General features: G+C 44.5%; 7 protein-coding genes across 13 annotated transcripts; 5 read left to right on the top strand and 2 right to left on the bottom strand.

Moving 5' to 3' along the window:
- The first annotated feature begins 30,691 nt into the window (after positions 1–30,691).
- Positions 30,692–37,014, top strand: glp2r (glucagon-like peptide 2 receptor). Its single transcript, XM_028408569.1, has 13 exons — positions 30,692–31,278; positions 32,483–32,579; positions 32,665–32,769; positions 33,052–33,173; positions 33,307–33,413; positions 33,722–33,878; positions 33,954–34,113; positions 34,466–34,526; positions 34,608–34,674; positions 34,849–34,937; positions 35,591–35,729; positions 35,830–35,871; positions 36,148–37,014. The coding sequence occupies exons 1-13, from the start codon at positions 31,201–31,203 to the stop codon at positions 36,517–36,519; spliced, it is 1,596 nt and encodes a 531-aa protein (XP_028264370.1). The 5' UTR covers positions 30,692–31,200; the 3' UTR covers positions 36,520–37,014.
- A 1,657-nt stretch (positions 37,015–38,671) lies between these two features.
- On the top strand, positions 38,672–40,618 carry pts (6-pyruvoyltetrahydropterin synthase). Its single transcript, XM_028408570.1, has 6 exons — positions 38,672–38,927; positions 39,576–39,655; positions 39,744–39,766; positions 39,903–39,959; positions 40,027–40,097; positions 40,174–40,618. The coding sequence occupies exons 1-6, from the start codon at positions 38,836–38,838 to the stop codon at positions 40,295–40,297; spliced, it is 447 nt and encodes a 148-aa protein (XP_028264371.1). The 5' UTR covers positions 38,672–38,835; the 3' UTR covers positions 40,298–40,618.
- Positions 40,619–45,255: 4,637 nt separating this feature from the next.
- On the top strand, positions 45,256–93,616 carry LOC114437469 (putative uncharacterized protein MYH16). 4 transcript variants are annotated; one of them, XR_003670911.1, is made up of 26 exons: positions 45,256–45,408; positions 49,421–49,597; positions 56,604–56,831; positions 57,741–57,845; positions 58,284–58,370; positions 58,608–58,753; positions 60,000–60,090; positions 66,210–66,266; positions 68,370–68,456; positions 68,596–68,841; positions 68,921–69,038; positions 69,188–69,315; positions 69,387–69,583; positions 69,663–69,795; positions 69,873–70,089; positions 70,205–70,341; positions 70,414–70,517; positions 70,614–70,806; positions 70,873–71,076; positions 71,160–71,285; positions 71,377–71,547; positions 71,645–71,845; positions 71,930–72,076; positions 72,164–72,650; positions 82,077–82,081; positions 93,606–93,616. XR_003670911.1 is itself a non-coding variant. In XM_028408180.1 (24 exons), exons 1-24 carry the CDS (start codon positions 45,325–45,327, stop codon positions 72,314–72,316), a joined length of 3,537 nt encoding a protein of 1,178 aa, XP_028263981.1. In that variant the 5' UTR covers positions 45,256–45,324; the 3' UTR covers positions 72,317–72,827. The 4 variants fall into 4 exon arrangements, 3 of the variants coding, with proteins under 3 accessions (XP_028263981.1, XP_028263984.1, XP_028263983.1); XM_028408180.1 differs by lacking the exons at positions 82,077–82,081; positions 93,606–93,616 and having other exon boundaries at positions 72,164–72,827; XM_028408183.1 differs by lacking the exons at positions 49,421–49,597; positions 82,077–82,081; positions 93,606–93,616 and having other exon boundaries at positions 45,257–45,408; positions 72,164–72,825.
- On the bottom strand, positions 72,923–107,571 carry gas7b (growth arrest-specific 7b). The gene is made up of 14 exons (XM_028408209.1): positions 107,392–107,571; positions 94,173–94,290; positions 89,927–90,004; positions 89,413–89,501; positions 87,916–87,969; positions 85,886–85,975; positions 84,270–84,385; positions 83,989–84,063; positions 81,044–81,122; positions 78,449–78,577; positions 77,846–77,969; positions 75,248–75,327; positions 74,845–74,943; positions 72,923–74,559 (listed from the first exon to the last, which is right to left on the bottom strand). Exons 1-14 carry the CDS (start codon positions 107,569–107,571, stop codon positions 74,446–74,448), a joined length of 1,425 nt encoding a protein of 474 aa, XP_028264010.1. The 3' UTR covers positions 72,923–74,445.
- A 1,955-nt stretch (positions 107,572–109,526) lies between these two features.
- LOC114437848 (myosin heavy chain, fast skeletal muscle-like) lies at positions 109,527–116,498 on the bottom strand (the record flags this gene model as incomplete). The annotated part of the gene is made up of 27 exons (XM_028408781.1): positions 109,527–109,544; positions 109,967–110,098; positions 110,175–110,375; positions 110,468–110,638; positions 110,715–110,840; positions 111,033–111,236; positions 111,317–111,625; positions 111,690–111,814; positions 111,889–112,054; positions 112,152–112,335; positions 112,418–112,614; positions 112,699–112,817; positions 112,888–113,014; positions 113,097–113,486; positions 113,559–113,649; positions 113,717–113,862; positions 113,937–114,113; positions 114,190–114,432; positions 114,509–114,764; positions 114,849–114,985; positions 115,073–115,196; positions 115,269–115,386; positions 115,469–115,556; positions 115,631–115,716; positions 115,814–116,120; positions 116,192–116,362; positions 116,448–116,498. Coding segments are annotated over 27 exons (4,464 nt in total), but the record flags the coding sequence as incomplete, so codon positions are not given.
- A 3,049-nt stretch (positions 116,499–119,547) lies between these two features.
- adprm (ADP-ribose/CDP-alcohol diphosphatase, manganese-dependent) lies at positions 119,548–121,554 on the top strand. Its single transcript, XM_028408215.1, has 3 exons — positions 119,548–120,291; positions 120,441–120,563; positions 120,646–121,554. The coding sequence occupies exons 1-3, from the start codon at positions 119,637–119,639 to the stop codon at positions 120,969–120,971; spliced, it is 1,104 nt and encodes a 367-aa protein (XP_028264016.1). The 5' UTR covers positions 119,548–119,636; the 3' UTR covers positions 120,972–121,554.
- Positions 121,555–121,912: 358 nt separating this feature from the next.
- On the top strand, positions 121,913–131,881 carry map2k4b (mitogen-activated protein kinase kinase 4b). 4 transcript variants are annotated; one of them, XM_028408210.1, is made up of 13 exons: positions 121,915–122,125; positions 123,605–123,640; positions 125,355–125,387; positions 126,162–126,264; positions 126,431–126,605; positions 126,695–126,814; positions 126,903–127,022; positions 127,100–127,151; positions 127,234–127,361; positions 128,159–128,236; positions 128,312–128,460; positions 128,556–128,601; positions 129,250–131,881. In XM_028408210.1, exons 1-13 carry the CDS (start codon positions 122,023–122,025, stop codon positions 129,361–129,363), a joined length of 1,257 nt encoding a protein of 418 aa, XP_028264011.1. In that variant the 5' UTR covers positions 121,915–122,022; the 3' UTR covers positions 129,364–131,881. The 4 variants fall into 4 exon arrangements, with proteins under 4 accessions (XP_028264013.1, XP_028264011.1, XP_028264014.1 ...); XM_028408212.1 differs by lacking the exon at positions 123,605–123,640 and having other exon boundaries at positions 121,913–122,125; XM_028408211.1 differs by lacking the exon at positions 125,355–125,387 and having other exon boundaries at positions 121,916–122,125.
- Positions 131,882–133,445: the final 1,564 nt, after the last annotated feature.

Raw genomic sequence — 133,445 nt, 5'->3', positions numbered from 1 at the left:
GTGTCCTAACAACTACGGTACAGCCACCATTTTAGGGGTCAAAGGTCATTAAAAGAAGTAGAATAATGTTGTGTTCCTTTAGTTAAAGACGTCACTGTGTGGTAAGTCTCACTGTAGATAACATGGTGTGTAGTGACAGACTGCATTTAAGTTCAGTGTTAAGACGTGAAGGGCAGCAGGTCCCGAAGGTTTTCAGGTTATTCTTCTGAGCTTTTGTAAAGGGTTCCCTAGATCTGAAAGTAGATTCTGCCATCATTTTCAGTCCTGTGATTCTACCCATCCTGTTTGATGTCCATTGTGGTGGAAGTAGGATTGGTCCCTGCAGAGTGTGTGGACAGGTCTACAGTAATGTCACCTGTCACAGCTGTCCTTGGTGGTGGCTGTCTTCAGTTGGCATCTCTCCTTGACTTTGTTCTGTAAACGTCCTGCTGCTCTGATACCGATTCAGATGTGAAGCGCTCTCCTCCCTGTGTTGAACTTCACTTATAGCAGAATGAGCTGTTTAATCTGAGCCACAGGTCTACTATTCTGAGAGGGAGGAAGGGGGCCGGTGCCTGCATTAGCATACCGACGTGACCTTATGACCTCCTGACCGTGCGTCGCCGTGGCACAGACAAGCTGCAGCGGGAATCGTTGGGTGTCAAGGAGACAGAGGTTCAGCAACAATTGGAGATGACAGCTCATTCATCATAGCGAAGGTATCCGTTCCACTGAATAGAGCACATTCTCCACCCTACACTGCGCCTGGCTCACTTAATTAAAAACAGGAACACAGTAAACAACTTCAATGATTTCTTCTCTTTGCAGTGCCACCTCATTAAAAAACATACTTTTGATGTTTGGCATCTTTTTTTTGTGAATGGAGAATGGAATTGAGCTGTTAATTTTGAGGACATGCTTTGATTATTTCCTTTGTTCTGTTCTTTTGTTTGTTTGTTTGTTTGCAGTAGCCCACGTTTGTGTATGAGTGAGATAATGCCGTATTGTCCATATGGGCAGGAGAAGGAACTGGGTGTGTAGTTCAGAAAGTGTGCATGGATACACACTTACACCTGGGGCTGGTTTCGCATAGACAAAATCACTCTGACAAGCATTTTAATAAATGTGTCTCAAGTGATCTGGAGACAGCATGTTGGGGCCAAAGGATGTCCTGGTCACCTTCAGGATTCCTTGCCTTAAGATTTTCCTGTAGCCCAAAGTAGTGCTTTCCTGATGTTATTTTGACTCAAAATAAAGGAGAAATTATCAGGATAATTAAATGCAAGGTCATTTTAATTTAAATAGTATACATTTGTACTCAAGAAGCCAAAATATAAGAAATTATTTATTAAAAATCCCCAAAATCATTATGATTGATCATCTAAATTCACAACGAAAGACACAAGATTTCAGAAAACTAGGCTGTAGTTCAGCCAGAAGGCCGATGACAGTGCATAATGATGAGCTGAAACAGAATCAACTCTCTTCGCTATCCAAAAAACTCAACGTCCCCGAACTCTGCTGCAGCCTGACTGCTAATTTGTCATCTGAGTGCCAAGTGAAAAACATTCAGATGAGCCCAGGTGGAGATCAGTCTCCAGCCCTCCGGTGACAGTGCTGCTCACCCAGCTGTATCAATGACACACGCTTACTTGCCTGAAATTACTTATGTTATGATCACACATACTGAATATTGAGCTGATGAGTGGAAACTCCTTATTTGCTCAGTGCCATTGTTTTAATCACTGTTTCATTTGTGCAGTAGCTAAGATCCTGTTCACACTGGGGAAATCAATCCGGCTAGAGCGGGATTCGGCCCGTATCCAGATACACCCGGACAGATCTCAATCCACCTCTCGTAGGTGGATCCAGCCGGATTTGGCTTACATCTGGCTCAGGTCTGAACGCAAATGAGGCTAGCGAATCCCGCCAACGACGTGATACTTCCGGTTCACGGGGACACTGTCCAGGTCGTGTACAAAAGCCGTATGTAAACAACCATTGAACTATGACAGCTTTGCCACAAATTTATTTTCCACAGGGCTACAAAGGAATAAACTGCTTTTTGAACCGAATAAAACTGAAGAAGGAGCGACATGGGACAAAAAAAAAATGTATGACGCATGCGCACACGCGGTCCTACCGCGGCCTGAACGGACTTTGTATATTATGAGGCGCCACCTAGCGGTTTGGAGGACAACAAACAAGCCGGATTAAGCCGGATTGAGCGCGGACATGTGTGATAGCCAGATTTGAAAATAGGTCTGAATGTATCCAGCTTAAAGGGTTTCAATCCTACTCTAGCTTGATTGACTTTATTTAGTGTGAATGGGGCCTAACTACTGTACGTTTAGATAGAAAATGAATGCACGGTCTGTGTTGCTGATATTTTCTCTATTCCTTCTGAAAATCTGCACCCTATTGCCCTTTCTCACGCTTCCAATCTCTCTGTGAGTCTCGGCTTCACTTTCTTCCCTTTTAGGCTTTTTCCTGTGCCTGTCTGCTTGGCTGTACATCTGTATTGTGTCTGTCCTTGGACCTTAAATGAAGCAGACTAAGCCATCCCAAGCATCCTAATCTCAGGTAATGGAAGAAAATTGGTCTCATCATTTTCCCTTCCTCCATCCTGAGCTACCTGACCTCCACAGAAGCCTATCCACCATTTTTAATAAATGCTGAGTTAAAAATAAATAGCAACATTAAATCCTATAATCCTTGTCCCCCCATCCCTTGTGCCGTCTGCCTGACAGTCCATTTGTAACATCATAAAGTCTGAGGGTGTTGGAGGCTTTTTCCTCGCCAAATGGCAGAACTTTGCTCGTTTGGAGAAAATCGATTGTACTTGACATCATGTTTTCTGTACAGAATAATTCTCAGCCTTCAATTAACAGAATTACAGCACAATGACCTTGAGTTCATTGTCTTCTTCTCTTGTGCTACTTGAAGCAAACATCACAAATCAGTATAACCTGTATAATAGCAGTGTAGCTTACTGTCCAATTACAATGCAGCACCTGGGTTACAGGTTTTAAACAGAACAGCATTTCCTCATGAACATGAGGTTGTATCATTCATAATGACAAAGTGTTGTGAAAGCGACATAGGAATGCTGGGAGATGGGGTTCATCCATCTGCAAACCTATGCCAATGTCCTAATCTAGAATCAGACCTGAGCAGCTGCTCCTGTCCGGTGTAAAGGTGTACATTATGTTTAAATTAGCACCATTTTGTGCTAGTCGCTCTGCCCAAACTACCGACTTCAATTAGTTATAGTCATTTCATATCAGGATGCTGTTTGCATCAACTGCTGTTGAGCAAGGTTGAACATGTGAGAGCTTCCAAACACACACACCCACACAGGATATGGGTGTATGCCCACAGTGTGATGTGTTCCACAGACAGGCCGGTATTTAGCCGATCCAGCTCGTTAAAGGCTGTGTTCGAGCCCCCCTGGGTGATAATGCCCGCCGTTCGAAAACCAGACCCGTGACTCTTGCAGCAATTAGCACCCATCGGCTGGTAAACACACTGCCAAGCTTAGTGTGTTTACTGCAGGGAAAGCGGTATAGATGATCCACGGTACAGTATGTGGCTGCTTGGTTTTCTGCTTGAATTCAAATACAGCTTGTAAATGGAAGCATAACTCACATAAGTCACACGGAGCCATTCCAAATCAAATGAGTGATTACTGAGAATCAATTTCCTCTGCGTGTGCTGCTGGGAGGAACAGAGGATGCCATCTTAGTGACTGTGTGTGTTTTTAGACTTTAAGAGAATGATGAAATAACTTATCAATCAGGTGAGATTCAGAGGAGTGGCTGTTTGTTTATCACAGCAGGGAGTCCTGCTGAGGGATTACAGTGCTGTCAGAGACTCGTAGAGGCTTAATTGTTTGTTTGGTCTTTCTTTTCCCTCGGATTCTGATGAGGGTTTGAGAGGAATATTTTGATCTATTCAATCAAATCTTTGATTGCAGTTTAGTCATATCTGCGTAAGGATGGATGGATGGAATTCAAACTCAAAGTCAGTGTTTCTTTTAAACTATGAGCTCCAAGCTGTTGTGCAGCTGTGCAGCAATACCAACAATTAAACATTTTATGATCAGCTTGGAGGAATTTTAGCCCATTCTATAGTGCAGATGTTAGTTGGTTTCCTGAAGTTGTTGCAGTTGGATTAAAACATGAACTTTAACCGTTCTTTTGTTGAAGCACTTGCGCTGTCTGGCTGTGCTTCCAGCTCAGCTCACAGACAGATGTCTGAATTCACTGCTAACAATCAGAATTCATCCTTCTATCAGTGCTGTCAAGCCATCTTGGCCCAAACCATGATACTTCCACCACCATGCTTCACAGACTGGATAAGATTCTTATGCTGGAATGGTGTTTTCCTTTCTCCAAACTACTATTCTGGCCACATGGAGCTGCAGCTATGACAAAATATTATCATATAACTGCTTACTGTTATTGTATGTAAATCTTAGTTGCTACTTGGTAGCTAACAATACACCAAATCTTACATTTGGTTGCTATAGGAGCACTTTTGAGTGGATACATATTAAGACAACATATCAAACTGAAACAAACTTGGCTCAATTAGATATTTCCCCTTAAATTTAAAGGGTTTCCTGCATTTTAACACAATAAATAAACATTTTTTGGAAGTTACGCTGTCACGTTTACTAACTAGCTTCTCCAGCTGTCAGATCTTTCTTCCTCTGACTCTCCAGCTCTTTTTTTCTATCTCTTGTCCTCACTCCCTGGCACGAGTGACACTTCTCCCCCCATGCCTTCCTTAGTGGGCACCTGACAGGCTCAATGAAAGGCAGCTGGCAGGACAGTATTGAAGAATGAAGTGAATAATTTATCTGAGCATCTGGGCCCAAGCCCCCTTAGTCATCCCAGGCCTCTCTCTTCATCTCACCCTCCACCCACACATCCGTCAAGAACGGCTTTTGTTCTCTTTTTCCTTTTTGACTTGAGCTTAGTAACTGGATGCTTCTTTCACCTACTTCCTCAGTGTCTCTGTTTTGCTTTTTTAAGTCCACTGCAGTTTCTCATTGATGATACAGTTTTCTGTATGTTCATATGTTTTTATGTCCTTCCTAATTGCTAACTTGACCATTGTTAAGTTGCTGTAGGTCAGCAAGGAAATGAATTTTAGCAACCTAAAATAAGACGAATATCAGCATAATGGCCTCTCTACACTGTGATTTTTAAGAACATTGCATGATACACTATGCAAAACAGATCTAAAAAACTTTGGTATGACATCAGGTCTAATGTGTGCAGATTGTCCGATGACCATTTACTGAATCGCAGGAGATCACAGGTTACGACGTACGTCAACATGTGAGGAGGAGGAGGAGGACATGGATGTGGAGTGACAGGTCGTAGCAGCTGTGACACTGTGAGACCGTCATCCTAAAGTTATGACACCACTAAAATTGTATCTCAGCTTATCTTTGGTCACAAGACGCTGACAACGGCCGTTGTGGAACCTGCCCCACAACACGACGTAAAACCACTGATTTAGAGCCACGACTAAAGATGTCTCCACAATTCTTCTACGATGCTTGACTTTAGTCTGCGACAGCCCAAAGTCACACGGTGTAAAGCGGCCATACGTGTGCTCTATGCTTAGCATATTACCATCAGACGGTGTCAGCACCACGGATAGCATCCTTGGCATTCTCACTGTCCATGGTACTGAAATCACACCAGGGCTGAACTTCTCTTTATCCTGACTTATTTCTGCTGACTCCATGTTTATTCACTTGTTTCGTCATTCTAGAATACATTTGCAGACAATTTTAAGCATGAAATGAATCATTTAGAATAACCCCCCCCCTCCCCTTGTCTCAGTACATTGATGAATCTGAGTCATAAAGCCTTTAGATGAGTGCGTACTTTTGTTAAATGCATCGTCACTTTTTGTTCGCACCACATGTTATGTGTCCACCGAGTCACAAACTGCTAATAAATACTTTCTCATAGTTATCTTGACTCCTTTGTTGGAAGTTGTAAAAAAGAAAAGTCCCTTCTGACAACAAACAACAGAACCTGAAGGCAAAGGCAGTGAAGAGGAATAGAGAGATTCAGTGAAGGAAGATAGCAGTGGAATTTATTAACAGCCTGGCAACTTATGGAGGGTTGTTTTTAATCCCTTTGCCTGGTTTCATTAGAGCGAGCCGTCATTCGTCATCGATCACTGGTTGTCATGGAGGATATGTGGCAGCCTTGAGCCCATCAGCCCTGTTCCATTCTGCAACATGCTGGGATCTTAATGGAATGATTCAGGCACAGAGAGGGCAAGAGAGAGAGAGAGAGAGAGAGAGAGAGAGGGACAGGGAGAAAGAGAGAGAGAGGCAGTCGCACACACACAAAGGTCGCAGAACTGTTTAACCCCTCCGGCTAGCGGTGTGAAAAGATGGATGCATCCCAGCATGCATGTTGTAGGGACGCACAGAGGTGAACACATTGTTTATTGTTGAATTTGTGCTGATGTTAAAGGAGCAATTTGTCAAAATATTGTGAAAAGAAGTTGTGATGCCTTTTCACATTTCCGCATTTTCATTGGCACGACATGAGGCTGCTGAATAGCAGTGTTCAGAATTCATTATATAGTAAATATTCACATTTTGTAACCATGACAGCAACCTTTGCCTCAACTTTAGTTTGAGAAAACTGTCTGCCTGGTTTAGTCTCCTAATAACTCAAATTTCTTAAGAGATATTATTGTCAGCTGCTCATCATTCATCCTATTACTCCACTAGATTTGCTTATATTTGGCTAATCTGGGTAATCTCTCTGGACTCATTCTTTTAAAAACACTTTTGTTGTTGTATGTAGGTTGTGGAGCATGTCCATATTGTACCGTAGTCAGTAGTGGCATATTGTCATCAGTTTGACAATGTTGTCATTTGGTAGATTAACATGGTCCCAACACTCCCTGTGCAAACAGCACATATGTTTTAACCCCTTCACCCTCCTTTGTTGCCATCTACATGTGTTATGTATGTATGAGTTGCTTTATTTCCTCACTGCCTCTTCCTGACCTTTAAAGGCTGTGTTGCCTTACTTTCCTCATTATTATTCATAAAACAAGCAAAAATGTCACATTTACTTTACCTATACTCTCCCATTAGTTTCCACCGGGGGATGAGATAAGCACCTCTGCAGCTTTTTAGACTAGCTTGACTTAAATTGCGTTGTCAATTTCTGAAAAAATAATCTTTGCACTCTTCTTGAATGCTGCCCTATCATGACAATGAAAGTCATCCCATTCTCCCAGCTGCCTCCTCAGCTCACTAATGATTGTCATTTAGCTCGGACTGCCCAGCAGTGTGTGTGTTCATGATCTTCCCAGGGAAGAGTCTGAGGCTGTCACTTCATATGAACGGCGTAATGGCAGGCCACTGTTTATGAGCCTGACAGGCAGCCACAGCCTCCGATAGGAGATAATGGTGTGGCTCTGCCGCTCAGGCACAACCGGATCAATAATCTGTCTTTTCTGACGGGCTTAAGGGAGCAAGAGGAGAGGGGAAGGAAGGAGAGCGGGAGGAGGGAAGAATGAAAATGTAGGCCAAGAGAGTTACAAACTTGGCTATCTCAGCCACGTCATACATCATTAGTTAATATCAGACTGGCAGCTGGGATAAATATTAGCGTTTTGTCTGCCAAAAGGGGGGCTGACAGAGAGGCTGCATGTCAAAGCATAATCTCACCTGTCAGCAGACACTTTGGGAGGGAGCCTATTTAGCGAGGCCCGCAGGCACAGCTATTTACATTTACTGTATGAGTGGATCACAGAGCTGCTGCTGCAACACAGCGCTGCAAGGAAAGACGAAGATGTTTGTCATGTGTGTCACACGGTTAAGACATCTCAGCCATCGTGAAGATACATGATATGGTTTTATTGGTCATTATATGTCGTGCTGCACAAGTTTCTGTACGAACTTCATGGAGCTGATCGGACTTTTGCGCAGCAGCTTCAGCCTTCATCACTTCACACCGATGAAACTAACATTCCTCCCCACACACCATCATTGGAAAAAAACTTCACTTGTGTTGCTCTGCAACCCTTTACAGCATACTGTGTAGTACTGATAGTTTGTGAAGAAGGGCACAAAAGGAAAAACAGAAGTGTTTGACAGAGAATGACTCAAGGCGAGTGGATGAGATGATGGCGGGAGCCACGGCGGAGGGAAATTCAATCCCTCACAGTGAGACAAATTGTTCCATTAGCGACTCGCTGTCCTTTCAATTTCTCAGCCTGTTGATTAATAGCTAAAGAGCACTGTCTGTCACAACGGGAGTCTAACTTGGCATGTCTTCCCAGCTACTCCTCAGCCAAGGCCCCCCTCTAATGAGCCTGCACTCTCTCGGAGCCTAGCAGCAGATTGCTTTGATGCTCCTATTTACCAAGCTTCTCCTGGCTCACCATACAGAAAAATGCACAAATCCACCCACTCACCCCCCCCCCACCCGCCTGAAAATTAGAACAGTGTCGCTTGTGGTAATGGAAAAAAATGAGACAGTGCAAAGGCTACAAATGAAAATCAGCGTGGTATTGTCACTCACTTCAATGTAAGGAGGTAAGACGTGCATTTCCAATTTCCATCAGCTCCTTGGTTAGAGTTGTGTTCCTATGGCTCGACCAAGCTCATCACGGGCTCATACTTAGTAGACGGGAGAACACATGGAGCTGCATATTTCACCCGTAAGGATGAAATAAGAGAACGGCAGCAAAAATCAATTGGCTCTGGCTTAGACGTTCACAGTAATGCCTCAGTGTCAGGGTGGAATGCTAATGTTGTTCCAGCTCTTGATCAGTGCCCTGTGGAGACGGCGGCCAGCTCTGTCTCTCTTTCATTTTTTTCATTAACTTTAAGGAGAATTTCGATCTTATTTTCTACCGTTTTCTGGAAAACTTTGTGCCAGCCTATAGTCCAGATGTTCTACATCCTACAGGAGTGGCTGATAAGTGTATAAAGGCTGCAGATGGAGGCGCGGATAGCAGCTCTTAACATTGCTCCAGACTTTAAGGAGAATTTTATGCCCCATGGTGGGATGGCCGCTTTCATTTATTTAATGGCCCATCACTTCAGTTTGGGTGGTAAGGCTCAGTCATTAGATCAACTTGGTTTAGTCTCAGTAACATCTGCATCGTCTTAAGTGCCATCCAACTCATTTCATATGCAGCATATAGATGGTGGGTGTGGGACGCCGCAAAACCACATTCAGACAATCAGCATTCTCCATAAAGGGTGACCACATATGGAAGAGTTTACCTAATGAGCTGAAGACAATAACAGGCTTCAAATGATGAAGATCAACAATCTAACTTCCATTGTGTGACATGTAGGTTGTGTCGCATAATGATGGTTAAACATACACTAAATATTTACTTCTGTGCTGTACTTATTAGGGATGTCCCGATCAGGTTTTTTTGCCCTCGAGTCCGAGTCATTTGATTTTGAGTATCTGCCGATACAGAGTCCCGATCTGATACTTTCAGGATTCTCTATAAAGGCACTCATTGCAGCAAAAACTGTGTGTGTGTGTGAGGGGGTGTGTGTGTGACGCTGCCGCCACACTGGGAGATTTCACACACGCAGCAGCTCATCGAGGTCTCGAACCAGGACCTCTCGCACCAAAAGCAACTGTCATACCCCTACACTACAAGACACAGAGCCACCCTGCACAGAAGGCATTAACTTTGACAGCCCTAATAAATATATATCCGAGTCCTGATCGGGAGGGAATGTCCGAGTCTGATCGAGTCTGAAATCAATCGGGCCCGATTTCCAATCACGTGATCGGATCAGGACATCCCTAGTACTTATCCCTAATTATTCATGAGGAGCCTTCAAATTCTACCTTTGACAACAACTACTTTTGATGTTGCACAATGATTTGATGGAACAGAGCTGGTAGTGATCAGGCCTGGATGTTTCTACTTCAGCACCTACAGGTGCAAACACTTCTTCAAACAGGCCCAGATGGTTTTTAGTTTCTGCATCAGTTTTGTATTGTGAACTTCTTTTTGTGTCTGTCAGATGAATGAAGTGCAATAAAATATATTTTTATGTTGTGCTGAAATTTAAGTAGAAAGCCTCTAAAAATGTCCTAGCAGTCGGTCAGATCTGTTATTTTTTCCCCTATATGGCCTTTGTTGACTCAGACAAAGATTATTTTTGAGGCATTTCTGTGGTCCCAGCATCTCCAATAGAGTGAGACCTCTTTTGTTACATCTCCAACTAAAACTTTCCTCTTATCACATCCAAAAATATGATGTATAAAAAAAGCACCTGTGCCCAAAAACTTATTTCTTGTAAAGTCACTTTCACTTTACAAATCGGCCCCTTATGATCCTATAAATCATTATTATTAATCACCCTGTGCAGCTGAGGGACCACGCAGGGTAAGAATAGCCTCTTGGCTTCCTGTGTCCAGTCTTTGAGTCTGTGATCCTGACACTAAAAACACATGTGCCGCTGCCATAATCCATCAGGCGTGACAGCTGTACAGTAAATAGGATTCTGTGGTAGATACATATAAGTGTGACATGTTTCATAGAAGTAGTGACGTGTGCAGTACTATGACTCCACTGCTGCTTTAATGCATTCTGCTGACTCCTCCCTCCCTCTCTCTCTCTCTCTCTGCCTCCAACAGATGAGGTGTGGTGGTGGATTTTTTTATATTTATTTATTTAAATGATTGTTCTACAGATTTTTTCCTCCTGACAACCAAATGGAATAACCCCCGCCCCCCCCCCCCCCCTGATTGATTGCAGTGAAATCCAGGCACTTACAGGCTGGTGCAGGCTGTCACCCACAGATAAACAGTCCTGAAATGAAAATCTACCTGACGGATACCGGCTGTGTGTGTGTGTTTCAGGACATTTCTGTGCACAACAGCATTTTAAATATAGATTTAAAACAAACTGGTAAACGTGATTTAAATTGAAGCAGAGCGGGCATCAATTAACTCTGTGAGACAGACGTCTCCTCTTTGGGTTCAGATCTGTTTTTGCAAGAAGATGAATAATAAAAAAAAACTTCTATAAAATATGGATTAAAAGTAAAAAAAAAAAGAGACTTTTAAAGAGCTGGAAATCCAGAGTGTACTGAGACCCTCTGTGAATAAAAGCGTTTTGGTTTAAGAAAGCTTCTGGGAGCCGGCGCTCGGGGGGGGGGGGGGGTGACTGTCAGGATGTTATCTGTTATCCGCTTAGCAACATAACCTGATCAAATACAGTCAAGTGAGCATATTTATGTCATTTAACTATGGAATACCTGTAAAAAATGTTCATCAAAGATTGCTAAAATATTAAAGCTGCACTTTTATCAATATTATGATGTTAACAAATGGGTTTTGTGGGGCACTTAAGTCACCAATAAAAAAACCTTTCAGCATCTTCCAGCTCATTGTTTTGGATCTATGATATAAATTAAATAAAAATAAACACACACACACTTTGACCAGCCTTTTCTTTTCTCTTCTCTTAAATTTCTAAAAGCTCCAAAACCTTGCTAAGATGACCTAAGACCATTTCCCCTATGCTTCCCTTGGCCTTATTATTATGGGCGTTAAAGAAAGTGTTAAATATTTAACATTTTGGTGGCGCTTACTACAGAATTCTAATAGCACTATAGTTAAAATTATAGGTTGCATCTATAAAAATTGACCTCTAAACCCATAATCCAACATGTCCAATGGTTAAATGCTGTAAGTAGCTGAAGAAATGTAACTCTCTGTGACCCTGCCTGTATCCATCTCCTGATATTCTGGGTCACCACCCTGATGCCCGTTTTAGGCCAGATTCTGGGGTCAGGTTTAATTTGGCTGTTTTGAATCGTGCATTTTAAACCAAGCCTCCAAAAACAGCATCATTAATCCACCAGCAGATGGAGGGGGTCATGTTTCCTGGCTACACTGAGATGTCTGTGTCATCCGCAGCAACCGACGAATCAGCCTCCTCGTTGCTCTGGAGTCACACACACTGGGATTTAATGAGGGATCACTTGATGCCATCTGATACCTCGCCCTATGAGAAGCCCTGCGGCCGGTGGGAGGAAGTGATTTTGCAGGATTAAGTGACAGATTTGTCTTGAATTTAATGATGCACACAACAGATTATCTGTTTGTTTCTCAAACATTCGTCTTATTTAGCATTCGTTACTGTTGTGCTTACTATGCCATTTATAGATTTGGAGTTATTGATGGTAAACGTTGGGTTCCTGGAAGTTTGAAACGATCCAAACTGACAGATGAATTCAGCCAATTTGTTTCAGAGTGCCCACAAAGAAATTAACTGGATCTGCTATGCTGCTGTGTCATATTAATTGCATGTGTAAACTTGCCCTTAAAGCCACTGTGTACTGAAGCTTTATGGATTAGTTTGCTGTCACTTCCTCTTTGGAAAGCCTTCCATCGTGGTTAAGGGGATTAGGGCTCGGCCGGCTTTAAGAACACTTGTATATTAATAAGTAATTGTAGCGGCCAGGCTGCAGTTGAGACCCGGCATACATGCTGAATTATAACTACATAAATAAATCAAAAGAAGTAGGTTAGAGGCGAGACCAGGTGCTTTGTTCGGTCCTAATCTGAGCTTGAGCACCTCAGGAGTGTACTGTCTGAGCGCTCGCCGCCCAGGCATCCTAATGAGCGTCAAAATGTCACAGACAGCCGAGGAGAGACTGGGAAAGCACAAAAAGCCGCTGCTACACCCACATTTGGTATGCATCAGAAGTTTTTCTATTCATCTGGGGACAGGAGCTTAAGGGAGGTGGACAACTTATTCTGTCATTTTTTTTCTGGGGAGGAAACTTTGTTTCACCACGGAAACCAGCAGCAAATTAAAAAAACATCTTCATCAGTCTGACTGCAAATATTCACACGACACAAACGCTGCAGGTAGCATCACGGATCAGAGCAACACATTTCCTGGGGCACCAGAAAGGGAACGCCATAAGATTATGTGGATTGGCAGGCTAATCACAAGCTAAAGGGCTAAAGATTAATGCAACCAGGAGTTTAAATGAAACTCATTTCCTGCACAGCTTCAAAAGCATTAAACATGAAGCAGACATACTCTAATGAGTCAGTAGGTCAGAACATCGCTTTATGATGCCTTCAGTTTGCTTAAAATGTGACAGCTAGCATCTATATGTAGCATCAGAATATGCTAGCTGGGATGTTCGTGAATTTAATCCCAACACATTGACAGTAAAAACTATGGACAGAGCTTTCGTGATGTCACCTGTTTGTTTCTGAAGAGCCGTTTTGAGGCTCGGTGGGAGGTTCCGGGATGTGCTGACCGCCGCCATGTTGGCAGCGTCACGTCCGCCAAAACTCCAAATATGGACAAAGAGGGGGAGCACGAGGAAGCAGGAATCTTGCGCTGTGATACAGCAACCGCCTGTCACTCAAGCGGCAACGCCCATAATTATGCGTAATTTTAAGTCTGAATAGAATTAAAACGAGTGAGATGTAAAAAAATTCACCCCCCTACAATTGACACTAGAAGAGAACCTATCATTTGAGACCAGAATGTTTTTTTGTACCAGGCTGTAAACATGTTCATTTCTGCTGTGAAGTCGGCCATTTTAACATGGGAGTCTGTGGGAAATGACTTGCTTCTGGAGCCAGCCCCTAGTGGTTGTGGTGTAAATTACAAGTTTTGACACTTCCGCATGGGCTTCAAGTCTGAGCCCCGAAGGCTGCCGCTTGTGCTAACATCTACAAATCAAGCAAACATTTGGAACACACACCATGCTGCTGAGACAAGGCTCCAAAAACGTTTCTCCTGAGCCGTTGGTAGTTTAATGAACCTTAATCAGCAGCCATGAGTGTAAATAAATCTTTACAGTGAGTAAAAACAACTCAGCAGTACTTAAAGCAATGCTGTCAGCCACCCACCAAATCCTGCCTCCTAACCTGGACTCTTGTTGCTGTATTGTCCCATGATTCGGTGCCATCAGCCAATATGTTGCAGACTGTATGGTTTGTTTTGGCCATGAAATAACACAGCCTGCATTCTGAGTCAGCTTATTAACGTAGACTAAATGTAAAAATCAATGAAGTCAGTTAAATGCATTGGTCTTAATGAGCTGCACCACAAACCTGCTGCAACATTCATGATTAACAGAAAAAATTAGACAGTCGTTGCACTGCAGGATTATAATGATAGAATTAAGGCAAGAAACTAGATGCAACCTTCATTTATAAAAATGAAATCTTCAAGTACAGGAACATCTGTGTTTGGTGATGTTCCAGAAGAAATTCTCAGCTGTAATGCACCAACGACACTTTACATATAAGTTAAAGCTGCATGTGAGACAGATCTGAGAGAAAATCAGTTGTGACACAGCGGCTGCTGGCTGCAGCTGTCCTGAAGGACCACCAGCACATCAGCACATCGGCTCTTCACACTGAAACACAGATGTTCGGCTTTCTCCGAGGAGCCGTTGTGATGAGAGTCTTTGCTGAGATCTGGAATCAGACAGCAGAGACAAAAGACGGTTTAGATTCACTCCACCCCGCCTTGCATACAGAGGAGGAAATCCACAGCGCTCCATCATGTCAGGCCTTTACACTCACGCTGTAACTCTCAGCCTGACAGCTGTGTTTTGTCACTGCTTCTGGTGTCACTGCACTGATGGAGAAAGCTTAGGAAAGTGCTTTGTTGTTTTATAGATATTGCCTCGCAGCACAAGCTCCCCACCTGCCTCGGCTCCTTCTCTTTGCCTGTATGTGGAGTTTAGGTGGACTGTGCCACTGCCAACGTGGTCTGTAGGAGTCCAGGACCCACTGAAGGATGTGAATCCACCAGGAGGAGCTATAGAACGTTGCTGGGAGAGGGAGGTCTCACCATCTTTGCATCCTGGTAGTACTTTTTTTAATTATGCTGTAGGTACGCTAATATTTAGAGGTCAATCTAAACGGGTACAGCAAATGTAAATCCTCACAATGCCTATAATAAACAGCTGACACAGAACAACAACTAACCATAGCAGTAAGTGCCTTTATTTGCCTTCAGAAACTCTCCTCTCGCTCGCATGTCTGAAAATCATTTCATGAGACCCACAAAGGTTTGGTACATCACACTGTGGGGTTGTGTGTTTCATCTGCTTTTGATGGGACCCTCACGCTGCCACAAACAGCAGCAGCAGCATGTACTCCACAGAAGTCGGATTTTCTATTGTTCGACACTGCAGGCTGCACAGCATGTTTAATTACAAGAGGAGCTTGTTAAGTCCTCTCAAGCTGAACATGATGAAATCTTATTTTGTCTCAGTCTTTACAAATTTCAAATTGTTAGGCTGTAGTTTGCTATTTAATAGACTTTGGTGTCAGAATTCTGAACTCCAGTGACTGAAACTTCTTATTCTTTTTCATATTTGTGTGAATTCCACTGTGGAAATGATGCTTTAAAGCCACAAAGGCCCTGTGGGCGTGTGGAGAATGACTTGCTGGTTCAAACGTGGAGCTCAGTGAGGCAGCCTCAGAAAAAAAAAAACATTCAAATTCCCAACACAAAAGGAGTCGTGTCCTCGTGCTCCCACTGTAATGAACACCATGACTCTACATGACTTCCAGCTGCTGGGGATTCTTCAAGTTCGCTTTCATCCAAACTTTTCCACAGACTTTTTGCCCCAGAAAGGTGGACTGTCAGTAAGAGAACAGACAGACATGCACCCTGTGTCAGTACAGAAAGGATTCAAACTCCACCTTCAAGTCTTTAATGTTAATGAAGTCCACATAATGATGGAGGGTGTCAGTGTCAGCAGCAACACGCTTCAGGAAAACAGAAAATACATCATCTGACCTGTATTCAGGCCGGGTTAGCACCTGTTATTAACAAGTGTCTGGTCTTCTGAAGGGGGACTTCATTTCTCTCTATTTTAGAATTAAATATGATAAATATAATTTTCTTTAATTACATAATAATTAGAGCTGAGCAGAGAGGCAGTCTGGCTCAGGTGCTTGTTGAAATCTGTGCATGCAGTGCTGTCAGCTCTTTAACCGGGCTTCTAGATGTTCCAACTAAACCAAAAAAAAACTTTGTAAAATACAAAAAAATCTGCACTCCTCAGTGTAGCTACAAAGCCATAATTGACTCATGGGCAATGAGCGGTCCCAGTACAAAAATTCATTAAGTATTTGCCTGATCGATACGTTTTTGTTAAATTAACAATCAAAAGAATTTTGTGTTATTCTGCTCAAATACATGAGTTGGTTGTCTCTACTTATAGCCATCAACGCACTGTTTCAGTTGAGGTGCTGGGCTTTATATTTTTGCCGTGAAAAAATGATCCCATAATGATTAGAAAGGGACTGAAAAAACGTAGCATGCTTCCCGCCTCCTGTCCCGTCTGTGGCTTTGTTTTGACAAAGACAGCACATTTTTTAAGTTAAGAGGAAAGATGCTGCTGTAATGATTGTTAATGACACGTTAAGAGCGACAGATGAATCCTAACTTTTGGACCAGTGAGAGTCGACGCCGTCCAGCGGGACTGACATGTACGTGCGTGATGGAAGGTATGGGGAATTTATCATGTGAATGACGACTCAGCTGCTGGAGCTGTCCCTGAGGTCTGCATGGTAATAATCCACTTACATGTGGAGCCATGAAAACAATCGGTCATTACAGCTCAAACTGATTCACTTACAGCACAGAGAGGATTTGCCAGCGCTCGGAGCAGCAGGTTGCGTAATGTGTCCGAATACACTGAAACTGTGTTTTACTCATGCTACTACAGAGCCCCTCTGATGACATGGTAAAAAAATAAATAAATCGTGCCCATGAAATATGTATAACGTGCCCACAAAATACTACTTCTTGGCCACGAATTAGTATAGGGGGCGTCTTGGCTGGGCACACACTCCCATGTCCTCTTGGAGCTTCCAGCTCCAGCACATTTGCCCAGAGAGGGACACTGACTGCTCCCTGCTGCCCGGGAAAAGGTGCTCCTTGGCCAGGAAGCCTGCTCCCATGTGCCCTGCCACGAATTAGAATTTCGTGCACACGTTATACATATTTCGTGGCCACTATTTTTTTTTTTTTTACCATGTCATCAGAGGGGCTCTGTATGTTACACATGAAGAGGTCGGATTTAACATGACGTGTCACTCAGATTTTACACCTTTATATCCACTTCTGGAATTTTTAGCTCATCTTTTCTGCTTTAGCTTCCTTAAAAAAAAAACTAAATCACTGCATTAGCACATTAGCCTGTAGGTTAAATTGGTAGAATGGTTCAGACACCTATAAAAAGCCCTGGGTTCTCTACACTGTTTGGTAGCACAGACATTTTGTACTTCAAAGCAAAGGCACACTGAACAGAGTCAATAGAGAGCGGTCAGATTGATCTTCTATATTATGAGGAGAGGCATGAATGTTCAGTTTACTAAAAGGTGCCTCCTGCTCCAAGGTTGTTTTCCTGCTTAGCTCAACGATATGTTAAAGAACCAGAGATATGTATGGTTTATTTATGTGTTAAACTGTAAGCTCAATTTCTCCGACTCTTCTTGAAAGAAAATGTGCAGTTTACAGTATCATCTTCTCCAGACATTATGTTTCTAACCTTGGTAAAAGACATTTTTAAGAATAGCAATGTGCCCAGAGTGCTTTCAGGGGAAAATCCATTCATCTTTTTTTGTTGCCAGTGGTATAAACAGTACACAGAGAACGCTGGCTGCTGTTCGACTGAAGGCCTGCAGCCTCTACGCTCTGAGGAGGACATAAGAAAATGTATGTGTTTTTATCAAGGTTTCTGTCGGAGCACGCCGACGTTACAGTGACGTGGTAAGAGCCGCGCGTTGTGTCCTTGATGTGGGGAATAATCACAAATCAATTTTTAACTCCTCTCAGGAGAAAATGAGTTTGCTCTCTCTCTCCGACTATAACCATCAGAAACCTGTCCGAGGAAATAATAACGGAGCAGCCTTGGAGATCATTACCGGCCCTCACAGCTACCGGCGGTTCTGTACGGCTTATTATAAAGATATCGTCAACGTATAAGCAGAACATGTCACGCCGACGTTAATAGATTCATCTGATGTAAGAAAATGATGTTAAATTCAAACTGAATAGAATAAATGGAGGCTTGATGTAACTCGAGCGTAAAAGAATTTTTAAATTAACACTTAAAGATCAAGAGAGAGGTGCCTGTGTGATTCATATTTATAATAACCCTAAAATAGCTGGCACATAATGAGGTGAGTAAAATTCATATGGCGTGCTGAGGAATAATGAGTCGGCGGTGCCGGGGTTAAATCATTGTTGGCCTGCGTTGTGTTTTCAGTGTCTCTCAGGTGGATTCTGGCGGCCTCTCTGCACCTTTCAGACCCTGCCGCCTCCTCTGACAGCGTGTGGGTGCACAGCTCATTCACATTCCCATCTTTATGCTAATCCTTTAGCCAGACGCTCACAAGATCCGCACAGAGGATAACACACACACACACACAATACACCTGTATGACTCAGAGCTGAAATCATCGTCATTCAGGAGGCTTATAGAAAACTTTCTTTCAAGGATGCCTCTAAAAACTGGCAGATTTAAGTCCTTATAAAGGAAGTGCTCATATTTGAGAAGACATACACATTGTTAGAGGTCTAATAGCTTTGAGTGACAGGCAGGTCAGAGCCCATATACATCCATGTTGTGTATGGATGAGCTGACATGACCGCACAGGATAAACATGTATACGAGTGTTTCTGTGTTTTGCGTCATGCACGGCTTGTTTGTATGATCAACTTTTCACCTGAGTGATTCTCCGCTCTGCAGATAAATGCCGAGAGCCGCAGCACGTTGTTGGAGCAGCAGCCACCTGTGTCTGAGAGCCTGTGCTGCTTATCTGCACGGCTGCAGCGACGTTTATCTACAAACCACGATCCAAAGAGCTCCTACAGCGACAGGCAGAATCTGATGAAGCCTGCATGTAGCTTAAAGTTTCATAGATGGCCAATTCTAATCTACTCCATTTCACATCTTTCATTATCTGTAAAAAGTAATTATACTTTTGGAAGTATTGTATAAAGGTAGGGTAGGAGATTTTGAAAACTCAGTGAGAGTCAGCCAGATTTCGAAAGTAAACACACGCCCCTTTCTCTCGGAGCTCAGCCCGAAGCCACGCCTCCCAATCACATGGACGCGCATCACCTGAAGACGAGCTGCGGTCTGTGACTTCGGCCATCATGCACGTACCTCTCTGGTGCGCGCAGAGCAGGAAGAGAGTGACAACCAGCCAATACTCCGCGCAGGGTCCACCTGGAGGATTGGCTGATGTTTTTAGCGTTTTATAGCTTCCAAAGATGATTCATATTCTTCGTTTTAATGTGAAACTGTCGAACTAATCGGTTGCTATCGGATTGTAAAGAGAAGTTACACTAATTTAACAAAAAGTGCATCAGAATGAAATCTCCTACCCGACCTTTAATGTAATACTGGAGCTACCAAGCTGAGTCACAATAGCATTCTGGCTAGCACTTTGAGTAGCTGTGGTGTAATCTGCTGACATGTGCGTGTATAAAAGTCCCCTAAAGAAAGTGGAGGACGGCTGTAATTTTGCTCCAGAGTTTTACCCAGAAGGCTGCGGTTCATGTGCATTGTGGGACCGATGAGTTCAGCATCTTTAATTGAAGTGCTTCATGACCCTTCACAGAGGTTTCTAATTTAATCGTAGACATTAACACTGCTCGGGTTTCTGTAGGGTTTGGGGTGAATATTAAACATCCAACAGCTACTGGTCTGGGCCAAACAACACAATATACAGAGGCTAAACATGGAGGCTAGTCATGCATATAACCCAGAACAAATCCACATTCGGCACTACTGACCCTAAACATGTCCACGATGCAAAATGATCAAAAATGCAGAGACTGGGATATATATGAGGAAGTTCAACCATATGAAGCAAACACATCAATGTATGATGCAATATTAAAAAGGTTTCAGAAGTGGGACTCACTCTGGGAATGTCATTTCTAATCTGTGTAACATAATATAATCCCCTACTGAAACATGAATAATTTCTACATGTCAAGTATGTCAAAACACGTCAAGAGTTTGTGTGTGAGGAGCAGACGCAGTCGTGAACACACTCACTTCAGGCTCATCCTGTCTTATTCATAAAGCAGTCAAACAGTCGGGGAAATACAGACCGACTGCAAATACAGTCCGATATATGAAAAAAAAAGCGGATGAATGAATGACCCATTTTCCAGTCCAACCTCGGTGAGTCAGACTTCTGATTGTCTCTCTACCTCCAGCACAATGCAGTTTGATTTCACCTCCCCTCCCCCACCTCTCATTGTGCATGATGATTGAAAGGATAATGGAGAGGGAGACACCTGTAATCAGGAATGATTTCAGAGACAGGAAATGAATTGGTGATGGGATTTATTCTTCTCTTCTGTGTTTTGTGTGACTGGAGGATTGAGGACTCGGCCGTTGTGTGTTAATATCGCACCGACACTGACAATGATTTCAGCAGATTTGAATTTGCCACCTAAATTAACAAAGTAAAGCTGCTATTATAATAATGTTCAGTCCCTTTCATACATATTATAATCATGTTTTTCACTTTTTCACTTTTTATTTATGAAACCAGCAGGTGTATTTTTGATTTCCAGTTTGATTTGTGTAATGCACATGCCACACCACAAGGGGGCAGTAACATGTTTTAGCAATAGTGGATGTTACATTATCAGCATAATAATAACATAACAATAATAATAACATTTGGCTTCCATAACACCAAAGGAAAGCGATAAAACTCGAGTGAATCGTCTGTTTTCTCGTATGTTAGCCGATGCTACATGTTAGCCATGTTTTTACTTACGTCTGCTTCCCAAAACCAAAAACGTCTTATCCAAGCGCACTGCAAAAACATTGAATAAATATATAGAATTCCAGGCTACAGCTGTACAAACAACATTTAAATATAATGTTCACATTTCAGCCTTCTCATCCAAACAGACACATTTTACACAGATACTGTAATTGTTTGTTTGTAGATATAATTATGTTTTGTTAAGAGTCTACATATTAAAGCTGCATAATTTATGTTTACAGTTGTTGTTTTCATCTTCATCAGCTCCTGAGGAAAACTAACACGTCTCTGTTTAAGACTAAATGTCTTTAATTTGTTGTCGTTGCTACTGGCTAAAAGCTAAAGTAAAGTACGCAGCTGTGGGTTTGTGACTGTTAGCAGCAGATTACTCTTCTTATACCGCTTTTTTATAAATGACTCCTGAGTTGTACTTTGACAGTTTGTAGCTTTGGAGCTTTTAATAACCTGAGAATTTAAAGCGATTGCTTCAGTATGAAGTTATCTTTATGAGTTTGTATTGTAGATTATAAACTGGGAAATTTGCATATATATAAATAAACAGGAGAAAAGAAAGAAAGAAATCTGAAATCACTCCTGCAGCCACACCGAGATCAAAATAATTACGCCTACAGAGCGGCATTAACAGCCCTCCACACACAGCCTCCCTTTATCCATCAAGTATAAACCTGTAACCTTAATCTGAGGCACTGTGCACACACACACACACACTCCCTGCTATATGTTTACTGAGTCACCATGTCTATTTTGAGAAGTGCTTAAGACATTTGGCTGCTAATTGTAATGACTACAATTAAAACAGAGGGGAATGGCTTCAGTAAACTCACAGTGTGTGTGTGTGTGTGTCACTGATGACATTGCCTTTTGATAACTCTGTGAATCAGTGTATAATTACTCATTAAACTGGATAATTAAGACTTAATCAAGTGGCAGCAATTTAAATGTCAGAAATGAAGGACGGGGGAAGAATTTGTATTTTTATAAGTTTGATGGCAGTTAGACGTGGTGCTGACTCTCACAGCCGGCCTGGAGGATGTCACGGTTACACAGAGTCAGACAGCTGGGGCAACACTGCCCCCTTCAGGGCAGTTCTCTGCCCTCTGCAGACAGTGGAGGAGCTCCTGAACATGAAAAGTTAAATTTAGTGGAAGGTTGCATCAGAATTTCATTTTGTCATGTTGACTTGTTTGTGGTGAAACGGAGGAAAAAGAGATTTTGATTTGTGACACACACACACACAGACACACACAGACACACACAGACACACACACACACAGACACACACACACACCTTCCCTTTGCTATAACTGCTTGCTTGTACACAGTAAAGGATTAGTCATGCAGTCCCAGTTTACCAATTTGCCCTTTTTTCTTATTTACAGGTTTACTTTATGGTTTGTAGGCTTTTATAGAAATGTAAACAAACCTTACATAATAAAATTTCTTCTGTTTTTATGTGATTTTTAAGCAAAAACTACCTCACAGTCTTGGTTCATCCCTAAACTACTGTAATTTATGGAATGATGAAGATGAATTTCATGCTATGCTCCTCTCATTAGTGATATTTGTAATGTTTTATACTGTGTGCTCTGAGGGCTCAGGCGTACTTAATTATGGATGTTTGTATTATAAATAAAACATCCATAATAAAGTTATAGTGTAATAAAAAGCCAGGATTATATCACCAGTTGTTTCCCGTGCATGCTGGATATAAAGTGTTATCATTATTAAGTTATACACTCCAGGAGCACAGTGATGCATTCATTCATATGTTATGAATATATCACAGTGTTTAGCAGCAATGTTCTGTGTGCGGTACAGCAGGTGGCACTGCGGACCCTGACACAACTATAAAGCACGATGTCATCGGACCACTCGGCTGACCTTTAACTGATACCATGGGAGACTGCGCTCAGCTGACGTTAAGTCCTCACAACTTTTTGTAATTTTCCACTGGAGCAACAAGGTGTAGAAAACGGGGACCTGCAGGGAGACCTACCGCACTGCTCTTAGCTTAATTGCCACAGAGGTAATTCAGTGCAGCAGTGAATGGCTGTTTAAGACGCTGACATCTGACACCATCGCAGGTCTGCACATCGTCTGCAAACATGGCTGCTTTCTTCTGCCATTATGTAATGGGAAAAGGGCCCTTCACTGGATCTGCGATCCTTCTAGTAAAAAAAAAAAAAAATGCAGAGCTCGGCCACGGACACGTCCTTAGTCACGTCTGTAGTCAGGGTTCACGCACTGGGACGAGTTAACATGAGTAACAGGGATGGAGAGAAAGAAGAAGAGGCAGTTTTCCTGTTTTCAAGTGGGAGAGACGATACAAACAGATCTGGAACGCAGGGTTTGGACCGGAGCCGAGAACAGAGGGAAAATTGATAGTGTTTATATTGTGGAATTCATTACAGGGAAATTCTGAAGGGATGCAGGATATGTGGATTTTTATCAACATTGTTCATCAAACGTTTTTCACAGGGAGCTAAATCCATAAAGCAGTGACAAAGGGGCTGGTACCACACAGGTTTAAGTGAAACCAATCAAGTTCTATACAAGAACACAGCTGTTCTGACAACAAACAGACATTAGCTAAGACTTAGACCACTGAAGGTCTGACAGAGAATCAAGCCAGCCATGATGTCAATGAATTATCAGCTCACACCTCCAGTGGTCCTGGGATTTTGATGTCAACAACTGTAAGGTTCTGTGACTGCAGTTTGCAGTAGTACAGGGGCTAAGTTAGGTCTGACATACCTAGAAAGTGTCTAGAAGTCTATTGCAAGCCAAGAGGCGCATTTGGCAACTTGCAAACAAGTCAATACTGAACATTCTGCAGGTTCGTCCGCCTGATATGTGCTTAGATATTTTCTCTTCAGGAGCAGGTGGAGACCAAAACATCACGTCAAAAGAGAGGCTGGATGATAGCTGACTTTTAATAAATGATATTTTCCCCAAACACAGTTGCCACAACATACTGAGAGGTTGATAGAAGATATATCCCAGATATACTGTACTGTACTGAGCTACAGTAAAGGTGCAATCGAGTTTTATTGCAATGAATTAAGCGTACAATCCTGGAAACTCTCAGCCCACTTCCCAGCCTCCAGTCCAGCTAATAAATAATCAGAACGCTTTAAATCACTGAGAAATTTGGCAGTGTCGCCATGATGCATTACTTCATGACGCCACAGCCTCTGTGAGCCGCCAAGGCAATGAAATAAAACCAGTAAATTTGGGCTAAATGCAGCTGCCACCCTGTCCATACAACAGCATCCAAATCTGTTGACACGGTGGTTACTCTTCTTCTTCTCCAATCCCTGTGTTTGCTTCTGCGCTCTCTCATTGTTAAAAGCAGCAGACGCTCTGCCATCGCTCTCTGCTCAAAGCCACCGCGGTTGACAAGCTCCCAAATCTCCAGAGTTCATTGGCTGCAGAGATGAAGGAGCGTGGAATGGTTTTAATCAGCAGCTACTAGGGCTGCTGTGCACGCTGCCGTTTCACCGCTACTCCACACTAACACCAGCACTCGAACACGGTCAGGGTTTAAAGCAGGGACAGTTTGTGTTGCGTCTTTGATATCCATATTAACAGAACTTGAAATATAAGACATAATAATTACTGTGATGGCTCACATCGGACCACGGTGACCTTGCGGCGGCTCCGAATCAATTAGGACTTAATGACCTGTTTGCTCCATGTGTGTTTGACAGTCTCCTCCTCGCATCCTCACGCTCCGCTGTGAGTGTTGTTATCTCTCGTCTCAGCACGAAGAACAAACAAAACAGAGCAACATTTCTGCCATTCAGAAAAAAAAGAAAAACGTCCAGCACTGCTGAGTGTGTGTACAGCCAGCTGCCAGGAGGAGCAGATAAATGCTTGAAATATGAATTATCTGATCGTTATCTGTCGGGTAGAGCGAAACAGAACACGGGCTAAAAGCATGAAGAGACATACATCAGATACACAAACCAGATGATAACTCACAATGATGAGTTGATGCAGTGTGAAAAGATGCAGAATATTCCAGGGCTAACCAAACTTGTCCTAGTTATCTTTTGTCTACACAAACATGTCAGCAACATGTCCTGACCCCTCTTCTAAATATAAACTACTCAGTTGAGTAAACATGTTTGATTACAGTCACTGACATTGCTGGTAAATTATCATTAAAGGTTTTTAACAAACCTAGCGATTACTGGCTCATAAAAAACAAACTAATCCTTCAAAATGCTGATGAAAATAATTAATAGCGGAAAAGTTGTATTGTAAATGTGACCATGTGAGGTATTTTGGAGTCGTTGCCCTGTGTTTAGACTGTGGTGCCGAGTGTGTGTTTGGGAGAATGTAAATGGATGATAAATCTTTGGAGTGCTTGGCTGACAAACACAACCCCCCCACCCTTCTTCTTCTCTGCTTTTCTACACCAGAGATAATATTTTCCTCCATCTGCAGCAGGGGGGGCCTCCTGACAACATGGGTTACTAAGAGTGGTGGAAAGTATGTATGTATTTCTACTTTACTAAAGTAAAAATAATAGTGCGTACTTTATACTTTTACTCCATGTTGCAGCTGTTACCTGTACTTTCTCCTCCACTGCATTTCTACAGTGTCTGTAGTTCCTTGTTCCATGTGATGAACACAGTGCTGGACTGATGAGAGGTCAGACTCTGCATGGAGGTGGTGTCACGCTGCCAGCTGTGTTTCTATAATGAGCCTCAGTCATGATGCCGGTGCTCTGGCTCAGTGAGCTAACTAGTTAGCTGCTATCTGCTAACACAGGTCCATCCATTAATGTCTGATGAACATGAATCATAACATGAATCTACAGCAGGAACACTGACACAGTAAACATGCTGAATGCCTGTTTGTTATCAGCAGCCTCTCTGTTCACTTGATGTCCACAGCCTGCCTCATGACACACAGACCTGTCCATAGCTGCTTCTGGACTGAACATGGACATTAACTACACATGGTCCATTTTAATTTGAGATGATTTCTTTGATTGAACCTGTTCAGATCCTTTGCAATGGAAATCAATAATATATATTCAGTGCATGAGTACTTTTACTTTTAATACTTTAAGTACATTTAAAAGTACTTAAGACTTTTACTTAAGTAGGATTGTTGATGTAGCACTTCTACTTTTACTTGAGTATATATTTTGCTGGGTATTTGTACTTTTACTTAAGTACCAGCTTCAGTACTTCCTCCAGCACTGGTTACTAATAAGAATCTACATGTATCTGTAACCTATTTACAAAGACACTATCAGTGAGAATGGGACAAAATAAGAAGCATCTTTCATTTTGCAGCATCATGGACACCAGCACCTCAGGACACATGCAGCTGCTGAAGGCATATTATAGGGTTGAGCCTGGTGTCACTGCCCTGTTAACAGTCTCAATGGCCAATGCCGTGTCCTTGGCTGCAAAAGAAAAAGTGCCTCCCTCCAGCTCCAGGAAAAAAAAGAGGTTCGTAAGTCAGAAAGACAGCAGCTAGAAAAACAAAACAACAACCAGCATGACACTGAAACCCGAAGCAACAGTACCAACAGGTCAGGTGTATATTTAGCTCCTCTTAGTTCCTCCTACAGTCTCAGCATGCTTTATATTTACTTGTCCTGTGTCACTAATGAGTCAGACCAGGAAATGTGGTGTCATGACTCCCCAGGTGAAGGATTTCTCTGTCAGTACAGTCATCCGTCTCCATCAGCTCATTCCACTGGAACTGCTGGAAAGCTGCATCTGTGCGATTCTGTAATAAAGTCCACATCGTCACAACTCGAACAGGAAGCTCTGCATCGCTTGGTCTGATACACCCAGCAGCTGCAAGCTGTTTATTAATATTGCTGATATACACGAGCTTTCTAGGTATATTTATTATTGGGTTGGGGCCAGATGAACATGGTGTGTTAACCTCTATCCTCATTTAAAATCCTCATAAAATATTAGGACACAACAATCAAGTACTGAAATAGTTTCTCCAGAACTGAGTCCCAAACATCCATAAATGCATATAGAGCATAAGTGCTGAATGCATTTCCATCACCCTAAACTCAGTGTATTGCATTTCATAAAAACAGTGATGCTAACAATGGCTAGTAGTAGCTCACTTACTCTTGGTTCCTCTCAGAAAAAATGATCTATTTTATCATTAACACTGCACAGAAACAAAGGTGTTTTGAATCAATTAGCCGCATTAGGCTGACAAATGCTGGAGCTAACTAACTAACCATTCCATAATAAACGCTTCTACATACTCCTAATGACGTGAAAAAAGTGAATCTTCAGTTTCAGTGTCCCTTTTCTTGGAATCAGATCTCAAACATCCATTTCCTTTCTGCACAGCCTCGCCCCCTCGGGGTCATCCATCCACCTTCGGGTGGCTGTGATGGTGTTATTTGGCTACAAAGTGATGTGGAGCCTGGAGCTGGTGTTGACCCAGGCTGGACAGGATGTTCCTAAGCTCCGGGGGAGAAGGGGGGGGGGGGTCCTCTCACTGATTCTCTCTCTTTCTCTCTGGCGACCCTCAACCTGTTTGTTTTTCCGGCTGAGAGCCACCATTCGCCTCCCCCCCCCTGCTCGTCTCTGCCCAGACCATCACTCTGCCTTAGCAAGAATGTAAACACACCGAGCACATGTTCTGTATATGCATACGTAAGTGCACGTACAAACAAATGTACAGTATGCACAACACGAATATCCAGCTGCATTAAAATACCTCACTGAATCTGCTTTGATTGCAGGGCTTGAACAATAAACCAATAAAGCTAATCACCTCACACCAGGCCGCCTCCTTACCAGGAAATGTTTGCACTCTTCACCTTCAACTCCCCAACACAGCAGCACAGGCCTGCAGGCATCACAGAACCAAACAGTTTACACACTAGCACAGCAACCTGTTTAACCCTCCACATAGCACCTGTCCTGTCCACTAAACACTTTCAGACCTCTTTACAGGGGAGCATAAACATCAGCAGGGCTGTGTTTGCCTAATACATGTACAGGACCTGCAGTGAGGTGCGGATACACATGCCTGACCTCTTTCAACATTCGCTTGAAATTCACTCCCTGAATTCTGTTTGCATGAGGCCACATTTATGTAACATGCTCACGGCAGAAGGTCAACCTAATTACTGGGGAAGCTGAATATTGCATAATTATATTTTAACTTAAACGTTTACTCCTGCTTTAAAACGGTCTGAATTATTCATGGTAAAATCAGGACAAGTTGAAAAATGACAGCATAAAACAACCAGGCAGAATCTGCACTACAACTCACATGTCGCGTCTTCCGATTATCAAGTGGAAGCACGCAAATGGCAAATAAAATGGGACCTAAAATTGAACCCTGCGGTACACCACAGATAATGTTACCCAAAGAATAAGTGTATTTTCCAAAGGTTCTTTAAAAAAAGGCCCGAATAAATCAAACTCAGAAGGATATTGGTTACCTGAGGGCAATTTCCATCCATGTAAGAATATCAAACCCGGCCCAAATTTCTTTGAGGCGAGACGGTAGTTAGATAACTTATTTATGAGCGTATTATTTTCATCTATAATTTAAAACAACAGACGTCTGATCCTCCTCTGAGGTTGTCAAAAAACTTTAGGACACTAGGAAACAGTACCTGAAAACAAAAGTATTCTGAAGCTAATGTTTATCTTTTCTACACGCTTCCACTAATATGGATGGAAGGACGGAACAAAAACGTCCGATCCAGCCTGTCACCAATGAGCATTGTTTTCTCTTTCAGTGACGTCTCTTACAGACTAGAGTGAAACTCAAGTTAGCTATTTGCTGCTCAAACAGACCGGTACAATGCTTGTCTTATAGAAGGAGAAATATTAACTGAAAAATCAATCCGTTCACTAAAAGACGTAAAAGGAACGTCGACTGCAGTCCTGATCCTGCTGCCTGGCTCCTGTGTTTATCTCTGGTGACAGTCATGTATATACATCCTAAAGCAGATATCATGGGAAAACACTTGAAGTTACATACCTTGCACTCCTCCAGTAGCCTGTGTGCACATATATACTGCCTTTTTTGAGGATTTATACGCATAATGACGAATAAAACTTCACTCCTAACATATTTCGAGTGTGACAACTACAAGGCCAGTCAGCATCACCAAGCAAAAGAAGAATTAAACTTCAGCCTGCACTAAGTTAGTGGTAAGCCCGACCTTTTGGAAACAAGCACTGCTTAAAAAACACAAATAGCACCAACTAGACTCTGCTTTCCAGAGACAATAAGTGGGCTCCTGCATGTTTCATAGCTTTTAGAATTTAGTTAAGCTAAGTGAGTAGCTCATTTTATGCCATTTGAGCTAAACAGGTAGCATATAATATGAACACATATTCACGGATGGCAGGTTTAAACTGTGCACTGTAAACTCTCATTTTGCCCTGCTCTGCTTTATATGAGCATTCCCACCACATCAGCAGCCCGAGGCCTCGAGTCTGCTTCAAACTGCATTACTGCCATTCAAGTCTTTCAAATTACAGCTTGGATATATTTTCCTTTTTCTCACATCCTGTTGGTTACACACGGTGTGGACTTATGTCCCTGTCACTGCTGTATATTGCCATGCTTATAGAGCTAGAAAAGAAATGTAATTTTATCTTTGGTTTCATACATCACAGCTAGAAATAATGACACTGCTGCTGCACTGTGAGGGCCTGGAACACAATAATGTCCCATATATTTCTTCTGCAATGGATTCTGTCACATCCACACCACACAGACATCTGAAAGCTTTATTACCATGTAATAAAACAGAATTAGACATGATGCATCACTGAGCTTTGTTCCTTTGCTTCAATATATATATATAATATATAAAATATATATATCTCTTCATGTCACCTGTCTCTTCGTGGGGCACACTTTCCCCTTTCTCCACTTTCAACAACAACTTCATAGATTTGTATTCTAATAAATGTCTCCTAAATTACTCACAATCTCTAAATGAGGCAGCACGGCGGTGATTTAGCCTAGGAGAAAATTATAGTACATTTACAGCGCTGGGTGTCACAAGCCTGACTCAGAATCACCCATAAAGCTGCTTTAATTTGTTTTTACACCATGGCATCTTATGAAATATGAACAAATTTGTATAATTGTAAACAGAAAAAGCTTTTCCTTTGAGCGCTGTGGAGCTATAGGAAGCAACAGAGAAGGATTTTTAACATAAATTACTTTTTTCCAGGCTACTGAAGGTGTGATCTGACAGATATGATCAGGTGTATTTCCATTTGTTCTAGAATATCCATGAGTCAACTGGCTTATTTGCATACGGTAAGCCAATAATAACTGATCAAAATGTCAGTAAGTGCACTTTAAATAAGCTTTCTTTGTCATTTCTGTTAGTTGTTGTTTAGTGGCTCAGTGGTAGAGCAGGGTTGTCCAATAAGCAGAAGGTTGGTGGTTCGATCCCCAACTCCTCCCTAGTCATTGCAAGACACTTTACCTGCATTGCCTCCAGTGGACTCACTGGTGTGTGGCACTCTTTGCTGGGCAGCCTTAAGCAATTTCCCTGATGGGATTATTAAAGTATTTAAAAAAACATGGACTTTCCTACATATTCTTTTTAAAATTCATAGCCATGAGAGACTTGGGCAGATGATAGTAGCACTTTACTTTCCCATTTGCTTGCCAGTGTTTGGTTTCAGATCCCCATTAGTGTCAGAAATGTTCAGTCTACTGTGTAAGACAGCTAAACAGAAGGGAGCGGTTCGTGCCGGCCGCTTTGTTTGGAGTACAGGTGTGTCTTCTGGCACAGTAGAACAGGCTTATTTGCTGCGGTGAGGTCAGTTTTCCTGAACAGCAAAGTTAGCCGTGTCATGCAGCAGGCTCTCCCAGGCCTTATCATGATTGGTTAGAGGGAGGACGGGGTGGGAGAGGCGATCTGGCGATGAGGATCCACAGGCGCTCTCAGTTGTCTATGGGGAGTACAGACAGATGCACCTCCTTCACAGACTCAGAGGTCTGTATGGACAAATGAGGATTTCTTCAGCTCTGATAACCCTCTGAGATTAAGAGGTCAAACAGCAGCAGCAGCAGCAGCAGCAGAGAACCAGAAAGACACTGGGATTCTGGAGAAAAATGTTAGATGAAGAAGACGTTCAAGAATTATTAAGAAAACTGCTTTTGTAAAGATCAAAATTCTTCAAATCATCCTCTAACAATCAACAACTCCTGCAATGGTGAGGCGAGGAGAAGAGTGCAGAGTGTAAGGAAGCATGGGAGCTAAAGCAAGGATGAACGAGCGGCCCTGTGAGTCCAAGGGAGAGCTATGAGGTAGGAGATCTGCATCGATCCCAGAAACCGACTGCTTTAAATGTGAACACGCAGCATCATGCCAACCCTGCTGCCAACCTGGCACACGAGGACCAAACTCCTGCTTACACTCCTCTTTGGAGTCTCCAGCCATCAGGTAATTAGGCTTCTATTCTGCAATAACACATTCCCTTTGAAAAAAACTTATTATGTTATTATTTTAATTTAGATTTTTTTAACATTGGCTCTGGGCTGTAGAAGCTGCAGTGCTCAAAATCAGCCTTCAAATCAAAACAAAAGGAGAGAAATGTCTGTAACATGAGTAATTTGTGAAGTTGGGGCTTGGTTAAAGTCAGACAGCAGCTCTCGGCTTTCCTTTACCCATGACATCGCTCTGGATGTGTTCTTGACAGGACACGCCTCAGTGAATTAACAAGCTTTCTATCAGCTAACTTGGAAATCTTTGGTAGCACAGGTGGTGGAGGAGCCACCAGGCAGAGGTTGCAGGGGCTGCTGCTGCTCTCACTGGGGTGTGAAGAGTGTTTGGCCCAGATAGGAGAGCTGCTGTCCTCGGCCCTGACACTGAAAGCAGGGGTAGGGAACAGCAACCTGCAGCTCACTCCTCAAATAAAGAAGATCCGTTATTAATCACGGTGAACTGTCTCTGTAATGAGTTATAAATGAACGGAGAGTTGAGTTTGCTGCAGGCATGACACGAATGCACTGAGCTGAGCTGATAAATCACCTGCATTAACTGCAGATTACACTCAGGTGGAGACAGGGCTGAGGTCTGATTAAATACTCCCACCAAGTGGAGAAACATGGGTACTGCACACATTCACTGGGAAATGTTTTGGTGAGCAGGCAATTGTATATCATATATATCCTCTTTGATTCCTACAGGATAGCTCAGGGTTAGACTCACTGGGTCATGTGGCCTGAAAGCCTTTAAACTAAATAACAGTTTCCCATTAAAAATATTATTTAGAAAAAAAAATATATTATATAAGATGGCCTCAAGTCCCATGAAAAAAAGAGGTGCATTTCAATGGTCTCTTGGTGTACTAAAGTTCAGCTCAGTTTATCTGGGTCATGTGGCTTGGAAGCCAATTTACACAATTAGTTTCTCTTGAAAAAATAACATTAAAAATAAGAGTAAAAATAAAGAAACCATTTTTCTATACAAAACCTAAGATGCCCTCGAACCAAAGATAAGAGGTGTCAAACAGCAGTGAAACATAGTGAAGATTAGGAGCAATATGGAGACAAATATTCATGCGTTTCCCTAAATTAATGTCATAATGAATATAACATATATATAATATCCATTATCATGAGTACATTGAAGTCTCTTTCTGAAGGTGACCAGCTCACTGCTTGAAAGCCTGATTGCTAAACGGACTGAATACTGGGAGAACTGCAATGTGACTCTGACGACAGGTGCATTCTCAAAAACTGGTGAGCCTCCTACCCACATGTTAATCATCTTTTTTGATTTTTATAACCCTCACAAAAATACTGACACTTTATTCTATTATTGCAGGAAACTACTGTAAAGGAGCATTTGACACCTACGTGTGTTGGCCACATTCGTCTCCTGGAAACGTGTCGGTCCCCTGCCCTCCTTATTTACCATGGATCAGTGAGGGTGATCATGCACTTTGTCACTCTTATCTCAGACATAACTTGTGTCACAAATTGAAAGTGAACCTTTAATGAACTTTTTCTAGTATATCACAAGACCGACTGCTCCAGTCACAGGATCAGTGTCTGAAATCATCAAAGCTACGGCCTCACAGAGGGCGTCTTTCCACTGCTTCACACAAAAATGTCCTTCTGAAAATGATCCAAATACAAAAGAGAGTATTTTTAAATAAATGGATAGCTAGCCCCTCTCTCCGCTGACTGCACCATGCCAACATGTCAATAGATACAACCAGGAGGGCACACAGGGAATGCTTGGACAATGGCAGATGGCGGCAGATGGAGAACTCCTCCGAGCCCTGGAGGGATGCCTCTGAATGTCTGGAGGACCATTACTTTAAAGACAAGGTGAGGAGGAGAGAGGTGTTAGAGCCGTGAGCCTTTTGTCAGAAAGATTTAAGCGCCAGGGATTGTTGTGTTGATGTGGTTTTATTAGAAACACCTGAGGAGATCAATCAGACTCTTGTGTGTGTGTGTACAGGAGGATGAAATGCTTCGCCAGACAGCCCTCAGGCTTATCTCTGTTATTGGCTATTCCCTGTCACTGTTCGCCCTCACGCTGGCCACTCTCCTGATGGGCATGCTCAGGTCAGTAGCTAATAGAAAAGTGGATGCAGACAGTGTTTACACTTAAAAAGGATCATTCTCATATAATAGCTCTCAGACATGGTCACATGATAGCATAGATGGGTCAATGCGCTAATAACTAATAACAATCATCTATAGAATGATGATAGAATCATTATTAAAGACATTATAAACCAGCAGGAAGCATTGCCATGCAGCTCCATGCACCTTGATTATTCGTCCATTTCCTCTGATGTTATGACATAAGCCCTCAGTAATCCTTCCACAGATCGATGCCTTCTAAGCTGGCTCCTGTATCTGCTTACCAGGAAGCTCCACTGTACCAGGAATTACATCCACATGAACCTCTTCATGTCATTCATCCTAAGAGCGGTGGCCATCATGTCTAAAGAGCTCATACTGTACATGATGTATTCAAACCTGCCCAAGGACGACCCTGGATGGAACTCCTACCCGAGCTCTGCGGTATGTCCCTCACTGCCCTTGTAGTCACATTTCTGAAACACTGCACCTACAATAACGTGTGTTTTTTCCCAACAGATAGCGCTGCTGTGCAAATTCTCCAAAGTGTGCATGGAGTACTTTGTGGCCTGTAACTACTTCTGGCTTCTGGTGGAGGCCATTTTCCTTCACACACTGCTCTTCACTGCTGTGCTGACCAAGAGGCGGCTGCTGAAGAAATACATGTTGCTTGGATGGGGTAAGTCCTGCTGCCAGATAAAACACTGGACCAGATCTTGCCTAAAATACTATATTATAACATGTCTATTTATAATTATAAATCATCAAGCATGGTGGTGGTAGTATCATGGTTTGGGCCTTGTTTTGCCATCACTGATGGAACAATTCCAGCTAGATCTAAAGGAACCTGTCAGGACCTCTGTCTGTGAGCTGAATCTTGTTGTATTTTTATCCCTTTAGTGACGCATATTGATCCAAGTGAAATCTGAAAATCCAGATTATGTTTAATTTGTTAACAGTGTAACCTAATTTCCATTTAACTTATGGTGTAAAATATTAAACATGCATCTCATGCTATTGCTACTTTTCAGGAACTCCTGTCTTGTTTGTGGCGCCCTGGACAGTGGTCAAGATTTTATATGAAAACACAGAGTAAGTAAATAAATGTACGATGCATGATAAATAATGATACGTTTCCTTTGCTCAACATTGAACACCTCTTTCATTCCTCAGATGCTGGTCTATTGTGAACAGATGGTTCTGGTGGATAATAAGGGGACCCATTACTTTATCAGTAGTGGTAGGTGACATTTCTGAAACAGTCCTTGAGTGCCTTTTCTAAGCACTCCTCTGGCATTAGTCACAGTTGCATCATACTGTGGCATCACTCTGATTTCATACTGTGTTTAATGGCTCAGTCACAAGCATAACCGATCCAGGCCTTTTCACCCTTATGTCTTTTTTATCCTTGCAGGTTATTTTCTGCATATTTATCAAGATTTTAATGCTGCTGCTCTCCAAGCTGAAGGCCGACCAAGTGAAATTTACTGACTACAGATACAGGTATTTAAGACTGTTACTTAGAGGTCGGGTAGGCGGTTTTGAAAACTCAGTGAGAGTCAGCCAGATTTTGAAAGTAAACACACGCCCCTTTCTCTCGGAGCTCACCCCGAAGCCACGCCTCCCAATCACATGGACGCGCATTACCTAAAGACGAGCTGCGGTCTGGGACTTCGGCCATCATGCACGTACCTCTCTGGTGCGCGCAGAGCAGGAAGCCAATACTCAGGGTCCACCCGGAGGATTGGCTGATGTTTTTAGCATTTTATAGCTTCCACGGATGATTCATTTTGTTCGTACTAATTGGTTGCTATCGGATTGTAAAGAGAAGTTACACTAATTTAACAAAGAGTGCTCCTACCCTACCTTTAATGCCAGTCTGACCTTGAGATGTACCTCCCAGGTCTCGTCTTAAAGCAGCACAGAAGGTTAAACATTCAAATGTTAATCACTTTCTGTGTACAGCACAAATTCAAATGTCAAGCCTGACCATAAATGTCACCACTGGAGGAAGCTCATACATACATTTATAGAACTCTCCCTTTGCTCTTTGAATTAGAATGCACTCAGTGGCATTTTTCTCGCCTTTCTCATTAAGAATAGAAACTGTACAGTAATAATGCAGCACTGCATGTTTTTTCCTTTCTGCCCTTCAGTTTAGCCAGAGCAACCCTGGTCCTGATTCCTCTGCTGGGAATCCATGAAGTGGTCTTCACTGTGCTGATAGATGAATGTGTGGAGGGCAGCAGCCGCTATGCCCGAAACTTCATCAACCTGACACTCAGCTCATTCCAGGTAACACCAGAAACGTTAATTATAACACCGGATCAGACCAGATGTTAAGGTTGTGAAAACACATTATTACACATTATTTATGATGTGTATGTATTTTCAGGGATTCCTGGTAGCTGTGCTGTACTGTTTCGCTAATGGCGAGGTATGTTCAAGCTGTACTAACCAAACTACTGCATCAGCAATGGTTCAAATGAGCTGAAAATCAATGAGTTTGCATGCAGTTGCTGAGTTCCTGATGGCAGAGACCTCCGATGTACGGATAATCTGGAAAACTTGCTAGCATGCTAATGTAACTGCTACTAGTTGCTTTTGGTGAGCTTGCACTCACAAGTACGAACTAGCCAGGCTAAGCTAGCTCCTTACAAGAACACACAGTTATAGATAATGTGTGTAACTGAGGACTCTGGTGTCCGTTTAGGTCCAGGCTGAACTGAAAAAGCGCTGGCAGCTTTTCTTGTTCACCAACCACTTCAAGGTCAGGACCTGTTTTCGGGGGGCACCCCTCAAGCACCTGTGGAAGCGCACCCAAGGGCACCACCCGCAGCGCTCTCAGCAGAGCGACTCCTACGACGAGGGCGGCGCTTCAGCGGCACACCCGCATCTGCTTCAGGTGGCCGTGCATGGAGGCGCAAGTCGGCCGCTCAGAACGGGCGAGACTAAAGGTCAGGGGCTGAAGGGCTGTGATGCAACAGGGCTGGACTTTCTCACCAGGAAGAGTCTTTCCAGTAGTGATGGAGAGATGACGCTTGGGGAGACCATGGAGGAGATTCTGGAGGAGAGCGAGTTCTGAACAGATGCTGCACTGAATGTATGATTCCTATAAACTCTGACTACACCCGGGCTGAGGTTTTTTTCCTCTACGACTGGACTACCAAAGACACAGAATCCCCATGTGTCATCAAGGCCAAACTCCCAAACCACCACCATGCACTCCTGCTGAACTCCACAACCTCCTTTGTTGAAATTGTACTGTAGCAAATTAGCCTTAGCTAACATAAAGCTATTTTCTTCTGTCTTGGACATGGAGGCTGATTTGATAGAGTGGAAACACATCACAAACTTTTTGGGTATGCTAACTAGCAGCACTATAAACACTATGAACTGAAACTGAAGGAAACAGGGTTGACACACATTGCACAGTGCAGGCTAGGGGTCTTTAAGGTAGAGTAGGAGATTTCATTCTGATGCACTTTTTGTTAAATTAGTGTAACTTCTCTTTACAATCCGATAGCAACCGATTAGTTCGGCAGTTTGTCATTAAAATGAAGAATATGAATCATCTGTGGAAGCTATAAAACACTAAAAACATCAGCCAATCCTCCGGGTGGACCCTGCGCGGAGTATTGGCTGGTTGTCACTCTCTTCCTGCTCTGCGTGCACCAGAGAGGTACGTGCATGATGGCCGAAGTCACAGACCGCAGCTCGTCTTCAGGTGATGCGCGTCCATGTGATTGGGAGGCGTGGCTTCGGGGTGAGCTCCGAGAGAAAGGGGCGTGTGTTTGTTTTCAAAATCTCCTACCCTACCTTTAATCTAAGAAGACGAGGTCAATAGGTTATTGTGACAAAGGATTGTTCCCACTATATATACTAATCTTCTCAGTCATGCTGTACCAAACCGTGAGGAAACAGACATAACTTTGAAGAACTCAAACCTGTTTATGTATCCACAATAAGTAAAATATAAAAAATTAAATGTTTACTACAGATTCAAAAGAATAAGTCTTAAAAACAGAAATGATTTTTCACTGTAAATAGTTTTGCTATAACTGCTTTTATTCTAAATCTGTGATAAGTGTTGTAAACATGCACGACTGCAGACACACACACAACATAACTGTCAGGGCAGTTCTGAATACCCATGACAACATCTGCATAGAGAAGTGTATTTAAATACAATGTATTTGTCGTCTGAATGTGAATAAGGCTGCAGAGGGCCAGAGCTTTTTTTTTTATTCTTGTGACGCTTTATTAAGTTGTAACAAAGGCCTTGTTGTACAGGTAAACCTATCACATGATTTATACATGTAGTTACACAACAATGTATGTGCACAAATAAAACAACTGTTTAACTATCATAACCCTGACCTGACTCCTTCACACTGAATCTAGCTCTACCCAGCTGCAGATCCGCTGTACCCACATATTCATGTGTGAAGTGTGTTTAAAGATTCTTTAAAATGTTTAAGCTTATTCTGAAAGGTTTTTATGTATTTCTACTTTACTTAAGTAAAAATAATAGTGCATACTTTATACTTTTCCTCCATTCCATGTTGCAGCTGTTACCTGTACTTCCTCCTCCACTACATTTCTACAGTGTCTGTAGTTCCTTGTTCCATGTGATGAACACAGTGCTGGACTGATGAGAGGTCAGACTCTGCATGGAGGTGGTGTCACGCTGCCAGCTGTGTTTCTATAATGAGCCTCAGTCATGATGCCGGTGCTCTGGCTCAGTTAGCTAACTAGTTAGCTGCTGTCTGCTAACACAGGTCCATCCATTAATGTCTGATTAACATGAATCATAACATGAATCTACAGCAGGAACACTGACACAGTAAACATGCTGAATGCCTGTTTGTTATCAGCAGCCTCTCTGTTCACTTGATGCCCACAGCCTGCCTCATGACACACAGACCTGTCCATAGCTGCTTCTGGACTGAACATGGACATTAACTACACATGCTCCATTTTACTTTAAGATGATTTCTTTGATTATTTTAACCTGTTCAGATCCTTTGCAATGGAAATCAATAATTTAATGATGTTGTCACACTGCTACAGGATGTAACATTACTTTTGTAACTGTAATCAGTTACTTTTTGTGCATCTGAATGCGTCAGTATAAGAAAAATCTGGCGTGCAACACCGCTGACCCCCGTTTAGCCTGAGGGGTTTTCATGCGCGTCTGTGCCACGTGACTTGTATTTACGCCCTGATTCGAGCCAATGACCGCGCAGCGTGCGTCACAGGGGCTGGAGCTTTGGCTGCACATTTCATCCCCTCTCATTCCGGCCTCTAAGATAAAGATAATTCCTCGATCCCTCCATCCATCCATCCATCCATCCAGCCATCCGCCTTCTTCTTCTCTCCCCCCTCTCAGGTACTAGTCATGGCCGGGTCGTCTGTGAGCGGCGGTGCAACGGAGCGTATCGGATACATCACCCGGGTCCAGAGCTTCAGCGCCTGCCACCGACTCCACAGGTACCTCACCTCCACCCCCACCTCACCTTCCTCCGTCCGCTGGGTCATAAAAAAGGAGGCAGGTCTGGCAGCCGGTAGCTGCGCTGCGTGGACTGCCGCCAGTGAAAGAGTTAAAAGTCTAACGTGGGTTTTTACTTCGGAGATCCTCGCGATCAAATCACGATCTGTGCGCTGAAGAGCGCATGTGAGGTGGAGGTGATGACACCGGCGGCTACATGTGTTCCTACTGCCGTGTTTACGAGCTGTTTGCATTGGTTTGTGGGATTTGTAGCTCAAATGCTAATGCTGCGTTCACGTGCAGACTCAGCTGTCGTAAAACAGATACCTACCACACGTAGGTATGTCATACGGACCGTGAAGGTATGCAACTTTTGTCTGCACACGTTTTTGGAACAATATCACTAATTTAATATATTTAATTATAAGTTTAAACTAACTATGGAACTATACAAACAGTTCGACTTTACAGTTACTATGTAGAAAAGTATGTGATTTACAAGATGCTCCTGAAGGCAGCATATGTCAATAAAGCCCCAGCATACTGCTCTTGTTTGCCTTGTTTAAAAAAAAAAGACAAACAATGACAATAAATAAATAAAAATCAGTGCAGCAGGCTTCACTCACTGGTGTCTACAAATCTTTTTTCAGCGTTGACCTGAGTGACGAAGAAAATAAGAAAGTATTCGGAAAATGCAACAACCCCAACGGACATGGACACAATTACAAAGGTTTGTTTGTTTGCTCCCGCTCACACGTCACCAAGACAAATGCTGCACATTTGACTTGTTAGATCAGTGCTCTCGTTTCTCTCCACAGTGGAGGTAACAGTGCGTGGAAAGGTGAGTGTCCAACAGCAGGTAGCTATGAAGGATTTAAAAACCTAAAAGTAGAACTTACAGCAGACAGATGTGATGTTCAGTTGAAACTAAATCTAAAAAGGAGACACACACACACTGTACAACCCTGTCTCTGCAGATCGATCCTATAACTGGCATGGTCATGAACCTGACAGACCTGAAGAAATGTATAGAGGTAAGATTGAAAAATATAAGGCACAGCCTGTTCTGCACTTCTTTACCCTTGATGTCCCTTATGACAGGAAGTCATCATGATCCCACTGGACCATAAAAACCTCGATAAGGACGTCCCTTATTTTGCCCGTGTGGTCAGGTGTGTACCCGTCCAAAGTACTTTCGACAGAACGCCTCTGTCCATCACTGACCCTTCCTGTCTTTCCGCCCATCAGCACAACAGAGAACCTGGCTGTTTACATTTGGGACAACATGGTGAAGACGCTCCTGCCCAACCTGCTCTATGAAATTAAGATCTATGAGACAGACAAGAACATCGTTGTATACAGAGGAGAGTAGGGATTGTGTGGATGATATTTACACAGCCTGAAAGTGCCATTAATCTGTAGAGCTGCCTACAGAGAGCTGCAACAGAATTTCTGTTTACCGTACAAAATGGCCAAATCATTTATGATTTGTAAGGATACAGCAAAGAAACATAAAGAACAAAAGTGTCTGCACTGGGTATTAATATTATTGTTACTATATCCAGTAACACAGCAACAGTCAGCTGTTGAGAGGAGGGAGTACAGCCACTAGAGGGAGACATTTATCTTCTAGAAATCTGAACATTTTTGATGTTTTGAAACTAAACTGAGCTAATAAAGTTACAGAGTTTGACTGCAGGGTCAGTGGCAAAACAGTGCATTTATTTTAAATCAACATCCTCCACATTTCCCAGATGTTCCCACACATGCCTGTGATTTATGGAGAAAACTCTCACTGCTGTGTAAAGCTGTGGTGAAGCCACACAGAGTTCATCACACAGAGTTCACTGCTGCTGGCTCTGTGGAGATCAGAGCTCTGCACTGACACATCACAGGGTACATACAGCCACAGACTGGCATCAGCCTTAAAGTGACATCAAATCATCTTTACACATTCCTAAAATCATGTCCTCTCATATGAGTGTTTTCAAATATTATTCAGAATATCAGTTGCTTAGCTTAGCTTAGCATGACAGGAAATATCCCAAGATTATTACATTACATTATACCAACGTGTGACGTCGTCATGGAGACGCATTAACACACACTCCCACCAATTACCTATGATAAGTATGAATGAAGATGTTAAACCCTTACAATTCAGTGGTTATTCTATACACCGTTTTCCTTCAAACAGAAGAAAAGAAATCAAACGGGATCGATCTCACTAGAGTTCCCATGTGGCTTGTTAAGGATTCGAACCCGCGCCTACCGCGTGGTAACCGAAGACGGTAACCACTGCGCTATCCCATGGATGAGCTGAAGCCGCTCGTTTTATCGGACCAGGACAGTGTCATGAGTACTTCAGTACTGTAATGTGGGGCTAGCCGGCATTTACTTTAGAATAAAACCCATTACAGATACTCCAAACAGCAGTAATCCTCCTACCATATAAATGCACCTTACATAATGTATTTATTACTTTACCATTTTTATTTATTTATTATTTTATTTATTACTTTACCACAGGGAGTATCAGCTAGTACACTAAGTACATTTAGTACATTTTACTCGAAAACAAAACAGGGGTTTCATCACATATAATTCATATTCATATTCATAAACGGTTTAAACATAATTTCCTGATCATATACACCAGGTCGCCGACGACCCGCTACATGTATTTCAAGTCTTATGATGTCATAAATTGGTTAACTTTAACAAATAATTCAACCACAATTCAACCACTCAGTTCATCTCACAGACACAATAAGCGTTAATGTGCAACTGATGCGTATTTATCAACATACAAAAAGAACACAGAAAATGGAGACTCCCTACCTTAGAGCCTTGTGACAAGTTGTTGATTACTGACATCCCCTCGCTCCAAAACAGTCCGATAACGAGCACGTTAAATGTGTCCAAAGTTGTAAAAACTCCCATCTGAAGTCCATTTTAACCGTCCACAGGCTTCTTCTCTCAACTAAACATCAAACTTTAGCCGGTGTAGCCGCCATCTTAGCGGTATGTTTGGGTACGCATGTTTTTGTTTACCTTGCTGCCGTCAAAATGGCGGCATAGGTGTCATATTCTGTTCAGTGTTCACACCTGGACAGGCCGTTTAGTAAAGCAAGCGCATCCCAGCCGGCCTGCAGCTATTGGCTAATGAGACCTAATCATTCGAGGTTTTAGCCAATCACCTCCTTCAGAGAGATTCAGGGACACTAAAAGCATCCGGTTTTTTTAACGTTAGGCCTACAGGTCCGAAATTTACCACAGTTGCTGAAGACAAGATGTGTTATTTGTAGTGATTGCTTATAGTTCTGCAGAAAGCATTATTGATTATTATTATTGACAATGATGATGATGATTATTATTATTATTATAGATGAGAAAAAAACATGTTAAGTTAAGCTAATGGACACATTTTATACAAGATAACTGTGATATTTTATTAAATCAAATTCTCATTCTTTAACCACGCAGTTCATGACCTGCCTCCATTTTTTATCTATAGAGGCTGAATTGTGATCCTTTTAATGCTTTTGTGGCTTGTGAAGACCACAACATGTGTGATGTGTCATTGTATACACATATAAGTGGGGCCCCTGCACCACAGTTTGTAATCTTTATGTCAAGATTCAGCTGCCAACCTTTAATTAATCAAATTCCATAAACATGTGTCATGCACAGGCAGACAACCTGCCGCGAACAAGCCGGGACAAGACGACGGGAGCAGACACATCACCTCTGACGTCTGACTCCAGATCAGAACCAGCCGTGTTCACATCGACTTCATTGATGTTTAGCTGATCTCAGATCTGCGAGGAAGACGGCTATTCTCTTACAAGGAGATAACAACAAATCAAACTATAATTACACAGTGATGGAAGGCAGCTGGATTACTGCAATTAACAGGTAAAAGCCAGCGATTATCCTGCTGCCTTATGGAAAAGTATTTTTTACTACGTTGTATGATCCTGAGTTATGTTTGCTTTAATGTTCTGCTTAGCTGTTTTGTGTGTTTTAGCGTGTAGCAAAGCAGATGGATCCGACTGCACGTCCTCATTGTCATGTGGAAGAGACACTAAGAGCAGAATGTTTAGGTGGTGCTTCTGGTGATAGTTTTTCTTTGCTTGTGGCCATCCAGATAAGCACCTACCTCTGAAACAGTAGGGGGCTTTCTCTGAGACTTATGGCCCCACGCCAAAGTAAATCCCTGCCAAAGATAAGCTCCACGAGACGAAGAGAGCAGCGCAGCAAATCTGAAAAGCTCTTACAGAAACAAGCGTTCCCCAGAAGGGCCTGGAAAGAAGGATGTGATTGATTTTAGCTCATTGGTTTTTGGGGAGTTTAGGCTTGGATTGGAAAAAGAAGCCTGGGAAACTGTCAGCACTTCTTCTGTGTCACTTCTTAAGTGCAACATTTTTTTCCCTCCTAGGAGTGTTCATCATGTTCTAAGTAGAAGGCTGACAGAACAGAACAAAGCATGTCTGAAGTGAAGAATCACAGCCGGCAACCAGAAGCCCTGTAGAAAACTGAAATTATTTACACAAAGCACTAAAAAACAGAAAGAATCATCAGATTATCAGCTTTTAATGGAACTTGATCTCATCCTGAGTGACGTAGTGTTCTGCTACATAAGAAATCTATGCTTAAAATCATAATATTCACTAAAACAACCATATGTTTCACCTAGAAATGAACTTAAAACAGGCTTTCTGCACTCAAGACACCAAAAAATACCAACTATTCTGCACAGAGAAAGCCACGTTACACAGATTCTGCAGGTTTCTGATTGCAGACAATGCAAAAAATGAGTATGACTTTATATTGAAGGGGAGAATTTGACTAAAAAACAGGAGTGAAGCGTGTCCACAAACTGCCTGGAAGGTCTTGAACTGATTCAAATGTTTTGCATCTGCAGCAGTGACATTTTAAATATGTAATGACAGACATGTTTACTACTCAATAAAAGCATCCATCCATCACCTGAACCTGCTTCGTCCTGCAGTGCTGGGTCACAGCGGGGCTGGAGCCTATAACCCAGCTATCTATGAGAGCATGTAACACAGTTTAAAGCTGCTCACATGTATTTCCTGGCCACCTGGGGGCAGTATTTCATAACTACCTATGACACAGATACGTTTATTATGTTGTGACCCATCACGGTGGAATCCTGTCACATGTAACATGGTTTTGCTCTGAGGTAGAGAAACAAAAAACAGGCTCCAAGACTACTTGTGAATAATAATTTGAACATTTTTCATGAGTAGGAGGTCAGATTCTTGAGCTGACATCCAGTCTGCAAAGCACAAACCTGCTGATCCTGTCAGACAATAAGCCCGTGAAAACCCGACTGTTCCACTGCCAGCTTGATTAGAAACTTCACTGACCTGTCGCTCTCATACCCGTAAGATGAAACAAGATCATTCGCCCTCTGCTGTCATTTTTTCCTCTGTTGCAAGGTAAACATATGATTTCGTGCATGATTTCCTCCCGCCTGCAGCCACGGAGCACAAGACTGACTGACACCTTGACACACACACACACACACACAGGCAGGCAAATGAAAAGCAGAATGGGAGGGGTGAAGAATTAAGAGCAGCTCATTATTTTAAGAATCCTCTCTGAGATTACTTCCACATGAATAATTTCATTTCACAGGGTTTTAACAGGATGGTTGCACAATCACAGGTCCCTTCTCTTCACTGCTCTCTCTGACACCACACTAGTTTTTTTCTGTCCGCCATCTTGGATCTTAAACATTTAAATGAGCAAGATAAGGCCTATTTTCTGCATTTTAACATGGAGGTCTACTTTTACTTTTAGAGCCACCCTCAAGTGGCCAATAAAGGAACTGCAGCTTGATGGGGTCCGGCTACATGTCTACATGGTGTTGTTGCTTTTATAACAGACTTCTTTCACTATAAAAGGTTCATTTTGGCTCACAAAGCAGCCTTGTATGATAAAATATGCACCACAAAGCAGTGTGTCGCTGCCTGACATTTTTGGGTTAATTAGCCTGTACACAGGAATGCTCTGTTTTTAAAGTTGACGTGTGTGTGTGTGTGTTCCATATGGTTGTGTCTGATAGTGCCATGTCTTTGGGGAGGAGGCAGGAGCAGTGTGTGCACGTGTGGGACTGGGGTGTATGTGTGTGTGTGTGTGTGTGAAGGGATGAGGGTGTTCAAGCTTGTTCATGTTTAGCTCCTCACCTCCCTCCCTCCCGTCCTCCCTCGTGCTCCTCTTAGGGTCAGGTAGCATGCGTAATACTCTCACACACAGCTTCAAGAGAGTCTCACACACACACACACACACACAGGCTCACACATGCTTTGTGTCCTCCCCCTGAGAACTCCTGAGTGAAGACAGCATGGGCGGCTTTGAGCTGTGAGGATGGAGAAGAGAGTGTGTGTGATCCAGACTGACTTCCACCAGTACAGACCCACCGGCGCTCTGCACCGCAGACCTCTGGCTCACGTAAGAAACCTTCCTTTCTTCCCCTCACACTGCAGTGTCTCTCCACTTCTTCTTCCTCTGTTGTCCTGTCTCTGAGCTCATCTGTCACTGAGTCCTCCTGGCTGCAGGCCTCTGGAAAAGAAGGAAACTTTAATCAGCAGGGGGCGTCAGAGTGCGTAGAATCACGTGTTGGTGTTTCTTTAATGGTTTGTTGTAGATTTTTAAATTGCCTGTGTTTATTCAAATGGCTGCTGCAGCCAAAGACTAATGTTTTATGTCATGCTTACATACTGAACATGCACATACTGCGAAGGAATCCAAGCATCAGACAGCGTTTTTTGCGCTTGTACAGTTATTGACCTGTGCTAGATCTGAAGCAACTGCAAGAGCACTAAAAAACTGCAGTTCCTCAAGTGGCTACTAGATGGTGGAACCAAAAGCAAATCAATCCCCATAGACCTCCATGTTTAAATATCTGATTTTACAGTCTGAAACCTAAACCTCAGACTGTGTGACTGTCTGCTCACCTTAGCTCCACCTCTTTGCCCATATGTGGATGGACTGAGAGTTCAGACAGACTCCAAGATGGAGGCACCTGGAGCCTAACGCACCGGGGTTCAAAACTGTGTTCATAAAAAAATCCAAGGGTTGATGTTTGGGCCATCTTTATACAAAATTGTGTGAGTGTGAAAAGCTTTGCAGACTTTTGAAGAGTGCGTACGCAGCAATGCTAAGCTAGCTGCTGCCTGCTTGTTGAACCACAGAGTCACATGTTCTGTGTCTACATGTGAGTTTGGAGTTATTTAAAAGCAGAGGATGGAGTGTGTGGTGTAATGATGATCATTATCCAGCAAGTAATTGATTTGTTTCCTTAACTGATGGTTTGTGACGTACACCAGTATGGCACACACACACACACACACACACACACACACACACACACACACACACACACACACACAGCTGGGGTCTGCCAACAAAGACAGAAAAAAGCTGTTTGGTTTTCTGCTTTGATGATGCTGCATGCGGGTCAGGAGAATACTTTGTGCCTGCGCGTGTGTCTCATCTCAAACGGTGCTAAATTCAAAGGAATCCTGCTGACCTCCAGATAAAACCATGTTTGTGTCTGTTCTGTTGTCAGTGTTGTCTACGAGCTGTCAGGTATTTCAGACACTTAGAACACTAAGTGTTAGTGATGAGGGCAGAACCCCTGCACTGCATTTATAATGTCGACAGCCATCTCTCCGGTGTGATTACATGACAACAATCATGTCACTGATGTGATTTATGAGCTGGTATTATTGTACCTGACCCACAGTCAGCCAACCACATGGGTGAACTGTGAGGTGCTTCGTTGATCAAAGGCTGCCTGTGCCTTCCTCCGTGACCTGGATCCAGAGTTCAGCTGGAGGCCAGGCTTCACCCTGCGGTCCAGTCATCTGGGAGCAGTTTGCACACTGGAGCCTTTACAGTACAAGCGCACCACAGAAAGTGAAGAGAGGCAAGAAGGATGCCCACGGAGACTGATGGGGTACATACAGGGGGTGAGACGCGTTGTTACGAATACTGAGGAGTTTCCTCAGTATCCTCCTCGCCGTCACCTCCACCACAGACTCCGGCTCCACTCCCAGGACCAAGCCAGCCTTCCTGATGAGCTTGTTGAGTCTGTTGGTGTCGGCCGTCTTCCTCCTGCTGCCCCAGCACACTACAGCATAGAAGATGACGCTGGAGACCACAGAGTGGTAAAACATCTGCAGCATGGTCTGGCAGACATTAAAGGACCTGAGGAGATACAGGCGACTCTGTCCCTTCTTGTATGTTGCCTGTGCGTTTGTGGACCAGTCCAGTTTGCGGTCAATGTGGACACCCAGGTATTTATAGCTGTCCACAATGTCCACGTTGGTACCTTTGATGCTGACCAAGTTTGGGAATGTCTGGTGCTTCCTGAAGTCCACCACCAGCTCTTTTGTCTTTGTGACATTCAGCTGCAGGTGCTTTTGTCCGCACCACTCCACGAAGCTGTCCACCACACTCATGTACTCCGCCTCCCGACCTCTGCTGGTACAGCCCACAATGGCAGAGTCGCCTGAGAACTTCTGCAGGTGGCAGGACTGTGAGCAGTGTCTGAAGTCCGATGTATAGAGTGTGAACAGGAATGGAGACAGTACTGTGCCCTGGGGTGCCCCCGTGCTGCTCACTATCGTGTCCAAGACGGTGTTCCTCAGCCTCACAAATATAACTATAGCACTAGAATAAAAAGACCATTATAGATATTCCAAACAGCAGTGACATCGTACCTTGTTACATAAATACATAGATGAACATTACATAATGTATTTATTTTATATATAATAAAGGCTTGATACTCCCAGTGTCACGAGCTACTTCCCGTATGGCAGATATTAAAGACTTACTAACAAAGTAAGAATTTACTAACACATTAGTTTGTCAGCATCTAGTGGCCAAATGTGGTACTGCACTGTAAAGTAATTCCCCAATGGAATGGCATCTAAAAGCCTTTTAAATGTGTAATTTCTGAGAAAAATGGAGGTCAATATTCCAGTTACTGTATCTTCAGAGCAGGAATGCCGGCAATCAGAGGAAGTGGCAGTTGCTCTGGGACCAAAAAAAAAACAAGTTTACGGAGCTGTGAATCAGATGGAAAATGAGTTTTACTGGGACCAGAGGTGCAGAGGTTTACCTCTGAGCTTCAAGTCCAAACATGCAAACGTTGCTCGGGTTTAGCCTGCATTCATCGTGCAAAGAGGGATTGTGCTGTTACAAAAAGAGCATTTAGCCGCCAGTATTGTTGCATTGTCGACAATAGCGCCGGCTTAAAGCAGCTGAGCCGTGTGATCATGCTAAAGGTGAACCATTGATGTGTCACATTTGTCTTCCTCTCCTTTTTTTCTGGCATTAGTGCACAGATTGATGTTGAGTGCGATGGCAAATCCCGCACTGACAGCTGCACTCATTGTGTGTTCAAACTGACTACAGGCAAAGGAAGTTCAGGTGTGTCAAAAGGTAAATCCTCATGGCGGTTAGGGCACACATGTGCTAAACCTTATTTAGACAACATCATAATTATCGGCACACACAGGTGATGCTGACTCCCTGTCTCATTTCCTCGCTGACAAACCGCACAGTTTGTCAGGGTTTACAGATAAACCGGCTGTCAGAGAGCTGAGCTCATGACAGCTCTTTTTCCAGATACTGACACTCAAGCAGCAACAGGTTTCCCTCTGTGTGTGTGTGTGTGTGTGTGTGTGTCTCTGCTTTCCCTTTTAAACTGCCTCCTCTTCTTCTTCAGATCCCACTATGGAAAATGAGCTCACATCTGTTTTTCCAGGTCCACGTGTTGTGTTTTTCGCTTTGCACATAAAGCCAGATTTACTTGTGGGATCTTGCTAGGTGCAGAGAGAAAATATAGAAGTAGCCTGATTGATTCTGTCATGAACTGGAGATGCATGCAGCAGACAGCCGTCTATATGCTCAGACCCTGGCGAACCAAGCTCCAGTGCAAAACTGCATCTTTGGTTCATGTCACAGTGTGTGTGTGTTGTGTTGACTTATGGGGGCTGACAGATGTCTGGTGATCTGGTGGACTACTGAAGAAAAGAAAACACATTAAGTGAAATGCTCATATTGTGGTCACAAATCTGGTCTCTATATTAAGAAGCACTACCCTCATATAAAGTAAACAGTCAGCTAGCATATTGATGCTATAGTGCTGAACTAATCACTTTATTTTCAACGTTTCTCTATGACTGCAGCATTGCACGAGCAAGGAGGATTCTTTTTAATTGTTCCAGATAAATAAGGCCAGCAGGAGGTCAGAAATGTGTGTGTGTGTGTGTGTCTGCATACATGCATGCATGCAAAGCTCTTTGGCATGTGTGCAGATGTGGATGAGAGAAGAGAGGGGATGGAGAGTGAAGTGAGGGTGGACAGACGTGAACGAAACTGAGAGAGACTCAGAGGAGATCCAGGCTGAAATATCAAGCCTGCTGTGTGTGTGTGTGTGTGAGTGCAGGTCGGGTCTCTGTCGCTGCAGCACGTTTGCACAGTGGAGGCAGAGATGAGGGAGAGAGAGGAGCTGAGGAGAGCCATAGAGCAGAGTGACCGGCTCCTCTCTAGAGTCCGGGAGCTGGAGGAGCAGAACAGCCAGCTGAACAAGGAAAAGAATGAGGCGGCCTCTAAACACCGAGCCGTAAGTCTGCGCTGCATCTTCTTTGTTCTTTTAAAGAAAAACTTGTTGTTCCTCTTTTGTTTCTGAAACTTCTTGTGATTCAGCCTGAAATTCTGCTCAATAAGTGATTTTAAACGTGGTCATTATTCCAGCCCCGGGTAGATGAAATTAAGTGGATAATGATACCCTAGCTGAGCGGCAGCCACCATGGCAGCCGCTGTGTTCCAGCTTGTTTTAATGCTGTGGGTTTTTACTGCTGTGTTGTCCATTTTCCAGCTGATCGTTTTATAGAGAGCACAGAGTGTGCGTTTTACTCAGACTGCTGTCACAGTGCTGTCAGGCTCCATGCTGGTTCCTGGCTCCAGGCTGACACTTCGTGACTGACTGAGGACTGTGTGATGGGCACGTCCCATATTTGCTGGGAAGAGGAAGTTTATTGTTTGATCCAAATAGATACCCAGCATCAAATAATATATCTGGACATGTTTATGCTAACAGATATACACATAGGGATGTATTGCACAACATTATTATTAGTTATTAGTTGATAGGCAATCAAACTATTGTTCTTCACCCTCTTTCTTCTTCTTCTTTTTTTTGGCGCAGAATCTCTTCAGCATACATTGACCGATTTCAGCCATTCAACTATCAAAATGTTCATCTCACAGAGGACATTCGGGGTCAACTTCAAGTTTTTTTTCAAAACATTATAGTTTTTCAAATATTAAGCAATTTCGGTGTCATTTTTAACATGGGAGTCTATGAGAGAGCCCTTCAACGAGGGTCGTCTGCCAAATGTATCTCCTCCTACAAATTTCAAGCTACAGACTCCAGTTTAGTCTTAAAACGCTCATTAGATGCTGCTCTATCAAACCTGTATTCAGAATTTTCTAATTCCGAATAATTTCCGCACGCCAGGCTCTCAAAGTTGGAGTGGTTTTTGAGGTCTCCTCTGCTGTTACCATGGTGACAGGCTGACACACAGAGGCATACAAAGCTCTGATTTGCTCTGATTCTCCAGCAATTCAGATCAATCCTTCACATCAGCGTTCAAAGCAATGCTTCAGCTGCAGCAATCAAACAAGCATTTTCTTCAGGAAATGCCCTTTTCTAGTTATTTTTGCATGCGGGTAAAGTTAGTGATGGTCACCTGACACAGATGCTTCGATACAAGCTTCGATGTTGAAACAGCATTTACAGCTTCGAAGCTTGCTTTGGTGCGGGAAAACCCACGTGACCGATGATGTCCCCTCAGTGAATCACACGACTGGTTCCAATCACTCGACACAGCTTCGTAACGTGAGACTTTGCTGAAAACGGCTCAGTCTAAAAACAGTGGAACAAAAATAAAAATGTTTGAATTACTATCCAGACATATCCACAAGCTCCTACTGCAATACGTATATTTATAGACTCAACTGACCGAAACCAATTAATCAGTCTTCATTAAAATATATGTACCCTGGTTACACTCATCACGTAATTAAGACACCGTGTCCTATTTCACCACTAGATGTCACTGAAAAGAAGCTTTGAATGAATGAACCCATACTTGACACAATTGATGAAGCGGTTCAATGCTGCTTCATTTGGCCATCACTAGGGTAAAGGTGTGTTTTTTTCCTTTGCAGCTGGATTTTGATAATAAAAGTATTTGTTATGGATCAAGAACATGGTAAGAAGTTAAATATTGTTTAAAAAATATATTTATTTTGCTGCTACTTGGAAGGAGTAGCTCTGGAGTTAGGCAGTAGTAGCGTTAAGGACCTTGCCTAAGGGCCCTGACACGTAACGCACGTATAGCGTATATAACATGTAAACAGAAACAGAAACGTCAGAATAATATTTTTTTAAACAATGCAACCAGAGGTCATTTTACACAACCAAAACCAGCTGACTGCAAGCGACACGTTCCTACTTAAATGTTAATCAGCCTCAGTTTTGGACGGAGTTAGCTAGCAGCTAACAGTAGCTAGCAGCTAACTAGTTCGCTCCTTCAAGTGACGCTAACAGTGAACCAGCATCATGACTGACAGAAAGAGCTCTCACTCCAATGACTATTATTCACTGTCATACACATGTTTATGATCACATATCACAATCATATGAGACAAGCGATCGGGAGAGTCAGACATCGGCCGTAAACAGGATCTTTGTTGTAGGAAGACGATGATTTTTATGTGATCATCCAGCTGAGAGAAAAAATACGTGAAAGTACCATTGGGTAATCCACTGATTTCTACGATGTAACTGTATTCTGATTACATTCTCTTTAGACTGTAACGGAATACAGTTACTCATATTTTGTAATCTAATTATGTAACGTCGGTACATGTAATCCGTTACTCCCCAACACTGCAGTGACAGCGGCTAATCCCTGACGTTGTGTAGTATTTACTTCTCACACTGAGAGCGGGAGCAGCTGAGCTCCTGCCAGTGTTTGTGGAGCTGGCTCCTGGGACTCGGTCCTTACTGGTGCCGAGAGCCTTAACAGGTTCTTCACATGGATTCAGTGGAACTCTTCATGAAGCCGCCGCCATTTTGCTCACACTTTATGATCTTCTGATGTCGTAACACATCCTGACGTTAAAACGTTTTCCCTCTGCAGCCCACATTCTTTTATAAAGTCTTTAATTTCAGCAGAAGCAGCGTCTATGATCCCTCTCTGCTTTTTTTTATGAGCCTCTTACAGAAAAACATTACTTTTTTATTGAGATCACCAGGTGTGTGCTGGCTCCCACTACTGCTTAGATTAGCCAACTATAAATAATGTCATTAATCTGTGAAGGAGACAGATCAGCCAGCTTAATTCATATCTTGGAGCCGTGCTTGTGATTTGTCTGCAGTGAGAAATGTGACCTCTTGTCAGAGCTGCAGGCTGTGAGGACACCTTCCAGTTTTCCAGAAGGAAGTTCTATGTTTGCCAAAGCTGAAGAGAAACTTCAGACATCGATAAATTCCTCTTTGTTAATCGGCTTTAGTTTACTCGCGTTAGGCCTTCAGTGTCCCGACTGTGTGTCATCTGTCCTCCCAGCATCCCTCTGGTTTGTCCATGTTTGTCTTGCACACCATGGTTGTTCTGAGGGTGGATTCCTTCCTGAGCTTGCAGCCTGTTGCATGACTTGTTTTTGGAGTGGTCTTTGTTGATGGGGCACTTCTGTGGAGGTTGAGTTTGTACTCAGTCTGTGTGTCTGTTGTGTTGATGAGCAGCAACAACTGTTTGTATGAGCTCCTCAGAAATGAGCTCTGATTATTATTCCATTATTCACTTCCACAAGAAAGAAAGCAAATTTATATTGAGGAATTTGAGGATTTCTTTTCTCTGCTATTTCAAACAGAGAAAAGTGTTCACTGTTTAACTCCAAATTGCTGCTAATGGGAAATAAATGTGTTCCTGCAGAGCTGTCCAGATGCCCCAATTCGGCATGTGTGGAAAATCTTTCAGTCAGGACCGGTTCTGAGGCCCGAGGCAAACTGTGGGACAAAAGACTGGCAGGGAGGGATGAAGCAGGGAGGGGGGAGGTGCAGAGAGGCTCAGGAATAGAAGACTTGATCTTCAAGAGAAGCCAGTAAATGCAGGAACATACTGGAGAGAGAGAGGAGCTCCACTGAGAGGTGAGTTTAGACTGAGCTCAAGCTAGCCACAAAACATGGAGGCACTGCCAGCTAAAGCGACCGTGCTCCACCTTTTTGTCTATATCTGGACCGACCCAGTCATCACACCAGGATGCCATCTTTGTTTATTTCTTTTCTTATTTTTCTTTTTACTTTCACAGTAAACAGCAGACTGACATTACAGCACCCGTATGTTTTTTTTGTTTTTTTACGAGATCCTCTGATAAATATCTTCATTTAAAAGCATCCGACAGATGAACCCGCAGCCTTCCTCCTCCCTGCGGCATTATCACTCATCTCACCTTGAGCACGTTAACAGGCAGCTGGTAGTTAAATGCCAGGCTTCCTACCTTCCTTATGGAGGCAATCCACTACACAGAGACGCTATTCAAACGTGGGCTGTGTTTGGCACGAAGCAGCCGGACGTAGTCGAAGATCATCTGTGTAACCAGAGGGCTTTCCTGTAATGCTTTCATCCAGTAACCGTGTCCTTATAACACTGTAATCACTATCAACTGCAGTTCAGATCTCCCCTGATGAGAGAATATGACTGGAAACAGCAGCGGAGCTGGGTTGGAATCATTAAAAATCTGATACAGACGTGAACTAGCTGTTTATCCGGTTTACTGTCAGATAGGAGGGAGCTGCTGTGGACATGAGTGGTGTCTGGAGACACAAGCGTCTGAGGCCTCTGCGGCCTCAGACAGTGGGAGTAACATGAACAGATTCCTCTGTGCTGCCTCTCTGCACAAGAACGCAGACCACATTGTCAAAATAAAACAAAATGGATTCTCAGAAATCCTTTTTTTTTTGGTGGCTGGACGTCTTCCATGGTTCAGTGGCGTTGGCAGCGTGCTTATCCTCACAGGGCAGTGCTAGAGCCAGTGTTATTGTAGCTTCAGAGAGGACACGTATGAGTACATTTCTACACAGATCCTGTAGAATAAATGCATTAAAAAAATGATCTAGTCACTGGACCCTTTCATAACAAAGCAAATATTATTATCTGCGACAAGCTTCTCTGCTGTTTTTCTAAACAATAATCAGTGTTTTCATCACCAAATTCGACCACTTTGTTGTTTGTTTGGGGACTGTGTCTTCAGTTCACATTATTTGTGGCTTCGCAACGGTACTTGTGGAGATTTTAACCACATCTCATGGTCTTATTCTGGTGGAGGCCCAGTTCGTAGGCATCAAAGAGTATCAGCACTGGAGTGTTTGTCATTCAGCCATGATCCAACTGATAGATATGAAGACCTGACTTCACTGAAGACCACGTGTTGTTGTGGTCAAACTTGCATCTGTTTCTGATTCATGAAATGTATGATTATTTCAGCCTTTCTGTTCCCACAGTTCGTTTTTATGAACACATCTGAGCGCTAAAGCTAATGACTGTGAACCTGCAGGGTCCCCTGGGATTATTAAACACTTCATCATGTGCCCATTGTGACTGTGATTGATGTTAAGTCTGTACAGGGTTGGGCGATGCTTCGTCTACTTCTCGATGGCCTCATTCAAGAAAAACATCCCCTCACAATATGCCCTGTGTTCTCACTAAGATGAATGCTTTGGCATGGTGGGGGAGCATGTGGGCGTGGGCGCTCGAGACATTTATGTCAATTATAACCGAAAAAAAGGCGTTCTGACTCTGGAACACTGCCCTGGTTTTTCTTGTCTTTTCTGCACTGTGGCTTTGATGGGACAGCTGAGAGCTGCGCTTCTGTGGCTGCACTGCACAACGTTACAGGCTTTTCCTCTGGCCTGACACTCTACACCGACCACCACCACCACCACCACCATCCCCCTGTGGGACACCTTTGTATCCCCACCCCTTGCAAATGCAAGAGAGAACCACCTGTTTCTGGAGGACGTGACCGAAGACGGCAGAAGAGGCGAAGAAGTGACGACCTGCAGTGTTTTGCTGCCTCTGTGGAGGAATGTTTGGATGTTCAATGATACGCAGTGGAACGGTTGATTGAAGAGAAAAAAAGGCAAAGAAGGCTGACAGATTAAGTAGCAGGAGGAAGGTGAGGAAAGGTGAGCAGAGCTGTAAGTGTGCCGTGCGAGAGAGGATCTGCTGCGAGTGAACGACTTCTGTTCAAACCCACCTGGAACAACCAGCACAGCTGCGGTCGAAGCCGGTTGAAAAGACGGGATTAAAGCTCTTTGCAAGAGGCTGCAGGACGGAGCTCTGAGATGATGTCTGTGGGGCGAGGTCAGTATTGCCACTCCCTCTGTGATGACTCAGAGGAAACCATCGGGAACCATGTAGATGCCGGACCAGAACCAGAACCTGAGGAATTGGACTGGGACAGCTTTAGCACCACACTGGAGGACAGACTAGCAGCTGTGGGTAACGAGAAAGTAGAAGTCGATCATGACTAAAACAACATTAATCCATTCTATGAGTGATAAACCAAAGTTGCCAACAACTTGGGGTCGTGTTACCATGGAAACCCAGAAAATGTGGATGTTTTCCATTGCATAAATGTACACCTGCAGCTACATACACACACATGTACATAGTTATCAGTGCTGGTGTATTTGCTGAGGATTTAGTGGTCTTTGTGCATCTTGTGCGTCCTCTGTGAGTTGACTGGTCTTGTTTTCCTTCTGGTACCTGTTGACACCTGTGCAGGTTCAAACGCTGCAGCTTTTTTTGGGTTTTTTTTAGCACAAGAACAGAAAGTGATGTGAGGAAGTTTGACAGAAAAGGCGTGGAAAGAACCCAGAGCGAGCGCTTTTTATGGAAATAAATGCAGATGGAAATGTGGTCGCCTGATCGTTTCTTACAAATGCCCAGATATGTGGGTATGCTATTAGCTCCTTCCAAATGCTTTGCCCATGATGACTGGGCCATAAGAGAGTAACAGTAACCAGAGCAGGCTCTCACAATCGGCTCACTTCGCTCCTGTTATGGATGGCAGTGGACTGAGTGATCTGGCGTTTGGTGGAACTTGCTTATCGGATCAGCGCTGCACGTCACTGCGTTGACTTTTAGCTCTTAACTAACCCAGAGGAGGTTTCTTCTGACTTTACAGGGGTTAGGTTTCATCCTGCGGTAAGATCCTCTTTGTATGAAATAATTGTCTTGATGTTTTACTCGGCTAATCCCTTCATATTAACCCTTCATCCTTCAGCCTTTCACTAACTGTGGCAGGTCGTTCTCACCTCAGTTCACCTCTCTGGTTTGAGGCATTTTAGGATTAAAGAAAAAGTATTTTCTGGATTTATTAGGGACATTAAATTATAACAGTGACATGGTTACTTTGTTGCTTTGGTTTATGCTCAAAAAAAGCATGACATTGTTTTGAACTTTAGCTCATCAATAACATGTAGTTCAGCTTGCACAAGATAGGTGAACAAATGCATAAAAGTCTACATCTCTCTGTCTTTTTTTAACCTCACGCAGGAGAAGGAGAGCGCCCAGGCGTCTGAGCAGCACTGCATCCACCTGGAGAAGACCCGGCGCGAGCTGGAGCGGCAGCTGTCGGGCCTCTCGGACCGTCTGGAGGAGGAGGAGGCTTGCTCAGCCCAGCTGGTTCTGCACAAGGAGAGCCTGGAGGCCGAGTGCAGCAGCCTCAGACGGGACCTGGATGAGCTGGAGAGCGCCCTGACTGCGGCGGAGCAGGACAGACATGTAGGACATGATTTGATGCTAATCACACATTTATTTTTAGCTGTCATTTTTGGATTAGCCACAATAAATTGATGACTAATACTTTCAAAATTAAGAAAATCCCTTCAGGTCAGATTTTTGCAGCTCCTGCTTTCCTTTGACTTTAGTCGCCCGGAGCCTGATTGTTTAAACATCAGCGATAATCTAGTCGATGTCTTGGAGCAGGCGAGTGTTTCCACACCGTCTTTGTGCAAATACTAACGAGCAGAGGCAGCTCTGACGTCTCCATTACATCCCCCCCCAACACCAAACCCCTTTATCTGTTTCACTGAGGTGTATTAAAGGATTAAGATGCTATCTCTGTTCAGGAATGCCACAGGAATGTAGTGTAGAGGAAGAGTTCTCAGCAGAGCAGGACCGTGTTGACTCAGCTTTTCCAGATTTACTCTGATCAGGTTACACTTTTAGGAACTTGATCAGGTTTTTTTTGGGCTAATTGGTCTCCTACTAGGTGGAGGAGGACAGTGAATGCAGCAAGACCAGACCTGTCTGCACAGTCACAACAGTCAGGGCAGCTGTGAGCGATGCGTCCAAAGGATCCAAAGATTGAGAGGATTTCTGAAATTCACACAAAAATTGTGTCTTATCTGAATCTGCCGCCTCGCCTTCACAGGCTCTTCATGTATCTCTGCAGTTCACATGCAAAGAGAAGTCTTTCATGTCTATTAGAACCATAATGACATCTGTTTCTGTCATGAAAGGAGATAATTGTTTTACGATGCACGGGAAAGCAGTGTGTTCACAAACTGTCATGGCTGCTTTCCCAAGAGGAAAGCATCAATAACCACAGAGTGAAGGGCTTCAGCACAGGCAGAGAGAAGTCTAATGAAGTGCATGATGTTTCATGTGAGCTTCACCCTCTCGCTGCAGCTGTCAGACGGCGAGGTGAGAAGGCTGGCGGAGCAGCTTCTGCAGAAGAACGAGGTGGTGCAGAAGCTCCAGAAGGAGAAAGAACACCTGGTGGAGCTCAGCCAGGTAAGAGAGCAAAGGATCCTGATGTGCAAACAAAATCTGTAACAAGACATTAATCCAATCCAAAGATCAGATATGGATTATTTCCATCATCATCCTGTTCTATGGCAGCCACGTGAGGCCCTGTGTGTAAATTCCTCCCAGAAGAGCAGCAGTAGCAGCCATTGTGTAACCTGTGGCCACAGTTTTTGTTGTCTTAGAGACATCTGCAGAGACAAAAACACCACAAAGACTCACAGCTGTTTCAGTCGGTCATCCATGTTGTGAGATGATGAAAAGAAACTCACAGCTTCAGAGCAAACTAGAGGCGACGTTCTCTGTGCAACCAAACGGCTCCTAGCTTTGTACCAGTATGGCAGGCAGATGGATGCGGTGAGGGATCAGAGATTTAGGGACACATGTGCAGGCCAGGCTCAAACTTGTTCTTGTTTCACCCAACAGCAGGCCATCGAGGACCTGCAGAGCGAAGAGGAGAAGGTCAACCAGCTGACCAAAGAGAAGACCAAGCTGCAGATGCAAGCAGAGGATGTGAGTACTCTGTCCTTTACTCATATTAGGGTTATCAGCAGTAATACGAAGAATGGAAACTTCAAGTTATTTGACTTAATTGTATCCCTGTGAGCCAACGCAGCCTGGCAGAGCAGAGGAAACACTGAGCACATATAATTTAACACACATATTGATTACAGCTGCAGAGAGCATGGTTTAGTTGAACCTTACTGAAGAAGAAACATGCTGGTTTGTCTTCTTGTCCTTTGTGACCAGCTGGAGTACCAGCTGGAGCAGGAGCGCCATCAGCGCGGCGAGCTGGAGAAGAGCCGGCGGAGGCTGGAGGGGGACAGCAGGTCCACTCAGGAGAGTCTGGGAGAGATGGAGAAGATGAGGAGTGGACTGGAGGAGCTGATCAAAAGGTCGGTCAGAGACGCAGACGTCAAACCTTGGACATTATTGTACACTTACTTACTGTCAGGGTGGTGTGATGGTGCAGCACCTGCGTACAAATCTGTCATTTCAACCCTCTTTGTAGAGTTTTTACACATTGTTTTACTCCAGCATGAAGACCAGGATGGTCCAGGACTTTTTTTTGTAGTGTCTACAAAACGTTTGTCATATGACAGTTGTCACATCACTGCCCGCCTGCCTTGTTCACCTCGGATAATGCAGCTTACAGACCGGACAGCCAGACTAAGCAAATCCTAAATCGAGATTTAGTTCGATTTTCCCACATTTCAGTGGAACTTTACAATCCACTGGAGACTTAAAAACAAATGAAAAGTTCAAAGTTCTTTTTGATCAAATGAGATGTTGGCTTTTTTTCTGCTGGGATTTAGAGAGTTTATAAAGATGCAGCAGCAGCAGAAAGAGACTGTAAAATGGCGTCTAAAGGACACGTACAAGTGAGGACAGGCTTTATCCACATCGCCGTCTCTGAACTCAAAGTAACTCAGATCGTATCTCCAGCAATTAGACAACCTGACGGAGTTCGGAAACTTTCTGACACTGCTCTGATGCTTCTGTCCCGAGGCAGCAGAGGTTGGACGGACCCCCACAGCCCCAGGCATCCAGTAACACCCCAACATGTTGCTGTCTGTCCACAGTAACATGAGAGCAGATCAGTCACTGTACCTTGCAGCAACTCGAGGCAGCTGTCAGAAAACACACACATGCAGCTCACATCAGTCACTGAAGAACAGCGCCGGCTCCGTTATGGAGTTTGAACTTGTTCTCTTTGGCAGAAATGGTTGCGTCATGATGTGTTTGAACATTAATAATAAAGAATGAATGCTAAGGTGCTGCAGTCATCTGACAGGATCTGTCAGTCAGTTTAATTTAGCTTCCAGTTCAGTCAGTCAGAAAATCAAAAATGTGTCCAGGAACATTCTTTATGACAAGATCCTTTCAGCAGTATGATGAAGACAGTCAGGCGGTGCCATGTTCTCATCACCTCCACGTCGTAACTCTGCCAAACAGCTCTGAAAACACAAACCTCATTTTCAGCTCTTAACACGTTTACGTCTGGTCGTGGCGTCCGCCGGCTCAGGAGGCCATGTTTAAATAAACCCTCCCCACGTTCTGCATGATACCACCACCACCACCACCACCACCGTGCTTTTATTATTGGAGTGATACTCAGCAGGGCTCTCCTTATTTCTGTAGGAAGGATCTGGAGATCAGCAGCACCGCCTCCAAGCTGGAAGCAGAGGAGGCCCTCAACATCAGCCTGCAGAGGAAGAGCAGAGAGTCTGAGGTCAGAGCCTGCTGATGTGACACTGTCACATAAATCATCTTCTATCATTATTATTCTCTCTTCATGACTAGTAGTTTATATGGTTTGGATGATGGTCATCTGCCAAGCAGCTGCTGTGTGTGTGTGTCTTCAGTCTGCAGCTTCTAATTTCAGAGATGTGCTGAAAGTCTGCCGACATGTTCAGTATAGATAACAGACGTAATGAAAACGTGCAGCTGGCTTTCAGGATTAACCATCACAAACCGTGATGCTGCAGTGTGTCTCAGCTTCTCCTTGTTTTGACTGGAATAAAGCTGGATTTTTATCTAAGCTCATCTGTAGTTTATAACCCAGCAGAGGGGTGCATTCCTGCCTTTCAGCACAGCTGCTGGGCTCTGCTCCGTGATTGGAGCGCTCACCTCACAGCTCCACGCCTGTCAGGAGACGCTCAAAAACACTCCGCCTACATTCAGACTGATAACCATCACTGTGCTAGTTTATACGTCAGCAGCAGCACTCTGCATGTTATGGTTATATTTCTGCAAAAAATGGCGGCAGTGTACCACAGTCGGTGGTGATACTGGTGACATATTGTTGGCATCATCGTCTTTAACCAAAACAAAACCAGACACAGTGCGGCCTGTCAAAATAAGAGTCTAATTTTTAATTTCCATTCAATGTAAAACCTGCTAAAAGTGAAAACTATCGTCACATCTATGAGCTTAAAGGTAGGGTAGGAGATTTCATTCTGATGCAGTTTTTGTTAAATTAGTGTAACTTCTCTTTACAATCCTATAGCAACCGATTAGTTCAGGAGTTTCGCATTAAAACGAAGAATATGAATCATCTGTGGAAGCTATAAAACGCTAAAAACATCAGCCAATCCTCCGGGTGGACCCTGTGCGGAGTATTGGCTGGTTGTCACTCTCTTCCTGCTCTGCACGTACCAGAGAGGTACGTGCATGATGGCCGAAGTCACAGACCGCAGCTCGTCTTCAGGTGATGCACGTCCATGTGATCGGGAGGCGTGGCTTCGGGGTGAGCTCCGAGAGAAAGGGGCGTGTGTTTACTTTCCAAATCTGGCTGACTCTCACTGAGTTTTCAAAATCTCCTACCCGACCTTTAAACGTGAACACTTAGTGAGTCATCTGTGAGGTAAACATTTGTCTTCCTGTCCATCTCTTCATCATAACTCCTGCCTGGTCATGTCAGCATTAAGTCCAGTCATTGTTTCTCTATGTGCTGCTCTGCTGGCTCCAGGCGCTGTGATTTTATTTAATCCCAGAGCACAAACTGGGTATTTCTCAATATTTATCCCTTGCTGACGATATTAAGTTATCACACAGTAAACCTGTTCTGATGTAAATCTATCTCTCTGCAGACATTTGGGCTTGTTTTAGCAGGAAAACACAGGTGCAGCTAGCAAGACTATCAACGGATCAGTAGTGACATACCAGGGAAGCACCTGAGAACAGGCCTGGTGTTAGTTACACGTTAGCATGAAGGAGGTGCAGTCCACAGGTGGAATCAGTTTTTACTTCCTTCTTCAGATGGCACAAGTATCAATGTCACACAAACTGTTCACAAAAAAGTTTATAAAGAAATCAACAGCTGAAAGGATACAAACTAATGAAACAAACTACAAACTTTTTGCCTTCCCTGACCTGGACGATGCGGATCGAGCCCACAAATTTTACAACAAATGACCTGAAACACACTTGTCAATTAGCAACAAGCCACCGAGGATCCATGAAAGTTAGCATGTAGCTGCTAGCATGTCCCTAAAAACCACTGACAGTAAAAACTATGGAAAGAGCTTCCGTGACCTCACCGTTTGTTTCTGAAGAGCCGTTTTGAGGCTCGGTGGGAGGCTCCGGGACGCTCTGACCGCCGCCATGTTGGCAGCATGACATCCGCCAAAACTCCAAATATGGACAAAGAGGGGGGAGCACAAGCGGAGTTTAGGGTGGCGGGTAATCGTGGAAGCAGGAAACTCACGCTGTGATACGACCACCGTCTGTCGCTCAAATTATGCGTAACTTTAAGTCTGAATATAATTAAAACGAGTGAGTTGAACCTATCATCTGAGACCAGAATGATTTGTTGTACCAGGCTGTAAACATGTTCATTTCTGCTGTGAAGTTGGACATTTTAACATGGGAGTCTATGGGAAATGACTCGCTTTTGGAGCCAGCCCCCAGTGGCTGCCGCGTGAATTGCAAGTTTTGACACTTCCCGCATGGGCTTCAAGCCTGAGCCCTGACGGCTGCCGCTTGGTAAAAACATGTTTATCGCAGTTAAAAACTGTCGGACGGGAGGTGCAGCACCAAAAGGCTGCTAGCACGTTTAGATTTAGACAAAAAGAGTCTGTCAATAAGGAAGACTCTGACAGTGGATCAAAAGAGCGCCACCTAACTGAACCTCCAACAGCAACAAAACCAGGGACAATATCCCACACCAGTGACCAGCTCACAGTCTCAAGACAGCACAGCAGCATTACACGCTCTGGTGTTTAGTCTGCCCCTCTGTGGAGTTTACACTGTGGGTCTGCAGCATGTTACCGTAACAGATAGCATCAGTCGGTCTTTTATCTGTGTCGCTGGTGCATGGGGCAGATAGTGTGTTGTGTCTGAGGAAGACTCAGGTGCTGCTTCCTCGTCCTGCTGATGTTTCCTCCAGAGGTTTGTCAGCGGAGGAACAAAAGGCGTCTTTGTCTGAGTGTAAGGTGATCCCTGTGTGTGTCTTTGAGGGTGGACGTGTTTTTACATTTACTGTACCGTCGGCATCTCACAATGAGGCTATTATATGTGTGTGGACTCCCCCTCCTACTGATAAAGATGCAGGTGGACAGACCCGGCCAGCTGTTTGTCGCCCACTCAGGGTTTTCCACGCAAAGGTCGCATGAATTCATCCACAAACTTGAGTGGAGCTTTGTGATGAAGCCGCCTCTTCCTCTCTGCTGTGCCATAACTCAGAGCAGTTGGCTTGAAGTGAAGCGCCTGGTCTGTAGTGGTTTTATTAGAGGGCCGTAAAGCGGTTTACAGTGCTGTAAGGTCATCACAATCTGAGGAGATAACGCTCACTCTGGCCTCGCGGTTTGTTTGGTTTATTCCAGATGTTTTGCCAGAGGTGATCAGATTGTGCCTCACGCTGAAATGATGCTGTTCATATTTTCTCTCTCATCTTATGCCACGTTTCAGGAATGTTACAGAGTTTATTATCTCCATTAAAACAAAAGCCGATAGAAATATCCCATTTTTGAGTCGTTTGTGTCACTCTCTGACGAACTACGCCCCCTACAGGGGAACATAAGCACTAGTTTAATGAGATTAGATTGGATTATGTTGTGGCAAAATTGTTATTTATGCTGTTTATTAGTAAATGGTAGCCCGATGTACCATGCCTGCTCCTGTCCTGTGGGGCACATGGACAACCCTGGATTACACATATTCTGCCAATTCAAAAGAAAAAAAGGATTAAGGACTCAAGACCCAAATGTTGTGGGTCATCATTTTAAAGTCTTGCACACTAGCTCTGAGAGAACTGAGTGACTATTGTGTGTTTTGTCTGTCTGTGTAATCCAGGGTGCAACTCAGTCAAACAATAATTTCCCTGAGGGACCTTCCCAGAGGGATTAATAAAGTATATTCTATTCTATTCTATTTCATTTATCCCCATAGACCAGTAATGTCCCACACGGTCCACCGGAGGGCACTATGGAGGACTTTCGTCACGCTACAGATTATCTAAAGATGATGAAGAAGAGAACTGAGCCTAATAACTGTAAAAATATATATTTTTAATTTATAAAGCAGTGCTACAGTACACGGTGACCTGCAGCTACAAGCTTTATCACTAAATGTTTGGTCACCATGGCAACAAGTCCCACCCTCGCTGTCTGACATCACATGGCCACAAGAGGGCGTCAGCTGTGTGAACACTTTAAAATGAAACATTTTCCCGTCATTGCTGAGCCGTGATTTTTTTTTTACACCGCCACCTGCTGGTGGTCCTGAATCACTGTGTCTCTTTCTGTTGTTGATCTAAAGGCAGATCTCACAGGATATCACTGCCCACGCTGCTCAACATCCCCTCTGACACAACGTCAGCCATGAATGGGGTTCACATCTGATTGTAATTTTCTGGACGATTATTATTGTTTCAGAGAGCAGCGAAAAAAAAAGACAACTTCAAGAACATGCAGCTACAGAGATCAAAAACCTGCAACCATCCTCAGCAGCGACGGCCCCGCTCTGCAAGAGCAGAGGAGCTGGTGCGGGTTTATTTACACTGGAGTCGATTTCGTTCACTAAATCAAAGTCTAAACTCATTCTGCCACAGATGAGGAGTCCACAGTGTGTTTATCTTTGCAGTCAGGGTTCCTTAATGCTGTGTGTGTTTGCTACAATTGTATTAGAGCCACAATAAAAAGCAGGAGTTTAACAAGAAACAGAGATGTCAGAGAGAGAGAGAGAGAGAGAGAGAGAGGCTGTGCATGCATGAAGGGGGTGTGGACAGTAACATGCCGGAGGGGATGAACAGTGTGTGTGTTTGTGTATGTGTGTGTGTGCGTGGGACAGTCAGTCAGTCAGTCAGTCAGTCGGGCTGCTGCTGCCTCACCATGGCTGTTCTCTCTGCAGAGGTTCTCCGCTGGCATGTGAGTTTTTATTCCTGTCTGTTTGTTTACATTTAAAAAAACTAAAGTCAATTTGTGTTCAATATTTTTCATGCATTTAAAAAACAAAATGAATGACTTTAAGAAGGCAGAGCAGTGTCAGTCAGAGAGCTTGGAGAGCTCTGTGTTAGTGTGGAGCAGCGCGTCAGACACACTTTCTGACACAAAGATGTGGATAGAAGCTGGAGATGCAGAACATGACACAACTTGATGGGATGCAGCCGTGCTGGGAGGCTGGCGATACATTTTTATTAGCAGCGGCACAAAACGCAGCTCTGGCAGGAGATTAGTGGAACAGAAATATTCTGCATGCAGATGATTTAACGTGATTTATATCCTTGTGATTGTTTTGAACATGTGAACAGAATCCAATAAAATATTATTAGCAGCACTTCGTCAAAGCTCAGGTGAGAGAAACTGTGAGGTTATAAATATAATTTTTTAAGCTTAGCATCAAAGCTAAATATGATTTTCAAGCAATTAAATATATTACTAATATTAAAAAAAAAGATTATTGCTCATGATACATGCATTTATATCTGTCTTACTATAGTTTGGGTGGACTGATTAGATTATAACTTTATTTAAACGGGAAGTGACCTGAGATTAAGGAGATTAAGCAATCTGTGTCATGTGTTTGTTTACATGTGAAAAACGTTGCTTGGTTATTATGTGAACATATTTAATTTAATTTGAGACAGAGACATGAAGTGTTAAGAACTGCAGTTCACTCTGCAGCCTCTAGGAGGCAGCAGTGAATCAGTCCACAGCCATGTTAAAACAGCAGAAATAAGCATGTTTAGAGCCCGGTATAATAAATAAATTGATTATCTATTGATAGACTTTTATGTATAATTATGGGTGTGACCACTGTTAGCATTAGCATTTTAGCCCTTGTGGGTAAAGGTGTTAGCATGTTAGCATGTAAAAAGGGCACACTTTTCTGCAGTTTAGTAAAGGTTTGTAAAATAACAGATGCAGATTAAGGTTTTCAAAGCTCTGTGTCCTGCCCAAGAAAGAGATACTACAAAATATATAACCCCATATAACACACGGCAGTCATTCTGCTTTCAGACCTCGATGCATCACTGCTGACTTTCAGCCGAGACTGAACAAAAAAAAAACAAAAACAAAAACAAAAAAGACAAAGAACACAAATTCCTCGAATGTCATGAAAATGGCAGCGATGCGTTCTGGTCTCTCTGAGCGGACTCAGCACGCCCAGACCGGGGTCAGAATACAGATAATGACGGTGGCTACGGACATTCCTGCTATAAATTGCTACCTGAGGAAAAAAAAGCCAGAGGAATGCCAAATCCCCAGAGAAAGTGAGCGCAGAGACGGCCTCACCACACACGAGCTCTGCCCTGAAATAGTCTGTGGAGGTGACGCCCCATTTGTTTCAAAGCTAAGACGAACTTTAAAGTCTTTTTCTGATGTCTGCTTTGAAATGTGTCTTTTTCAGGCTCGCATCGAGGAGCTGGAGGAGGAGCTGGAAGCAGAGCGGGCCATGAGAGCCAAGGTACGCTACATCTACACAACACCTTCCCTCCCTCCAATCTGTCCGATGTGTTGGCAGCCGGTGGGGTACGAGTGTCGGTGCTGCGCCTTAGGTCATCCCAAACTATCTGCACCTGTGATAATAAACTGGGGGTGGGAGAGACCTTGTGTTTCTGATTAACATACAGGGCAACCCCAGAGGTGGAGACGGAGCCCCAGCATCCTTTTTTCCTCGTTCTTATTTTGTATTTTCCTCACCAGGGCTTTTTTCTAAAGGCATTTTTCCACCTTTAAGCGCTGAAGACATCTTCTTTGTACTGTAAAATGGTTTCAAAACAGCCCGTCTGGGTTATAAAAAGCTAATCTACCAAGGTGGGCCCTTTAAGTGCTTGTTGTTTTAAACAAGACGCTCTTAAAGCTTGTGTGTATTTAAGCTACAGAACTTGGTCGCCCCTCTTAAGACCTCACTGCAATTTCCATGCTGCAGGAGGTAAAAGCAGAAATGCAAAGGCACATATTTCACCCCAAGTGTTGAGCAGAGTGACAGCAGGCCTGAGGGTGTGTTGTGCGCACTTCTAACCCACTCTGGGTGGTATTCTCAGGACCCCCCCCCCCCCCCCCCCCCCCCCCCCCGCCGCCGCCTCCAAAGCCACGGAGCGCTGAGAGAGAGAGGCAGGCAGGCAGAGACACGCAGGTCTTTATCTGTTCCGCAGCCCTGCGTCTTCAGCTCAAATAAAACATACCTCTGCAGACAGGCTCCCCATTGTTAAGCTCTGCTCCTTGGGGTCGCACAGGAGGAGATAGCAACGGGAGATAGAGCCTGACAGACAGCACTATTTTCCACAGAGATCCTCTCCCATCTGGAATGCCAACTGGTCTCACACACGCAAGTGGAGCAGTGTGTTCAGACTCACAAAAAACATTCAGATCAAACACAGATCTACTGATGAAACTGTTATCGATGCATGATATTCAACTTTTGTGCGATATACTCCTTATTCGCAGATGACACACTGGTATTTGTGCAGAAAACATCGAGCCTTTCCTGCAGGAAAATTACACCATCTGTGTGCAGACAGCATCTATGCTAGCAGTTCTTGACCAAACAGGGTGGAGACCACAGACTGCAGTTCCCCCACAGCCTCTAGGGGGCGGTGTAACTCACAGATCACTACGGCAATGACGTAGGCTCATGTATAATCAAAGTAAACGTGGAAGCAGTGTTAGCTTAGCCAGTCACGTGCAGCCTAGCAGGCAGACGTAAGTGCTTTTACAATAAGGTGATTGTGTCAAGGGGAAAAAATAAGTGCACGTTTACATTTGTTTTGTTACAACAACTCAAAAATCTTTAGTTTAAAAAAGTTGTTGCTAAAATTTGTTGCTAAGCAAGTAGTGTACGGTACTTCAACAACACTTTTTATTATAGATTAGAGGCTGAGGACATGGATGAATATTAGAAATCCACCATCCAAACACACTTTGGTATGCAGAGTGCACAGACACACACTCCTACACTTTCACGCTCTGCTGAAAAAGAAGATGAATCTGCCATCCAGGCGCAGTGACACTTTGGGAGCACTTACCTTCCATTAGCATGTGAATGGTACTGAGCGGTGTCGGGTGGTGCTGCTGATCCAAAGGAGCTGTTGACTCAGCCAGCAGTGTGGAGGAGAGCGATGAGTGAGCCGTGCACCAGGCATTAACCTTTCACACAGAGCCAGGTTGTAGACACAGGAGGGGGCGGGGAGATGTAGCTGGATGTGTGGGGCGGGTGGGGGGTGGGGGGTTTCTCTTGTTCTGCCTGAGGTGTGTTGACGGCTGCAGCTCATTGCTGCTGTCAGGGAGGCACGAGACTCCAGGCTGTGCAGGCCGGTCTATGGCTGTAAAACATCAACGTAAAACCAACAAGTGCTTTTAAGTACAGGCTGTTTGTTCATGTAATGGCTCAACATTGAGTGCTGTACTATGTCTGAACATGAGACCAGGTTCTGTGATGACCTTTGTGAAGAGTTATTACAACACTGGAGCCAGAATTTAAACCTAACAAAGGCACTGAGCAGATGAAACCTCTCTGCTGTAGAATGATGCATTCACTGTCCATGATGATCAGTGCTGTCTCTGGCAGGTGGAGAAACAGAGAGCAGATCTGACCAGGGAGCTGGATGATCTCACAGACCGGCTGGAGGAAGCAGGAGGAGTCACCGCCTCACAGGTTCACTTCAAGCACATATCACTTCTAAACTGTACAATCACTCCATTGACTCACTGGTAGTAAACAGTGTCACATGAAGCTTTTAGCTAAGCAGGGCTTTCCTGAAATTATGAGCTAACACTGACCTTAACCTTCACAGATGGAGGTGAACAAAAAGCGAGAGGCCGAGCTGCAGCGTCTGAGGCGAGACCTGGAGGAGTCCGCTGTCCAGTCCGAGGCCCTGGCTTCATCTCTGAGGAAGCGGCACGGCGAGGCCGTGGCGGAGCTGAGCGAGCAGTGTGAAGCTCTGCAGCGGGCCAGAGCCAAGCTGGAGAAGGAGAAGCAGAACCTGAGGATGGAGGTGGACGAGCTGACGGCTTCACTGGACAGTCTGCAGAAAGCAAAGGTCAGGACGTCCGTTTGTGGTCGTTTTGCAGGCTTTATGGGACACACTGTGAGGGTGGTGTGTTTGTGTGGTGCTGCAGACGTCTTCGGACAGCCAGGTGAAGAAGCTGGAGGAGCAGCTGTCTGAGGCCAACAGGAGGGGAGACGAGCTGCAGAAGACGTTTACAGAGCTCAGCGTGGCTAAGAACAGACTCACAGGTACACTGATGGTGACTGACCTATCCACACAACTAACTCACAGTCTGCGCTCTATGAAGCACTGACCTCCGTATGCTTCGAAGCAGCACGCCCTCTTCACTGTCAGCACCTTCCTGCTCACTAACCAGTGCTCGTTTGTGTCCCATCAGCTGATAACGCAGACGTGAGCCAACAGATGGAGGAGGCAGAGAACAAAGTGAGCCAGCTGACACGCTCCAAGACTCTGCTCCAGTCCCAACTGGAGGAGCTGAAGAAGCAGCTGGATGAGGAGGTCAAGGTGTGTGATGTGGATGTGAACCACATTTTGTCCCTTCACGCTGATAAACTCACCCGTGTTTGTGTTTCCAGTGTAAACAGGCGGTCAGCAGTGGTCTGAACTCAGCGAGACAGGAGTGTGAGGTGCTGAAGGAGCAGCTGGAGGAGGAGCAGGAGAGCAAGCAGGAGATGCAGCGCCTCGTCTCCAAGCTCAACAGCGAGGTGACACACTGGAGGACGAAATACGAGGCCGAGGCCATCCAGCACGCAGATGAGCTGGAGGAGACCAAGTGCGTGGTGTGGATACTGGACTGGACTCAAAGTGTAATGTAATGTGTCTGAGTGGGCCGAACGATGTGTGTGTCACAGAAAGAAGCTGGCGACCAGGCTTCAGGAGGCGGAGGAGGCCGTGGAAGCCACGCAGGCGAAATGTTCCTCACTGGAGAAAACCAAACAGAGACTGCAGGGAGAGGTGGAGGAGCTCTGCCTGGACCTGGAGAAGGTAAAGAAACACATTACTGCTGCTTTTGGCATGAACTGTGCTGTGTCACTGCAGCAGCACTCTGTTCCCTCCTCAAGGCCAGCAGCTGCGGTCAGGCTCTGGACAAGAAGCAGCGGGTCCTGGAGAAGCAGCTCGGAGACTGGAAGCAGAAGTGTGAGGAGCTGGTGGCCGAGGTGGAGGGCTGCCAGAAGGAGAGCAGGCAGCATGCCGGCGAGCTCTTCAAACTCAAGACGGCTCACGAGGAGTCTCTGGAGCACCTGGAGGCTCTGCGCAAGGAGAACAAGGCCTACCAGGGTGGGTGGATGCCCAGATTCTATGGGATAACACACAAAGTGTATTCAATCCTCTGCTAGCTAGAGCTAGTTTTTTAAAGACATCAGCTTCTGTGTGTTTGTTCTTTTTCCACTAGAGGAGATAGCTGACCTGACAGACCAGCTCTCTGATGGAGGAAAAAGCGTCCACGAGCTCCAGAAGGCAAAAAAGAAGATAGAGATGGAGAAAGAGGAGCTGCAGGCCTCACTGGAGGAATCAGAGGCAGCTTTGGAGGTTCGTGTTTCAGCATTTCTGCTTATTAACTGTGATATCTGATACATAGTGACTGACAAAAAAATGTTCCAGGCGGAGGAGACGAAGGTGCTGAGGCTGCAGCTGGAGTTGTCTCAGGCTAAAGGAGACTTGGAGCGCAGACTTCAGGAGAAGGAGGAAGAGATGGAGGCTGCGAGGTACCTCAGATGTTCTGCTATTACAACAATGCAATGTAATAATCTGTAGAAGTAACTGTTCTCAGCATAATCTATCTTCTTCCCATTTCCTGCCAGGAAAAGCCACCAGAGGGCATTAGAGTCTCTGCAGGCCAGCCTGGATGTGGAGGTGAAAGGCAAAGCGGAGGGGCTGAAGCTGAAGAAGAAGCTGGAGGCCGACATCAACGAGCTGGAGCTGCAGGTGGACCTGCTGACTAAGAACAACACCGAGCTCGGCAAGAACAGCAAGAAGATGCAGCAGCAGATTAAGGTTTGGTCAGAAAGTGGTGTGTTTTTCTAACTAACAGCAGTCTGACAGAGTCACCATCTGTTCCAGGAGCTGCAGGCTCAGCTGGAGGAGGAGGTGAGGAGCCACGAGGAGCACCGGGAGGAGCAGGCGGCAGTGGAGCGCCGCTGCGCTCTGCTGGTCGGTGAGGGCGAGGAGACCCGCGTGGCCCTGGAGAGCACAGAGAGGGCCCGAAAGGCCCTGGAGATGGAGGTGCAGGAGGCCGGCGACAAATACAGCGACCTCAACAACCAGGTGGCTCACAGAGTCTCAGTTTCACCTGCACTGATTCTGAACGATCCAAACACTGACGGGATCTGTTGGTGTTTTTTCCACAGTTTCAGACAGCTCTGAGCGGGAGGAGGAAGCTGGAGGTGGATCTCCAGACTCTGCAGCAGGAGCACGAGGAGCTGCAGGCGGAGCTGAGAGGATGCACGGACAAGGTCAAGAAGGCCAGCTGTGAGGTAAAAGCGCTCACTGAAAATATGAGGCTACACAACATGCGAACAACGCGCAGGCAAGACACTAAATCCTCTGCTGTGTCTGCTCCGTCAGCTGGCGCGAGTTGGGGAGGAGCTGCGGCTGGAGCAGGAGCACACGCTCCACCTGGAGAGAGTGAAGAAAGGTCTGGAGGCGCAGATTAAAGACATGGGGAGCAGGCTGGACGAGGCCGAGCAGATGGCTCTGAAAGGAGGGAAGAAGATCATCCAGAAGCTGGAGGGGAAGGTACAGAAGCTGTCTGCAGCCTGGACCAGTGCAAATCCCCACCTGCACACACACACACACACACACACACACACTACTCAGTACTGCATGTGCACAGGTAAAGGAGCTGGAGTTGGAGCTGGACTCGGAGCAGAAGCGGCACGCTGAGACGGTGAAGACGCTGCGGAAGAACGAACGGCGTCTGAAGGAGCTGCTGTTCCAGTCGGAGGAGGATCAGAAGAACCAGCAGAGGATGCAGGAGCTGGTGGAGAGGCTGCAGAACAAGATGAAGGCCTACAAGAGACAAGTGGAGGAGGCTGTACGTCCCCTCATGAACCAGGTGCTCCTCACCGTGTGTGTGTGTGTGTGTCACTCAGTGTGTGTGTGTTTAATGTCACTGCAGGAGGAACAAGCCAACATGAACCTGGCCAAGTACAGGAAGACCGTCCACGAGCTGGATGACGCTGAGGAGCGGGCCGACATCGCAGAGTCGGCGCTCACAAAGATCAGGACCAAGAACAGAGGCAGCTTCGGGAAAGGATACTCCTCCGTAAGTACCCCCCGCAGCAGGAAGTCTGCATCACAGTATCACCCCCCTCCTGGGTGACACCTCTGAGTCCTGTGTGTGATCCACCAGGGTTACAGCACGCCGTACCCAGGCCTGGTCCGCTCACCCAGCTCCGTGGGCTCAGAGGGACGAGGAGAGAAGATCCTCAACGACGACAACGACTCTGTCAGCTCGCTCATCCCGGCGTATCTCGACTCCCTCAAGAAGCTCATGATCGATTAGGTCAGCGAGCGTTGGTACAGTATGAAGTCTGAAGCAGCAGCATGTAGGTTCACAGCACATTCAGTCTGTCTATACTGTACATCCCTTACTTCCTTTCACAATGTAGCCGCTCCACACACTTTTCTATACATTTATACTGTAATGTTTGTAAGTATACACAGACCGAAGATGGAAACATGCACTTAGGTACACTTTCCATTGATTAATAAGTCATTTATTAGGCCATATGAGCATCTGATCAGGTTATTATGCAACTTTCTCCTTATGTTTGTGATCTAAGGAAAATGTACTGGAATCCTCAAAGGGTTAAATTTGGATCTCTGCACATTGATCTGTACAAATACACAGCAGCATTGATCGTTCTATCGTTATAAAGGCTAATAAATGACTGCCGAACAGTGTGAAGCGTCACTAATGTGCCATCAGTGTATTTTAACTGTGTCCCTGTTTTAACCACAGCTTTATTATCAGTGCCTGAAACAAGGTGTCAAAGCAAATCATTTACTGAATGAATGTGAACGTGTTCGTTTTTTTTTTATTTTAGGAAATAAAAGACTTTTTTCATTTATTGTGTTTTCCGTTTGTTGTGATCAACAGGCAATCAGAAACATTTTGAATTTTATTCATGAAAAATACCAACCATCAGCCGTTAATGTACACAAGCATCCGTCAGTGAGCAGGATCTCTGGACCAGACGTTTGTACAGAGGAGCAGTTTGTACAGCTTTCTGCAGGCAGCAGCAACAAATCACCTCATGAAGCATCTGAGCTGTAGAAGATGTTTCTCTTGCATAAAAACCACTTGTATATTTCATATATTATCAGTACCAAACGTCTCTCATACCTTTTTTTCTGTCAGACCTTACTGGATTTTTACATTCTATACCTCCATGTTTTCTTTATTTACACCAGCTCCGCCCCCTGAACAAGACAAAACACTTCCACTAATGTCTCTTTAGTTTTATATGAACAGCTACTTTAAGTCATTTACATTAATAATTCAGGTTTAAAGTGCAACTGGCTGATTATTATCAGGAATGAAGTAAACCACAGGTGGAGACGTGTGTGTTGATTTTTAGACCTCGGTCAGTGACCGTTCGCTGATCCCCAACCTTTCTAACTGCACCTAAAAGGCGGTGGACAGTCCTTCGAGGACGAAAATGGACAGATGGATTGAAAGAAGAGTCAAAGAAGCCATCAAACGTACCTCACCCCATGACTTAAGTCGTGTGAGTTTCACCTACCGAGGTCCTAAGCACGTAAAAAACATAAAGCACCTGCAGCTGATGAAGCCACTCAGGGGTGGAGTAGCAGGATGTCTTCATGCATGACTGGGATGCTTGAGCCTTCACAGGCTCCCTTAAATGCACCTGGATCCTTCCAACCTCTGCCTATCCCAGAATTCATTGCACACTGATGACTGTTGAACAGAGAAATAGAAGAAGAACGGCCACACCTCCACCTCCACCGACTGTGTCCTTTGAAAGATGTAACCCCCTTAAATTGAGACACAGCCTGAACTTTAGCATGTGTAGCATTTTATTAAATTCTATATGAATGACTGAGGATGCTAACTGTTAGCCTTCACCTCTTTTATTATGTGCACAATCAAGTTGAATTGGAAACTAGCTTAGCATTGGCTAACGGGCAGGGGGCTCAGTGACTAGTCAACAACCTGCACTCTGTGTGTGTGTGTGGTTATTAATTTAAGTACTTTATTCTGGTGCACAGTAAGAGCAACACTCTTTAGGTCTGAATGCATCTTTCATTTTAGCAGCGTCTCTTTTAAGTCTTTGCAGTTCTAAAGTATTAGCATTACACTGCTGCGTGACATAAAGCTATTACACATTTACACATGTTGGAGCTTCTGGCCTCACCTGAGTTTCTTTTAGTAAAGAATCCACACTCACAGTTCCCCTTGACTTGACCCAGCTTTCATCTTTTCTCATAAAAAACTCCCCCTAAACACTGACGCCATCCTCAGCAGGAGGCCGCCGGCGTGCAAAGAGCCGGTCAGCTCCAACCGGCCGCCCCCTCAGCCTGTTAGGAGTCACATGTGGATCAGTATAAGGGGGGGGAGTCGATCCGTCCCAGTCCTCATACGTGTTACCATATCTGATAGCACAGGGGTCAGATCTCAATGTCCACCGGCCTGATGTCTCCAGTCTTGTTCTCCCTCACCCACAGCTCTCTGTCTTTGGCTGGGTCCACACACTGGAGGAGTTTGTCCACCGGCTCTATCGTCTGGAAGAAGAAGAACATGAGTTTAAGACAGAGGCCCTTTGGCTCCCTCTGCTGGCAGTGGTGTAATAACACAATACAAATAGTAGCAGACATCAAATGTGACATGTAGCACATGGTATGTTCAATAAGAATACATTAAAGATGATGGTGTAGTTTCCAGTTTGACCTCATGGGGGCAGCACTGACACAATGTTGGAATCCCTAAAACCAGACACAGTGATTCCAAAGTGTGTGTCTGTTTGGCATATAGTAACACAGTGGTGCAGCAACAGCATGTGGACCTACACTCTGGTTGAACATGTCTGTCTCGTGCCGGAGGGTGGTGTACTGGCAAAGATGCTGTCTGATCATCTCCACCCGCTCCACCTCCAGCCGCTCCAGTTCCTGAAAAAGAGGAACAGACGCACAAAAAAAAAACTGCAGGGTCAAAGGTCAGGCGTCACACTGCTGCAGCAGAAAGCAATGCCGTGACTCTGGTGCAGGGGAAGTAGCAAACCTGAAGTAGTGGCTTTAATTATAATAAACATTCAAAGAACTACAGTCAGGTCCTGCAGTGTCGATACAAAACAGCAGGGGTACTTCCTCCTTCACATATGCAAAAAACTTCCTCCGTGAAGTAAAATTAAATGTGCAAAAAGACGAAACAATAACCAAACAGCAGACACTCGTTGACTCCAGGCTTTCTTACCAGGCTGGTCGTGACCATCTCCTCAAACCATTTGGACTGGGACTGGTTATAAAGGTCCACGCAGCGCATCAGGTCGTCACCTGTCACAAAGAATAACCAGAAAAAAAAGCTTTTATTTTGCAAATAAGCACAAACAGAGGCAGCAATTCAGACTTTTTACAATCCATCAGACATGCAGTACAGAGGACATCCAGCAGAGGGTGCTGCAACCACAAACATCAGAGGTTTCGTTGTGATAAAAGGAAAGCTGTCATTCCATTAATGCATCCTGCTGACAGCAGAACAAACACTAATCATGAGGGAGATTAGATCAGAGGGGAAGTGATGCTGATCACAACACACACACACACACACACACAAATGAGCTTTACTGGCAAGCTAACTAAACCTGCTAAAAACAGTATTTTTCCCCACATTTTGCTGGAAGCCATATTTGTTTATTATTATTTATTTATAAATTAACTTCACATGTTAGCACACAGCAGACATTTTGGCCATCTGACAAGCTTCCACAGGTTCCAGAGGGCTGCCGATGGCTAAGTTACTGAAACTGTCAGCTAGCTCGTTGCTACACTGTATCTGCTACGACCTGTTATCTTAACCGGCCATACAAACCTCACTGCTGACGTGAGAGGGTTGGCACCTTACACATGGTCATGTGATCAATCAAACGTTGGTTACAGCAGCTTTAAAGCCGCAGACAGCCTCGAAAGTGTGGCTGGACTTTATATTAACTTTTGATTAAAGAAGTGAAAAGCGTGTTTACTTGCACTGTATGTTCTAACACAGCAAAAAGTTGACAGTAAACAGGATCTTCTCACAGGTCAGGTCAGCCTGTGCTTCTATTTCTGTGGCTGTGAAAAACAAACTGTGAGGAAGATGCTGCAGATCAGCCGTCTATAATCCATAATGCATTTAGATAACAAAACGAGCTCCATAAAAAGGCTGATTTAAGTGTTAGATGGCAGCTTTAAGCTGGTGCAGAGAGCACGACGTGATAATGAGACTTTGTTTTGGGCAGACAGATGCCGCGCTTCACTTGTTTTGGCATCAGCATCCTCTCTGCTTCCCTCGCACTGCAGTCATCATCGCTGGCAGCCAGACGCCGCGAGCACCGTCAACAACTGCTGCTGTTTTTTTTCCCCTCACTGGTTGCATAAGCAGCACGGAGGAGGGATAGCTTTGTGTGTGTGTGTGTCTGTGTGTGTGACAGCATGTGTTCGAGCCTGGCTGACTCATGACATCACACACTTTACATCTGTTTACTCTTTAGCTTTCCGCCACTTTCCTCAGGTGGCACACCGGCTGCTGCTATTGTTACATTTCCGCTCTGCATTTAGTGTTTTTCGTTGTCGTGCATCATTACACACAACATGTTTTGTGGTTTTTGTGTGTTTACTTAATAAAACTACAGACACCACACTGTAAAAAACGCTCCTTTAGACTGAAAGTGTCTTCGTCTTCAGGAGAATTCTACACTTAAAGATAGCAGCACGGGCAGATTCCTCCCTCCATAATCCTCCTAACAGATGGAATTACTTTGTGGGATGGATTATTATTAATGTGTGTGTATGTTTAGTGTCTCTCTCTCTCTCTCTCCCCTAAAGGGCCGTGGAGCTGGTCTGCGCCCACGCCTCCCTCTCCGTCAGTGTGGTGTGAACTAGTCCAGCAGAGAATGTTTCTGTCTGACCTTCCTCCCTCTACTCCCAACTCCAAATTAAAAATATATAAAAAAAAAAAAAAAAATCCCAGTCTGGCTCAAAGTGCTGATAAAGCTCATGATTCATGAGCTCAGACAAACACAGCATCTCAGTTCCCAAGAGACCCCCCCCTTCAACCGAGGACTGAAGAAACGTCCAAGCAGTTCGCTGTTAACAGGGATCGATGTGTACGTTTACCTTTAGGGGCACCAGAGTCAAGAAGTTCCTTATCCAGGATCAGGTCCTGGTGGCAGCAACCCAGATCCCCCCCCCTCCCCCCCTCTGGCCTTACCAGGCCAGCTGAGAAATATTTCCTCCAGCATGTCCTGGCTCTGCCCTGGGGCCTCTTTCTGATAGCACATGCCTGCAACACCTCCCTGAGGATGCACCCACGAGGGGCCATCTGAACCCAACGCCCAACCCACTTCAGCTGCTTCCTCTCAGCTCTACTCCACCACCCCTCACCCTGTCTCCGTCTCTGTCCACTGTGAGAACTCTGCCTCAGACTGGAGCATCCCTGTAGATGCCACACCGATCCCCCTGTCAACGTCCCACCGTACTCTTCAATCACCCGTGAATCACTGCAGACACATAAAAGTGTGTTTCTACTGCAGGAACGGCTCCTGTAGGAACTCTTTCAGGGCCATTTTCTGGGTGGAAAAAGTACCTTCTGTGTGCAGTTCTGCAAGCAACTGAGAGTGTTTCAGATTGTTGCTACAGCAACACAGAAACATATTTTTATACTTTCATGTCACGCTCATGGCCCCCTGAGGCTGAGGACACCTTGGCCTACTCTCAGCTCTACAATCCACACATTTATGAGAATGAATAACTCCCAGCATACACACACACACACACAGGGCCCTGCTCCCTGTGGTTTGACCTTTGACCTCCTGACCTGCTTGTGTGGATTTCCTGCGGGCCTTCTTGATGTCCTCTTCAGTCTTGTTGCTGAGTTTGATCTCCTGCTGCTGAGTCTTTAACTCCAGCTCCTTCTGTCGGTCGGCCAGAGCCTTACGGGCCTGAGGGAGATAAGACGCTGAAGTCACAGAAGAAGTTTCACACAGAAAACCAGTTATTACATATCATCATGTTCCCGTCTGTTTCCATAGCGCTGACTTTTGTGCTACAAGCAGCAGCCATGCATCATCCAGCATGACCAGTATGTTATTTCCTGTCCTGCTTTAAATGCTCAGCTATCCATCAGATGAGTGTGTCTATGGTTCTGTCCCCTCTCTGGGTGAAGGCCGCTGGGATGACAGATGATGTGAGACAGATTTGCAGTTGCCTTCAGGCTTCAGCCAATTTTTCCTTCTTATTGTACACACATACAAAAAGCAGGAAACATTCCAGAGACGGGGAACAGCCGCCTGCTTATGGAAGAGATGTGGAATTTTAATCAGCTGCAAGATGAGTCCTGAAAGCCTGCTGCTGCTGCAGCACGGACACACAACCAGAGCTCCAGGACGAGCTGCTGTGCTCAGTGTTTTTGTGTCTTCACCTTCTCCACAGCTGCGTAGCGGCTGACGAGCTGCTTCCTCAGGTCGGCGATGTGGTGGTCGAACTTCTTCATGTCCTTCTTAAAGTTCTCCCTGAAGGTCAGAAAGGGCTTCTCCACCTCGCTCTGGAGCTGCTCGACAAAAACAACAAGCAAAAGGTCAACACTGCTGGGGAGGATGATGGCGATGAGCTAGCCTGAGTTTGTTTCGGCTAACAGAGGAAGCTGGCTGTCACTTGTTCCCCCTTTTTATTTGACACTGCCTCCTTGTGGCAGCAAACAGCAACAACAGGTACACCTGCAAAGCTAGCACAACCTTCACTCTGCCTCCACTCCACTATGGACAGAAACAGGTAAGGTCCATGCATCAGTGCATAAGTATGTCAGGCAGGTTTATGAGTGACAGCATAAGTCCAGATGGAGATACTTCCTGCATATTAAGTGAAGTAAAATCACTTCTTTTCCCAGCTTATCCTCTTACTGCACATCTGATTTAATTACCCAGAAACCTTAATTAGCCCCATTTCCTCTGCTTACTTTCTTCATTATGTCATCATCCCTGCCTGATTGAAAGGAGCCAGAATATCAGATATCACTTTTCTCCCCTTTGCTGCCTCCTGAAGGTAAAGAGTGTAATCAGTACAAATCCCTGCTCCAAGAAAAGTCTTATTATTTCTGAATGTGAGCGGCGTCGCTGGTGACGAGGTCCTAATGAACAACGTGGGGTCCTGCCCCAGCTGTCACTGATGAATGAGATCTGCAGCTCCTTCCTGCAGTCACACTAGAACCCATCATTCAAAGTTCATTTCCACTCCCGTCCCTCCTTCTCAGACAACCTGGACGAGTGCCGCACATCTGCGAATCTCTGGAGGATAACATCACCGGCTCCATTTCCTCCGTCAGTCCAGCTGTAATCCTGGTCTCTATCTATCGTCTCTCCACATCAACCCCCCACTGAACGCCACATAAAAATTCAGAGCAATATTTCCCACCACCCTCCTCAGAAACTTTTCTGGAGCTTTATCTGCATTTCATACATGCTGAGCTAACCGAGCTCCTAAGACAGAGGGTGTTCTCAGCTCCGCCATCATCTGGGACTGATCCCAGTGAGCGGAAATCACGACAAAGACAACACAAAAACAAACTGAGAGTGATAAATGTTGATTGAAAGTCTGTGTGTCACATATATGTGCTCCAGCCCACAGAGCCATCAGGAAGCCCTTCACTGTATGTAATTACATCTGAAGGCAGACTGTCTGCCTGCTGAGTCACATGTGCTGCCCACGGCCAATATGGAGGCACATACTGTTCTACAACACGGAGTCCAAAAGAACTCTAAATCCAAACTTTATTGTCCAAACTGTTTTTTTTCCCTCATATAACTATTTAATAACAGATAATTCTGATAAATCACAATGTGGACATAATTAGGTTATAACATGATATTTTCCTGTTATAACATGAACTGTGTTATCTTATAACAAGTTTGTATATTGTAATAACATGAACATATGTTGTTATAACATGAAATTCTATAACATGAAAACATAAAAAAAAAAAAACGTTTTTTTATGTTATAACAACATATGTTGATGTTATTACAATATACAAACATGTTATAACATAACACAGTTCATGTTATAATGATATAATAATTAATGGTAGATAAACCAGTCAGTCCTGAACAGCACTCAGCCTGGTTGGGTCAACATGGAAGCCCCACTGCTGAACTGAAATATTTCACGCTACAACATGATAAATAGTACGTTGTTATAACAAGAAAAGTAGCTTTGTAATAACGTGTGTCGTAATAATGTGACAATATCTTGTTATAACAATAAAATATCAACATAATTTATTTTTTTCTTTCTAATGTGGCAGCTGTTGAAGTGATCAATGGTCAAAGTAAAAAGTGACAATCTTTACAGCTCTGTGAAAATAAAATGTTGACTTTTTGCTCATACAAATATTCCAACTTTTCCTCCTGGGCCAGGAAATGACTCCTGTTACCAGGTGGATGGAAACGCCTTTAGGGTGATAAGCTAAAGAAAAAATGTTTAACCACTCTAAGCCTTAGATTATTTTTGCAGATTATGCCCACCTGAACAAACATCCACAGCTAAAAGGTTTTTTTCCCCTAAATGCAGCAAATCCTCCTCAGACCACAAAGAGATGTGAAAACAGCAGAAAAAAAACTTTCTTAATCTCCAGCCTTGAAAAAGTGTGTTATTTTGTTCGATTTTAACATACTGGTGGCACCATTTATTCACTTCCTGCTTATTTTAAACCTATTAATTCCTCTTAGCACACTTTCTACAGCCATTCCTGTTGTTGCATGCTCTTATTTTGAAGGATGCCCTGGTTTGTCCCCAAGATCACCCCAAAACGTGACTTGACGTGGGTAAATGCAGGAGGTGTAAATCCATTCATCGCCATATCTAGGAGCTGTATTACAGCTTTATGGTTCATTATCCACAGCATGGAGAGCTTATATAAACAGCTTTGTTTAGGGGGTTGAAAGATAGTTTGTGTAAATACAGTGAGGAGGAAATCCAGCTTCATATCTAATTAGCTGCCACCTGCAGCGTGATAAATTACCTTGGAGGAGAACTTTAGGTGAACTTCAGCTTCGTCTGCCAGGCTCTTCTTGAGCTGGGCCCAAGCCTCCCCGAGAGTCCTGTGAGCAGATAAGAAGGAGGGAGAGAGTGTGTCTGTGTGTGTTTAGCGACTTACATGAGAAGGGACCCCACACACACACACACACACACACACACACGTTTTACACCAAGGGAGGGCAGGGAAGCTGTCAAGGAAATGGAGGGTGAATCCTATCTCACACACACACACACACAGACACACACAGGGTTCATGAGCAGTCAGTGCAAAAGTTCACGGACACACAGGCAACCGGTAAATCTGCAGAGCTGAGCTGAGGTCCACAGCCAGTTCAACTGATGATTACAGCACATGAGAGACGACTCCACAGCTTCTCAGCACAGCTGGGGGGGAGTGGGGAGTGGGGGGGCAGTCGAACGGAGAAGACTTGTTTTATTTTGAAAATAAACATTTAATTGAAGTCAGCTGACGGAATGTGTGGCGCAGAGAAAGTGGAAGGACTGTAAAACCATCACCCAGCAGGCACCAGGCCTACCGGTCCTGGACTGACAGCCTTTATGGGTAAAGCGGGTCACTTCAAAAGCAGCGCTCTGAATGGAAGACATGTGTGGAATTCCCTCACACTGACATCCCAAACATTCCTGTCATCGTCGGGGTAAAAGTCTGGCAACCTGCAACCTGCCTCTCCATCGCCGTTTCACAGCCAATTACACCAGCGAAAAGACAAACATATCACAATAAGTCGTCTAATCCTCTCTGCAGAACCGAACAAACCATTTCCCTACATGTTATATTAAAAGCTCAAAAGGTACTGCAGCCCTTCTGGCTGGTCTGTACACATGTGCTTACTCAGCAGCAACAGCAACACTCAGATGAGAGACCTGCATGTGTGTGTTCAGCCCAGAATGAAAGCCCGAGCGCCTTGAACTGATACGCTTTATGTTCCACGCAACAAACCGCGGCGGGTTGGTTAGAGGAGACAGCTGAAACATGGAACCACCATGGCTGAACAAAGAGTCTGTAAACAAGCAACACACCGTGTTTACACTCACCAACATGTATCAGCTCTAACCAGCTTTATTTATGTTTGGCTGTGGTTTACTTTTCACTGAGAACTATGATGGATTCTTTTTGGACTGACTGATCATCTGGACAAAATAACAGAAACCTTTCATTCAGGATTCTATGAGCGGAACATTTTTAAGTGACCCTGCTGCGCTTCCAACTCAATAAAACATGCTGAATTGAACATTTTAGGCAATTAGTTCAATCAGCTCAGGTCAGGCTGAAAAGCTCCACCAGTGCTCACACCTTGAAAACACATTTAAACAAAGGAGACGTGGAGTCAAAGCCTGCACCGCTCCAAATGTTTTTCCACACTCAATAAATTACATCTGTCATCTGCCGGCAGTCTTACATTCTCCAGTGACAGACAATCATTTGCTGACAAAATCCTGTATCTCAGGGAAAAGCATCTCCTGACAGTGATCACATGTGCCTCACAGCCACGTCTCTACCAAACAAATGGTAAATTCAGGGGTAAATGGATGGCTGGTTCTGGGCTGCGGCCAGTCAGGATGGTAGGAACCGGACAACAAAAACAGCGATTGTCCTGTCTGACAACAGGGCCGGCCCGGGAGGGGAGAGCATAATGAGAGTATTGTGTTGCACTTTTGTGGGTGTGGGCAGGCTGAGCTGTGGCTGGCATAATCTGGATTCTATATGGGGCAATTCCATCCCACTCTCTGGTACCAGGCTAATATGGAGTGGGCTTATCTTATATGCATGTTAACACTGCAGGTGAGGGGGTGTAATCCCAGCTAAACTGGGTTTACACACTTATTTGCAAAGTTGTGTGTGTTTTCTCTAACATCTGTTCCAACTTAACCCACCTGAAGCAACCCACTGGACCCTCGCTGCACCACCCCTGCACAATAGACTCCCAGCTCCCACACCATCAGTACCGGCGTCCCACAGGGAAGTGTTCTTGCTCCCCTGCTTTTCTCTTGCATGCACGTGCACGGCTGTGCTGTGTTTTGTCGTGTTGCTATGCGCTGTCACTGTTTCCTTGTGGAATCTCTTATTACATATAAGTTGCCGTAGGTGGCGCCCTCGTGTCCCTCTCAGCTTCCTGTTACTTTCCATGTTACCTTGGTGAATCTGACAAATAGCTGCTCTCAGCGTGACGTCCTCTCTGCTGTCAGACAGGAGAATAGAGGAGTGAGCTGCAAACTCTCCCTGCAGTGTTAACCCTCGCCACCCTCACCCTCATCCTCCTCCTCTTTCTTTCTCTCTCTCTCTTTGCGCTCCCTCTGAACAGCCAGAGTTTGCTGCAGGACAGAGATCAAAGCATCCAGTAGTTTACAGCGAGGCTGTTCTGTAATACAGCATCACTGACGGGGGGCCTCCAGACCCAGACTCACACCGGGACGTCTCGCCTGGTTGACTGCCTCGCTCACAGACGAGCTGTCTAATTGGCAGACTAATTAGCTGTAATCTGCACCAAGCAAAATGCAGGATTATGGGCCTAATAAAAAGCAAAATATATAAAACAAATTCAACACAGTGAGGGAGTTTTGCTGCAACAAAAATGCTTTTTGGGCAGAGAAAAGGGGCAAAAACTCAATTTATGATGATGTTAACATCATGCAGAGACTGTTTGAAGAGCTGGAAGCGTTTGTTTGACACAAAAACCTTCATTTAAAGGGACAGTTCACCCCAAAATCAAATATGTACCTCTACAACTAAAAACACGAAACCCTATATTAGGGTGGACTGTGCCTTTAAATAAAAATGATCGTTATATATTCTATTGCTTTCATGCAAGGCATTTCTATATTTTCCCAGATTGTCAATCATCTCCATCTCCGCCCGCCCCTTTAAAACCACACAGTTCAGAGCTCTCCTGTGACGTGAGCGCCACTCACCCTTCCTCCTGGCCTGCTAGATGGATCTGTGAGAGCTTGGAGAGATTCTTGGCGTACTCTTCTTCTATCTTTATCCTAAGAGGGAAGTACAGAGTCTGATTACCACACAGCTTTTATGCAACTCTGACAGTTTCCATGTGTGTTTCCTGTGTTGTGCAACGCTCTGATGTACATGAATGAGCACCAAATAAGAAAGAAAGAGGGGAAATGGTTTGTTTTATTGATGGTTTTCATGGTAACCATAAGGACAGAAGTGTGAAAGCAGATCACACCGCAGATACCTTTCTCGTACGAACTCTGCCATCTCTTTCTGCATCTGTTTCCCCTTCAGCTGTTTCTGCAGCAAAACCTCGAATCCTGTGATGCAGCCGTTGCCCTGGGAGTCCTTCTTATCGGTCTACGACATAAACACAACGTGCACACTAGAAATTAAGAAATTAAATTAAATTAAGACACCTTTATTAGTCCCACAATGGGGAAATTGCTTAAGGCAGCCCAGCAAAGAGCGCCATACACCAGTGAGTACACTGGAGGCTATGCGGGTAAAGTGCCTTGCCCAAGGACACACAACAGTGACTAGGGTAACATCAAGGGTAACATGAAGTTAACAGTCAGGGATGGCTTAAACCAGCTCATTTAAACAAGCATTTATCGATTTATAAAATCCATAAATACATGCTGTTAATATGATTTTCCTCTGCGTCCTTTTTTAGCTCCTTTCAGCAGTTTTTTTGGCTGTCATCAAATGTTTCAACAATTTCCAAACACAAAAGCTCAAATCAAAGCTTAAATCAACTGCACACTACCTAGCAGCCATATTTTTTATTAGCATCTTAGCCACTTTTAGCTGTACAGTGACAGTTTTACCACTTTGTTTTGATCTGACGTCATTCGTCAGAGAGGATTTTTGTCTTTGTTGATAACATGTGAGTGTATGAGTGCCGGCTACACTCTGGATGGAGGTAGAAAGGGTGTAGGGAGCTCAGTATCACATTACCAGCACCCCAGTCACTGCTACACATTCTGGCTGCAAATGCCTTCAGCAGCACAGGAAGGCAGCGCACAGTTCTACAAAACTTTGGCGACACATTACGATCTTTAAGGCGTCTAATGTCCTGTGATCAGTGCGTATAAAGTTTGGAGAATCAGGAGGTTTGAGAGTGACGGGCCGCTCCCTGATTCTGCCATCACTTTCTCCTGTGTTGTCAGCAGCCCCACACAAACCACACCTGGTAGAGATTACACTGCAGGGGTGGGAGATGTCCAAACAGAGCAGCAGAGGCCAGCTGGCTGGCTGCGGCCCGGCCTGTTACATGTAATGTATCATCCTGCCGCGTTGGGTTGGATCTTATTAAAGCTGTCGCTGATTCTCAGCGTGCAGGGCGGCTCGGATGAGATAAATATGGAGTCGTGGTGAAAGATGAAATGGATCCGGTGTTGGTTTTGCTCACAGGGATGCAGAGGGAAGTTCATTTAGCCATTTATAGTGGGGAGAGAGTGGAGGTGTCAGCAGAGGACATTTATTTTTCTCCAGTTGTTATTGTTGGAGTCCTTTTACGCTGCATCCTTCCTGCTCTGTGGTGTCCATGATTGTGTATATTATGGTCTGGGTTAGGGCATCTTACTGAGTCAGAGGGTGTTTCACAAAAGCCAAAAAGCCATCAAAACCTAGTGATGATGTAACTGAAGGGTTGCGCCATTTCAGAGAGGGAAATTTCAACCACTAACTAAAAAAACACGTCCATGACACGAGGTTACTAATAGAACATATGATTACACTGGACGTCACCTGACTCCTAAGGAGGCAGGTTGGGGAAAGTGGAGGTTCATGCAACATGGCACACTTCTCTGGAACAATTGTATAAAATAACTGATGATTAAATGGTGGCAAACGTACCCAGAAGTAGTCGCAGTAGCTCCACTCATCTGGTTTCAGCAGCTGCTGCTCGGGCATGAAGGCCGGTAACGGGAACGTCACACAGTTAATCTGCAGCACAGAGAGTCAGAGGGCAGTTTTAATGGGATGGTTCACTTTGATGCCACTATGCTGTACACCAGTCCTGTTAGTGCTCCGCTGCGTTGACTGGCAGTTAACACACACACACACACACACACACACACACACACACACACACAAGACGTCTGCGCTGAAGGCAGTCTGCCCTCTGTTGCTTTGGCAACACTCATCAGTGCAGCTCCGAGAACACGGCGAGGTAAAGAAGATGTTTCTAGCATCGTTCATTCACTTTTCTCTTTGCACACTGTCCTTTGTGGTTCGCTGGCTGTTTATTTAGGATGCATTATTCAGCTCTATAACACAACGCACACTGCTCGACCCGCAAAATGACAACAACATGGACAAAGTTTCTTTTTTCATTATCTCGGTATGGACTCAAGGTACAAGACAATCTGATGCCAGCTGCAACAAACACTGAGCTTTGTCCTGAAACACACACAAAATAGAGACGTCTCTTCACAATAAAAGCATGCAGACAGACACCAGGTTTCACTCCGGGACAAACAGCAGGAGCTTTATCTTCCATCACATTTATTAACTTCAGGAGGCAAACGGCACGCGGCGAGGATGCACAGTTTACAAATGATGATGGTTTTTCCAGAGCCGATATTCATATTGAAATGGCAGGATTAAGAAGAAAATGTCCTCTAATTCAACCGTATCTTGGCTTATGAAGCTTATAATTTGTTTGAGGGAATGGCTTCCTGTTTAATCACTGCGGAGGTCAAGAGGTTGACAGCTAGCAGGGCTTTAAAAACTGACCCTCGAGGGCAGCCATGGCCAATGAAAGGCTCAGATTGTTAGCATCCACACACACACACACACAAACACACACTTATTCCAGAACTTTCTCTCCTGACCTTCATTACCCTCATCAATCGAGACACCCTCTCCAAGACAGCGAAGACCCATTCTTACTCCACAGAAGAGAAGAACCAGAAATGTGCTATCATTTTAGCACTTCCTGTTCCATCAGCACAAAGTCGACAAGGTCTGCGAACAGACAATGTTGACGTTTTTTTCCCAGAATGCAAAATATTAATCAATTTAAATGCTTTAATTATAATGTGGCTAACAAGGCTAAACAACACTGCAGGGATGTTCAATGTCCTCGCTACAAAAGAGGACAGGAAGCGGTGATGTTTGCGCCATGCAACCGAGGTGTAGTGTGACTATAATGTGACACTGGAAACAATGAAGAAGTTCCACCTGGATTTGGAACCAGAGCGACATGGCGGAAACGTCCGTCCAACCGATATTAAGTTTTCTTTGCGATACCTTCTACTAGCGAAGCCGTTAAGAAGCGGTGCAATCCTGAGAAGCGACTTGCAGCCACAGAGCATCCCTGTAACCATGGCAACTCATAAATTGCAGGACTCAGCTGTGTCCTGCGAATTATGAGGATGCCTTCAAACTTAATTGTTTCCCAAGATAGATAGATACATGGATAGACCTTCACCTTTCACCATAGTAACAACATCTCCAAGCCGTCCTCTTCTCTCATGTTTCCTGTTATAACCATCTGCTTATCACATAGCATCAGCCTGGTTGCTAAGGAAGCTGAGATGAGCTCCTCTTTCTCTGTCTTTTAAATGTACTAATAATAATAAAAACCAGAATAAGGCAACAACAGCACCTCTGCTGTTGGCCAAACAGGATGCAACAGAAGAACAAAATCCAGCTGGACACTGGATGGGATGATGTCACTGTGTATCTGTGTACTAGCAACTGAAAAAAAACAAGCACTTCTCCCAAGATGGGAAAAAACAACACAACACTGACAGGGCAACACATACACGGTTTAATGTGTGTTAAATCTGTGTAACTGGATTTGTAACTGATTAAAAAAAACACACACACACTCTTAGCAAACTTAGCAGGAGGACTTCCCCGTTAGTTGTCCCACTCACCGTGACCGTGGTCTCCTTGTTCTGTTTCCTGGTGGGCGACGTTGATCCTGTACTCTGCAGAGAGAAGAAGGACGATCCGTCAAAACCTCCGTCCTCCATGTCAGAGATGACTGCCCGACTTACACACACACACACACACACTGTCACTCTCTCACACTCACACACACATAAACACAGTTGTTTTCCTGGCGAGCGCTGTTAGCGTATGTCTGGTGTTCTCTCTCTCTCTCTCTCTCTCTCTCTGCTCCTGCTGCTGGTGTGTGTGTGTGTGTGTGTGTGTGTGTGTGTGTGTGTGTGTTGCTGTGCAGAGTATGGGAGGATAGTTCTGCAGAGCAAAGCAAAGCATGGTTTGCTTTATCTGTGTGTGTGTGTGGATCTAAATTAGCAAAGTATTGAAGTTTGACACCTCTGCTTCTGCAGTAAACAAACAAACAGCACATGCATGTTTACAGTTTTTCAATGACTGGGTGTGTGTGCAGAGGAGTGAATAAGTGGTGGGTGGATCATGTAGAACTGCACGCCGGCTGCCTGGTTAATTATGATCAAGGGAGCAGATACTGTAGGAGGGATTAATCTGCTCAAACTGCCATCAGCATCTCCATTAATGATGATGATGAGAGGGGGGGAGAACAGAGCATCATTATTTTCCCATCCTGACAGTTGTATATATTTAAGTTAACAAATGACAAAAGCACAATAATTCCCTTTCGGTGTCTTTCAGCCAGTTGTTTTGGTTTTTAAAGCACACGCAGTAAAAGCCTGATGTCTCACCTTGGATTTAAACCAGGATATATTTGTAGGCTTATTGCTGTTTTTCTTGCAGTGTTATTTACTGTTCATACATTAAAATCTACGGCGGCCCCATGATGAAGTGTCATAAACTGCAGTTCTCCTAGCAGCCTCTGGGGGCAGACTCCAAAACAACCTATTAACCAATGTCTGAAGGGTGTTTTGATAATATTAAGACAAACTATAAGACTAAGCTCATCTGACGGGCCAGTGATGTTGTGATGATGCTGTGGGGGTGGAGCTGGGCTCCCTGACAGCAGCGTCAGACAGACGGATGCTGTCTAAGCTGCAGGGATCCTGGAGAACAGCTTCCATCCTCTCCACAACGTGCTGCTGAAGCACTTATTTAACAAATAAACAACCAAATTTCATGTAGTCCAAAAGGCAAATATGCTCTTCTTTAAAGACTGATGGGGTCTTAAACCTGACAGTGCAGTTCAGTGGCTCAATAAGGCTAATTAAACATTAGCATAAACCCTTCTCACCACTGACTGTTTACCACCACTTTAATAAGCTAAATAATGAGCTAAAAGAATCATTTTGTAGTGAAGCCGAGTAATAATTAGCAACACTTTTCACCTAATTTAATGAAAGTGTTTTTTGCGGTGATAATAACACTTTAATGTTGCACTCCTATCACACACAAACCCACGTCCGACCTGTTAAAACGCATGTTGTGGTGAAAGAATAACAATCAGACAGCTGTACCTGCGGCTCTGTGCTGCTCTTCCTGACCAGACTGTGGTGTGAATGCTCCACATGATGCAAGGGACTCCCACCTGAGTGAAATCCATTCACTGGAAGGGGGAGACAAGGACAGATAAAGACAGGCAGGAGGCAAAAAAAAATTTAACATGTCTGTTAAAATTCACGCGGCGGAACTGATCTTTTGTTTTTTTTATTATTTTTAAATGCACACTTCGATTAGAGAGTCTTTCCGTAAGGACGTCTTTTGAGAGCACGTCACCACTTCTCAGAGTGGAAAACATCCCACAGACCTTACTGGCTCTCTCTGGTTGTCAGCCGTTAGGAGCAGGGCCAAAAAAAGAGACAGAGGAGGCCTCAGTTCTAAGGCTTCACATGAAGTTAGTCACAGGAAGTGTCTGCCTCTGTGTGTGTGTGTGTGTGTGCTTTGTGCCACTGTGGAATTTTAACAGAATTCACAGCCCCAGGGCACCAACACATGAGGAAGCTGGAGTGAAAGAGATGAACTGATAAATACCTGCTGGCAGCGAGTTCTTGTGTCGGAAGGAGTTCTTGGGGGTCCCCGGTACGCTGGATGGTCTCTCCCACGTTGTCTCTGCAAAAACAAGGACATTAGAAACGTAGAACAAGCTGCCACACTTGTGTAACTTTTCATGGGCACTGATACAAGGAAGTGATCGGGTCCCACAGATGCTGGATTGGACTGAGATGTGGGAAGTCTGGAGGAAGTCTGGTTTGTGATGTTCCTCAAATTGTTGCTTAACCCTTGTTGCTTTGTGCCAGGGAGCTTGATCTTACCGAAAGAGAGACATCAGAGTGAAAATGAAAGGGTGAATGGCAGGTCCAAAGCACCGCACCGCACCGCCCTCCTCACATCCTGGTGCCATGTGTTCCCAAGGTAACAGACTCAGACTCCACTTCACTGATCCCTTACACCCGTCGACCGGGGAAGACGCCATGATACACTCCTGGTCCATCACCAAGCTCTTGGTTGGTGTAAAGTGGAGGAAGCTGTGCCACAAGGACTGCAAAGACCTGCCTATCTGTTGTGCAGATGTGGGTAAGCTACACTTGTGGCACAATTTAACCATTTATTGTTTTCTTGCAAATCATCAGATTGCTCTGAGCTCCAGTTCTGATGTGGACGAGGGGTCAGCATGGACGCTCTGACTGCAGCTACACAACAATCTGTGCTGCTCTTGGTGTTCTGACACACTCATGTCCCCGTCTGTGCACAGAGCTCTTATTTTATTTGAGTGGCTGTCTCTGTGTTTGTTTTTTAATCACAGAAGGGAGCCGACGGAGCCAGGCCCATCAGATCCAATGACACACACAGGGAGGGGATGACTGGCAGCGGTCTTCACGTGTGATGCACGACGCCGGCATCAATCCCTCTGCGTTAGCTCGTCATAAACAAATCAATACTCAGAGAAACATTGGACATTAATACAGAAAGATGTTGTGTAATCTTCTTAGCTTGGGGGAAATTGCTTATTATTATGACATGACAAGGGAGAACAGTCAAAACACCATTTAAAAATCAATCTGTATTACATTTAAAAACTGAAATTAACTTAGGACTTTCATGTGCTCTTTTGGACTCTTTTAATCAATAAAGCAGCTTTTTCTATATTTATGACAAGCTGTAAAATCTCACATGTTTTCTAAACTGTGTAACACCTGAGTTTCTAAGCAACTGGCTCCATAAATGCATCATTTCTCCAGTTGTGGCACTTTCTCCTCCAGAGCAAGTCTCATCAGCCGCCTTGTCACAGAGGAGCTGAAGTCTAAAAAGTCGTCAATCATCTTAAATTACTCTGACAGTCCTGATTATGGAATATCAACCCACGTCAGATCAGTTTTAGTTTCACTTTTAACATTTGCGCAGCGGCTTATCCGACCCTTTCAGGGCTCCATGTGGGGCTTAATGACGAGGATTCATGATATCAATGACAGCGTTAAGGCGTCTGATGATTCAGGCTGCACGAGGACGGGCTCTTAAACGTGAAAAGCCTTTCACATTCCACCAAGTTCATTCATTCACTGATGGTAACAGATGTGTAGAGTGAAAAAAGAGACAACGGCAGGTTTAAAAACAAAACACAGCAAAGTAAAACCCACATCAAGCCGACTGTCTGCACTGAAAGAGCTCCTATATGGCCTACTTAGCCTCCACACTGATATATTTTATTCATAATAACCATGTGACACAGGTCCCCTGGTGTGTTTAGCTGCCTCCTGTCTCTGGTGTGGATCAGTCAAAGCAGTCACACTGTGAGTGGGACCCCCAAACACACACAGGTGTGTGCAGCTATTTACTTTTTCTGTTGTTTTTGTTTTATTATAGGCGTTTATTATTGATTATGTATCACACCATGCAACTATTCATACATGCAAAATGTCACAAAGTGCAATGGAAACATGAATTAAACTTTTACTGCTCTTTTTTCATCCACTGCCATTTATTCTAGTTTTATTCATAATGAACAGTATTTTATCATCTTTATATATATTATTATTATAGATTTCTGCAGAGTGTGTGTTCCTGGGATGAGTGGAGACGACAACACACGGAGGAAAAAAATAAAACAACAAGCCATGACACACACGGACGTGCCGCCTTCACCCACGCACACTGCTCTGTTACCATGGCGATGCAGACACACAAACACACACACACACACAGAGTATCTAATCTAGCTGAACTTTAGCGTAACCAAAGGGAAGTCCAGAGAAAACAGCGGAGATGCTATAAATACTGATTGTTTTTAGGAAAATGTTATCAGATGGGTTTGTTTGGAAACAGCTGCAGTGCTGGTGGTGGTGGTGGACTGAACAGAACCACAAGCCTGTGGTGCAGCATGTGTGTGTGTGTGCCCTCAGAGGCCAGTTTCACAACACCATAGCAACAAATCTGCTTTGTTATGAGGTGCCGATGGGCACAAAAAAAAAGTTGTGAAAATAAAAGTCCCCTCAGGAAATACTTTGGGTCTCTTTGGTTCCAGCTCGTGTCGTTTCTGTCGGTGCAGACAGGTGCTACATGAAACTGCCGAATAACATGAAGACAGAGACAGCGTGGTTTAAAAGATCCCAGAGAGTCTGGTTTGTTTTGAGCTTTTTGACAGAAGCACCTCATTATATCCCAGAAGAGAAGGAGGAAGAGGAAGGAGGAGCGACTCTCTCCTGGTCTCGTGCCTGGGTGGAGCCCTCAGTTAATTTTAGAGTCCCACTCATGGCCACGAATTGACCGCAGCAACCATGATCAGAGGCGTACATGATGTGAACAGCTCTGATGTGAAGCTGGTTACACTCTTAAGTGACTGCTAGGCCACAGTCACAGTTACATGAGTGGATACAGGTGCAGGCACAAAGAAGAACAGCTACACAACTCTGTGTATACACAAGATGGATGATGTGGCTCCGCCTCCATCCATGGTACCGAAATAAAGCCGCATATGTGCACTGGCATGTCAGAAAAAAGACGCCATCTTCTCCTCATTACTTCTTTTAAGAAGTGCAATCAAGTTTACCTTGTTTACACAGGATTTACACAAATGTGTACTGGTGCATTTTTCAAAATAAAAGCATTTTTGGCCTCTTCTTTTCTATGAAAGGAGGGTGGAGGTCATATTTGGGGGATTGAGGATAGAATAAAACCTCATATTTGTGTTAAACAGACTTCCTAACAGTGAGGACAAAAAGTTCTGCTGTGTCTCCGTCCATGTGACTCGTCAGCGCTGCTTCTGAAAAACACTTCTTTACCGTCATTACCTTGTAATTGAGTTGTCAGGGTCTGATATTAGTATCATCAGTCAGGTTTTACAGTGAGTTCACTCAGGGACAGTAAAAAGCAGCTCTGCTGCTGTGAAACAGGGTATTAAACTGTCTCCATGCCAGCGTGCGTGTGTGTTTGTGTGTGGTCAGGGAGGCACTGAGAGGTGATTGTGTTGCCAGAAACAAGCCACTATCTGCAGCATCAGTCCTTGAAGGGCCCTGATACATGCCGTCTCTCAGTGGTACCATCACTGCTGCAGACACGGAGCCAACATCTAACTTAGTTACACTCGGATCGAGCTGTTCAGGTATCATTTTTAGGAGAAAACGAAGCTCCGCTCGTCATCGATGAGAGTCTACGTCTACAATGAAAGTACTGCACTGTCAGCTGTCTGTATTGTACATGGGTGAATCATAAACAGGAACTGCAAATGGCTAACTCTGCATATTTCATGCAATGATGCCAATTCACCTAAATTTGCTGACAAAACAAGAGTGACACATCAGTGTCTGCTTCTGATAGAGGAACAGAGAGACTGACAGCAGACCAAAGGAACCCTCAGTTATTCACCTGAACAAAGGCGAGATGAGGTAGTAGGCCGCTTCTATGTGAACATCCGAAGCTCCACCCTTCAACGAGTGGTGTTTCATCCATCTCAAGGCCTCACTGGGCTACAATCAGTAGATATTTTGAGTAATAAACAACCTCTTTCTTGGTTTGGATTGGCCCTTTGTATATATTTTAATTATAAAGTTGTTAAAATGATTCCTGCATGAAGCGGAGGAGCTTCATCATCAGGCTTGGTGAAAGGTGTGTCCGTCCCCAGCAGCTGTTGGGAGCCCAGAGTCTGGGTTTTCCAGGTTAAATATTCCACCGTACCAAGCCAGTCATCAATGTTAGACTGCTGCTACGTATAATATCGCTGCTTATAAAGCACACTGAATGCTTTGAACTAAATATTTACCCACAATCCATCACTTGTTCTTACCATTGTTTGCGGTGTTGACGTAGTACTGACGTCCTTGTGGAGACATGTAGCACCTCCAGTGAGGAGGCAGGGGGTCTTTAAGGTCCTCCACGGGCAGCTGGCTCAGAGATGCCGTCCTCTGTCAGAACACAACAAGCAACAAACATCAATCATCATGAAGCAGATTAGTTGTCCTAACGTGACATAACGTGTTGGAGATGAATCGATAAAAGATAAAGAAATGGAGGCTCAGAGGGCTGCACTGAATCAGAAGACATGCACAGCCCTCTGAGTTCAATGAGGTTCTCATTTCCTCAAGTATTTCACAACCAGCAACCAATGACATCATAGCTGAGCGGACCAGGCTGCTGCTGCTGCCGCTGCCGCTGCCGCTGCCACAAAAAGAACAACAAACTGCTCCAGCCGGAGCACAACATGCAGCTGAGGAGCACATGAGAGCGTGTAGGCAAACTGCACACATCTGCTACCGATTAGCAGGGAAACAATGAGCTGAGACTGTTGTAACACGTTGTGGAGATGCTGTTTGAGGAGCCAGATGAAATTCCAGCGCCGGTTGTTTTACTGAGATCCATGAAAGTCTGGCATGACGAGGTTCATTTCAGGAACTGCAAGGAAACTTAATGCTATGACATCTTTAACCAAATACACTGAGAGGGGGAAGACAAACCAGTACACGCCATTTCTGAACAATTTAAGCTCAGATTCCTCCACAAACCCAAAGAAAATGAGTCGGCATGGAGACTTTTTAAGCTTGAAATAAGTGTAAAGTCCATAAATTAGCATGCTTAGCTTTCAACCTGCAGAGATGTTGGTGCTTTGTACAGCAGCCGCAGCACAACTGATGGGTAGATACACTTAAATAACAATAGAGCAGAAATCAAAGCATGTGAGCTTCACAGCTAGCCTGCCGAAAACACCCAAACATCTGGATTTAGCTAAAGTCCGTTAGCACAGCTGGGTATGTGTTGTACATGACAGCATCCTGTTCAAGTAAACTTAGCAGGGTGCTTAGTAGGATGCTTGATTTTTTTCTGTCTCCCCACAAACATGCTAAGTGCTAGCTTCCAAAGATGTTCTGCCTCTTGTTGATCGATGGCGGCAAGTATTCTTTTGAAAGAATCTGAGGCATCAACCCAGAGCTCTGTGCTCCCACAGAACTGGAGAGTATGAACACATGTCAAAACCCTGGTGACTTACAACAGCATGTAATTACACACTATCCAACAGCATCTCTCTCTCTCTCCCCGTCTCTCTCTCTCTCTCTCTCGAATGGTCTCAGCGGTCAATGTTATATTTGTCCTCTGTGTGTCTTTGAAAAAGCAGATAGCCCAGAACTTTCCCACAGCAGGGAGACGTGGTCATGGATGTAACAATGCATAAACAACGTGCCCATGAAGGAACGACGTGAGCACACGGTCAGAAAGAGAAGAAAAAAGTCAATATGGCTGCCAGACCACAGATACAGTTACAGCAGAGGAAGAGAGATGCCCCTTACACATGTCTCCAAGCCGAACAAGATGCTGCTACTAAGGTGAAAACGATGAAATAGATGTTAAAGGGTCAGAGAGAAGCTCTCAGCTCTTTGCTACTAAACACAGACAATCGGAGGCATCGCAGTGATCAGTCAACAGACAGGTATATACCGTGTACATATCAAACTTTGTTTGTCCAACACAGATTCGGAGTCGATATCATTTGACTCTCTGCATTTCCTGGCTGCTTTCCTGTTGGTTCATTATCAGTAAGCTGATACCACAGTATTGTTTTCCCTCAGACACGGCTCTCAGAAGCAGGCAGAGACAGATGGGAGTGGGCCGCTTCAGCTCCGAAGGACACGGATAAATATGCAAAAAATCCTGGACATGACCATTAAGGTTGTTGACACAGTTCAGCCTTAAAATGCCGCTTCTCCTCTCTTAAAACATGCACAGATTTGAGCAAAGCTCTGAAACTCGTCTTCCTGTCAGTCAACTGTCAAACAGTGAGAAGAGAGAATGGGAACACCTTGGTGGTGGTGGTGGTGGTGGTGGGACGCATGAAGAATCTCAGAGCCAGCTTGTCTCAGCATATGCGACGTTAAATAATGCACCATTCCAGATGGTTAACCTTCTAAACCCCAGACTGTCTTTGGCTCCACGTTCGCAGCGTGCCAGAATGGCCCCTGGCAGAGAACACAAGGCCTCATCACAGCCTGGCGACGACTGAGGAGCCACCACAACAATCGCTGCTGCTGCTGCGTCTGTGAGCGCAAACATGATTATTTATCACCGCTGTCATCTGGGAATGCTAAAGATAAGATATCAGAAGAGGAATATTAGTTTTAGCCACAAATTCTGAGCTGCTGAAATGTGGATTCATTTAAGGTTTCAAGCGTAATAAAAATAAAATAGAAATAAACAGAGGAAAGTCTTGCACAATATCTCTAAAAATCAGGGACATATTTATGTATATCAAACACATAAATCCCTTGGCCGCAGCAAAATGCCTCAGATAACATTTGTATTTGTCAACATTACCTTGCAGCTGAAGAGGATTTGCACAGTAATACTTCAAATGTTTACGATGCTCAAAAAAAAAGCAACTGACCGAGCAAATACTTTCCTCATGTTATAAACAGATCCGTGCATTTTACTCTTCAGATTACACACACACACACACAGAGCCAAACACAGGCAGCATCTCTTATTATGGAAAACAAAATACCTCATGGTCTCTCTATTTCAGTGACACTGGCTCCCTGCCTGGAAAACCAAGAATAATTTGTTAAATTCCCTTTGGAAAAAGCTGCTGAATAAAATAGCCAGGCTCACACTGAGGTCAGTGAGGGAATAAGAGCGTGTAGTAAAGTTACCCCCCTTCACCTGGATTTAACAGCCTGAGTTCCAGCTTTATAGACTTTAAAGGAGGTTCATACTGTGGGCAACCTCTAGTGAGAAAAACATGACAAAGCAGAGACTCTTACTTTGAAAAACTGACCTCACTTAAAAGGTAAGGACAGAAACAAAGATCTGAAAATCAACATGAACCATGGGAACATACGGAATAACCCTGTTCAGTGTCATTATTTCATGCTGTACAGACGGGGAGCGGCTTCCAGCACCGAGCGTCAGCCTCAGTGACGAATCCGTCCGTCAGCTTTTCTGCAGGTTTGCGGTCTCACAACACAGACATCAATTGTCCTCAACAGGTGAGTCATCAGATGCAACTGTCGCTGCCTGAGATCACATGGTCACCCACTCACTGGCTGTGTGGAGGAGGAGGTGGACTACATAGTTTCAACAGACTGGATTAAGATTGAGCTGTCCTCTCACATGCCTGAGTGACTCAGTACCTCCTGATTTGTAACAGAATGAGTGAGTTAGAAAGACTATTGTGTGTGGAAAAGTTCTTCTTTCTTTTTTTAGGCCACTCCTGCCCCCCCCACCCCACCCCCTGCTGTGTGTGTGTAAGCTGACCTCTGGTAACCCCGGTGGAAACATCTGGATCTGGGAAGAGGAGAGTTTGAGAGTGTGGGTTCAAGGTCTGTCCGAGCAGCTGTCCAGCTTCAGGGTGGAGAGACCTTGAGTATGAAGTGACACGTGAACTGTGACTGGCCCAGGACCTCGAGGAACTACAGCACTTGATGTACTGCTGTTAGCTTAATAAAAGAGCTTTTAATGGCCCTGAGGTTGATCTCAATGTTTCTGCAGGATGAATGAACGACTGTGGAGCGTGCTGCTGAAGCTGCTTGAGAAGCCGTTTGCATGCAGAGGACACTGTAAAACCTGATCCTAAAGATTCCTCGTGCATGTAAACGGATCTGATAACATGAAGGCAACATAAAACAGACACTGGTGACATGGTGAAGGTGGTGCTCAGTATTTCTGGTATCACGATATGCCTCGTTTTAGTCTTTGTGTGCAGCTGGTGAAGAAAAAAATGGAATGTTGCTGGTGCTGTCAGGTGGGGATGGTGCTGCTGGTCTTTGGCACGCCTGTGTTAATCTGTCTGTCTGACTGGAAACTGGTTACGGGCGACATGAAGTGTACAGTCTGTCTGCCCCGACTCACAAAACATGAAGCATGTGAAGAACGACACCAATGTTATGATGGTGAGATACAAGAAAAGCAAAGCTAATCACATCTTCACTTTGATTCCTGAAAGAAATCAATAAACAAACATAGATTCTGTCTGCTTTGCCACAGTGTTCAGTCACTGGACACATGAACAGATCCCAGCTGTACACATACTAAAGCCACAAAGCCACAAACACAGAGCCTCTCATGATGATATGTAGGGGACCATCCAGGCAGGCATCTGCCACCTCCATGTGTCAGAGGGCCATGGGAACAAAGGTGTGACAGGGGAAGTGTCTGTTTCCTATTATTCACTCATAAATACCTCCTCCTTCCCTTTTTTGTAGCCGCACTGTCATGTCTGCACATCCTGGGTTTCTTTGGAAGTTCACTCAACAAACCGCTGATGCTAACGTCTCTGTGAGAATGTGCCCGATCCGCCCTGCGAGCCAGGAGCAAGTAGAGAACGCAAAATAATTCACAACACCATGAACATACCAAACTATCTAGCACCATCAGAAAAGCTGTGACAATATTGTTCAACACTGCTGTGGTATCTCCACCCTTGTTTTTACCCATGCGCTGGCCGAACATAACAATTGATGGCGGAAAACACCACCAGGTGCTGACAGCAAAACATGTTGGTAACAGCAAAATGTGAGCGGAGTCCTTTTTTTTAAGTAGTTTTTAGAATTTTGAGAAAACTGCAGCTCAGTTTCTGGATGGTCACCAGCAGCCATAGCCTCACACAAGCATTTATCCATAAAATGCCCAGCATTTCTATTTAAAATACATAAAAAAATGGATGCAATACAAGGAAGCACTGTTGTTTGAGCAGTCCAGAGTGATTGGGATCGGGAGAAGACAGAACCTGTGTCGGCTGGTATCAGTTTATGAGCACATGCTAAATCAAGTAGGCAATCGGAGCTCCCTGGGGTGGCCCTGTACTAAGCTACTAAAAACTCATTATTAGCACTGTTTCATCAGAAATTTTTGTTGACTCGTGTTGCATTTGTGGTGTTTTTCTACCCTTTCGGAGACCCATGTCAAACAAAGACATGCTCACAGTCCAATTTCATCACCACTGTTATCAACAGGCCTCAGAGGAGACTGTAACACTGACCTCCTAACCCTCTGGGATCACTCACATTTCACACATGCACCAAGTCTTGCCGCCAACGACCAGATTGAAAAGGGAAAAATGTGTTAGGTTATGGCTGGAGTGAATAGTGGAGGACAAGACCTTTAAGGAGGAGACAGGGAGGGAGAAGAGGGGCTGTGGACCGTATCTTTATTTGGGAGACATTGTTTTGGTTTGGGCAGATGTGGGAGCCTGAAGCGAAGCCACATTCCCAGATGTAGAGACACTTCAGACACTCTCAGAGGAGACGAAGGAGGAGGAGGAGGAGGACGAGGGACGCACATGCGTGTTTAAGCACACACTCAGTCACACATAGATACTGTACATATGCTCACACACACACACACACAGTCATTACTGTCTGTTCAACGCCTGTGTGTGTGTTTCAGTACAGCTAACAAAGCCTGTTTTGTTATTGTTACATCCCGCCCCCTCCGAGTTTATGTGAATTTCACAAGCCCTGTTCTCATCAGCCTCACAGTGCTACTACTCTGCATGAGAAGGAGCGTGCTGTAGATGCTATCTGCTCAGGCCTGCTTATGTTCTGAGGATCAGATATGGCAGCACGTCAGTCCAACGCTCCACGGCTACACACACTCAGCTCTCTATGGAGCAGAATTTTGCAACTCCAGACTCCTTTAGAGCCTCTTACACCATCATTCTTGGGTATGCAGCAGTAACTGATTGACTGGGGGGGTTCCCTTTCGGACCTGGACTTCCTCCATCTTGTCCCATTTCTCAGCATCTCAGCATCAAAGCACAACTTTGACCAGTTCAGTATTAGGACAGTTCTTCCTCCTATTTGTTCCGTCTGTCCTCTGAGAGCAAGGAGATGAATCATTACTTAGTAACATTTCAAAGTAGCTTCTGATTCATTTTCCACACTTTATTTTTTTCTGTGGTTGCACAAGTATTGCGCCACGTTAGAGTGTAACAGCCTTTGAGGTACAGCAGTGTGTTGCACAGTCCCTGGTTGTGTGTCGTAGCAGCAGCAGTTAGTTGTTTCACCCCAGCTTTGAGCATGACCATAAGTAACACATAAGGAGCCGTAGACTGTAAATAAAGATGGACGATGAGGCTGAAACATCGTCCATCTTTGCACCCAACCATGTCTGTGTTTGTCCAGTCAACAATAACATATAATAAATAATAAATAATAAAAAAATTAGCATCAGACTAGAAGGAGGGGTTAATCCAGATGTTTGAGCCTTATGGGATTAAAGCAGTTTAGAACAGGGCTCAATAACCTTCATTGGATTAAGGGGGGATGTAGGGAGAGAGGACCCAAACGGAGGATTACAGATTATTTTCAAGTTTAAGGAATGGAAATGATGATATAAACACTTGAGCTGTAAATGTGTAACACCACACGTTCATGGTGGAATGCCCCCACCAAAGTGTGAATCACTATTTAACCTGCTAATACCACAATCTGGGGAAAAAAAAGTGAATGTTAGGAAACATTCAGCACTCAACATTTGACTTTCAGTGTTTACTTTAACATCCGGTGGAAATTCTAAATAACTCTTAAACTCTCCTAAACACCAGGAACCGCAGCTCTCCAGCAGCTGTGCACTGCACACACTCACTCCTCTAACCAGGCTTGGGCGATGTTGGTGAGAAGAGAGGATATATCTGGCAAATTAGCAGGCACAATAATTAGCAGAGATGCTGTGTGCTGATAGATAATCTAATTCACAGAGCCCTCTCTGTCCTCAGTGTAACTCGGACCGCTGAAAAACACACTGGTGACAGAGAGACTGCGTCACATTTACAGGAACAACTTATCATTTTGTGCTGTTTGGCCATTCTACATCAATGTAGAAGCACACTTATAAAACTGTATGATGTAAAATGTACATTTTACCCAACCAGGTGTGGATAAATGTGCTAAAAACAACCATTAAATACATAAAACAATCAATAATATAAACCCACCAGCTCTGCTAAGCCACACCTCTGTGGAAAAAAAGCTGAACTCTGACCCCCGTCCTTGGCATCGCTCTAGGCGTTCACTGCACCAGGGAGGCACCTGGTCCCTCACAGGGATCCCACACAGGTTGTTCTATGCTAGACACAATAACCTGATACAGTAACTACAATGACCGTATACTGGTTGAGTTTTCCCAGCAGTTTAAACTGAGACTGACTCCTCTGTAGTTAACCTCTGTGTAATATAGGAAAGTTTAACTCTAAATAGCTCTAACCTCACTTAACCGCTGCAAAAAGGCTAAAAATAAAAATAATGGCGAACGCCTTTTACACTACTGCTCCAGAAGCAAGCTGCTGCTCCTTTTGCCTTTAGCTGAGGTGTTATTTCTACCCTCCATGACAGCTCTGCCCACAGAAAGTGTGAAGTCTCTCCTCTGCATTGTCAAAACAAACAACAGACTGTGGTTAACGTGGTGCTTTCAGAGGTGCCCATGAGGTGGGTGAATTTAGCAGTTCCACACGTTATGACTATATTTCAGCATGACATCAGCGTCAGAGGGGTGGTGTTAGTTTTCCAGCTCACAGGGGAAACACCTGGCTGTACAGCGGCGGTGGCGCTTTGACCCTGTGGGGATTATGCCAGGCTAAATCACCATCCAAACCTCCGCTAGCAGCCACCCTCCCCTCCCCTTCCACGGAGCCTTCGCAGGTCTACTGTTTCATAATAAACACATCTGGCTCTGAAGCATTACGGAGACAAAGTGGGTTTCTCCATAATTTACAGCCTGCTGCAAATTGCTTACAGTAGTCCCCCTGGCTGCACAGAGCTGTAAGTAATTCACACTATATGATGCTATAATAATAACACAAGCCTGACATTAAAGAAGAAATCAACATTACACGGTGCTTAGACATCACTGGCTTGTTAAAGTGGAAGAGTAAAGTCACAGTGGAGCACGACATGGTGACCCGCTCTGTGTTTCCATGAAGGACGGGGGCTCCTTCTCCAGATGGCCCTGGCTGCAGGGCTTCTTCTATTACATGTTAACGGCTTGTGTTAATATTGCAGCACTGCATGAGGAGGAGGCCTGATTTGTAACGTCATATATGGCCAACAAGAGTGTAAGGCTGCCTCCCGCCTGAGTTGTTAAAGGATATAACCCAGTGTGTGTGTGTGTGTGTGTGTGAGTGTGTCAAGCATTGAATGCAGTGTTTCCATTACCATTAAAGAAGGTCATGTCCATTTTATTTTCTATATAGAGGCAGATCATAACCGAAGTTATTAGGTTTTATTAAACAAACTAATTAAACTTTATTGTTATTTATCTTATTTGCACAGCAGCATCTCATTTCTGTCTCTACGTGGTCATGCATTTGCAATTCAGCAGCTCGACGAGTGTACACACACACACAGACACACACGTGTGCACATACAGGAGAACACACTCACACCAGCAGATACAGAGCATGTGTTGTTTTGCTCACCTTAACTGCATTGACCACAGTAATAACCCGTTCACACTGGGGAAATCAATCCGGCTAGAGTCGGATTCGGGCAGTATCCAGATATATCCGGATTGGCTTACATCTGGCTCAGGTCTGAACGCAAATACGGCTAGTGAATCCCGCTAGCGACGTGATACTTCCGGGTTCACAGGGACAGTGTCCGGGTCTCGTACAAAAGCCGCATGTAAACAACAAAAACAAAACAAAACAACAAGCGACACATGTGCACACGTGGTTCTACCGCGGCCTGAACAGACTGTATATTACGAGGCGCCACCTAGTGGTTTGGAGGACAACAAAGAAGCCGGATTAAGCTGGATTGTGTGCGGACATGCGTGTGCGATAGCCAGATTTGAAAATAGGTCTGAACGTATCCAGCTTAAAGGCTATCTGGATTCAATCCTACTCTAGCTGGATTGACTTTCTCCAGTGTGAACGGGGTCCTAAGATAGACTGAACTCCATTGACTACGCTAAGCTAGGCTAAGCACTTGTTTATCTTTTCTTCAACCATTCCCAGTAACATCATTTTGTGGGAAAAATATAAAAGTCAACAATTTTCTGAGTCTGAAGTGCGGATCTGGATGAGGATCTGATCACTGCATGGACGCCAACAGGCTCTGAGAAACCTGCCACTGTTGATCCAGTGAAAAGCTGCAACCAGCTGGCAGTTAGAGAGTGTTTCAGCACTTCATCCAAAGACTGAGCACAGAAATCTGCAGTTATTTATGGACCTGGGAAAGCATCATTGTTGTTAATAAATAGAAACAGTAGAACAGAGATCGGGAAAAAAACAAAAACTCTGACTCACATAAAGAAACATGGATCAGAGTAATGAGACATAACTTCATGTAATGATGGAACAACAACAGCACAGACAGTTTTAACATCTGCCTGGAAACGGCGATGACTGCTCCGAGCACGGCGGGGTGTCGGACACATTATTTTCAAACTAGCAGGCTGACTGACTGATTGAGCCAATGAAAACTCTCATGTGTGTCCTGGGTGACATCCTCAAACTCCAGGCTCAATAAAAACCATCATCGCTGCTATACGATTCACCGTGTTTTTTCATTTTCCTCCTCAGCAGGCGAACAGCGAGCGGTAATGAGACAAACACACCGATGTGACTCACTTTCATGGACACTCCGGACGCTCTGGACATGACGTCCCCTCACACAAGATGTCATTTTATATCCGAGTGTTTACAAAACAATGTATATTCATTATGAAATGCACTAGAAGAGAAGAGCACAAAATAAACAAAATAATTTAAAAAAAAGCAACATGGCTGCCGGACATCATGGCGTTGTCCTGTGAGACACGGCTGGACTGAATGCTTCTTTATACCCCGGAGAATGGAGCCATTAGTAGAACAAAGACACGGTTGTTGTTGCTTTTGTTACACAAATCCAAGTCAAGGTGATGAACACACATCAGCTTTATCACTAAGGCCCCGTTCACACTGGAGAAAGTCATTCCAGCTAGAGTAGGATTGAGCCCAGACAGCCTTTAAGCTGGATGCGTTCAGACCTATTTTCAAATCTGGCTAGCACACACTTGTGTCCGCACTTAATCCGGCTTCATCCAGCGTGTTTGCTGTCCTCCAAACCACTAGGTGGCGCCTTGTAGTCCATTCAGGCCGCGGTAGGACCGTGTGTGCGCATGTGTCGTGCGTTTTTTTTGTCCCGTGTCGCACCCCGTGAACCGGAAGTAGCATGTCGCTAGCCGGATTCGCTAGCCACATTTGCGTTCACACCTGAGCCACATTTGAGGCAATCCGGCTAGATCCACCTCTCGTGGATGGATCTAGCTTTAGCCAGATTTTTTTCCCCAGTGTGAACGGGGTATTATTATAGAAGTGGCTGCAGCAGCCTGAAGAAGTGATTTCTGCCTAGACGTATAAATAAATTACAAAAAATGAGGAAATGTGTCTTTCAGAATTTCACGGTGCGACCCGGCAGCCTCCTCCACCACGTGTTTGATCAGACGTCACAAAGCCACGAAACCTCCACTTTCAATATGTGTCACTCAGCGTTGTGGTAAATCCCTCATTAGAATCACTCCTGATATAGTTTCATTTGCCATCAGAGCATTAATCACATCATGATTTAAACGATAGGATAATTACAGCCGTGTGTTTGCTATCAAACAAGAGGTAATCTGAGCCATAATTACCATCAGAAAATTACCTACATGTGCTTCAAATGGGGCCTAACCCACTGATATACCCTGCATCACACAGATCAGAAGGAATCGTAATACATCATCATCAAATAATTAAAATAGACTATTTAAAATAACAAATTTTACTAGAATACAAAACTTCTGCTCTCCTTGGTGCAACTGGGAAGCTATGAGAGGTGCATTTGTGACCAGCTGCCATTTAAAAAAAAGGTTTGTTATTACAGCATATAGTCAAATATCATCGGAGTAATGATATTAAAAATGAAACACACACAAAAAAAACCTGCATCATCACACAAAGCAAGAATTTTTCAACGTTCCAACTCAAAATCTTACATTTATATCAGAGGTCGACTGATTATCAGGCCGATTTCTGAGCATATTTGGCCAATTCATAGGGAAGCAAAGCTTTAAATCCTCTTAACAATGAGTGTCAACAGCAGCTGATGCCTTTTTTGATCCAAAAATTGGCATAATGTGTTTAATATTTAGCAGGCAAAGTAGTAAATTTATACCGATCGGGATCTATCAGATGGAGGAAACCCCATACTAATCGGCCTTGAGTTGTTAGCTAGCTTATTAGCACGGTCCCAGGATCAGCTGTTTCCCCTACTGCATGTTTTAAAATGGCTCTTTAACCTCACAATCCATCCATTCTGCTTTTTTTTTAATGGTTTCTGTCTTTGTACCTTCTCAAAGACATGTTTGAGTTCCCTCGACTTGCAGCCATGAGGTGCAGGACTTCATACTGCAGTAACACAATGAGCACAGACACACATAAACACAGGGATAAAGTTGGTGGTGCAGGGCGAACCCTCCCTCCATCATGATGGTTTCACACCGACCAAGCAAAACAAATCGATGATCTACCACAGCTCTTCATCACAGTGTCATTTCCCTCATCTTCACTCAGGGTTATTTTTAGATGGTTCCACCCGAGAGCAGCGCAAAGTGGCAGGAAAGGCGGGCGAGCAGTACTCAACTCGTAGCCACAACACCACAAACATCCGAGTGTGACCGCTCATGGAACCGATGAGAATCTAGGTGTGAGATGAGTCACGCCTCAGATCAGATAAGCACGCTGTTGTTTCTTAAAGTAGACAGGATTAAAGGCTGAATCCTTATCTGGCTGTGGATCAGGGTTTGATGAAGAAATGTGTCCATGCACCGAGCTGAGGGACACACACACACACACACACAGAGACACTGCGGCTGCTCCTTTGTATTCATATAATAGGGCTGCGTCTAGTTTTTGGAGACACAAGTGACCACAAACACAAAAAACTATTGCAAAATGTCTACAGAAAGATACACAACGAACCTCAAGACAAAGAGACAAGAATGCGAAAAAGCCCACAAATAAAGAGGAAATGCAAAAAAATCCACAAACAAAAAGAGACGCAACACAACCACAAAGAGTCTAGAAACGCAAAACAATTGCCAGCACAGCAAACACACACGAGCCATGTGAAGCAACCAACAAGAAAACAGCTACAAATAGCCTCAACACAGCCAAAGAAATGCCCTCAAACGCACAAAGAGCTCCCAGCATAACACAAAAAAATGACCTCAGAGGTGCAAAAACCACAAGCAACAATCAAGATGACCACAAGGATGCAGAAAATGCAAAACAACCGACAAGACAGAGACACAAGAGATGTAAAACAACCCCGAAGAAACAAGAAGAGCAACATTACAACCACCAAGAAAACACAAAACAACCAACAAATGTGCCACAAGGAGACACTAAGGGAGCACAACACAGGTGAGCCTTCAGAGCTTCAAAGCCTCAGTGCAGACAGGTCAGAGGTCAGAGGTCAAAGCCAGCCGGACCCTCCACTGAAACTGAAAGTTCAGCTCCTCAAAGTCTCCACCCTGCTGCCCCACCCCAGCAGCTCCACTCACAGAGGATGAAGGAGCACAGTGTCCCTCATCATCATCATCATCATCATCACACTGTCAGGAGTCGGAGATGTGATTAAAACATGGCATCGCTGAGGCTGATTATAACCAACTGTCGGAGCACTGGGTGGTGTCAGAGTGTGTTAATCACAGTGTGTGTGTGTGTGTGTGTGTGTGTGTGTGTGTGTCCATGAAGAGCATTCAGGCGCACAGAGCAGAGACCTGAGCTCTCCACTGGAATGTGTGTGGAATGAGGAAGTGTGCAGCCTCTCAGCCAGGCAGCAGCAGGCGGACTGCTGGGAAGGTTGGAGTTAATCTGATAAACTCAGCACGGGAAAACTATTTATTAGAGCATCAGTCAATGCTGCCTTTATCTTCAAGTGTGTGTGTGTGAGAGAGAGAGAGAGAGAGAGAGAGAGAGAGAGAGAGAGGAGCAAAAACACTTCTTTAAAAACAGGTTTTCATCCCAAAGAAAGCTGAAAACTGTCTGAACTCACCTCCAGCACCTGGACGTAACTGGAGGGGAACCACCCCCTGGCTCCATCCTTCTCTCCCTCCCACCATCCTCCGGGCAGATCCTGGACCACTTTAATAATCTCCCCGGCCTCGAAGTTCAGTCCCTGCTGGTGCTGCTCCCCGCTGAACGGGTACAAACTTCTGCAGTACGATCCAGACATCGTCCACACACACACACACACACACACACACACACAAAAACAACTTCCAAAACTTCGCTCCAGCTCCAGGTGGTCTTCTCCTCCTCCTCCTCCTCCTCCTCTTCCTCCTCCTCCTCCTAAGAAGAAGAAGAAGTAAACTTTGTATTTGTGGAGAAGCGGAGTGAAACTGCTGAGAAGTTGGTGAACAGGTTCTCGTCCTCCGGCTGTCAGGACGCCCCTCGCCGCTCTGCTCCTCCAGCCCGCCTGCCAGCCTGCACGCTCCGTCTAAGGCTGATTCACAATGGCGTCAAGCTGGACGGAGACAGGCGGAGAAAAACAGGAAGTGAGGTTGGCGCGCCTTCAAAATAAAAGCAAACAGCTAAAAAGCTAAATATTCCACAATTTTATCATTTGTTTTGTTTAAATCTCACCATTTTTCAGACGTACTCCTTCAATTTCTGAATGTTGAAAACCATCACTGCTAACAATGACAATTTCTCTGGTTATTAGGTGTTTGATTTTGGGTTGTTGAGCAGAATTTGTCCCTATTGACCTGTTGACCTATACTATACACTACTGTTTTATTTTAATCAGTTGTGTTCCTGTGGCTGCCTGATTTCACAGGCAGTTGTTTTGTTTGGCATCTGGTAACCATGCAATGAAGCCATTTTTATCACTTTTACTTTGAAAGATTAAACAGGAAGTGCACACTGCTATAGTAGTGGACCTGACACATGTGTAACTGCCCTCTAAACTTAATAGATGATGATGAAAAATGCCTTCTTACTGCTGATATTGCTGCAGCTCAGAGTTATATTGTTTATAAACTTTCACAATGAGCTTCAGTGCACACAAAAAGCTGGATAATATCAGAGGTGGAAGCAGACACAGTAAAACACCCAGTGCTCTGCTTTACTGCAGCTGCTTTCAGATGAAATGAAGAAGTTGCGGAGTTGAACCAAAAAATTAAAAGCTGTGAGTTCCTCATCTGAATTTGCTGCATGTTTGATGATTTGAGATAACACGGTGGCTGCTGCAAGTCATTATGAAATGTACATGGTACACAGAAACCGGGTATTATTGTCATCTCATGTGGAAAGATTAAAAACTGGCACTGCGAGCTCAGACACAACAAACACAAAAATAGTAATCAGCTGTCACACAACCCAACAGAGCTCTGTGAAAGTACAAAAACACACAGACACACACTTCCTGCATCACATCCTGAAGGTTCCCTGTCAAATGACTTTCAGAGGAGATGGGAAGAAATATGACAAACCTTTATAAAATGAATACAGAATAAGAGGTTAAGCATCATGACTCGGTGCTGCAGACTGCTGGTTGCTGAGCAGAAGTGCAAGTTCAGCTTGGAATAAAAGTAAAACAAAAAAGCCTTCAGCATATTTTAAAGACATATTTACCAAAAATCTTTAAAAAAAAAACAGTAATCTGGCTGATAATCCCACATCAACTACATTTTATAGTCTTGTAGTAAGACTGATTTATAAAGCTGTATGAAATGGAAGGGTGGTGTGCATTGACCTTAGAGGACAATGAAATCCAAATCAAACAAAACAAAGATGCTCCATCTTCAAAGAATCCTCTGGATCTTCGTTGATCTTTTGACTACAGTGTTTTAATCCTGCTCTTATGCTAGGATTAAGTATTGTATGTAGATGAGTGACGCTGAGCAGGACGGCTATTTTAACACAGAATGGAAATGTCAGCAGGCCTGCTGCTGCTGATCTCTCCAAACAGTTGCTTTAATTAGCTGCTAACTGCTGCCTCTGGTGGAGGCTCATGTGTAGATCGCACACCGCTGTGAAAGTGACTTCTCACATATTGAGATTTGAAGAGTTGATTATTAAATGTACAGGAAAACAAATCAGACAAAATGAATGCTTCACACAACTTTATTATTCTACAGTTTCACAACAAAACAAAAACACAAAGAGGATGTGTCATCACTGCAAGGGTTACTCTGAGTCAGCAGCCTGAAAGGAGAGGAAGAGGAGAGGAGAGGAGAGGAGAGGAGAGGAGAGGAGAGGAGAGGAGAGGAGAGGAGAGGAAAACAAAGGAGAGGAGAGGAGAGGAGAGGAGAGGAGAGGAGAGGAGAGGAGAGGCGAGGAGGAAAGGAAGAGGAGGAAAGGAAAGGAAAGGAAAGGAAAGGAAAGGAAAGGAAAGGAAAGGAAAGGAAATGAAAGGAGAGGAGCAGAAAGGAAAGGAAAGGAAAGGAAAGGAAAGGAAAGGAAAGGAAAGGAAATGAAAGGAGAGGAAATGAAAGGAGAGGAGAGGAGAGAAAAGGAAAGTAAAGATGATAAACTGCAGGAAACAACTGAGTGTGCATGTCTTGGTGTGTCTGCAGAAATAAGGACCTAACCACAGCAGACTGAAGTGTGAACATGACAAGTGTTACCTTTCCGTACTCTCTGCTTTTAGCCCTCATCTTGTTGACCTGGGACTCGGCCATGTCCGCCCGCTCCTCTGCCTCCTCCAGCTCATGCTGCACTTTCCTCAGCTTCACCAGGTGAGCGTTAGCCTGCTCCTCCTGCAGGATTAAAAACAGAACTTCAGCCAAAGCATAATCATGATGAATTCTTTATTTCTTTATGAGAGGATCTTACAGCTTCCTCATGCTGCCGTTTGTACGCTTTGACTTTGAGCTGCAGCTTGTCTACCAGGTCCTGCAGCCTCAAGACAGTCTTCTTGTCCTCTTCGGTCTGGTAGGTGAGCTCCTTGACTCTCCTCTCGTATTTACGGACTCCTTTGATGGCATCAGCAGCTATTTTCTGCTCTCTCTCCACCTCGGCCTCCAGCTCACGCACCTAAAGAGAAAGAGAAAGTCGGACCCCCCACAGGTTCACCATCAGCTGCTCACAGTGGTGATGAACATGTCTGTGTATGGATGACTGAATACCCGCGCTTCCAGTTTCTGGAGCTGCTTCTTTCCTCCCTTCAGGGCCAAGCTCTCGGCCTCGTCCAGCCTGTGCTGCAGATCCTTCACGGAGGCCTCCAGGTTCTTCTTCATCCTCTCCAGGTGGCTGCTGGTGTCCTGTTCTTTCTTCAGTTCCTCTGCCATCATGGCGGCCTACAGCAAGAAAAGCTGGATCAAAAGAATCCAAACAACATTTAACAAGCATGGAATTATAGTGCAAGGTATTTACATCAGTGATTGCCTTCTTGGCCTTTTCCTCTGCATTGCGAGCCTCTTGGACAGCGTCCTCCACCTCGCCCTGCAGCTGGCCGACATCTGCATCCAGCTTCCTCTTGGTGTTAAGCAGACTCGTGTTCTAGGGTGAAAAGAACAGTAAAAAAAGTCAAAAAAACATGCGAATAAAAGGGATTTATGCTGCAAATCCCTTAGAGTCATTAAGAGTTACTCTAAAGAATCACCAATTCTACGCCAAGACACTTGGTGGGATGTGAAATCTGCGACAGTAAAACCACAACAGTGCGCTGAAAGAGGCTAAAAAGCAGCTTACTTGAGAGTGCAGCAGCCCGACTCGCTCACAGGCATCAGTCAGCTCCCCTTCAGCCAGTTTACGGCTTCTTTCTGACTGTTCCAGAGCAGCTCGGAGCTCCTCCACCTCTGCCTGCAGCAGGATGCTCCTGCGCTCCACCATGGCCACCTGCTCCTTCAAGTCCTCCTGGCTCCGCAGGGCCTCGTCCAGGTGGATGGTTTGCTCCTGCAGAGAGAACAAAAAAAAAACTGGGACATGAGTAGACGCAGGCGTAAAAGCTGCGTATTGCTGTACAGTTATTTCACCTTGAGGTGGCTCTGGATGTTCCTCAGCTGCTTCTGGGCTTCGGCTGCCTGTCGGTTGGCGTGGCTCAGCTGGATCTCCATCTCGTTGAGGTCAGTCTCCATCTTCTTTCGGATTCTCATGGTGTCGTTCTTGCTGCGTATCTCAGCGTCTAAGGCGGACTGCGTGGTCTCCATGACGCGCTGATGGTTGCGCCTCATCTGCTCGATCTCCTCGTCCTTCTCAGCAAGCCTGCGATCGACCTCTCCTTTGACCTGAGAGAGCTCCAGCTGGATACGCATAATTTTGGATTCCTCGTGTTCCAGAGAAGCCTAGAGTGAAGAACAAAGTGAGTAAACGTGCAGAAAAACACAATTTATTCATTCTTTGCATTACCTCGGCTTCCTCCAAAGCAGTCTGGATCTCAGTCTTCTCAGTCTCGGTTTGTTTCTTGGTCTTCTCTAGCTCATGGATGGCTTTGCCATTATCACCAAGTTGTTCCATTAGATCCGAGATTTCCTCTGTAAATGTATAACATTGAATTTGATCAGCTGAATCCTCTCGATTACACACCTTTGTAATGTAGTGTACTCACGTTGCAGGTTTTTATTCTCTCTTTTCAGGACTTCAAGATGCTCCAGAGCTTCCTCATAAGAATTCTTCAGTTTGAAGAGCTCGGTACTAAGTGAGCGAGACTCCTTCTGGGAACCGTCCAGCTCTGCCTGACTCTCCTCGTACTTCTGTTTCCACTCAGACAGAACCTAAACAAGACACATAAAAATCCTCTTTTTTCCCCATATGAGCACAGGCTAGCCAAGCAGTGATTATCTATATAAATAGGCACTGTGTCTCTGTTACCTTGTCAAAGCTCCTCTGCTTTTTATCCAGGTTGGCTGCTTGAGCATTTGCTCTCTCCACATCAGCCATGAGGTCCTCCACCTCTCCCTGAAGCCTCTGCTTTGTCTTCTCCAAAGACGAACACTTGGCGTTCACAGCCTCAATGGCCTCCTCTGCCTCCTGCAAACGCTGCGCGAGCTTCTTCCTGATGGTTTTTTTTAAATAAGGCATCAATAACGACAGCTATTCCTCACATTGCAATTACCTTTGATATCTCACTGTCTCACTTCGCCTCCTCCAGTTCATCATTGCGCTGGATGGCATCAGTCTCATACTTGTTTCTCCACTGAGCCACCTCACTGTTGGCCTTGGACAAGGCTCTCTGCAGCTCAGCCTTGGCCTCCTGCTCCTCCTCAAACTGCTCCCTCAGGAGGTCACAGTCATGACGGGCAGATTGGAGGGAATGGGCGAGGGCATTCTTAGCCTTAGAGGGAGAGGTTGACTCAACAGATTTATTCAGGCTGCTTAGCCTATTGCTAATCATTTAGCTAATAACAGCTTCACAAACCTTTGTTTCTTCCTCCACCTGTCTCTTCAGCTCTTCTATTTGCTGAGTGAAGGCAAGCTTGGCCCTCGACATCTGAGAGAGAATGGATTCTTTCTCCTCAAGAACACGACATAGTTCACCTGTCCAAGAGGGGTCAAATTTTAAAGTCATAAAAGATTGTAAAGTCATAAAAGGCTTTTAACAACCTACCATTTTCAGTCTGAAGTCGTGCCCTCTGAGTGCTCATTTCATTGATCAGGTGAGTGTTCTCTTCATTTTTCGTCTTGTATTCACTTAGCTGGTCTTCCAGAGAGTGGCACAGCTTCTCATAATTTATCTGACAGAGAAGCTCAAATTAAAAAACCTGATGGTTCATCAGTGCACATAAGCATCTTAAAGTCCACTCAGGTCTTGCTTACCTTTGTCTTGACCATGACCTCCATGTTGCTGGACAGGTCATCAGTCTCCATCTTGTACTCGCTCTTCTCCTTCTCAAGCTTCTGTTTGATTCTCTGCAGGTTGTCGATCTGCTCCCCCAGCTCTGCAACGCTGTCAGCGTGCTTCTTTCGTAACGCTGCAGCAATGGCTTCATGATGGAGGGTGGATTCTTCCAGGTCTCGTCTCAGCTTCTGAAACTCGACCTCCCGCTTCTTGTTCACCTCCACCTGAGCAGCAGTGGCTCCTCCGGCCTCCTCCAGCCTCTCGCTGATCTCCTCCAGCTCCCTGGAGAGATCAGACCTCTGCTTTTCCACCTTGGCCCTGGCAACTCGCTCCACTTCGATCTCCTCCTCCAGCTCTTCAGTACGTGCCTGGGCGAAGCAACAAAAACCGAGATGATTCACACAACTTTGCTATTTTCTATTAACTCCACATGAACGTACCTGGAGCTCCTTGATCTTCTTCTGAGCTTGTGCAGCCATGCTTTGCTCGTCTTCAATTTTAGTGAGAAGTTGGCTGAATTCAAAATCCTTCCTGTTGTGCAAACCACACCGCATGATCAAAACTTATGATTCTGCTTTAACACTGATGTCATACATACCTTTTGAGGCGCTCCTCCAGCTGTTGCTTTCCATTTTCTAAATCCATTATGGATTCCTGAGAAAGTTTCAGATCTCCTTCAAGCTTCCTTTTGGCCCTCTCCACATCCATTCGGATCTTTTTCTCTTGTTCAAGAGAACCCTCAAGCTGAAAGGTGCATATGTTCAATAAAATCATTAATAATCATGATAATTTTTTTTTTTAAAAAGCTAATGACTTACATCATCAACTTGCTGCTCCAGCTTGGTGGTTGCTTTAGTCAGAGTGTTGACTTTGTCCTCCTCTGCTTGCAGGTCGTCCAGCGTCTGCTGGTGGGCCTCTTGGAGGGCTAACTTCTCCTTGGATAACTTGGTGATAGTGTCATCAAGACTTGACATTTCTTCTGTCAAATTCTTCACCTGAATGAAGAAAAAGAGGCGTCAGTAGATGTTTAAATTGCTGGGCTTGATATGCAGATGGCCACCTGGGACAAACCTTGTTTTCAGTGGCATGCTTCTCCTTCTCTACTTTAGCCAGGGTGAGCTCCAGGTCATCAATGTCCTTCTTCAGCTCGGAGCACTCGTCCTCCAGCTTCCTCTTCTTGGCAGTCAGCTCGGCGTTTAGCTCCTCCTCGTCCTCCAGTCTCTCGCTGAGTTCTTTAGCTTTGGCTTCCAGCATGATCTTGTTCTTAATCAGTCCTTCACACCGTTCCTCTGCATCTGCCAAACTCTCACTTTCCTGTGTAGGAAAAAATGTAGCATTCAGCAGGCCAGTACTTTGTCATGGTTGCAAAATACATATTTTCGGTCCTCACAGATTGAATCTGCAGACACAAGTCATTCTTCTCCTGAAGCAGGGAGACCATTTTGGCTTCCAGCTCCTTCCTCTTAGCCTCAGCTTTGGCTAAATCCTCTTTGCACTTGCCAAACTCCACTTTCATGTTTGCCATCTCCTTCTCAGTCTCAGCACTCCTCAAGAGTGGCTTGATTTTGAAATAGAGCTTCATCCACGGCCAGTGTTTCACATTCATGAAGGAGCGAATGTTGTACTGGATGATGTAAATGGACTCCCTGTGGAAGTGATGGAGGGGTCATTTGATTTGGTTTATTTGGTTTATTGATGACCTCATCTGCATTGGGCCTAATTCTGACTACCTCCTCTCCATCATTTTCTGAAACTCCTTCCTCCTGAGAAAGCCACGACACAACGCTTGAGTGATGGTGATAAGGGAGGCCAGCTTTTCATCCCTCATTTCTTCCAGTAGACCCAAGAGTCCTGCTTTGAAAAACACCTTCAAAAAAGAAAGATTTTCTCCTTGTAGTGTCGCTACAAAACAACACAAATTAACTATGAATATGTAAGATTCAAACTGAATTACCTTGGTATGACCAAATTTATACTGCGTGTGGTCGATATCGATGGACCCCAGAAGCTTCTCTGCAGCTTTCTTGTTGTCAATGAACTGTCCTTCAGGGATCACACTTGCATTCAGCACTTTGTACCTACAAGGTCGAGCTCGTTTTTAGAGAGAAGCTTTAGCACGTTCTCATAAAGAAACAAACACACACAGTTACCTTTGCTTAAAATCTCCGTACAGGATCCTGCTGGGGAAGCCCTTCCTGCATATCCGGATTCCTTCCAGCACACCATTACATCGCAGCTGATGGATGACCAGATGGTGCTCCATGATCCCTGAAAGTCAGCCACGTTATAATAAAACTCGCAGAGATTTAGCACCATTTAAAAAACAAGTAGGATGGCACCACTGGAGTACCTGGAGTTTTAGTTTCATTTGGAATCAGGCACCTGACAAAGTGAGGGTGAGTACTCCTGAGGTTTGTCATTAGCTTTCCCAGGTTCTCCTGTTTGAGATGATCTGTGTTAAAACCATCAGCATAATTCTTAAAAAGTACGTCTGCCGTCTGTGTGCAGTTACCCTGAAGAGGGCCGACACCGTCTGAAAAGATGAGCCCTTCTTCTTTGCTGCTTTCTTGGTAGCAGCTCCTCCTCCGCCAGCACTCTCTGAGAAAATATAAATGTTTATCTACATTACAAAAAGCTGGAAAGTATGAGCCTGAAGTGAAAAAGGGGTACAATGCTTAGCACCAGGTTTTCCTACCATCAGATGAAGCATAGGTGGAATAGAGGAATGCCAGTAGCTTCAAGCTGGATTTCTGGTAGAGCTGGACTACGGTCTCGTTCAGTGGGTCCTTGTTTTTGTCCAGCCAGCCTGTGATGCTGTAGTCCACAGTGCCAGCGTAGTGCACCAGAGAGAAGTGAGCCTCTGCCTTGCCTTTGGTGGGTTTTGGCTTCTGAAAGTTGCTGGATTTCCCCAGATGTTGGTCATAGAGTTTGTTTTTGAAGGTGGTGTCTGATGCCTTGGGAAACATACACTCCTCCTCAAGGATGGAAAAGATGCCCATCGGCTGTTAAAGGGAATGTTACAAATCAGAAAACAGGACTTCACCTACTGAGAGCCGTGTAAAAGCTAACAAACCTTTTCAATGAGTTCTATACACGCTGCCAGGTCCATCCCAAAGTCGATGAACTCCCACTCGATGCCCTCCTTCTTGTACTCTTCTTGCTCCAACACAAACATGTGATGGTTGAAAAACTGTTGCAGTTTCTCGTTGGTGAAATTGATACACAGCTGTTCCAGACTGTTGTACTAGAAAAAATAACCATTGCAGAGCATGACCAGATTGCTCAATTAAAAAAAATGCAATAAATACACACATGCAAACTTAACTTACATCAAAAATTTCAAAGCCGGCAATGTCCAGGACTCCGATTTTTTTCTCTTGTCAGCTGGGGAAAGAGAAACAACATCAGCAGAAGAAGAGGCAGAAAATGAACCATGGTGACCAACCCCACATTCCACTTGTGTTTTACAGGCATTTTTAAGATAATTCTTTATTAGTCCCCGGCAGGGGAAATTCAGTGTTACAGCAGCAACAGCACACGGAAGAAAAATATAGAAAATAGATAAATAGAGTGAACACAAGGTGAATGAATGTATAATTAAATGCCAGAATAAAGTGAGTTGAGTACTAAACTGTTATTGCACATGATGATCTGGTATGGTAAAGATGACAGTTTACATTATATACATAAGAGCTGTAAAAAATAAAGTTATGGCACTGCACGACCAAGTTATTACACAGGAGGTAGTGTGGTCTTAGCTAGGAGTGGATATATATATATATATATATATATATATATATATATATATATATATATATATATATATATATATATATATTTCCTTGTGGGGCTCCCTTGCTGCAGATGACCACGTCAGACACACAGCCCTGTGCCCTCACAAAATGTGGTCTGTTGGTTAAGTAGTCCAGTATCCATGATGTGAGGTGGTGGTCCAGTTTGTCCCCCAGAAAGGAGTGGGCTGGATGGTGTTGAACGCACTGGAGAAATCAAAGAACATAATCCTCACAGTGCTCCCGGCTTTCTCCAGGTGAGAAAGAGACCTTTTATAATATTTTATAATAAATATGTGCATGCAATCTGCAGAAGTTCCAAGAGTTGTGTTTTTATTGTGACATAGACGACTCCCCAAAGCAAGCATTGCATGTAAGGCAGCATAGAGCACATACTGCCCCCCTGTGGCACTATGTAGAACAGCAACAGTGACCATGACAATTCATTTTTCATAATAAACATTATTAAAACAATACTTGCTAGTGCATAACAAGCAAAATGAAATGTATGAGTAAACAGGAAATATATAACCTTACACTTATAAAGAAATTAAATAAATCATAAGAATTTTTTTCTGTCCTCAAAATAAATAAATAAATTATCATTAAAGGTTTTGGTAGATCCAGCTGTATTTCCATGCATGTGCTTATACTCACATGTCCATCTCTTGGTGGTTGAATCTTCTCTGAGTTGAACTGCGTTTTTTGCACTTCAGGCCAAAGTCCAGCAGCTATGCAGCTACCTCTGTCAAAGGGCAGTTCTAGCCTACTTTGACCTCCAGGGGCCCAACCTGACACTGAGAATATAAAAGAAAATGTCTCCCTGAGGCATTATGAGTTTGCACTTATAATATGCCTTATGAGTGACTGCAGTTTCAAAGACCAAACACTTGGTGGGGGCATTTGCCACCACAAAACCTGAAGGTACGGTAATACTTTTTTTTTTTTATTTAACCTTTATTTAACTAGGTAAAACCCCATTGAGATCCAGATCTCATTTACAAGGTTGACCTGGCCAAGTGGTCAGCAGCACACGTCAAGAACATTAGAATCAGTCAAGATAAAAGTCAACCATGAAAGCAGTAAAATAAGTTCAGCAACAGAAAGACATCTTAAAAACACATGCACTGATGAATGGATGATTTTTGCCTAATGCGTAATAAAGAATTAAAAGCTTTAAATGAGATAAGCTTTCCCAGTTCAGTTCGAACATGAGGAACCTGCAGGTGGTAAGTGCCACTGGATCGTAAGGCATAGTGGCTGATAGTTCTCTGAAGAAGAGTACACAGATAAGGTGGAGCCAAACCAAGGAGGGTCTTATAGACCAACGCCATCCAATGAGTGTGCCTTCTTTTGCTCAGGGAAGGCCATTAAGTTTTGGCATACAGTTCAGTGATTTACAGCCAGTCACAAACCTCAAGGCACAGTGGTAAACAGTGTTTAAGGACTGAAGGCATTTTGGACGACACAGTCATGTATACAACATCACCATAATCAATCAGTGGTAAAAAGGTTGCTGATACCAGAAGTCTGCGGGCTCTGAGAGAAAAACATTTGTTCCGAAAATAGAACCCAAGTTTCACCTTCAGTTTGCGAACTAAGTTTGAAATATGTGCTTTGAATGACAGCTCTGAGTCAAGTAAAAAAAAAAACAAGATATTTATACTGTACCCGTTATTCCAACTGACATGCATTTGAGTGTACATACAACATTTAAATGAATAAGGGGTGTCTAATCATGTTTTCATGTGTATGTCAAAAGTCAGCTGATGTATTATTATTTACAATACGTTGACTTCCACCTTCAGGTGCTGGTAGGTGTCTTGGCCTGGGAAGTCCCTGGCAGGTAGTTCATGTCCATAGTGTGGTCTTTATAGATTATTGGCTGATTTGTTGGTCAAAACATGGTCTTTACTGCCTGTAAGCTGACGATCTCTTACTCGCTGTAGTACCTATTGCTTCATATCACGTTTGGTTATGGACGTACATGAATACATTGACTCAATGACCCTTACCTTGGCCGTGCAGCTGCTTTTAATGCAGGAGTCACCGTTGGCTAGCTAGCTTGGCTAGCAAGCGGTGTATGCTAACAAGGCGTCGCTAATTCAGCTTATTCATTGGAATGCTAAATCTCTTATAGGAAAACAAAACATCGTACACGTTTAACTCAATGTTTAAATGATATAACGTGAAGTAAAAATTGGAATAAACTTACGAAGAAACTCTCAACAAGCAGCATGAAGTTCTAGTGCAGCAGCAGTATCGGAGCCTCCCGTGTTTTCCAAATGTCCCGTCAGTGATTGGATGCCAGACCTGTCAATCACACCAACCACGCCCACTCATTCTTCTTCTTCTTCTTCTTCTTTATTTTCGGCAGACAAGATGCAAATTACCGATCTTTGAGGATAAATATCTTTTTATGTATCCAATTATTTTCAGATAGACCGCCAGGAAACTGTTAAGGAACAAATACGTGTTAAATAACACCAAAGTGGCTGACAGGAGATATTTTATCACCGAGTATTTTATAAGAAAAAGTTGGTATCGCACTTTAAGCCACTTCCGCATTAGCCATATATCTTGCAGCATTATTTTGAAGGACACGACCGGAAGTGGTTTTATTGTGGCATACGTGAGCATTTCCGGGCACGCTGGATAACGCGCTGTCATGTTGGGAGACGTTAGAGGAAATGTATACACATCACGTGAAATAGTGTGTGTGTGTATATGACACAGGTACCGGCAGGTTGGTGTTCACCCGCCCCGGTTTGTAGGAAGACGGCATTTGTGGCGAAGACAAGACCGAAAATGGAGGACTGTGCTCAACAAACGCCACTGTTTACATTCGGCGTCATTGCTGACATTCAGTACGCTGACATCGAGGATGGGTATAACTACAGCCGTTCGCACAGGCGGTATTATCGAAGCAGCCTCCAGCTGCTCAGAAACGCCGTTGAAAGCTGGTCCGAGTCTGCGGTCCAGCCGGAGTTCATCCTCCAGTTGGGAGACATCATCGACGGCTTTAACAAGGGCCGCGGCGCCTCTGAGCGGGCACTGGACACCGTGCTGAGAGAGTTCAGCTCCAGCCCCGTGGAGGTGCACCATGTGTGGGGCAACCACGAGTTTTATAACTTCAGCAGGAGCGCACTGCTGCGTTCAAAGCTCAACAGCACGCTCCATACAGACCGGAGCCTGAACGCAGCGCCGAGCACCTCTGACGTCTACGCCTACCACTTCAGCCCGTTCCCCGGCTTCACCTTTGTTGTTATGGACGCTTATGACGTGAGCCTGCTGGGCAGAGAGAAGACCAGCGAGCTGTACAACGAGGCCATGACTCTGATAAAGAAGTACAACCACAACGAGGATCTCAACTGTCCCCCAGGTCTGCTGGACCACACTCACACATCCAGATTAAGAAAAGCATACATGTGTACACTGAAATATTCCACCACAGGTACATGGATTAAGTAGAGAATACTCAGCTGCTGTTTAATCTGTGTTGACACTTCCTGTCCTGGGTTTCTGCTTCAGGGTTTGAGGACCTCAGGCAGAGGTTCACCATGTTCAACGGTGGCTTCAGTAAGGAGCAGCTGGACTGGCTGGACTCTGTGCTAACGCTGACTGACGAGAAACAGGAAAAAGTCACTATCGTCAGTAAGTATGACTGTATCATGTAATTTTAAGTGAGTTGTATAAAAAGTAAACAGCATTATTTTTATTGTTTTTCTCTCTCCAGGTCACCTCCCCGTCCACCCCCACTCTACTGATCCCATCTGCCTGGCGTGGAACTTTGACGAGCTCCTGGCCATAATACGGTCCCACAGCAGCGTGGTGTGCTACATGGCCGGACACGACCACGACGGAGGATACTGCAGAGACAAAGACACGGGGGTGCACCACCTGACGTTAGAGGGGGTGATAGAGACCCCGCCGGACAGCAACGCCTTCGGAACAGTCTCCGTCTACAAGGACAGGATGGTGCTGAAAGGAAACGGGAGGACGAGAGATCGAGTGTTCCTGTATCCACAGAGCCAAAGTGATGCTGAGCACAGGGCGGTATGACAGTCCACACTCCCACTACAAACGAGGAAGAGGAGTTAGACTCCTGTTAAGAGTCACAGATTACTAAAGCTGCATTGGCAATCTTGGGATTTTTATTCCAGACTGACTAACAGGAATAACAAAAAGAGGATGTTGAGTGCATTCTCTTGAGAAGTCAGGGAGTTTATGAGTCACTTTACAGGAAGCTTCTACCTTCCATCCATATGGCTTCATACGGTTTGTTTTCTCAGCTGAAGCACTCTTTTAGTTCTTTTATAGGACCTATAAGGAAATATTTTACAAGTATAATACCTCAGATTTGTTTTTATTTTTTATTATAAGACTGTAGATGCTATATCTGATGCACTGGTTTTGTTTTAATGATACGTTTGCATATTTACTTGCACATATTCCAGGAAAAGAATGGGGTTTTCTATAGGAAATGTTGCCTTTTTTTGCATGTATGCATATTAATCTGAGTGCTGTATTGTGTGTGTGATGGACTGCAGTGTCTTACATGATCCAGTTCTCAGAAGATGAGTGGAAACCTGTTTGATATACACTGTAATGCAAAGACATCAATAATTAAAAAGCCTTTATCCCACTGGTTAAATGACACATTCACTGTCTGGCGTCATGTGGTGCATTCAGGTAACATAGGAAAGTGGCAGGAAAATAATGAAAACATACCGATGCGGTGCATTAATACTGGATTATAGGGTAAAAAAAAGAAACTACCATTAACAGACAGTAAAGGCAGCACAAATATATAAATGATGACATGTGGAAAACATGAAATAACGACGACAGTAACTACAAAGTGATTGATAAATTAAGTTGTAGCAACTACAAAATGCATAATGTACTTATTTGCATAAATATTTGACCAAATTTGGTCGTGATTGTGTACATTTCCGACGGCCCGTGAAGGCAGCACAGCGGCACAGACGTGGCCGTGGTGCAGCTGCTGCTGCGTTCAAGTGGCGCAGTGTCCCGTCTGGAGGCAGAGAGAGGGCGAAGTTTCACTCTCTGCATTGCAGCCTGAGCGCTGCTGCCGGAATCTAACACAACAATGGCGACTCCCAGTCCAAACAGCAACTCAACGAGCTCCAGCAACATCGTGGGATCCACGTCACATCACCTCCACCAGCAGACCCAGAGCAGCAGCATGCAAGGTAGGCGACGGCGGCCTCTTGTTTCACGGTTTCCCCGTTTTCAAGTGGAGACACTGCTGTTAGTAGGAAGAGGTAGCTTGTAGCTTCCCCGAAGCAAAAACACCATGGTCAAAAAGGAGCCATTAATACAAAGCTTCCGGCCAAAACTTCCAAAATAAAATCGGAATGTTTAGATGTCTTACTTTGAAAGGTGATTAAGTAAATATTTTGCGTTATGTAAACAAATTTTAAAAATATATTTATTAATCGCAGCCAGGATTATTATAGATCAGTGCTTATTTTATGTTTAGATTCACTACTGTAGTCTTGTCAATGTCGTGGTGTTGACATATATATCAATCAGATCTGCTTATTACTCAGGCACATTACAAGAGTAATTAAAATAATTAAAACGTGCACTGCCCGCGGATGTTAATTGTAAAGCAAATAAACGCTAGATTCACATTTAAAACGTCTGTTCTTTGCAGTGTAGCTAGTTAGCCGTCAAATGTTGGTTTTATTTTGAAGGCCGACTTGCGTCATTTCCGCTAACGCTCTAGCTGCCTTCGGCTAGCTTCGAGTAGCTGCCTGAAACTACCCGGCTAACAGGTTAGCGGTGGTGCAGAGGCTCCAGCGGGGTTGTTACACCGACAGGCCTCCGGTGTTTTCATCCACAGACTCTGCAGTGACTTCTGATATCGTTCTATAAACGAGTGGCTCCCTGTGAAGTTGCACAGATTGACTAAATGTTCACCGATATTATTAGCATATAGCTGCTAACAAGTAGCCCCAAGGCCTACAGTGAAGTGTTTCTGTCTGCCAGTCCAGGCCAGTGTTTCCGTGCACAGCAGATAAATCATACCAAATAATTTGATACACTTTACATGTGTGTGTGTAGTGTTTATATTCACCGACTCAACATCCGCGTTTAAACACTGCTGCTTTCATTATCTGATTGATAACAGATAACAGCACGGATCGATCACATCGTTGCTAGCGCCTGTTTCTGTCCGTTTTACAGAGTGCTAGCAAAAAAAATTACATCATCACTGCCTCTTAAATAATATATTGTTTACAAATGTATTGCTAGATTGAATGTTAAATGCAGCCTTGCCTCTGAACTTGCACTGACATCCATTATCGGACAGCTAATAAGCTAATCACTTCCAAATTCTGCACATAGCTGAAATTCTATATGTATGTTTTGAACAGTTTTAGTCACACATTTTGGACAAAATGCTCCGCTACAAACAGGTGAAACAGTGACACACGTCTGTCCTTTAAAGGTTAAGATACAGATCTTTGAATTATTTGAATTAAATCACGTTACATGTGTGTGATTCACATACATTAAAGCGCGCAGTGGGCAGGGTCGTGTCCGATAATGGATGCTGTATCACAGGCCTATGAATTGATTTGTCTTTTAGAAGCAATTAAAAAAGGTGTGTGACCTGATCAGAGTGTGTGTCGAGTATCAAATGTTTTATCTAAACCTTACAGAAACCAACACCTGCTGGAGATGTCAAAATGAAACAGGTATTCATATTTATTTTTCTAGGTTTTAGTTCAAGGTTTTTCTGTTCAGGCAAAAAAAAAAAAACAATATTTCATTTGATGAAATGTTTCCTATCCACCTCCCTCTGTTGTGATCATGCTATTTGATTTAAAGACGATCCATCCTTTGTGTTTTCACCGTTCATCTGTCTGCATGTGTTTCATTGAGTTGATGTAGATACAGTAGACAGACCCCTTTAGAGGAGACACCACCGATAACGCTCAGCCTGCTGCTGGGCTGTGTGAGCAGAGTGTCATTGGGACGTTATATCACTTATACCGCATTCACACTGGGGAAATAAATCTGGCTAAAGCGGAATTAGGGCCGCATCCAGATGTATCCAGATGTTTTTTTTTCTGAGTGTGAACACCTCGAATCCGGCTGTATCCAGTTTGATGGCTCAAATGTGGCTAGCGAATCCAGCTAGCCACATTATTAGCCATATTACGAGGCGCCACCTAGTGGTTTGGAGGACAGCAAACATGCTGGATGAAGCCGGATTGAGTGCGGACACAACTGTGTGCTAGCCAGATTTGAAAATAGGTCTGAACGCATCCAGCTTAAAGGCTGTCTGGACTCAATCCTACTCTAGCTGGAATGACTTTCTCCAGTGTGAACGGAGCCCAAGGCCTTGGTGGTCTTGGTGAGAGGCCACATTACATACAAGTGAGAATAATAATAGAATCAGAATCAGAATTCCTTTATTTAATAATAGAAATCAAAGATAAATTGAAATATATAATAAATATCTAAATACCTAGACAGCATTTAAACCCCTGAGGTGTGTCTAAAGAAGAAGAAACATATTTACTACTGTATAAAAACCTTTACATAGTAAAGAGCAGGACATGAATGTACCAGTATGAATGTGCAGTGAGTGACTGTTACAGTTCAGTAGTTTGATTGAGACGGGCAGGAATGACTTCCTGTGTCTCTCAGTGGTGCATCGTGGGAGTCGGAGTCTGTTGCTGAACGAGCTCCTGTAGCTGGTCAGCACAGTGTGGAGCGGGTGAGAGAGGGACAGTCCAGTATGGTCTTTATTTTGGACCACGTCCTCCTCTGACACACCTCTGTCAGAGAGTCCAGGTCCTCTCTAATTACTATCATAGTAATAATAATAATAATGCAGAGTGTTTGTGTTCCAGCTGCAGGTTTACACTTGATAATAGTCTTATGGTCCTGATTCATAATTACCGTCAGCCTGTTTGAATCAAAAAGCAACAAAAAATAACTTAAATACATGATTAAAAATAGTAATAAAATAAATTCAGATCAATTTTTCTGCAGTGTTTGTGACTTTGCTAAGCTAGGCTACTTAGTTTATCTCGTGTTTCTCCTATAACATCATGTAGAAGCTTTGAAACACTAATATTAAGAGCAGTTTACGTCACAATATTTATAAAGTTCTGCCTAGTTTTGCATATCTTGTCTAGGCCAAAATCAGTTTACAAAAAGCAGAGTTCCATTTGTCTGCTATCTGTAGCCACGAAGCTAGCAGACAGCTACACACACGCGTCCAGCAGGCCCAGTGTCGTAAAGCTCTGGGATGAACCGCTGGGAAAACAGTGCGGTGAAACCACATCAGGTTCCGGGCCCCTGCTGTGGGGATGGCACTTGTCAATCATAACAATAATAAGGAGCCAGTCGCTGGTCCATCCAAAGGACATGCAGTAAAATGTGTTTTCTTTACTTCAGGGTTTCAGATAAGCCTGTCTGGAGTGTCCCAAAGTAAGCATTAGACCCGCACACCTCGACTCTTTGTGGGAACACCTCAGTGGTCTCAAGCGGTTTCCCTCCCTCGGTGGCGTTCGCTGACGTGTCAGCAGCACCTCGTGTTACTGGTGATCCGAAGCCGCTTCGTACCACTGAGGCAGCCTGTGTGGTGCTCTGGTAGTGGGGGGAGTCTGTCCACTGTTCACCGCTGTCACAGAGTAGACGTTTGATTTTTGCACCGGGGGGGGGCTGGAAGGGTGAGGGATCTGGAGCGTGGGGGCATGGCAAAGACGACTCAACACTTCAGCGCAGCATGGACATGACATCAATTCTATTCTGCACAAGCACAAATGAGCATGTGACTCACGTCCGTGCTGCGGTGAAGTGCGGCCGCGGTGTTGGGTCACTTTGATCATCTGGAGGGTCAGTCAGTGTTTGAATGGGATTCCCAGTGTCAGCATCCTGCTTATGGCACAGCACAGCCAGCCTGATAACACACACTGCATGTGATTTGATTGGAAACACACACACACACACACACACGGCTTAAAGAGCTGGTGGAGAGCACTTAGCTTAGCATTGGGACGCCCTGCACATGTGGGCACTCTGCTTGTGTTCAGACTGCATTTTGTGCTTTTGCCACACATGAAGGCTTATCTCCAGTGTGTACAGATGTGTGTGTGAGGTGAGACGTGTGTGTGTGTGTGTGTTTGCAGCAGCCATTTGAACCCACAGTGTGGCGTGCATGTTGTTGCAATCTGGATCTGTTCCTCTCTCTTCTCCTGACAGGTAAACGTAAAGCTCTGAAGCTGAACTTCGCCAACCCTCCAGTCAAACCGGCCTCCAGGCTCCCGCTTAACCCGACGCCGCCATCTTTCCAGAATCCCCACATGTGAGTAGATAGGATGAGATTTGCCACCAGGGACCGGTTTCATCCTGTTTCTGGAAGCGACGCTTTCATTTTTCACTTCCGATCACACACAGATTATTTCAGGAGTCAGACTCTGCAGAGGCCTTGTATGTATCTTTATGCGTATTGTACGTCGTCATGGTTTCAGAGAGCGGCTGCGGACGCACAGCATCGAGTCGTCGGGGAAGCTGAAGATCTCCCCTGAGCAGCATTGCGACTTCACCGCCGAGGACCTGCGAGACCTCGGGGAGATCGGCCGCGGGGCGTACGGCTCCGTCAACAAGATGGTCCACAAACCCACGGGCCAGATCATGGCGGTCAAGGTGAGCCGCCGGTTTGAATCTCACACACTGATACACAGCAGCGGAGTGTGTCCTGTGAGCCTCACGTGTGTGTGTGTGTGTGTGTGCAGAGGATCCGCTCCACGGTGGATGAGAAGGAGCAGAAGCAGCTGCTGATGGATCTGGACGTGGTGATGAGGAGCAGCGACTGTCCCTACATCGTCCAGTTCTACGGCGCCCTCTTCAGAGAGGTCTGAGCAGTGCTCCACTGGACGTTCTGGTTGAAGTGAAGCTTCCAGCCTCTGACTCTCTCTCCCTCTGCTCTGCTCTGTGTTTCAGGGCGACTGCTGGATTTGCATGGAGCTCATGTCTACCTCATTAGACAAATTCTACAAATATGTGTATTGTCAGTTAGACACCATCATTCCAGAGGAAATATTAGGCAAAATAACATTAGCAGTAAGTCCCCCCACCCCCTCCACACATCTCTCATGTTGCAGCATCAGGGATGTGACGTGTTATTTTGTCTCGAACAGACCGTTAAAGCACTGAACCACTTAAAGGAAAACTTGAAAATAATCCACAGAGGTGAGTTTCTGACCTGCTGATCGTCGATCCTGCATCATTCTGTCGTGAATGTTATTTTTTTTTTCTTGTCTTCTTTCTGCAGACATCAAACCTTCCAACATTCTAATGGACCGAAAGGGCAACATCAAGCTGTGCGACTTCGGCATCAGCGGTCAGCTGGTGGACTCCATAGCAAAGACCAGAGATGCAGGCTGCAGGCCTTACATGGCGGTGAGCCAGTTCGCCTTTAACCCTCCGCACGCCGAAGCGATGTATAAACCCTCTCAGTAAAACACTGGTCTATGTCAGTGTTAATTTTGTCAACGAAAACTTTTCGTTGACGACCTTTTTTTTTCCCGTGACTAATTCGTGACGAGAGCGTAAATTTAAGAAGCTCGCTGTGAACTGACGAGTAAAAACATGACGAAAAAGACGACGCTCACCGACCGGACAGTCTGGGTTACAGCCAACCAATTACTCATCTTAGCTCAGATGTAAACTCTCAGTCTGTCCTTCTGATTGGATGACCTCCCGTCCAGTGGCGCCATGATGAGCAGATCTTAACCTGTGGCTGCGATTTGCCAAGTGGAGAGAGGACAGGGACACAGTCCTGTTACCTTCCAGCCGAACGGCACACTCGGACACCTGAAATTTGAACTAAAACTAAACTAAACTGAAAGACTAAAATGTGACTTTAGCTAAATCCAGACTTTGCTGAGTGACTAAAACTAAAATTCTTGTTAAAATTAACACTGGTCTATGTGCACATGTGTGCTAAAGTCACATCACACGAGGAGCCGGGGCGCCACCCTGGAGCCAGGCCTAAGGGAAGGGCCTCTTTGGCGAGCTGGGCTGGACTCTCTCTCTCATGGGGATTGCCCACCACCTGCAAGCGGGGCCGGGTGTAGCTTTTTAGGGCGACTCAATGTAGCTTCAATGTCAGAAGGAGCTGTCAGTGTGTCAGGTTGACCTCACGGTGGTGCTGTTGTATCACTGTAAATAAATGTGTGTGCTCTGTGTGCTTCCAGCCTGAGAGGATAGACCCCAGCGCTTCCAGGCAAGGCTACGACGTCCGCTCTGACGTGTGGAGTTTGGGAATCACTCTGGTAAGACTCATTAAAACGGCGGCGCCGTAGTTGCGGAGCTGCAGCGATAACGGACTCTCTGCTTGTTGTCGGCAGTATGAGCTGGCCACAGGACGCTTCCCTTACCCCAAGTGGAACAGCGTGTTCGATCAGCTGACGCAGGTGGTGAAAGGAGAGCCCCCCCAGCTCAGCAACTCCGAGGAGAGGCAGTTCTCCCCCAAGTTCATCAACTTTGTTAACCTATGGTGGGCCCCGCTTTGTTCTGCGTGTGTGTGAGACTGATGTTTAAGTGCCTGATGTGAATCTGAAGTGTGATCTGTTCTGCTCTGTCTGTGCACAGCCTTACAAAGGATGAATCCAAAAGGCCAAAGTACAGGGAGCTTCTGGTGAGTCTTATCTGCAGTCTCATATTTTCCTGTTTAGTCATGGAAGCACAGCGATGATCCTGAACAGAGCGTTTACAGCAGTGCGAGTGGAGCCTTTAGCTACAGTGTTTCTGTATGAATATGAGCCAAAACATCAGCAGATCTTCACCTGAAGGTAGAGAGAGAGAGAGAGAGAGAGAGAGAGAGAGCAGAAACGGCGTCTAAACTAAATGTTTCCTGTAACTGCTGATCAGCTCGGAGGACTTTCAGCCCACCTCTGACTACAGAACAGCTTCACTAATGAGCGTGAACTTTGATGCTATATATACCTTAAAAATGCGGTGCACATCTATGTTGAGATATACGGTAAAGTGTGCGGGCGTTTCACATTTCTTTCAGCCTTTTCATCAAACTCTAATGAAAATCAGGGTCCTTTGCTTCCTATGTGAGTATGTGTGGCCCTAGCAGTGGTACCATCCAGAATTCTGACCCAGATGCAGCAAAGCAGACCCCCCCCCAACCATGATACTACCACCGCCATGGGACAAACTATTTTAATATAACATCTTTCAACAAAAGCAGCATTTTGGATCGTGCGACTTAAACAAAATGTTATTTTTCAATCACGTGACCTCTGACCTCTGCCCCCCCCCCCTCCCATCTCCACAGAAACACCCTTTCATTCTGATGTACGAGGAGCGCTTCGTGGACGTCGCCAGCTACGTGTGCTGCATCCTGGATCAAATCCCCGCCTCTCCCATCTCTCCTATGTACGTCGACTGACTGAGTTAAAGCCAGGGCACAGAGGCGGTGTGTGTCTGTGTGTGTCTGTGTGTGTGTATGTGGAGTTAGGTAGGGGTGGGGTCACCTAAAAGCTTTGTGATTGCGACGCTTAGTCGTCTTAGTTGCGTAGGATGGCCTGTTTTATTCACACGTTCCAAAGAACAGAGGAACTAAGTCCGAACTCTCCCATCGCCTCATTTCAAAAGATTCAACATGATCCTCCACCTGCAGCCAGAGGGAAACGGTCTTAGTAACAAACACATGCATCTTTTTCTGTGGGGAAGAATGAATAGAGTATACATATATGGAACATATATACTTGAACAATCTACCAAATAAAATGTTGATGCTCATGATCAAAAAAAAAAAAAAACCCGAACATAGCCACCTGACTGATTGTACATTGTGGACTGTATGTTATGCATCATGTGTGTGCACCTCTGACCGTGTACAGCCAATAGACCTACACACGCCGTTTGTTGTGAGCGCCTTCACTCGTGGTTAAAATGACTTGAGTATGCAGAAAACGTGTCTCTGCAGGAAGCTCACGGACTCGCGGCAGCGCGGCTTTACTTCTTTTTTTTTTGGTTTCTATATGCAAATCTGTGAGAGAGTCTGTGAGGATGGAGACGGTTCGGCGCGTTCTCACGTCTGAAGCCGGCCTCGGTTTGTGTGTCTCGGGAGTCGCAGAGCAAAGCATTCTGGTTTTCTGAGAGATTAGCGGCTAAGCTAACGGTACATTTACGTTGTGTGTCGTCTGAAGGTTAAATCTTCCGTTAATCGAGCAGAGGAGCTACATCCATGGCCGAAAATGTAAATATGTATGAAATGAATGGTTAAAAAACTACAAGTCGTGTCAATGCTGCATGAAGAATTAGCTTCAAAACAAAGCGGACTCCACCTGATACCACCGCCGCCGTGCTTCACACACAGGGCTCCTGATCCCAGGTCGCACAAACACCAAAAACCATCATCCCTTCATGCTCTTAGTTATATGTACGGATTCGTCAGCCTTATTAGGAGACACAGCGACCCTCCTATGGGTCCTCTGACCCCAGGTTGGGAAACCGGACGAGCCCCTCAAACAGAAAGATGCTTTGTTCTGTGCGCCGAGGCACCGGCTGCAGCTAACGCTATGCTACGTTGCCTGATGTAAAGTTGCTTTAGGACGCTGTGTCCGCTGATGTAAATGTGTTTTTTTTTTGTATATAGTGCATCTAATCTGCTGTTCCTGGCAGGTTCTGCTCAAGTCAAGGTTTAAAGCTCATTCCCTAAACACAGATGATGAGATGAGAGCGTGGAGGGAGCGACGCTGAGCGGAGCGAGCTTTAACCCTCCTCAGCAGTCTGTCATGGCACTGTACAGTCTAACTGCTCATCCACACTGATCACACATCCACCGTGCTGCCACACACAGGCGAGCGGCCACATCTCTCTCGCTTTGTTTGTTTTTTTTTGTTTTTTTTAAAGGAAAATGATCATTGTAAATGCTGCTAAATCACAAACTCTCCACTTCCAACCACATGACCGTCAGGAGAGGAGGAAGGCCCCCCCCTCCAGGTCTCCGCATGCTCCCATGTGACTCGGCATGTCTCTGGCTTGATGCACTGATGATAGAATGTTTCACACCCGGGATGACCGTGCACGCCCAACCGCCGTCATCCCCCTCTCAGAACGCCACTTCTACCACTTCTCCTCCCCCCTTTCCCCTCACCCTCCTCTCCCCTCCCGCAGACAGGAAGGGAGTTAGCTTCTTAACCTGTATGGATGGTGGTGAAGGGGGGGGGGGGCGCTGTAGAGAACCTGTCATGGAATAAATACCAAGCAAATGCCAATAATGTAAACAACTCAGTGTGATAAATTGTGAGCTGTCACATGATAAAAGATCGCTTTGATGTCAGCTGGAATATCGCTGTTGTTATTGCTCCTTGAACTTAATGTGGAAAAAAGATTTTCAGGCCGTCATTTTTTCCACTGGAGGCTTTAATACATTTGGAATGTGGTGGACTTTGATTAAACTGGTACAAGAAGACATAAGACAAAAAAAAGAAGAAGCTCTGAAACCAAAAAGAATAACCCGCAGCAGGAAAAAAGGTTTAAGCCAGGGGTCTCTACACGGGGTCCGCTTTGTTAGAAAATGGCCGCCGTGTCCTTGCGTGACCTTTGTCTGGGAGGAAACGACATCACGACCCGACCTGAGAGTTTCTCTGTAATCTCTCCCGTGTCCTTTCTGTCTGAAATGGTGCAAAAAGCTCTGAGAGCGCCAGGGAAGGCCGCCGCCACCTCACGCCGCCGCCACGCGTTTCCAGGAAGCTATAACTCTACCGCTGGTCAATCTCCAGGGTACATGTTGTATAAATTGCAATTTACTAGAATGTTCATATTAGATTATAAGATAATATTAAGGGCAATGAATATTATATTGTATCTTAATCGAGGGTGACAAATAAAGTTCCCATGGAAAAGACTGAACAGCTGTATCGTGTGCTTCTTGTGAATAAACAAAACTGCAGAAATGATGCTGTGATAAGTTTATTGCTCTTCTTTCTGTAGTATACAGGGATGCAGGCACAATACTGTTTTTTTCTTTTTTTACAATAGTAAAGCAAGTCTGTGGCCAAGCAACATGGAAGCTTCTGTCAGATCTGTGCTTTGTATTTCTGGATTAAGGGCGAATTATCGTAAAATTAGCCTAAAAGGGACAAAAGAGGACAGGAAGGAAAGTATCAGTATGTAACCATAGAAACCATTAAACAAGTGCAACACTTTATAAGTAACAGGAAAAAGGCCATATTTGGTCAAAACAACAACAACAACGTGAGGCCCCATGTTTACAGAAGACATCGGTGCGTTAATGAAAAGAATTCGATGGCCGACAGTTTGATCGTTTTGGGAAACGATAACATCCGTCCAGCCAGGAGACGGCTAGCTTAGCATCAAGACAGAAATCAAAGTGCAGCAGGGGCGTGTTAGCGTCCCGTGGATGGATGATGATACCTTTGTGATCAGCAGGATAATCTTCAAAAATAAATGATGTTAATCTACAGCATGGTCACATGATGCTCACATTTTGTCGCTTAGCATTAGCAACCGCCTTGTTAAGAAGCTAAAATAGAAACTGTATTCCATAAAAAAACATAAAAATATTAGCATTTTAGCATTTACCATGCTAAAAGATGCCTAAAATAACCAAACACATATTTTTATCTTTTTTTATGGCACATTTCTGCTGCAATTGTAACAAAAAGAAGGTGGAAAAAAAGAGGCTAACGCTAATGCTCAGGTGCTATTATGAGGTCGGCGGGTCACAGAGGTCACACCATTGCTGTGTGTGTGTGTAAATGTGAACTAGTGTGAAGCACTTTGAGTAGAAACGCCCTCTCAGATCATGTAGGTCAGTCAGGTTTGACGGAGCCCTGCGGCTCGTTTGTCGCCCTCTTCTGGCCGTAACAACAATAAACGCTGCTAAATGTCTTTTATCAGAGACCTTCGCTGTCTGCTTAGCTGCTGTAGCCATGGCAACGGCCACCAAAGATGGATGAAAGATTTAATTTCATGAAAGATGCTGGCTTATCTGGCTATTTGGCTGGCTAAGATCACTTAGATGTGAAAAAAATACAGTTACTGAAACCTCGGCTGGCTCTTTGTTTTTTTTTAAAATTCTGCAGTATTCACAGTAAAGATCTGAATATATTACATTTTATTATTCACAAGTGCTTTTTTCTTTCCTCCAAATGACTGATTTTAAGATAACATGGCGTTCAAAGTAGTTTGATCACTTTGTTTTTTTGTTTTTTTGGTCGATAATGGTAGAGAGCCCCAACCTGTTAAAAAGGAATGTCAGTATAAATACAGGATCAAGTATAAATATATATAAAAAAAGAACAAAATAAATAACTGTGACCTGTAAACAGTGAGTTGTGAAATAGAGATGACGTTTTCATGCGAATTTGTCAGAGCTTTCAGGGCACAGTTCTTTTAATATAAAAAATGTAAAAGGGAATCTGATATAAAAGATTTTAGGAATAAAAAGCGAATAAGGCACAGTTTGGCTTGCTGGTTATAACCGATAAGACCAAAGAT

This window comes from Parambassis ranga, chromosome 6 (genome assembly GCF_900634625.1).
Source record: "Parambassis ranga chromosome 6, fParRan2.1, whole genome shotgun sequence".
In the NCBI taxonomy this organism is placed as follows: Eukaryota; Metazoa; Chordata; class Actinopteri; family Ambassidae; genus Parambassis; species Parambassis ranga.
The sequence above is the reverse complement of the archived record's forward strand: the minus strand, read 5'-3'. Positions and strand labels throughout refer to the sequence as shown.

Excerpts from the sequence above, each read along its gene's own strand:
- glp2r (XM_028408569.1), top strand. The coding sequence starts at position 31,201 with ATGCCAACCCTGCTGCCAACCTGGCACACGAGGACCAAACTCCTGCTT. Across the intron at positions 33,174-33,306 it reads ACCATTACTTTAAAGACAAG|GAGGATGAAATGCTTCGCCA; the intron begins GTGAGGAGGAGA and ends GTGTGTGTACAG. Across the intron at positions 35,730-35,829 it reads TGACACTCAGCTCATTCCAG|GGATTCCTGGTAGCTGTGCT; the intron begins GTAACACCAGAA and ends ATGTATTTTCAG.
- pts (XM_028408570.1), top strand. The coding sequence starts at position 38,836 with ATGGCCGGGTCGTCTGTGAGCGGCGGTGCAACGGAGCGTATCGGATAC. Across the intron at positions 38,928-39,575 it reads GCCTGCCACCGACTCCACAG|CGTTGACCTGAGTGACGAAG; the intron begins GTACCTCACCTC and ends ATCTTTTTTCAG. Across the intron at positions 39,656-39,743 it reads ACATGGACACAATTACAAAG|TGGAGGTAACAGTGCGTGGA; the intron begins GTTTGTTTGTTT and ends TTCTCTCCACAG.
- LOC114437469 (XM_028408180.1), top strand. The coding sequence starts at position 45,325 with ATGGAGAAGAGAGTGTGTGTGATCCAGACTGACTTCCACCAGTACAGA. Across the intron at positions 56,832-57,740 it reads CGGCGGAGCAGGACAGACAT|CTGTCAGACGGCGAGGTGAG; the intron begins GTAGGACATGAT and ends CTCTCGCTGCAG. Across the intron at positions 60,091-66,209 it reads GGAAGAGCAGAGAGTCTGAG|GCTCGCATCGAGGAGCTGGA; the intron begins GTCAGAGCCTGC and ends TGTCTTTTTCAG.
- gas7b (XM_028408209.1), bottom strand. The coding sequence starts at position 107,571 with ATGTCTGGATCGTACTGCAGAAGTTTGTACCCGTTCAGCGGGGAGCAG. Across the intron at positions 84,386-85,885 it reads GCTACTGCGACTACTTCTGG|ACCGATAAGAAGGACTCCCA; the intron begins GTACGTTTGCCA and ends TTTATGTCGTAG. Across the intron at positions 84,064-84,269 it reads GCAGAGTTCGTACGAGAAAG|GATAAAGATAGAAGAAGAGT; the intron begins GTATCTGCGGTG and ends CTTCCCTCTTAG.
- adprm (XM_028408215.1), top strand. The coding sequence starts at position 119,637 with ATGACACAGGTACCGGCAGGTTGGTGTTCACCCGCCCCGGTTTGTAGG. Across the intron at positions 120,292-120,440 it reads GGATCTCAACTGTCCCCCAG|GGTTTGAGGACCTCAGGCAG; the intron begins GTCTGCTGGACC and ends TTTCTGCTTCAG. Across the intron at positions 120,564-120,645 it reads GGAAAAAGTCACTATCGTCA|GTCACCTCCCCGTCCACCCC; the intron begins GTAAGTATGACT and ends TTCTCTCTCCAG.
- map2k4b (XM_028408210.1), top strand. The coding sequence starts at position 122,023 with ATGGCGACTCCCAGTCCAAACAGCAACTCAACGAGCTCCAGCAACATC. Across the intron at positions 122,126-123,604 it reads CCAGAGCAGCAGCATGCAAG|AAACCAACACCTGCTGGAGA; the intron begins GTAGGCGACGGC and ends TAAACCTTACAG. Across the intron at positions 127,152-127,233 it reads CTTGAAAATAATCCACAGAG|ACATCAAACCTTCCAACATT; the intron begins GTGAGTTTCTGA and ends TTCTTTCTGCAG.